Below are 101,939 nucleotides of genomic sequence, written 5' to 3'. Positions count from 1 at the left end.
GTGTGTGTGTGTGTGTGTGTGTGTGTGTGTGTGTACTGGCATTCCTAAATATTAACCTTGGGCCTTATACATGTTAGGCAAGTGTTCTATCACTGAGCTATAGTATAGCTCCATCCCATTTAAAATATTTTTAAGTCAGGGTTTAGCTAAATTGCTCAAGATGACCTTGAATTGTAACCCTTGTGCTTCTGCTCCTAAGTAGCTGGGAATTACAGGGCTAAGTCATCAGACCTGGATTTTAGAAAGTCTTTTAAGACTACTTTACATTTTTCTGGCATACTGGGGATTGAACCCAGGGCATAGAGCTGGTGAGACAAGAACTCTGCCCCACGCCACATCCTCAGCCTTCTGATACTTTCATGATTTCATTTGAGGAGTAGGGAAAGAATCTTCTAAGACAACTTATAATAATCACTTTTTTTCTCATAGGAACTTTGTGGTGGGTTATATTTTTATTATTTTATTTTATTTTGGTACCTGTCCTGGAACTAGCTCTTGTAGACCAGGCTGGCCTCAAACTCATGGAGCTCCTCCTGCCTCTGCCTCCTGAGTGCTGGGATTAAAGGCGTGAGCCACCACCGCCCGGCTGTGGTGTGTCACCATTTTCACGTTAAGAAAGCAAAAACAGAAAGTCAGGTGAAGGAGTGTATGTCTGGAGTCCCAGCTACTCTGAAGTTTGGGCCAGACTTTTGACACCAAGTTGGGCAATGGGGTGCAATTGCAAGTGCAATGGAGTGTGTGTGTATATATGAAGAAAGATGGAGAGAGAAGGAAAGGGGGTTGAAGGCTGAGTGTGTTCTCCCACTACAGGTAATAAGTAGCAAGCTTGTGGGTTCAGACCCATTCAGCTGACATTGATGCCAATATGGTCATGTATTACACCCTCTCTGAATGTATGTGCACAACGTGTGTGCCTGGGGTCCCAAAGACAAAGAAGAAGTGTCAGAAGCGCTGATACTGGACCAGACTGCTAGAAGCAGCCATGTGGGTGCTGAGAACTGAACCCAGGTCCTCTGTAAGGACAGCAAGTGCTTTATCTACTGGGCTATCATCTCTCCAAACCCACACTCACTCTTTTTATAGAATCTAATATCAATATAAAGCGAGTTTTTGCTCGCTTTTAGATAACACACAAGAGTGAATTTGTGTGCTTTAGGGTTGGTTAAACCAGTGTTAAAGGGACAGAGGACCTGGTTCTTTCTTACCTCGCTTCATCCCATAAACCCTAGTTAGCAAAAGACATCACCCTTTTTAGTTTTGGGGGAGAGGGATGTTTTTTCAAGACAAGGTTTCTCTGTGTAAGCTTTGGCTATCCTGGAACTCACTCTTTCGACCAGTCTGGCCTCATACTCAGAGAGCTGCCTGCCTCTGGCTCCTGAGTGCTGGGATTAAAGGCGTGAGTCCCAGTTTAGACCTCATTCTTTTTTTTTTTTTGTGAATGTAAAACATTTAATTTAAAAATGTTGAACACTACAATATATAAAATAGCTATTATAAATGCACATAGTGTATTCTATAGCTGCCAGGTTTACTTTTTTTGTTAAGGAAAACTGTTACACTGTGGTTAAAACTTGTATCTTCAACCTTTGAAAAAGCCCACATTCTATCACAGTGATGTATGGTTAAACACTTGGATCAAGTCATAACCAGTTTTATTGCAAAAGGACCCTGTACATTTATCAATTCTAGTACCTTAATAGCTACCCAACAAGTCATTAACATACAGAAACACGCATCATGAGAAGCAAGTACTATCACCCATCCCTTCTGCACATCGGCAACTTGTCACTCCTGAGCCGCAGGGCCCACAGCACTGAGGTCTGTGAACAGTCACTCTCCCCATTCATCCTGAGTGAAAGATGGGATGACTTAAGTACAAATGCAACATATTATAAACAATTTCTTACAAAAAGGTCACAAATTAAACCAAAGTATTTTACAGAATTTACTACAAAATGCCATAAAAACCGCCTCGACTTAAGCTCTCTCCCCCCGTATCCGGCGAGCCAACTGGATGTCTTTGGGCATGATGGTGACTCTCTTGGCGTGGATGGCACACAGATTGGTATCTTCAAACAACCCCACCAGGTACGCTTCACTGGCCTCCTGAAGGGCACCGATGGCTGCACTCTGAAACCTCAGGTCGGTCTTGAAGTCCTGGGCGATCTCCCTCACCAACCTCTGGAACGGCAGCTTCCGGATGAGCAGCTCAGTCGACTTCTGGTAGCAACGGATCTCTCGCAGAGCCACGGTCCCGGGCCTGTAGCGGTGCGGCTTCTTCACCCCGCCGGTAGAGGGCGTGCTTTTCCGGGCCGCCTTGGTGGCCAGCGGCTTGCCGGGCGCTTTCCCCCCGGTCGACTTCCTAGCGGTCTGCTTGGTTCGGGCCATTTTCTTTCACCCAAAGCTGGAGTCTGAGGCCCGTGCTGGGACCGCCGCGCCGCTGTGAGCGCGCAAACGGGAGCCGCGAACGGCGACAGGAACAGAAGATCTACCTCCAACGAACGACCAAACCGCCTGCGCTCTAGACCTCATTCTTAAAATAGGTCTTGTATCTCAGTCCTGTGGGTTGAATTCCCCCTTCTAATGGCTGTTTTAAGTGAATATTTGAATCATAAGCTTTGCAACTGTTTCTGGAACATGCCCTATAACTAAATACAAAACTGTTAATAATTAAATTGAATACTTAAAAAAATCCAAGTGTATCTCAAAGGAGATGAGAAAGTCCTAAGCCTAAGCCTGTTACAGTTGGGGACCAAATAAATAACAAGAAATGGCACCTGCTCTCCAGTTCTGTGTCATCAGAGCTTCTGGGCAGTTTCAGCTCGTTGCTCCCCCACCCCTTAGCTCTATGTCTATTCATAAGCTAGAGTCGATAATGATAACACAGACCCTCACTTCTCCTAGTTAGCACACTTTTGGTCTACAATTGGAACTAAGTTAAAAATGAAGAGATTAAAGAATATTTTTTTAAAGAGAAGTTTTTCCAGGCCAAAAAGTTGATCCAATGCCAAGTCCAGTCAACATCTAAGTTTAGACTCTGATGCAGAGGCCTAGCTCCTAAAGGAGGTTTTCCAAGGTTTTATAGCAGTGATTTTTAATAGCATTACTAAGATATGCAAAAGTAAACATTCACATGGATGTTCAAATGAGAAACATTCAAACAGTGGAGAAATGCAAGTATTTTGATCTCCAGATCTCCGTCTCCTACTCTAATAAACTCCAGACAGTGCATAGTTGAGTATCTATGATGCTCACCGAAGCATGTCCAAGGCTCTGGAGTCATCTCCAGTACACATGCATACACACACTCATACACACACTCACACATACATGCATGCACAAACACACTCACACACACACTCATACACACATATGCATGCACACACATGCTCACTCACTCCAAATAGTTTCTCTCTCCCCCTTTCTAACATATATGTGCATATGAAGGTATGTGTGTAATTTCTTTCCTGATACAAGTGTTAGGGAATCTGATATGTAGTGAAAATGCAGCAGATACATTTCTACACCTGAGGATACTTGTATGAAGGCACAAGTTTAATACTGCAACCCAAAGACCTACTACACTGATGGGGAAAATGGAATGCCAATCAGTACACCATTTTGGAGCAGAGTTGGAGAATTTAGAGAGGTCAGTGTCAGTGGGAGATTGTGGGACAGCAGCAAAGGATACAGAGGTAATGGGAGTGGTGCTGTGGGCTTCACAGGCAGTGTGAGCCGTGGTGTGGGCACAGGCTTCACAGGCAGTGTGAGCCGTGGTGTGGGCACAGGCTTCACAGGCAGTGTGAGCCGTGGTGTTGGGCACAGGCTTCACAGGCAGTGTGAGCCGTGGTGTGGGCACAGGCTTCACAGGCAGTGTGAGCCGTGGTGTGGGCACAGGCTTCACAGGCAGTGTGAGCCGTGGTGTGGGCACAGGCTTCACAGGCAGTGTGAGCCGTGGTGTGGGCACAGGCTTCACAGGCAGTGTGAGCCGTGGTGTGGGCACAGGCTTCACAGGCAGTGTGAGCCGTGGTGTGGGCACAGGCTTCACAGGCAGTGTGAGCCGTGCCGTGGGCTTCACAGGCAGTGTGAGCCGTGGTGTGGGCACAGGCTTCACAGGCAGTGTGAGCCGTGCCGTGGGCTTCACAGGCAGTGTGAGCCGTGCTGTGGGCTTCACAGGTAGTGTGAGCCGTGCTGTGGGCTTCACAGGCAGTGTGAGCCGTGCTGTGGGCACAGGCTTCACAGGCAGTGTGAGCCGTGCTGTGGGCACAGGCTTCACAGGTAGTGTGAACAGTGGTGACGGCACATACTCCGCAGACACAGAAGCTCTCACATCCAGTGATTGCACATCAATCATGTGCAAGCCGTGTTACCTTGGGCAAGACGTTTAACTTCTGAGTCTTGGGCTTTACATTTTGGGTTTTATTACATATACATGTATATGTATCTTAACAGATTTCTTTCTTTTTTTAAATTTTTTTAAAAATATTTATTTATTATGTATACAATATTCTGTCTGTGTGTGTGCCTGCAGGCAGAAGAGGGCACCAGATCTCATTACAGATGGTTGTGAGCCACCGTGTGGTTGCTGGGAATTGAACTCAGGACCTTTGGAAGAGCAGGCAATGCTCTTAACCTCTGAGCCATCTCTCGGCCCCCCTTAACAGATTTCTTATTGTTATTTTTAACTTTACATATACACATGTATGCTTGCCTGCATAACGTGTGTATGTACCAACCATTTTCACAGTTTTAACTGTGCTGATACATGGGGAGGAAGGGTTTGCCGTCTTCTAATGTCCTTTCCAATTTCCCTCTGCAGGGTTTTTAATTCTTGCAGGAATATCTACCTCTTTGATTAGCTATCCTCCAAGGTGATCTGTCTGTTTTGTTTTGCTTGGTTACTACGAAGAAAATCTTTTTCAGTTTTTTTCCTCTTAAAGCTTGTTATTGGCAAATAGAAAACTATTGATTTTTTAAAAAGATTTATTGATTTTTTTTAAATTATGTATACAGCGTTCTGTCTGCATGTATGACTGCAGGCCAGAAGAGGGCACCAGATCTCATTATAGATGGTTGTGAACCAATATGGGGTTGCTGGGAATTGAACTCAGGACCTTTGGAGGAGCAGACAGTGCCCTTAACCTCTGAGTCATCTCCCTAGCCCCTGAAAACTACTGATTTTTGATGTCCATTTTATTTAATTTATTTTTAAAGATTTATTTATTATGTATACAGTGTTCTGCCTGCATGCCAAAAGAGGGCACCAGATCCCATTATAGATGGCTATGAATCATCATATGGTTGCTGGGAAACTTGGGACCTCTGGAGGAAAAGCAGCCAGTGTTCCTAATCTCTGAGTCCTCTCACCAGACCCTGGATGTTCATTTTATATCCAGCGACTTGGTTGGAAGTATTTCTTCAATCTGAGTTCAGATAGAGTCTTTAGGGTCTCAAGTACGGATCATATTGTCTGAAAATAGGGAAAATTTGACTGCTTCCTTTCCTGCCTGAATCCCTTTTATTTCTCTTTTCTTAGTGCCATGCCACTTAGAAGTGGATGGAGAGTGCCCCCCCCAAACTGCATAGAAGTGGGCTGTGCTCCTCTCACCCCCTCCCCCGCATAGAAGCTGCACTCCTGACTACAGGTAACGTTTTTTGTTTTTCTCCATTTAGAGTAAGATTGTTTAGATGTTTGTAGCATATAGCTTTTGCCTGCATCCCTGACCCTGAACCATGTGCTGTCCTCAGAGGTCATAAAAGGGCATTAGAGGCCCTGGAACTGGGGTTATAGAGGGTTGTGAATCACCATATGGGTGCTGGGAATCCCTTTGTATGGAATTGGTAAATGTAAGCAAAGCACTTCCTTGAGTTCTGTGTGCTGTTCCAATGCATCTATCAAATATCACCAGTAGGAGATCCCAGAAGCCTCCATAATAGCCAGTAGGTCAAAACACAAGTTAAACAACCTGGGGACTGAGGCCTCAACTTGTGATATCTGGTATGCGCCCCCCCCCCCCCCCCCCCCATCCCCCGGGTCTTTCTCTCTCTGTCTGAGTCAGGATCTCACTATGTAGTGTAGCCCTGGCTGACTTGTCTGGAACTCATAGAGATCAAACAGCCTCAGCTTTCCAAGTTCTGGGATTAAAGGTGTGTGTTACCCTGTCCAGATTTTAACGTACTTTGCAGAGTATCAGAACGGAATGGAAGCCATTCAGGTAGTAACTGGTGCAGAGCCCAGAGAGTTGTTGAGAAATTTCACACGGGTCATGACAAGCAGAGGTCACAGAGATATTTCGGGTTGTGCAAGTGTAGGAGTCTTAAGACAGCTCCTCGGGAGTGCAGTCACAAATATTAAACACTAAAGGCTGAAAATTCTGACCAGATAGTAGAAACAGGTTGTGGTTTTCAGCTACTCTGGAGGTAGGAAAATCACTTCATGTCGTCGTAAATTCAATGTTGGTCAACGTAACACGGTCAAATTGTTTATTTTTGAGGCAGCGTCTCTTCATAGCTCAAACTGGCCTTAAAGTCAGAAATGACCTTGAATTTACTGCCTCTACCTTCGATGCTGGGATTACGGGTGTACTCCATCACACCCAGTTTGTGCGGTGCTGAGGATAGAACCAAGCTCTCCGGCACAGCCAGGCAATCGACATCCTCAGCTCCAGATCTCTTAAAATCAACCAACCAACCAACCAAAGCCCTTGAGAGAATTCTAGCAGTAAATGTGCCAACCGACACTGAACACACTCCTGGCTCCCTAGCTTCCTCCTCTCTCACCCCAGCCTTCTTCACTTTGTTGCCCCGTGGTGAGATGCTCCCCACTTGACTATACAGCGCCCGGATCCCGGCCGGCGTCAGTGTGGGAGTCGCTGTGCGAGCGAGCGTGCACACGCGTCCACCCACACCGCTTCCATATTGTCCGCCGCGGCGCCCCGTAGCAAGCTCTTGGCCAGCTCCACGTCGGCCGCGCAGGCGCCCTGGGCGCGTTCACCTGCTGCCGTTGTCGCCGCCGCCGCCGCCGCCGCTGACGGGGCTGGATGGGGGGCCGAGGCCAGCCGGTGGCACCCAGAAAGAAGAGACGCGGCGGCGGCGACGCCGACACCCGCACGGCGAGCGCCCCGAAGTGCCCGCGAGCTCCACAGTCAGGCGGCGAGGCCCGGGCCCGGCCGTCCCGCGGGTAGAGAGACTCTGACGCCGGCCCCTCGCCGCGCCATGTTCAAGAAGCTGAAGCAGAAGATCAGCGAGGAGCAGCAGCAGCTGCAGCAGGCGTCAGCCCCTGCCCAGGTACGCCGTCCTCCTGTGCCGGGCCCGGGAGGCGGGCGAAAGTTCTCCCGTGACCTCCGCCCTCCCCGCAAGCCGGAGCCGAGCACGGGTTTCGGACCGCCCTGGTGCTCCAGGAACCCTGGCCCTGGTTACTCCCGAACTCCGTCCCGGTGCCCGCCGGCGGGACCCACGGTGACATCTGGCCTTGGAGTTTCCCCCCTAAGGACCGACCCGGCCTGAGGATGGGTGCGATGGGCGCGGGTCCCGTGTGGGGACGTCCCCTCCCCCGCCCGTGCGAGAGACCCTGACTCTGGAAGTGATGGAGGGGGTTGGGCGACCCAGGTCCTCTGCGACCTGGCCGAGGTCCTCTCTGTGTCCACTGGGCACCGAGCCTGGAATGGCCAGGATCCTGATCGAGAAACGAGGGCACAGGGTCGAGCCGTCCCGGGCCAGGCTGCCTGGTGGAGCCGGAGCCGAGGGCCGCGTTCCAGCGCCCAAGGCTGTCACGAGTTAGTCACCTCGCATAACTTGGGTGATGGCGGCCAGGGCGGAGGGGCAGACGCTGCGCAGGACCGGCACGGAGCCTGTCTGCTACCCTGTTCTTGCTTCTTTTCAGGAAGGTGGTTGCTTTTAAGGGAGTTCGTTTCCAGGGCCAGGGGGGCGTGTTCGCAAGAGAAACAGACTGGCGGCGTCGGCGCTGCTGCTGTGAATGAATGCCTTTCCGAGTCTCAGTGGCCTGAGCACGGATTTCTTCCTTCCTTTTAGGGTTCCCAGAAAGTTCGTGTTCCAAGAAAGGCATTATGTCAATTTTCTCCCTGCTTTTCAAACTATTGTAAGCTTTGGAACAATACACATAAACTTTGTAAAAATCACATGAAGGGTTCATGACGTGCATTTTAGTGTACTAACCTAAATTTGGACATCAGTTTCTTTGTTTCTCAGAGGCCTTTGTGTACATGCTTTCTGGTGCTTAGCTTGCTTTCCATGGAGATGCTGTCTGATGTTTGTTGCTAGTAGAGTGCCTGTCAGCGCTGGTGGTTCTGGGGAAATACTTGCAGAACATCCATGCAGTAGAACAGTGATATTGTCCGTCCTTCCTTCCTTCCTTTCTTCCCTTTCTCCTTCCCTCCTTCCTTTCTTCCTTCGTTCAAAATAATTTAACATGATAGCCATCTAATTCGTAGTCATATTTTGCATTTTTAAAACTATGTAGGATTAACTTACTAAGAGAAAAATTAAACAGATGGGGCTATGAATGTAGCTCAGTGGTAGAGTGCTTGCCCAGCATTCACAAGACCCTGTGGGGTATGTGTGTATGCGCGCAGACATGTGCGTGTTACATAAATAAAAACATTTTGACATTTTTGTTCTCATTAAATATTAAAACTTGCTTAACTATTATGAAAATAAAGATAGGAAAGAACAAATATTTTGAGTCTACTTATATGAAATACATAAGGGTAATCAGACTCATCAGGCTAGAGAACAGAATCTGGCCTAGGGACTGTGGGTGGATGTTACTGTTTAATGGTTGGCAGTGCTTCAGTGGGTTGAGGAAGCTTTGGAGATGAATAGTGGTGATGATCTCATGGACTGTGAATATGCTTCATGGTACTGTACACCTACACATGTTCAAAATGGGAAACTGTGCGGTGTGCATGGTTTATCACAATTAAAACATTTTTAAAAAGCAACGTATATGCCCTGCTTGAACCTGCATGGCTGTTTATTGTTTTTAAGTAGGGCCCTGAAATAATAGTTAATGTAGTAGAAATTTTAAAAACAAACCATAAAGTCCTAGCAAGATGTCTCACAGATGGCAGAGGAGTCCTTTCCTGAAGGGACATAGCCTTATTGTAAATCTGAGTTTGCAGTGTGTCTCTGTCTTAAATTCCCAAAGAAGGCCCAGAGATGGGAAGAATCCGAGTTTATCCTGATTGTTTATTTTATTTTTGAGACAGGTCTCTTTGCATAGCCCTGGCTGTCCTGGAACTTACTCTTTAGACCAGAGATCTGCCTGCCTCTGCCTCCTGAGTGCTGGGATTAAAGGCATGCGTCACCACGGCCTGGCTGTCGTGATTGTTTATAATTTGTGTTCCTACCAAAGAGGACTCAGTGTCCATTGATAATGCTTTATATAGAAATATAGTGTTATATATTTTATTTTTTTAAATTTTATTTATGTATTTGTTTTTAGATATGAGGGCTCTGTCTGCACTTATAACTAGGTGCCAGAAGAGGACATCAGATCCCACTATAGATGGTTGCAAGCTACCATGTGGTAGCTAGGAACTGAACTCAGAATCTCTAAGAGCAGCCAGTGTTTTTACCCATTGAGCCATCTCTCCAGACCCATTGTTATGTTTTAATAGAAGAATCTTTGTTTATGTGATTAAACAAAAGTGTCTTGCATGCAGCTGTCAGCAGAGAGGAGAGAGGAGACAGACAACCCCATATACTACCCTCCTAACCTGAGAAGTACTTCTAGACCAGCGGTTCTCAGCTCTCCTCATGTTGAGCTAACCCCCAGCTGTAAAATTATTTTTATTGCTTCTTCATAACTGTGATTTTGCTACTGTTATGAATCGTAATATATCTATGTTTTTTCCTGGTTTTAGACGACTCCTGTGAAAGAATCCCTCGACCCCCAGTTGAGAACTGCTGCCCTGGACTGTTAGGGACTTGACTCAGACCACAACAGGGTTTACAGCTTTGACACCGGAAAGAATCATGGGACTAGCCAGTTGGAAGCAGATTGTAGATTTTATTAATGATATTTTGATACAGGCTTAAGTACAAGACTTAAGAAAAAGAGACTCCCCAAAGAAAGAGCTGCAAATGTTAAGATGTACCCCAGTGTGAGTATAGGCTCCTCAAGGAGAATGAGCGATGCTTTGTTTACCACTCTGGTGGCTTAGGCCGCATCTGCAAGGCTGCTGAGAAGCCTTTATTTTTCCTTCTCTCATTTGCTAAGTGGAAACATGAGGCGGCTCTGGAGAAGCCTCTGGTGGAGTTGTGATGAGGTTAAAGCAGGAGCCGCGGGTGCGGGATTGCAGGGTCCAGTATGTGCCCTCTGCTGGCGACATTCCTGGGAGCTTCAGGGTTATGGCTGGGAAGGGAGAAAGGCCACAAGCAATTGTGCGAGTCTGTTCTGCCTCTGGCACATTCCTGGGGAACAGGTTCTGTCCCCTTTTTGGCAGCAAGATTTTTCCTGTCTCAGAACCAGCCTTGGTGATACACATCTAGAATCTTAGCACATGGGAGACTGAAGCAGGAGGATCAAGAGTTTGAGGTCAGTCTGGACCCAGATTCAGATAGAAAAGAAAAAGGGAAATCTATAATTTGAATGTTAGAGTCATAAAAGTTTTGAGAAACTGGGATGAACTAGCCTGATTTGTGAAATTATGAGATCCAGAGACATGAACAGGGGTGCATGTTGGGTGTACCTCACTTCAGCTTTACACCCCAGGAGATGCAGACAACTTCAGTCTGTCTTACTGGGCTGGCTGAGAAAGGGCTACAAATGACTATAGCATCTCAACTTGTAAATGAAGATCAGGGTCTTACAGTTATGGCGCGCAAGCGCACATGCACACATATACACACACACACACACCCATGACCCTCCTTACCCCCCCAGCAGGCACACATACACTATACATACACTTACACACATATACACACATGACCCCTCCACTCCCCTACAGGCACACACACACACTCTCTTTTTCTAGCGCTCTCTCTCTCTCTCTCTGTGCATGTGTGTGACTGGCCATCAAATCCATGAACTTGGAATACTAGGCATTGTGCTCCACACTGAGCTGTGCCTTCAAGATGGAGAGGAAACTGAACGGTTAAACTACTTACCTTGGAATAGGAACTGGAGTGTCCTAGGACAGAGATTGTCACGGGAGACTGGGCCACATTGTTTCCTGTGTCACCGCTCCACTAGTGATGCTCTTAGAAGGTCACTCGTTGTACTGTTATCTCTGGGGATGTGCTGGCATTGGTGCTGCTGACACAAGGCACCTAGTGTATAAATCCCAAGTCTTCTGAAAGCAGTGACGGGACGGGTGCGGGCCTTAGGAGTGGGAGTAGAGGGTTCCATTGTACAGTCAGGCTTTTGATCCGCTTCTTTACTTCTATAGCTTGAACTATAAGCTTTTCCTTTCAGTCCCAAAGCTCGCTAAGATGCCGGGGATGAACACTGCCTTACTTTCTTCATGTCAGTGTTCCCTTCTTTGGATCCTGGGGTTGTGGCACCTCAGCTGTGCTAGGTCTCCAGCTGTTTCTTATTTACCTCCAGGCTCCTGAAAATAGCTTGAGATTTCAGAACTCTCTGGAAAGGTAGTGTTGTATGTACCTCAGATTCCATGTTTAACTGGAGGTTGCCTTAAATTATTTTGATGAGTGAATTTCACGTATTAAAAGATTGTGTTTGAGAAGTTAAGCATTTATAGCTTGAGACTGATGGCTCATTTCTAGAACTACACTTTAGATTGCAGAATGACAAAGGTGCTTGGTTGAGGGCATGTGAGAAGCTCCAGCTAGTGACTGAAGTATGGTGTTATGTGGAAACTAAGCCCATGATAGATCCCTACTTACCTGGCTTGTCAAGTTGATTGGCAGTTACTGGAGCAATGTTGTAATGCTGAAGGTCCAGTGGCCCTGTCCCCACCCTCGGTGTGTGGGAGGAGTTAATGAGCAGGTGCTCTGTGTGCTGGTGCTAGTCTAACATCACGTCTGCTTCTGACGTGGCATCTGCTTGGGGCAAAACTTGAGAGGCAGGAGCTAAGTAACAAGGCCTGCGAGTAGCTAAAGATTCCATAGCTGATGTAAATCACTCATGAAAAGACATGGAAAACCCCTCATTTTGAGCTCCCATGCTTGTTTTGTCTTCAGCACCAATCACTGGAGCAGTTCAGTTCCTTCCAGACTGGAAGGGCTGAGGGGATGAGAGAACTTGCAGTAGGTGACTAGCTGATCCCCCTCAAAAAAAAGTGAATGTTGCTTCCTTTTTTTTTTTGAAGCTGTGATTAGTTGATTTCAGAAAGTTAAAGATTCATGATAATCATACCAGGCGGTGGCGCACACCTTTAATCCCTGCACTCAGGAAGCAGAGACAGGTGGATCTCTGTGAGTTCGAGGCCAGCCTGGTCTACAAGAGCTAGCTCCAGGACAGGCACCCAAAACTACAGAGAAACCCTGTCTTGAAAATTAAAAAAAAAAAAGATTCATGATAATTAAACCTCACCAATACGTAAAGTGGTTTGTATGTACAGAGTTGACTTGTGTTTCTAACAGTTCTACTCTCTCGCGTGTCCGTGAAACGCCTGGGTAATGCAGCCTCTAGTAGAGTGAGTTTAAATGTAGACCATCCTGCTAATAGGAATATACAGAATGTTTGGTTTTGCTTTCTTTAAATCATGCTGTTCAACCTGGGATTGATGTTAATTCTTTTTTTAAAAAAAAATCATAGTTAAAGACATGAAATACATTCAAGTGTATAGATTGGAGGGTGGGTGACCAGGTACAGCAACTTTGTACTTACAAAGATGACATGGTGCTGTGAAGTAAGCTGTACCTGGAAGTCTCCTTTTGTGTTTAGCGATAATGCATTTAGAAGACAGGGCTCTTTGCGGGAGGTTCTCTCTAGGACCTGCTCCTTCGTGAGCAGCTATCGGTAGCTGACGGCCGCTAGGGAGGGGTGTCAGTGGCTCTTCTTACTCAGGTCAGTCCCATCCTGCAGCGGTGCCTCACCTCCGTGCACATATGAGCAGCACTAGTTGAGCTTGGAGGGGACGTGGGGGGGGGGGTAGAGGAGGGAAATGGATGGTGAATGGAATCATGTTTCATTGTGTATGTATTACTCAAGAATTACAAAAAGGAAATGTATCTCGTAATGTAAAGTGTACATGCTGTACAGACGGGATGTGCAGTTCAGCAGGGGGGTGGTTAACTAGATGGTGAAGACGTGGGTTTGAGGCCTACCTGTTATACCCTGCATTAATTAAAAGTTCTGTGAAACTTTTGTTTTAGGGGGTGTCTCCATGAGTTGGGCTGAAGTATGGTGGCATTATTATTATTTTTACTGTGAGTCCCAGAGAAATTCTAGAACTGGTCATCTAGAGAGAACTGATGAGGGAGAAAAGGGAGTTAGAGCCTGTGTGCTAGCCTAGTTCTGACTTGAGCAAGCCTGAGCTTTCTGAGAATCTAATCTTATCAGGACTGGGTACAGTATCACATTCCTTTGTGCCTTCAGATTGATTGTGAGGACTCAGAGTGACTACATACAAACAAGAAGACATTTGTAGTTGTCAAGAATGTTTTTATTGAACAGTGCCTGCAAGGTGCGGTGCTGGGCGCCTGCGGGGCTGGAGACCGTGGCTATTGTGACGGCGTGCACAGAGGTGTGCGTGTAGAGCAGTTCTGTGAGGAGTGGGGCAGCGCCCGAGGAGCTTCTAGTGGGGAAGGAGTGGGGACAGGGACTAAAGCTGGTCATTGCCAAAGTTACTGTTGGGTTTTAGACAGCATTATATTAGTGCTTCATAGCCTTGAGACTGCACAGTTCTGTGGTGAGCAGCCAGGGATGGCCGAACTGGTCTCTGTTTTATGGCTGTCAAGATGTCGTCCAGGATGACCACGTCCATGTGGTTATGGTGGAGTTCAGACAGGGCTTGAGGTCTTGGTCTCTTGGCGGGCTGTTGAAGAGGCCTCTTTCCTGGAGATGCCAGCACTTGTCTCTGTCCTCTTCCCCTGATTTGAAGGACTTGTGTAACTAGCTTAAACTTAGCTGGGTAGTTGTTTTTTGTTTTATTTTATTTATTTATTTATTTAAATGTGAGTAAACGCATTTTCAACTAAAATCATACTTTCAGAATCCCCCTTCTATCTATGGTAACAGTTGTGAGAGTGAATGTCATTCACAGGCCAAGGGTCATACGGGACCCACCATAACACCGCGTTTGTTTTGTTTTTGTTTTTCCAGACCAGGCTGTGTAACAGCCCTGACTGTCCTGGAACTCACTTTGTTGACCAGAGTGGCCTTGAACTCACAGAGGTACACCCACCTCTTACTCCCCCACCCCCACCCCGCGCCCGAGTGCCACCACCACTTCCCTGCTTTTCTTTTCTTTTTTTTAAGATTTATTTATTTATTATGTATACACTATTCTGTTTGCGCGTATGCCTGCAGGCCAGAAGAGGGCACCAGATCTCCTTACAGATGAGCCACCATGTGGTTGCTGGGAACTGAACTCATTACCTTTGGAAGAATAGGCAGTGCTCTTAACCACTGAGCCATCTCTCCAGCCCCCTACACTGATTTTTCTTATACTGAAGTTGAAGTCTCTGGTCAACTGATAAAGAACTTGGCAGGCAATGAAATACAAACATGAGCCTGGATAGAACCAGTAATTTTCTTAGCAAATAGTGCCTGCACGCACGCGCGCGCGCACACACACACACACACACACACACACACACACACACACACACACACACACACACACAGTCTCCAGCCCTTTAAATTCAGACCTCTTTAAGTATGAGAGTTCACTGTAGACCCAGGAGCCCACGGCTTCTCTTGTGATTCTTGCAGCTCCAGAGAAGATCAGTCGGCCTTAAGCTGGGAGCTGCCAGGTGCATTGCACTCTTCTGGGCTCACTCTTCATCTTTATATACTTGGTTTATATTTGTCCACAGTTGATGAGGCCTTCTGATTAGCCCCATAGGAGGCTGAGATTTAAGGAGGATTTGTTGTTGTTGTTGTTGTTGTTTTTGTTTTTCAAGACAGGATTTCTCCCGAAACCTGGCTGGCCTTGAACTCACAGAGATCCACCTGCCTGTGCCTCAGAGTGCTGGGATTAAAGGCGAAAGGGTGATTTTACATTCACCTTGAGCTATGTTTTCAAGTGAGTAGAAGTCTCTGTATAGGGTGTCCTTTCCTGTCAGCTGGGTATTTGGAGACCTAAATTAATAACCCAAGATTTCTTAGACATTCTGGAATCACAACAGGGAATCATTTGGTCCAGAGGCATTTCCTCTAGTCAGTAGCTTCTAGCTGCTTTTCTAGCATGTCTTCACCTCTGTTCCGTAGGGAGCACTTCCCTTCTTATGGTGGTCTCTAATCTCAGCCTTTGAAGCTTGGTGTGGAAACTGGTTCTAGGTATAAGAAGGGTTGCAGTTGTATACTGCTGTGCTCCACATTTTACATGGGTGCCAAGCACCCAAAAACTCAGACTTCTCAGGCCGGGCGATGGTGGCGCACTCCTTAATTCCCAGCACTCTGGAGGCAGAGGCAGGCGGATCTCTGTGAGTTCGAGACCAGCCTGGTCTACAGAGCGAGTTCCAGGACAGGCTCCAAAACCACAGAGAAACCCTGTCTCGAAAAACCAAAACAAACAAACAAACAAAACAAAAAAACCCCCAAAACTCAGACTTCTTGCCTGTACAGCAAGCACTTTGCCCAATATTCAGTTCCCTCAACTTTGATGAAAACTGTCTGTGGAGTAAACAGGGTTCAGTGATGCCCTTCCCCTTTCCAAACACAGCACAGACTTAGTTATGTGCATTCAAGATGTTCAAGCCATTGATAAAAATTGTCACATTCACCTATTTGCCTGTTTAAAATTTGAAGTCCCAGTTCATTCATCTTGTTTTGCCTTGGGTGGTAGAATATATATATTAAGGTGACTTGAGCATAGCTGGTTTCAGAGAATCGTTTGCTGATTTTCAGGTCACTTTTTAGAAGGAGCATATGCTGGAATTCTTTGTTATAAGTAACAGAATTCAGTTTAGGCAAGAAGAAAAGGAATTTGTTAAAGGATGTTTGATGGCTGACAGTTTCTAGAAGCTTTACATCATGGGCTCTTAAAAATGTTCAACTGCTCATGCCTGGCACCAGCCTGGCACCCCCACTGCACTGTGCTCCATGGCTGTTTCCAGGTCTGTCCCTTTGCTTACCAAAGGGTGACCTTTAACTTTGCACGTCTATTTTCTTTCTTGTGACTCAGTCTCACGTGGGTGTGTCAGATTGGCAGGTCTCAAGTTCCCTGTTGCAGCTGAAGGGAGGACTGGGCTAGTAAATTTTTAAGGCTTCATTTAGGGCCTTATAAAAGACGTTTATTGAAGAAGATTATTGAGTCAAGGTATACAGATGTGTCCTTGCCGTTTTCACTCCACAGTCTGCTTCTGACATAAACATTGTTTCTATTCAGAAGCTAGCATTGGTTTCTACACTGTTTATTGGACATCTGCCCTGATGTGAAGTGGAGCTTACAGCTGTTTGTCTTGGTGTGTGTATGTGTATGCCTGACCTCATGACCTTAGCTCTTCCCTGGCCATAGCAGTGTGTTCACACATAGGTTAGAGTTGCGTCTGTTCACTTGTTCTCTCATGTCGATGGTAGGTAGTTACTACTGTGTAGATAGGCAAGTAAGGAAGCAAGTGTGCAGGTGAGTTCAAAGGTATTTTGTTACAAGTACAGAGGAGTCTTTATGGTTTGGTTCTATACTTTCAGGGCTATTTTTACCTTATGTTAGAGTAGACTTCAGACCCCAGGTTTAGTATTTGGGCTTTTTGTTCTGTATCCAGGATTCAAGTAGCCAGGCTGTGTAACATGAACGGGGGCCAGGCCTGCTTGTTTCTGTTGGGGTTTTTGTCCCACCCAGTACCCTACAACTGTTTAGCCCCAAAGAAAATCACACATAGGTCTCCATAAATTATAAGCTGATTGGCCCATTTAACTCTCACATCTTGATTAACCCATTTTTCTGATCTATGTTAGCCATGTGGCTCAGTACCTTTTTTCAGTGGGGCAGATCACATCCTGCTGCTTCAGTGGTCTGGCCAGGAATGGGAGGAATCAACTTCCTCCTTCCCAGAATTCTGTTCTCATTACATCATTTCTACTTCCTGTCTGGTTTTCCCGTCTATATTTCCTTCCTGGCCAATCAGTGTTTATTTATAACATGATAGACAGAATACAGACAATTCTCCTGCACCAAGGCTGTCCTTAGTATCTCAGTGGTTGGCTGTGCTGTAAATGAAAGACTTCTGACTAGAGAGGTGGGACATGCTATTTACCTGTAAAATTCATAGTATTGACTGTTTGAGGGACGTTAAAGTTAAAATTGACAACTTTTTTGTTTGTTTTTAGTTTTTCGAGACAGGGTTTCTCTGTGTAGCCCTGGCTATCCTGGAACACACTCTGTAGACCAGGCTAGCCACCTGCTTCTGCTTCCTGAGTGCTGGGATCAAAGGTGTGCGCCACCACCGCCCAGCCACTTTTGTTTGGTTTACTTAAAATTTTGAATCATTTCATTTTACAGAAAAGTGGCAAAGATAGTAGACTTTTTTTTTTAATTTTTTTTATTTTTCGAGACAGGGTTTCTCTGTAGCTTTTGGTTCCTGTCCTGGAACTAGCTCTTGTAGACCAGGCTGGCCTCGAACTCCCAGAGATCCGCCTGCCTCTGCCTCCCGAGTGCTGGGATTAAAGGCGTGCGCCACCACCGCCCGGCGATAGTAGACTTTTTTCATACACTCTCTCAGTTTCTCCAGTATTATCATTCTAAGTATAATCACATCCTTATATATACTTTACTAAAATTTACTGTACCTAGTAGGTAGCTAAGTCTGGTAGTTGATTCCATTGTAATTATTCTTTCATACTTTTTATATGTCCCTTTCCTTTCTTCAAGTTGCTGGGCATGGAATGAGAAAAACATCGCTCAGGGAATAATGTACTAGTCAGTGCTGTCTTCTAACCTGTACAATAATTTTTATATGTAGGCTTCCCTGAGCTCTTCAACACCAACAAGGATTAGAAGCAGGACATCTTCATTTACAGACCAGCTTGATGACGTGACACCCAGCAGAGAGGTTAGTGTGACATTCTCATGTACTTCTCATAGGAAATCAAACTGCAGTGCTGATGATGTGGCAGTCTGAGAAATAATTTTGACAAGTCAGTTATTTAATTTCTGAGTGTTATACTTATTAATAATTCAACTGAGCTTTTTCTTTTTTAAATGCAAGTAGCAGTTAATTCTTGTAACTGATCCTTAGGCAAAATAATTTAAGAGAATAAATGTTTATTTAATATTTGTAAGTATTAGAATAATTCAGTAATATTTTATTCAAATATGGGGAAAGGCCCTATATTTTCAAGTTGATGAAAAGTAACAACCAATTGCATATAACTAGCAACTGGCATGAAAATTCATTGTTTTTGTTCCCTTTTTTTCTATGAAGAATACCATAAACATAGGAAGATGTTAAGGGGACTGAAGAAATGGCTCAGTCAAGAGCATTTACTGCTTTTACATAGGATCCAGGTTCATTTCCAAGCAACCACATGGGATGCATACTGTGTATAACTCCAGTTCTGGGGTTCTGACTCCCTAGGAGGTGCTACCCGAGGGTGATGGATCTGCTGCATCTGTAGTTACAGGCAGGGGTGGGTGTTGGGAACTGAACCCAGCTCCTTTGGAAGAGTGACAGACGCACTTAACCACTGAGCCACTTTTCCAGCCCAAGAAATGTCTAATCCTTTGACGCAATTCTTTTATTTTACATTTATGGTGTGTGTCTGTGTGCCACACATATATGCCTGGTACCAGTGGAAGCCAGAAGGCATCAGATCTCCAGAACTGGAGTTACAGATGATTATGAGCCACCGTGTGTGTGCCAGGGGTTGGACTTGGGTCTTCTGAAAGAGCAGTCAGTGCTCCTCTGAGCCATGTCTCCATCCCCCTACCCTAAAATACTTACTTATTTTTATTTTATGTATATGAGTGTTTGCTTGCATGTATGTAAGTGTATCATGTGTGGAAATTGCAGTTTGCTTGTTTGTTGGGATGGTTGTCTCTCCTGTTTAATACAGGAATTGTCTTGTGAGCAGCTTTCTCTTGAGGGCGCAATGCCCAGTACACTCTGAAATGAGAGAAGAAATTATGTTTTAGCAACAACTTGGAACCAAGCCTGATAAGGAAATGCTAAATCAACTAAAGACAGCTACTATACCATTTGCACCCAGGATTTCTGAGACCATCCAGAGTATCAAAGAAAGACCCTGCCTCAAAAACAAACAAACCAAAATGAATGAATTAAAACACTTTCCCTCAAGAACAAGAGAGCAGGTGTATTTCATTTGTATTTTAATAAATAAAGCTTGCCTAAAGATCAGAGAGTAAAACAGCCCCACTGGTCAGCCTTACAGACCAGGCAGTGGTGACACCTTTAATCCCAGTAGCCACACTAGTTTGCTCATAGAAACTGGGTGGTTGTGGTGCACACCTTTAATCCCAGCCTAGAGAGGATTCAAGACTGGAGGAGACAGGTCTCAGACACAGTCTCATTCTGAGAATTCCTGGAGGCAAGTATCACCATTTTGGACTGAGGTAGAGATGAGAGCCAGTGGCTGGCTGTTGTGCTTTTCTGACCTTCAGGCAAGCTTTCTTTAGTAAAATACAAATGAAAAATCAGTACACAGTGTATGCTACTTGTCTTTGACATCCGTCTGTGGGTGCTGGGCAGGACATGCAACAAGAGGCTCAGGCTATAAAATCATGTTAGTCTGCAGAGGGTAGAAAATTGCAAGTTTAGTAAAAAAAAATATCAGAACCAATGAGTTCAGCAAATAAATACAGATAAGATTAATTTATAAACATACATTTCATTTCTATGAATAGTAGTTTTAAGAAGCCTCAAAGTGAATTAACACTCAGAGGTGTTTACAAATTCCAACTCTGCTCATAAGAACAAAGTAGGAGTGGGAGGGAACTCGCTCATGTGATAAAGGAGATTGATTAAAGTGTCCACAGCTAGAATCCAAAATGATTCGACATTGAAAAAGATATTACTTTATCTATTTTGTGGGTGTAATGTGTGTGGGTGTGTGCATCACTATGGTGTGGAAGTCAAGAGGACAACTGGGGGGGTGGTTTAGGTCTCTCCTTCCACCACGTGGGTCTGGGGATTGAACTCAGGTCATCAGGCCTGGTGGCAAGTGTCTTGTTCAGTGAGCAGTTTTGCCCCCAAAGACTAAAACAGCCAAGTGTCACTCATCTCTAGTCCCAGTAGTCTTTCTGTGTGTACTGAGGTAGACCCATGGCTTTATCTGTTATTCTGTAGATTGTGATACTTGTACTAATTGATGTTGAAATTAAATTTACTTTGCTTCCCTCAGGAATCTTATTTGATCATGGTGTACCATTTTCTGGTGTGTGGCTGGATTTGCTTTTGTTAGTTTCATTGTTTTGAAAATTCTCATGTATTCATAAGAGATGTCCGTCAGCAGTTTCCTTTTTCATTTTGTAATTTCTGATTTTGGTATCAGGACACACTGACCTCATAGAACAAATTCATATTCTCCTTTTATATATTTTTTGGAGGAGTTTGTGAATTTGATCTGGTCTTAGGCTGTTGTAATTCTCTTTATATCCCTCCGTTTTTTTAAAATGTGTCTAAGCGTTTGGATTACTAATTGAATCTCTATAGTTCTATTCAGATTTATTCAGTTTTTTTGTTTCTTCCTATCAATTTTGAAAAGTTGTTTCCATTTCATTTAAATTGAAATTTCGTCTAAATGAAATTTAGTTTTATTATCTGATGTTGAGAGTAAGTTTTTATTGTCTTATTTTTTTCTTCTACCCCAGCTAATGGTTTGTTGATCGTTTGAAAAATTACCTTTTGATTACATTTTCTAGTTTAGTAATGAACATTTTCGGAGTTGGAGTGGCTGCTAGGTGTGGTGGCATACGCCTTTAATCCCAGCACTCAGGAAGCAGAGGGGGGTGGATTTCTGTGAGTTTGAGGCCAGCCTGGTCTATAGAGCAAGTTCCAGGACATCCAAGGCTGTTAGATGGAGAAACCCTGTCTCAAAGGAACACAAAAAGAAGAAAAACCAGAATTGGAGTGGGAAGTTGATATTTGAAGTCTTTGTTCTGAAGTCTTAGGTACTTTGAGTGAAATCTCTTATAGTCTACATTGTATCTTCATTCTCCATCTTTTTACATCCTTGGTGTTTGGGCTGGGGCTAGGAGATGTACATAAGCTTGCTTTTAAGACTTTTAAGAAAAAGAGGTGGCTAGGGCTGGAGAGATGGCTCAGAGGTTAAGAACACTGGCTGCTCTTCCCCAGGTCCTGAGTTCAATTCCCAGCAACCACATGGTGGCTCACAACCATCTATGAGATCTGGTGCCCTCTTTTGGTGGGCAGGCATACATACAGACAGAACATTGTATTCATAATAAATAAATAAATAAAATCTAAAAGAAAAAGAAAAAGAGGTGGCCATAGACACTGTAGAACATAGCTGTGGCCATAAGCATGACCGTCCTAACTCTCTCGTCTATACTGCGTCAGTTTAAGCTGCAGTTGTGTTGACGCAGACGCTCGCTAAGGCGCACAGTGCTGCAGCGACAACTATGGTGCTTTTAGTTGACCATTTGGATACTTGCATCTGAGTGAGGAAAAAGAATTCAAGCTTTTGAGACACCAATCTCCTTAACACAGCTCCTCCACTACTCTGTATGAGGGATGACAATCAAATTTGTGAATAAAATGAAAACGGGGAAAAAAAGACTGAATAAAAAGAAATTAAAGTTACTTGCAATTAGCAGTGGTTTCTCAAGGAATTTGAGAGGTGCCCTTTAAAGAGCTGCAGGTTGTTAAAGCTGCCGTGCATGCAGCTTGCTGTGTGAGCCTTCACCAGGAAGACTTGTGGTCTGGTCGCCCTGTGAATCTACTCACTTCCAATGCGCCCTTTCTGTGCCAGAGACACAGACATAGGAGATAAAACGTTTTCTCTTGTCATTGAAGGTGTATCTGGGTCCACAAACACGAAACATCTCTAGGCCAAGAGGGACTAAAGCTATTTCTGAGAGGCTTGGAGTTGAGACCAAAGGCAGCTGTTTTCAGCCTCGGCTCTGTAAGAATGGAAGCCTCCTTGGTACTTCTCTGCCAGTCCCCCAGGGACGGCATTAGCTGGCACCACGTAGCGGCACAGGTGAACGTTGGGTGAACACAGTGTGTGCTTTAGTGTAGGTGTTTATTTAGGTTTCTCTTTGGATGGTCTGAGTGGAACTGAAGTGTGCTGTGTTGCTAAGTTAGAGTGTGTGCTGTTAGCAACAGCTGTAGCTAAGATGCTTCTCCTAGCTGCAGTTAGCTGCTGCTGCCTGCTGCCAGGCTTTCTGTGATTTGTTATGGGAAGTGTCTGTCCTTGGGGAGGCCTCATGATCAAGAACTAAATCACACCTCAGTTGGGCTTAGTTCCTGCCATAGATTCTGACCTAAGATGGAGCCTTGGAATCAGATTAACTGGGTGAGAAGAGAAGGTCACAGAAGGAACGAGAAAGACAGTACCTTTCTCAAAATGAGCCTGTGAAGCAGTGGTTCTCAACCTTCCTAGGGCTTTGACCCTTTAATTCCGTTCCTCCCAACCATAGAATAATTTTTTGCAACTTTATACCTGTAATTTTACTACTGTTATGAATCATAATGTCAGTGTCTGTTTTTCTGATGGTCTTAGGTGACCCCTATGAAGGGGTTGTTCAAACCCTCAAAGGGGTCGTGACCCACAGGTTGAGAACTACTGCTGTAAAGAATATTCTGTGTATATGCCTGCAGGCCAGAAGAGGGCACCAGACCTCATTACAGATGGTTGTGAGCCACCATGTGGTTGCTGGGAATTGAACTCGGGACCTTTGGAAGAGCAGTCAATGCTCTTAACCTCTGAGCCATCTCTCCAGCCCTAAAGAATATTCTAAAAGAAACAACAGGAAGTCAGCAGCAAAACTAGACAGTAAGGGAGGAGTTTATAAGAGATGAGCGTCAAACAGTAGAGTGCTCTACAGTAAGACTAGTGAAGAAATAATTTTTAAATCAGCAAAATATTGTGAGAAAAACTTAGCCCAAACAAAATAAGACTAGGTAGATATAAATAACTAATTAGAAATTATGGAGAAGGAAAAAGAAGATGTAAATGTGTCAGTTATAATAAGACTATGGAAAAATGAGTGAATTCGGAAAAAATACTGACTACCTCACTGTAGACAGACACAGATGTGAAGGGTGGCATGCATGGGATTTGCAGGGTAGGTTGAAATCCTCCAAGATAGTCTAGAGGCTGCTGATGCTTGACATGATGCCAGGGCACATCACTCCACTCCGTGCTGGTGCTGTGACCACTCCACTGTGGACCCCACGGAAGAGGTGAGTTTGTTTTAGCAGTTTTACATTAGAGTTTGAGCAAATGTTGAGAAGTTGACTGGCTGGAATCTTTTCGAGTGTTGGAGAAGAGCTGTTTGCTTTCTGTTTGTTTGGGGTTGGGATGGAACCAATGGCCTTGTACCTGCTGTGCCCTTTCTACCACTGAGCTGTACAGCCAGCCAAGAACTGGTGCTGGTGAGGTCAGACATAAGGACAGGGCAAGGAGAAGGGCTCCTTAGGCTCCGGGGTATGTGTCTGCCAAACTGACCCTAGGTTGTTTTGGTGAGGAAAAGGCTTGGAAATTTCTGTTCATTTCTTTATGATGAGCATCACACTTGGCTGGTGCTTTCTTGAAATTTATATTCCCTTTTAAACTTGCTTTTTTTTTTTTGCTTGCATGGGTAATAGTGTTTTTAAAAAAATAGCTTTGAAAACCTTTGAAAAGAGAAGTGAATCTGTATAGCTTTCAATTTAAAGTTAACATTTGTTCAAAGAATGGCCTTTCTGAGGGCCCCAGAGTCAGGTTTTCAGTAAGTCTGGATGAGATTCTAGGAGCCAGTTGGGCATTTAGCATAGTTTAAAGTATAATTTGTGATAACATTTAGAATTTAGCATAGAAAATTCTTGGATTCTATCCTAGGAGTGCTAATCATCAATATTAGAAAAAGAGCTCTGACAAAATCTGTATCCTGGCTTTGGAAATGGCTCAGTTGGTAAAATGCATGTTGTAGAAGCATGAAGACTTAAGTTTGGATCCCCAGAACCCATGTAAGAAACCAGGAGTGATGGTGTGCACACGAAATTCTAGAGCTGGGGAAGCAGAAGCTGGAGGATTCCTGGAGCTCGCTGGTTGGCCACTCTTGTAAGATTGGTAAATTTCAGTTTCAGTGAGAGACCCGGTCTCAAGAAAGTGAGGCTGGCGAGGCTGGATTGATGGCTCAGGGTTACGAGCACTGGCTGCTCATCCAGAGGATCTGGGTTCAGTTCCTATTACCTGCGGCTCACAACTGTTTGTAACTCCAGTTACAGAGAATCTGACACCCTTCACAGACATACATGCAGGCAAAACACCAATGCACATTAAAATAAGTAAATTTTTTAAAAAAGAAAAGAAGGATGAGAGCAATAAAAAGAGACACCCAACATGAGTTTCTCGCTTCCACATTTACCCACACACTTACATGCATTCATATACCTGTGCACATGCATCGTTTAAAAAATTGTTTAATCCAGCTTTATTTTGTCTAGTCTGGTATAATGACACCTAATTCATCCATTTAGGAGGAACAAAAGTCAGGAGAGTCACTGGTTCAAAGTCATCCTTACTGCATAGTAATCTTGAGGTCAGCCTGAGCTACATGAGGACCTGTTTTAAAACACTAACCAGACCAAATAAACCAAAACTTTATCTGTAATTAGGCTGTTTCTAGTATAGTGCTGTGTAAAGAATTAGTGAGCACTTCAATCAGTGTCTGTAGTCTTAAAAGTGCAGAGGGAAAATGTATGTTTTCAAACTTTTGTACATACTTATTTTCAGGCATGTCCTTTATAGGATATATAGTTTATTGTATATTCTATATTGCTTTATATAGTGTATTATATACCATACAGTATGTTATACTTTATTATATATCTTGCAGTTTCATGCATAAATAAGCATGCAATCTCTACCATTGAGGGGGTCAGGGCAGGCAGTTCAGTGGGGACATGCTGTACAAGTGGTAGACCAAGGTGGGATCCCTGTGACAAGCTCACTAGCTGTAGACCAGCTGGAGTTAGCATGCATCAAGCTCAGGGAGAGACCCAGCTGCGATAGGTCAAGTGGAGAACAATCAAGAAAGTTAACTGATATTAACGTACACATGCAAAATAAATCATTTTAAATAAAATTTGATATATATATTTAATTCATAATTGTTTATATTTTGGTGTAACAGCTTCTGGAAGAAAATAACCTCAAAATATGTAGCAAAAGAAATAATGTTATAGATTTTGTTTATTTCAGGTATTTCTTGTGTATGTACTTTTTGGGGGGAGGATTTCAAGACAGGGTTTCTCTGCGCAGTCCTGACTGTTCTGGAACTTGCTTCTAGCCTTCTAGAAATATTGAAGTATGCAGTCTTGTTAGCTCTAGGCATTATTCTCTTAGACCTTCAGAGTCTTCTTTGCTTGTTGCCAATACTTTGCACTTCTGTGCATTTTTTTTTTTATTGGAACTGACCTTTATACCAAGTTGCCAGTTATACTGGGTGCCAGGATGCCTGCTGCAGACATGTATGCCAGTTAACAACTGGCTTCCAAGCTGGCCTTTGAAATCCTAAACTCATTAGTTCGTTCCATTCCTGACCTTTCCCAGCAACTTACTACTTCTTTTTTGGGAGGGGGGTGATCATCATGATGGTCAGCTGTAGTATTGTAAGCGTTGTAGTGTGTGCTGTGAGATCACTTTGGAACACACCATGATTTGTATTCATCTCTTGTTTTGTTTTTGTACCTCTGCTTATTACACGGACTGAGACAGATACTAGCCGGGATGGTAGCAGAACCTGCCTTTCTCTCTGAGTATACTATCTTTGCTTTGGATTCCTCCAAACAGCCTAAAACACAGATTAACGGTGTGGTGAGTCCTTCCACCGCTTTTTGCATTCCCGTGTGGGGAAGCAAACATTTGGGTAGTTGTAGCAGCAAGTCTCATGTGGTTTGTCACTTACCTTCCCTCAGAGCGTCTTCAGTGTAGTGTTGCTAACCTCGCTCTAAACCTCAGAGAACAAGTTGCTGAGTCTGGCAGTCGCTGCTTCCTGGTACTCTAATAGCCTCACAGTAACACCCCCTCGCACTAATGGAGCCAAGGCAACCTTCACTTTTAGAACTAGCACTTGCGTTTAATCCCTTGGAAATGTTTGCTTATGCTGAAAAAGCCAGTGTGCGTGATTAGAAATCTGTTTTCCTGTTAGGAGGATACCAATGGTGTGTGAGATGCGACTGACTTTTTAAGGGAAATAATGCATTGTGTAAGTCAGTAATTAACAACATTGTATAGGTAGGTGGATTCTATTATAGCAGGTTCATGTCTTCATTTTGAAACTATAGTTAAGAACTACATTGTATTTTGTAATGAATGAATTCACTTATTTTTAACTTTATATATGATTTACTTGGGGAAAGTAGACATTTTTCTATTTGGAGAATCTGGTAAAGTGATAATTTAATAAACTAAAATGTAGCAGTGTTTGCTTATTAAGGATAACTTTTGATATTTCTTCCCTTGGAGGATGGCTGAACTGGGTTTACAGTTTTTCTAAATGTTGAGACTTGGTTTAACTTTGGTAGCTAGTGGTAGAAATATAACATTTAGTCTTAATCCAGGTGTCCAGGGAAGGTGTGGTGTGCACATGGCCAGCAGTGGTCTTCAGATCTACTCTAAACTTGGGTCTAGAGAAGAAAGCAGCTCAGGGTGAAGATGGGATATCAGGGAACATTTGGAAAGCTGCTTTTCCTTTGGCTCTGGCTACAAGGAACACTTGCTGTTTATAAAGATATTCAAGACCGACTAGGAGTCCCAGATACACAGATTTACCAGTTCACTTTAAAAAAAAATAGACATGCTGTATTCTGCATGTAGGAGTAATAGAAACTTAAAAGACATGCCTGCCATGAGTACATTATATAACATAATTCAATTCCTAGTTTGTTGTCAAAATGGTGTAAGGTAAAAGTGAGTGCTTAGATGATTTAGAAATAAACTTAGGCAGACTAAAAAAGCTAATCTTATATATATTTTATATGTTCATGATTAAAAACTTATATCTCTCCATGAGACAAAGAAAAACAATAAAATAGTTATTTGGTTTCATAATAAAAATTTAGTGGGGATTAATTACAAGTTCGCCAATTGCTGATTCCCTAATTTCAGATTTTTTTAAAGTTTTTTTTTTTGTTTTGTTTTTGTTTTTGTTGTTGTTTTATGGGAAGAGGCAGGGTTTCTCTATTATTAGCTCTGGCTGTTCTGGAACTTGCTATGCCATTCTGGCCTCGAACTCGGAGAGATATGCCTGCCTTCCAATTAATTGCTGGGATTAAAAGCATGTGCTACCCTAGCAGGACTTAATTTAGTTTTTGAAAACCTTCTTCTCTCTTTACTCTTTTTTGTTTTGTTTTGTTATGTTTTTCAAGACAGGGTTTCTCTGTGTAGCTTTGGAACCTATCTTGGCACCCACCTCCATAGACCAGGCTGGCCCTTGAACTCACAGAGATCTGCCTGCCTCTATCTCCCAAGTGCTTGGATTAAAGGTGTGCACCACCAATGCCCAGCTTCTCTCTTTACTCTTAAAAACAACTGTATCCTTAGTGTTCAACAGTATAATTAGAGAAGATTGTAGAAAAAAAAGAAAAGAAAGACTGTTTGAAGACAAATTTGGCAGAAGAGAAGCTGTAGGAAAGTCAGTAGAATGGATATTCCTATTGTCCAAGAATTGCCCCCAGTGGAAGTTGGTGACCCTAATCATCACTGTGTGTTGAGTGAGCTCCTGCATCTCCGGGAGGAGGACTTTGAGAGTTCCTATGTGAAGGAAGTGCCTGGACAAGGGTTTAACAAGCCCGCATTGAGTGTTTACTGCTGAGCAGAACGTCAGGAACCAGGCACCAGGTTGGGAATAGTGGCATGCCCTGCCCTCCGAGAGCTGGTGGGTTAATGTGTACACAAAGGGATGCAAGTGTTGCAGAAGAAAATAAGCTGCATATAGAAGGAGTTGGGTCTGCAGGTGATCCAGATGGGACGTCACAAAGCAGGGGCAGCAAAAGCTGAAAGTGGAACAAGGCAGAATGGAGGACTCAGCAGATGGTGGCACAGACCTCAAGCTTTGCTGCTGCAGAGCCTGGGTGTAGAGTCACAGTGTATTAGGCCCGTGTGCACCCTAGCTATACTATACTTACTTGGCTCTATAATACAGTATTTACGTTTAAAAATATTTTCAAGACTGTTCATGCTTATACATGCCTGTAATCTCAGCACTCAGGAAGTGAAGGAGGGAAGATCAGGAGTTCAAGGCTAGCCTCAGCAACTTAGTGAATTTAAAACTTTAGGCAATGTGAGACCCTGTCTCAAAACAAACAAACAAGAATTCTAAAGAAAGAAAGTTTAAGAATCGTTTTAAGTATGTATGCTGTGAGCTTGGTGCACCACATGTGGGTCTTGCTTTAACGCTTCCTCCTGACCTATTTGATGGAGCCTTTGAGACCTTTCTTCATAATTTAAAGTGTATTTTGACATTACAGTATATCATTATGATGTTATGTAAATGATATGTCCTGTGTAGCATTACCTTGTGATCAGGAAGATAGGTAATTCCTGTGTTCCCCCATCCTTTTCCTATGTAACTTTAAAGAAATCTCTCCAACTGGTAAAGATTAGGAACTTATTTTAGAGGGAAGAGAAGGTGCTGAAGCGTGTTATGAATTAGAAATAGTGATAATGTGGCTCTTCCTCTCACCACATGGCCATCACCCGGTGTTGGCCATTAATAAACAGCTCCTAGCTGTCCTGTGCTGGTGTCTGTCACCACCCGTTCTCACACTTCCACGGCCACGTTGTTTCCAGGCTCCACTCCACATACATTCATTCCCCCACTTTAGAGATCTCCAGGAAATTAAGTCCTACAGCTAGGGTGGGGTGCTTCAAACTAGCCTGGGCAGCTTAGTGAGACCCCGCTTCATAAAACAAGAATGCCAAAGAAACTCTCCATTTGTAAATACTTTACCTTTTTTCTAGAAAAATAAGGCTAAATTATATAATTTATAATTAATATATTTATTTATAAGTTTATAATACCCAAAGGTTACTTGTTATTATTAAATACTTAATTTACCTTGAGAAACCTGAGAATGCTTTTGATAAGCTCTCCATTTCTCCTTTGATCTTTCCTTGGGTTAGCTGTAGAGGCAGAGGAAGTATAGCACGGAAATGCCGGACTACTGAGACGGTGACCACTGCTGTATGTGGTGCCCTGCTGTTGTGTAAAGCAAGGAGGTGGTTTTCTCATGAGCTGCTTCTGTAGTGGTGGTGGATCGTAGCAGCAGTTTGCTGTGCATGCTGTACAGAATTGTGAACCTCAAAGTCCTAGCGTTATCTCTGCAGTCCTTGTCATGACTCTCCCTGGGAGCACTAGGCCCACCAAGAGAAAAAAACCAAAAGCCAGTACGTGCGGAAGACGTGTTCAGTAGAACATTTTTCTGAAAATGTTTACTCTAGTTTCATTTATACTGCTGGCTTAGAATGAATGAGGCATTTCAATTTTTTATTACTAAGTTTTTTTAATAGCTTTGCCCAAATGATTTTAATTTGAATGCGATTTTACTGTAGGGAGCAGATGATGTGACTTCTTTTTGGATAGTTTTCTGTGAACTGTGCTGACCAACTCCCTGTTGTTGATTTTTGTCATGGGGCAAAATATGGGACCTAAGAGGAAGACGTTTGTGATTAGCGTGAAGTAGATTTGCTATACACTAATCTTTGCTATTTAGCTTCATGTTTTGCAGCAAAATGATTTTTCTAAAATACTTAACCACACACCTCTTTGCCTGCATGAAAATATTCTAATAAACTATTACTAATTTTGTTCACTAGATGAAAGTCTACTAGGTCTTATTGGTTTAACAGTTTTAAAACTTTAGTTTCCTGTTCTCTCTCTCTCTTTTTTTTATGATGTTCTTTCTTGTTCTTAGAATGCATCAGCTCAAGCTACAAAGCCTCCAGATGGTGTTAATAGAAGTGAAGCATCTCCTCCTCAGGTACGTTAGTAATTTATTTAAAAATGTCAGTCCTCTCAGAGTGCTGGTCTGTCCGTTGTCATTAATGTGTGTCTGCCTTGAAAGAATGTGGCTTTGCTGGGTAGAGCTGTTGGGACCCTTCTCCCTATAACTTCTTGTCTCCTGCTCTGACTACCACATTCTTGTCACTTTATGAATGTAGGCTGGCCTTTAGGAAATAGCATCTCTGTTCTAGCATGTTCTACATTGATAGGTATACCAAAAAGTCCCAGCCTGTGGGCTTTCATATTGTGTCTATTATCAATGTTATTGGGTCTTAGAAAAGCTAAGTCAGAGCAATGGTAGTTGAAAATTAACAGTATCAAACTTGAATATTTGTAGAAAAGTAAACATATTCATCCTCCAGATACACCTTTGTCCTCAGCACTCAGGCTGGCATGAGGGCAGACAAAGTAGCTCAGCACTTGCCACTAAGCCTGATGACCTCCTGGTGTAGGGTGGGAACTGACTCCTGCAAGTGGTCCTCTGATTTATGTGCTCTATCTCCTGATAAGCACAAATAAATTAATAGATATAATAAAAAATTAAAAATCAGAACCAGCAATAATTAGTAAATTCTGGCCCTTTCTCTTTTTCTCAGTGGTAATTGGCTTTCTTGCTTCTAGTACTATAAGTTAACTTTGTTATTTTGGGATTTATGCAAAAGTGTCTGGTTTCCTGTCTGCTCGCCTCCTCCCTCCTTCCTTCTATTTCTTCAGACCAGTGTTTCTCAACCTATGGATGGCAACCCTTTGGGGGTGGGGGATCAGATGACCCTTTCACAGTGGTTCTATATCAGATATCCTGCATATTAGACACTTCCATTATGTTTCATAAACTGTAGCACCAGAGGTTCCAACATTCTCACATAGCCATACATGTGGGAAAAATACCAATGCACATAAAATAAATCATTAAAAACAGTACAATTCATAACAACAGCAAAATTACAGTTATGAAATAGTAATGGAAATAATTTTATGGTTGGGGTCACCACAACATGAGGAACTGTATTAAAGGGCCGCAGCATGAGGAAGGTTGAGAACCTCTGCTCTATGCAGTTTTGTATCTCGCCTTGGCTGGTCTAGAACTTATTGTGTAAGCCAGGCTGGTTCAGACTAGTAGCTGACTTCTGCCTCCAGAGAACTGAAGTTACAGTGGGAACCACCACCCATGCCCAGTATGGCTGGCTGCTTTTGTTTCTTATTCTTACTCCATGCAATTTATCTGTATTGTTGCTATGGTTTTAGACCATTTTCGTCACTTTCTAGTATTCCAGTGGTGAACAGGATTGTTGACTGATATTCTACGGTGAACAAGACAGTTAAAAAGAAATCCTAATTTGATTTGGGGTCATTTTGAATAGTGTCTTTTTGTGCAGTCTGTTGGTGCATGCGCAGGGATGGAATGGCTGGTTCAAAGGGTGACTGTATGCGGTGTCAATCACAGCTGGCAGTTCTTCACATCCTCATGCTGTGCATCACCATGATTTTAATCAACGTCTTCTGGACCAGGTGGGGTGGTTTGCACTTCAGTGGGTTTGACTTGGTGTTTGAGAAGCTAAACATTTTAGCCTGGTTGTATTGTTACACTCACCAAAACCTGGCTGTGGTAGGGAGGAAGAAGGGAAGGTTGGAAGTCATGTGAAAGTAGTGCCTGCCGTAGATGAGCCTAAGTTCTTAATATACAGCCACCTCATGGAGAAGGTGCTGCTGGTTCATCTTCTGTAGGTAGAGACAGGCAGAGAGAGGTCATGTCACTTCATCAAAGCCACATACCTCCCATGGCAAAGCTAAGTCAGGCCCCATAGCAACTGCCCTTAGTTCTTCTAACCAGGAGAGTGCACGCCCTGCCAGCGAGCTACATCCACCACCTGATGATTCTCTTATTTCTACCTTTGCTTTTGTTTGAAGCTGTCTCTTTGACTCTCCTGGCTCCTCCTGCTAGTTGTTGCTGCATGCTTGTTGACTCATTCAGTCCTCACTGTCGCCATGCAGAGTGGGTGGCATCATCGTCATCAACATTGTCATAGTGTCTTCCACCCCTGTTTTATGGAGGAGGAAACAGGACCGTTGAGCTCAGGAACTTGCTCCAAGTCCTGTAGAACCACAGAGGAGTTGGGGCTTGAGCGTTGGTGAGACTGACTGCAGCACTGGGGCTGAGTTCTCTGTTCAGAGCGGGACTGGGCCTGAGGCTGAGACAGTGATACGCACTTGCCGAACATGTGTGGGTCCTGAGGTCCTCCCCAGCTCCAAAAATAAACAGTAGAAGTTACTTCCAGTCATAGTAGATGTGGCAAATACAGGCTTGGATGTCATTCATTAACTTGTGGAGACCCTGAGAAATCCCTGTTTTTAGTGTTTCTTCACGTATGCACCATCTGTCTGTCCTAGGGTCTTTGGTAAGGTGTTGTGTGCTAGGAACTGGAGAGCATTTCTCACAAGGCCTAGAAGGGGCTGGGAATGGAATTGCCAGTAATTCTTACAGATTTTGTGCAGAAAGCAATTCCTTCTCTTCCTTCTGGCCCTTCCTCCATCAGGAGGATAAAACTTGACATTACTAAAAGCAAACTAAAAAGTGCAGAATAATATAATACAAAAACTAAATCCACCTAAAGTGTTACCACATGAAGGTACTGCTTACCTTTCTGCATGTCTGTCCTTTGTGACTGTTGTGATGGCATCCGTGAAAACATACATGGAGAGTAAAAAGGGCTTATAAACAAGTCACATGAGCTCATGGTGCACATGCTGCTTTCATTTCTGTCATCTTGCTTCTCCTCTTTTTGTTTGTTCGTTTGTTTTCAAGACAGGGTTTCTCTGTGTAGCCCTGGCCATCTTGGAACTCTCTGTAGACCAGGCTGGCCTAGAGCTCAGAGGTTTGCCTGCCTCTGTCTCCCAAGTGCTAGAGTTAAAGGTGTGCGCCACCACTGCCTGGCTGCACCCTGCTTCCTAGCTTGATCTTTTTTATTTATTTACTTTTTGATTATGTATATGTATACATGTGTCAGGGGGATATGCACTGGGTATAGATGTTTAAGGAGGTGGAGGCATCAGATTCCCTGAAGGTGGAGTTACAGGCGGTTGTGAGTCACCTGACATGGGTGCTAGCATTTGAACTCAGGTCCTTTGGAAGAGTAGTACAAGCTCTTATCCACTGAGCCACATCTCCAGCCCCCCATCTTGATCTTTTGGTAGTACATTGTGAGCTTCTGTATGTACTTGGTAATGTACTCTCTGCTGTGGTTTCCAGGTTGACCTATTACAAACAGCTGAGTTCACAGGAAGGGGCTCCCAGAGCTGTGTGTCCCAGGTCTACTCCACTCTACTTCTAAACAGATCTGGCTCATTAGTGCATTACCTTCTTCCTCAGCTCATTTTCCTTTGTTGGTGAAAGGAATGATCTAGAAGTTTGACTTCTCACCAGATAAAAGTGACTTGAATTGAGCCCCTCAACTCACACTTCACCCTGGATGCCCACACCAAAGGGTCTACCAGGTGGGTAGATGAGGCACACAGTCCTGTGGGGTCAGCCTGCTAAGCATGCTTCGTCTTGTTCAGATGTACTACTGGAGGAAAGCGGCTCAGCGAAGGCTTGTACTGCTGGGTGACAGGCACAAGCGTCAGAGCTCGGGTCTCTGACTCTAGGTCCAGACTCTTTACAGAGATTGGCCAGTGTCTTTTACTTTTCAGAAAGCAGTGTTTTGTATTACTTCTCTGGAATTTGTTATATTGAATTTGTTAAAGCACTGCCAGTGACGGGGTAGTAGATATCTGAAGTGTGTATTTAACTCTTGCCCTTTGGGCTTTGCCTACAGTCGGGGGACACACAGACCTTTGCGCAGAAGCTGCAGCTCCGAGTGCCTTCCGTGGAGTCTCTGTTTCGAAGTCCCATAAAGGAATCTCTGTTCTGGTCTTCTAAAGAGTCTATGGTACGAACATCTTCCAGAGAGTCATTGAACCAACTTGACCTGGACTGTCCTGCTGCCACCTTTGATCCACCTTCTGACATGGAGAGCGAGGCTGAAGACACTCCAGGGAGTTCAGACAGTCTCAACAGAGAGCAGCTGCTGCAGCGGCTGCGGAGAATGGAACGAAGCTTAAGTAGCTACCGAGGGAAATACTCAGAGGTAGGAGCAGGCTTTGGCTCACGCAGTCATACGCTCCCCTTGGGCTTGTTCTTTCTCACGTATTGCTCTTTGCCTGAAGTCTGAGGCCACCTGACCTGGTCCTGGTTCCTGGGGCAGGTGGTCTTCCTGTGGTACAGATGCCTTTTAGCAGGCTGACATTTTGGGATGTGGTGTGTAGCCTGGTTTTCACATTCTCTGCAGTGTCTATGGACACCTAGGACAGAGGTCATCCTCTTTCTCCTCTCTGTCTCTCATGTTACTCATCTCTGACTAGAGTAGCTTCAAAATGATCTCTTCTGACAGCCATGCTTTAGATCAGTGGTTCTCAACCTGTGGGTCGAGACCCCTTTGGGTCACATATCAGATATTTTCATTACAATTCATAACAGTAGCAAAATTACAGTTATGAAGTAGCAATAAAATAATTTCATTGTTGAGGGGGTCACCACAGCATGAGGAATTGTATTAAAGGATCACAGCATTAGGAAGGGTGAGAAACACTGGTTAGATAGCCTGATGACCTCAAAGATTTGGCTCATTCTCATTGTACCAATATTTAAATTTTTTATTATGTATTTTGTATTTACATGTGCATGCATGAATGCATGCCATAACACATGAGAGAAGAGGTTAGAGACAATCTTGTGGGAGGTGGTTCTTTCAATCTACCATATGGATCCCAGCAGTCAGTGTTCTTGGCTACAAATGCCCTTAATCAATGAGCCATCTTGACAGGCTCAGTTTTTAGTTTTTGGACATTTAAAATTTTGTCTATCATGAATCTTTAAAAAAATAATTTTTTATGTGTATAGGTGTTTTGCTTGTATGTATGTCTGTGTACCATGTGTATGTTTGGTGCACTTGGAGGCCTGAAGAGTATATTAGAGCCCCTGGAACTGTAGTTACGATGTGGACATTTGGGAGCTGCCCTGTGGGTGCAGGGAATTGAGCCAGCGTTATCTGAAAAGAGTAATATGCTCTTAACCACGGAGCCATCTCTCTAGCCCTCTAACATGAATCTGCTAACTACTAAGTCCGTGGTGACTCACTCTGTTTGATGTAAGGGAGGAAGTAAATAGTGCTTTTCTGATTTGTTTGTTTGGTACTTCGGGAATTGAAACTGTATGCCTCCCTTGAGTCCTTCTCTGTCAAGTGCAGTTTAGAAATCGTGCTTCAGGAAAGCCTTGGTTGTCCCTGCTCTTGGTTATCACACTCAGTGTGCAGCGCTGGACTTGGACATGGGTGGACCCAGTGTCACATCGATTTTGATGAACAGTGAACTTCAGGGTTAGGGTGGAAAGGTGCCCAGGTTTCACCCTCTACCCATACTGCCCAAAACAAAATGAAAATCTTGATGAAATACATAAGTTACCTTTTTATTAAAACTATAAAATAGTTTTATAATTTAATAGTTTATGGCAAAATAGAAAGGAGTAAATCTCATGGACCCTGGAAATGTAAATGGGACATTGAAGCCAAGTGTCTGTTTTGTAGCAATGGAATGAGGTAATTTCTTCCTTCAAAAATCTTAAACTATTATTATTTTATTTCTACTAATTTTAATAATGGTTTTAAATATTTATATTTTTATCCATAGTTTTATGTCTGAGGCTGGGACAACAGTATAGTTAGCATTTAAGTATGCCAGATGCCCTTTACGTTTATACTGGCATTTAATTTTGTACCATCCTTACGAAGCAAATGTGAATTTGCTCATTTTTGTAGAAAAGGGATTAAGGAATCCATAGAGATGAAGTAAGTTGCTTAAGGCCGGCTCGGTAGCAGCTGGTAGACTGTTTGGTTCTCAGTCACTTTGGCTGCTCTCCCATTCTAGGCTATCTTAGAATCAAGCAGCTGTTCAGGCACAGAGACTTCATAGCCTTTGCATCTACTTTTCCTTGCTCTGCAGGTACCCGGGATGAAGTCATGCTGTAAGTGACATCTAGCTCTTGAGCTGTTCTTCCTCCCACCCCACCTCATTTTTGGTTACCAATAGCCTTCCCAGCCTAGAGTTAATAAAGGTCCTGTTCCTAAGCAGAAGGTGTTTCCAGATTCTTAAGTCTATTCCCAGACTCACTTCCCTTCCTCTTGACTCAGACAGCAGCAGTGACATTGGGGCACACATGTTTCCAAGGAAAATGGAGACTCTTTTACTAGATCATGCTCCCTATAGCTGCACTAGTTTGTCAGAGGCATTGGCTCTGCTAATGCAGGTCCCCGTTGTGCATCGAATGCAGCTGTCAACCGTGTGAAACCTACAGGGGTAAAGGGATATTACTCCATTGCTTCATCGAGTTGTGTTGAAATGTCTATTCTAATGTTTGGGTTAGGGCTTGGATTACTCATTTCTCTCTGCTAGATATGCATTTCTTTCTTCAGACGTTTTTATTATTCTGTTTAATGTTGTAGTCTAAAACACAAAGGTCACCTGGAGAACTTTAAAAACAGATTTACGTCTCTCCAGTGAAGCATCATTCAAATTATTCTTTATCAAAAATTCAGGAGTCAATATCAGGGTAAGAACCTGAAGGATCAGAGAAGTAGAAAAGCCACCAGTCCTTTCCACCTGTTCCCATCCTTCTTCCAAAGAGGCCATGATCCCTCTCTACCCCACCTTACTACTTCCTGTCCTACCTGTCTACAGTCCTCCAAAATCTCTGTGGTTAATTTTGGTCAGATAGTGGCTAGCCCCACCCTCTGACTCCAAGCAATCTTTATTTGTCAGAACACAAACAAAATATCACACAGAACGCCACTGTGTCCCTCCGTTCTCAGTGAGTCGGTTTTGGGGTAGGCCCTGGAACTGTTTTCAGCAAACACTTGCACAGTGCTTTCTGTGGCAGATGTAGTCAGTCCGTGACTACAGTTGGGTACCTTCCACCTGTAGGCAAGTTGGCTCAATTCTCACCTGTAAATTAGGTGTTGAAATCTAAACACATGCCCAGAGATTCACAGTAAACTTACAACTTACGTTTTAGAAATGGACTTGCCACGTTACTTAGTTGTTATGGATTGTATTAGGCTCAGTTATCTATACAGGACTGTTGTGATTGGGTTTTGACTTTTATAAAGAGAAAATTTTAGCATCATTTAGAATAATGACTTGTATTTATTGAGAAATAGCTAATGTCATTTTGGTGGTTTGTTTGTTTGTTTTAGCTTGTCACAGCGTATCAGACTCTTCAGAGGGAGAAGAAAAAGTTACAAGTAAGTGCTTCATTGCCCGTTGTGTCTCTTACTTGATTTTAAAGTTAAAAAGAATCTTGTAGAGACGTTTACTCTCTTGTTGAAATAGTCTGTGTAGTTCCAGATTTAGCCTGTTTTACCATTATTAGAGGTTTGATAAAAGAGTGAGTGAAAGAGACCCCAGAGATGTTTCCCATGATAAAGACCACAAGCAATCCCAGCAGCTCCGATTCTGTTACTGAGCCTGCTGCAGCACCCAGGGCAGCACAGGAGGAGCCACGCAGTGTGCCTGTAAACGTAGAACGTGCGGTCATAGTGTCTGCGCCAGTCATTGCAGAGCTTCATGCAGAATTGTATTTGCACCATATGTTTACACCATCACACTGCTCATGAGAATAGAGGACAGTGTGTGTGCCCACCAGATGCTGCTGCTGGGTCACTAGGGGGAAACGTTTTCTTGATACAGATGGCTGCAGGTCGTTTACAGTTCACTAAGACTTGGAGGGGCCAAAAGTCCAGCACACTGAGCCATCGTGGCTAGGACATGGACCTTCAGGAACCACAGGATGCTTTGGCCCCAGGTTCCCGAGTATTTGCAAAATTTTCAGAGTAGCTGGTGCTGGCAGAGGGCTGTCTGGCTAACCACTTGACAGATAGCCTGTCACCCATCTGGATACCAGGGAATGGTTTAAAGCTGCCAAAGAGGGAGTCCCGTTGCTCCACCCACTGACATGTTAGCTTGTTTAAAAGAATAAATACTAGGGTGCTTATAGTAAAAGTCTGTCGTTAAGCTTGACAGTAGTCGACAACATTTAACTTCTGCCCCAGAGCGCCTCAGAGAGAGGCGGATCGGATCTGTCTATATCAGTAAACAGACATTTCACCTACCTATGTTTTCTCTCTCTCTCTCTCTCTCTCTCTCTCTCTCTCTCTCTCTCTCTCTCTCTCTCTCTCTCATTGTTATACAAGTCTAGAAACTACAAATTATCCTATTTTTTTTGTTTTCCTGAGACAGGGTCTCTGTGCAGCCATCCTCCTGACTCGGCTTCCTGAGTGCTGTGGTTCCAGGCATATGCCATCACTCACCTTAATTTTTTACCTCTGATTGGTGATAGACAAGAGCACATGGTTACTCTGTTTCCATGGCTGCCACTTGCCGTTAATTCCTTGTACTAGTGAAAGCACCCTGCCTGCCTCCAAAGTGTGAGGCAAAAAAAAATTTACTCTTTTAACTTGATTTAAACATTCTTAAAAGAATTTAATTGTTATTTTTTATGAGTGTGGTATTTTGCCTGCATGCCTGTCTGTGACCATGTGTGTGCCTGGTACCAGCAGGGGTCAGTAGAAGGTGTCAGACCCCTAACTGAAGTTATGGATGGTTGAGAGCTGCAAACTGGGTGCTGGGAACTGAACCCGGGTCCTGTGGAAGAGCAGCCAACTGCTGAGCCACCTCTCCAGCCCCACTTGATTTCTTTTTAATGAACAGTTACTAATTTAACCCTCTGTAATGCTGTTCATGAAAATTAGATTTGTTTTTTCGAGTCAGGATTTCTCTATGTTGCCCTGTCTGTCCTGGAACTCATTTTGTAGCTTTGAACTCACAGAGGTTCACCTGCCTCTGCCTCCCGAGTGCCAAGATTAAATGTGGCCATCACTGCCAGGCAAAAATTAGATTTTTTTTTTTGGTTTTTTGAGACATGGTTTTTCTTTGGCTTTCGAGCCTGTCGTGGAACTAGCTCCTGTAGACCAGGCTGGCCTCCAACTCACAGAGATCCGCCTGCCTCTGCCTCCTGAGTGCTGGGATTAAAGGCATGTGCCACCACCGCCCTGCAAAAAATTAGATTCTTTTTAAAAGAAAAATGTTATTTTACATAAATCTTTACAACATAATAATCATAATTAACATGATCTGTGAACTCCAAGTTGTAGTGAAATCATTTGCTTCTGAAGTTTGCGTTTACTTTACAGATTTCCTGTTGCTAAAGTTAACTGTAGTTAAGTTTGTAGTCTGACTTGCATGTCAATGCATTTTGGCAAATGTAGCTACATGGCCAGAGAGGAATCCTGTGCTGTCACATTTTAACTGTTAGCAGGTTTCCTGCATTAACATAACCTTGCTTTTCTGCATGAATATGCCATGTAGATGTTTAACTGCCTTTTTTTTTTTTCTCTTAAAGGGGATATTGAGTCAGAGTCAAGATAAATCACTTCGGAGGATTTCAGAATTGAGAGAGGTAAGTTTGGTGACTGATACTTTAGAACAATTTTAGAGCAATACTCCACACAGTGAGGTGGGAAAATGAGCCTGTGAGCTCACACACCATCTCTGGGGTTTCATTTGTGTGGTTTTCTGTGGTAGTTGTTGTTGAAATTAATGAAATAAAAGGTCTAAGTCTGCATTGTGGCTCCTCAGTGTCCACTTGCAAAGCTACATTGTTCCACTTCTCAACATCCTAGGCTTCCTTTCGCCTTTCCTACTCCATGCGGCTTTGCTGACATAAAAGAACTTGTCATTTAGAGAGGTAGTTCTTCATAGGGTTAGATTGAGCTCCTTGATGTCCCTCGGGGCAGCATTTTACCTCTACACTGAGCCCACACTGGGAGGGCTTTTCAGATGCCTCATTGCCAGTCCCTGCCCGGAGCTCAGCAATAAGCAGACATTTACTGGAGCTTTCGCCACATCTGCTTTAATATTGCTCAGAATATTTTGTTACGTGGTTTTGTTGTGAATGTTGTTCATGGGTATCAGTTGCTACTTTTGTTATTATTTTAAGAGCTTTGAAGCAAATGATTTCAGGACAAATAAGAGTAGTTTAGGATTTTATGTATTCCAAATAGAATTTTATTTATAGAATTTATCAGTCCAAGGTATGTGTTAAAAGCACCAATGTGTCTAGAATAAATTTATAAATAGTGGTTGCTCCTGTAAGACTGGGAGTGTAGCTCAGTGGTGGAATAGTCTAGAGAAGGTGGAGGGAAGGAGAGGGAGAGAGCTCTCTGTGAGAAGAGGCAGAGGAAAAGCAGTGGACTCGCTCCTCTGAGTGATCGATGTCACTAAGAATAGCCCTGTTGTTTCTCTGTAGCTTTGGAGCCTGTCCTGAAACTCCCTCTGTAGACCAGGCTGACCTCGAACTCACAGAGATCCCCCTGCCTCTGCCTCCTGGGATTAAAGGCGTGTGGCACCACCACCCAGTGCATTAGTTATTTTTAATGACACATTGTGTTGCTCATGTATGAATTTCTTATTTTGTTTCATTTATATTGGAATCATGTTTACTTTCTAGTCTCTTGTTATATTTTGTATATATCCCATTCTTATTGTTTTGCTCTTTAAAACATTCGAAACATGAAGTCAGGCGATGGTGGTGCACTGCCTTTAATCCCAATACTTGGGGGGCAGAAGCAGGCGGATCTTTGTGGGTTCGAGGCTAGCCTGGTCTACAAAAGCTAGTTCTAGGACAGGCTCCAAAGCTACAAAGAAACCCTGTCTCCAAAACAAAAAAATTCTAAACATGACCTTGAAAACTAGTTTATTTTTGCTACTTCACCTAAAATAAACATTGCCCCTTATCATACAGATAACAATATCATTCTTCCTTTGTGAGGTGTGTTTTGAACTAATACCCTGGAAGAATCACTTGTCCCTATGAAGTGATGGTGAAGGGACTAAGCCTCACCCTAGTCTTTCCAAGTCCCTGTTGCTGGTTTGACTTGGAAGACAGCTGGTCTGGAGAGCATGGGCTGAGAGTGTAGCGAGCAGGGTGGGGTGAGAAATCACCTTGATGCTTTTTTCCAGTTACAAGTACCTTTGCTTCTCCTGGAGACACAAATAATGTCTTTTTACTTAATGTATTGTTTGTTCATTTTCTTGCATTTTGAGAATAAATGAAGGTCATTAATTGATTCTTTTGGGTCAAGAAATTCAATGTCTAGGTTTTGTGCATGCGATGATTAGATACATGTACCGTGGAGTACAGACTTGGTTAAAATCTAGAGAATGTTTGTTAGAGGTGGGCACAAGTTTTGAGGGTGTTCACAATGGTGTTTATGGAGAGACACAGAATACTTTTTTTTTTTGTCCTGCCGCATTCTGCTAAGGAGTCCCTCACTGAGGGAGCTATCCTCAAGAAAGTGGGGCGTGGACTTCTGCTTTATTAATAGACGGGTAAGCAATGCAATATTCCTTTTTGCTGCCTGTTAGTATCTTAGGTGCAGGGAAGAATCCAGAGCACTCAATACAAGATATGCCTCAGCGCTTTGAGAATTAATCAGTGTGAAACAGTGCGAGATCTGGGGAGATAAGCCCTTAGAATCCTATCCAAAGAGAATTTCTGTTGCAGATCTGAGAAGGATGGATTAAATCAAAGGGGGCTGACCTAAGAAATCTCTTCAGAACCCTGATGATAGAATTAAAAATCAAGACTTGGCGACTGGGCCTTGTTCATAGCCGTAGAAGAGAAAACCTAGACGTTAGAGAGCAGTTAGTAAGAGTCGGGTCCTATGCAGGTCAACAAGACAACAAAATATAACTTTGACTATTTTAAATTCAGGGATATTTTAAGTTTAATTAGTGAGGTAACAATGCCAGAACAGTAAGGAGGCTTGGTGTCCTACCTAATGCTTTCCCCTGTTGGTTCATCTCTAACGGTCTAAGAAAGGGAGAGTGACAGAGAACGGAGAGGACGCAGAACTGCACCCAAAGGATAGGTAGAATCAGTGAGGACAGAGAAGACTGGAGCTGGGGGGCCATTCTAGTGCCTGGTGCAGCAGAGATAAACATTGATTTCCGGTTAACCACCTTAAACATAGCATTTACAGTGATTTCAGGAACTGGAAGTTTTCTTCTTTGGTGGTCGAATGTTAATTCATCCTCTTGGCTCAGCAGATAGCAGTGATTTAGGCTGTATGGGGAGGACACTACTGGCGTTCCGTTGCCGTGGTAACAGTTTAGCCCCACCTTGTACTTTTATCTCAAGCCCACTTTCCCTTGTACATTACTGGTGGTCATTGCAGGTCTTCACAAGAATACTGTTTCTTTGCAGACCTTCATATTGTTTAAGGAACGAAATTATTTACTGATATTAAGATTTTAAATAGTAATGTCTTCCACACTGAGGATTCTCTAATTCTTCTGTATCTGTTATCGTAAGAGTGAGGCAAGTCTGAAACAATGATGCTGTGAACTTGAAGTATGTATCTGTTGTTTTATATTGGAAGCTACCTGTAATACCTTCTGTGTTTTAGGAGCTACAAATGGACCAGCAAGCAAAGAGACATCTCCAGGAAGAGTTTGATGCTTGTCTGGAGGAGAAAGATCAGTACATCAGCGTTCTCCAGACACAGGTAAGAGTGAGCAAAGGCATGGAAGCCAGTGCTGGAAACAGGGGTTGTAGTTGGACAGCTGAGGATCTTCACATGTAGAGATGAAAAGCTTGGTTTCGAAACCCTTTCTTTCTTCCATTTTAGCACTATATCTTATTTGTTGTACTTTTTGACTGATTGTGGCACATGCAACAAACAGCTGTACTCTGCTTAGTAGAATAAACATATTGTTCCCTCCCTCCTTCCCTCCCTCTCTCCCTCCCTCCCTCTCTCCTTCCCTCCTTCCCTCCCTCCCTCTCTCCCTTCCTCCCTTCTTTTCTTTCTTGTTTTTTGAGATGGTTTCTCCACGTAGCCCTGGCTATCCTGGAACTCCCTCTGTAGATGCTGTCGTTGAACTCAGGGATTTGCCTGCCTCTGCCCAAGGGCTGGGATTAGAGATGCGCACTGCCACCAACCAGCCTTACTCTATTTCTTACAAATTGTAAATATTCTGCCAAACTTGTTTCTACTACTGTTTTTTTTATTATTATTATTTTTTAGGTTTCTCTCCTAAAGCAACGTTTACAAAATGGCCCAATGAGTGTTGATGTACCACCACCGCCCCCTCCAGTGGAGCTCCAGGCAGAAGTGGACACTGACAAAGAGAAGATAGAGGATGTCGGGGAGCCAGTGGGTAAGCTCTGTTGTTGTCAGGGTATAATTTAAAAATCAGAGGAGAATGTTGAGAGAGTTTAGGATTTGAGCTGATAGAGTAGACTTAGGCAAAAGTAAGGTGTCCTTGTCCCTATGTCTCTTTTGTTTAAAGATTTTTTTATTTATCATGTATACAATAGTTCTTCCCTGTATGCTTGCAGGCCAGAAGAGGACACCAGATCTCATTACAGATGGCTGTGAGCCACCATGTGGTTGCTGGGAATTGAACTCAGGACCTCTGGAAGAGCAGTCACTGCTCTTAACCTCTGAGCCATCTCTCCAGCCCCCTCCCTAATGTTTCTTCAAAGATTTAAGTTAGTTTTTTTAAAACCATCTACTTATTTATTTTTAAGAGGAAAAAAAAAAACCCAACTGATTTAAGACTTGAAAATCGCATAAACTTTAAGGAGACCACATTTTGAAATAATTGAAGTATATAAATTAAGTTACACTACTTTAGCTTTGAGACAGGGTCTCAGTATGTAACCGAGATCACCCAAGTTGTGATTTTTTTTTCTGCTTTAGCCTTGGGGCTTACAGGTTTGTGCCACCACACTTGCCTTATGGCTTTGTTCTCTTACAAAGTAAGAGACTCATGGTAGACTTTGGTCCAGTCGGTTAAGGAAAGCTGCTGAGCCTCAGCTTTCTGAGCTGTTTCTCAGGTGTGATGCACTCATAAAAGCTGTAGTTACCAGAGCTCCTTCTAGGAAGAGATCAGACTGTGACCAGAAAGAATATTTAGGAATACTTCTGAGATGGAAACTAGTGGGACTTAGGAATGACAGCCTTCTAAGTAGGCTAGGTCCGTTCCAGGGGAAGGTTGAACCACTAATGGTGTGAATTTATACTTGGCATCTTCATATACATATCACTCAGTAACTTGAGGATAAGAGTTTGGAAGAGTGCTGTAGAGGAGGGGCCGCTTGTTGATTCCCAGCCGCCCAACTAGCTTAGACCCAAAGTAATCACACAGAAACTATATTAGTTAAATCATGCTTAGTCCATTAGCTCTAGCTTCTTATTGGCTAACTCTTACATCTTAATTTAACCCATCTCCATTAATCTGTGCATCCCCATGAGGCTGTGGCCTACCAGCAAAGTTTCAACATATCTGTCTCCGGCAGAGGTTCTATGGCTTCTCTTCTGACTCTGCCTTCTTCCTCCCAGCATTCTGTTTAGTTTTCCCCACCTACCTAAGTTCTGCCCTATCAATAGGCCCAAAGCAGTTTCTTTATTCATTAATGGTAATCACAGCTTACAGAGGAAAATCCCACATCAGAGTGCTACTTGGATTATTGGAGTGTCCTTTCTCTTCTTATTTGTCTCAGAAGGTAGGTAGGTTTGGATAGAAGAGGACATTGCAGGGACAGAGCCTGTAGCTCAGTGGTAGACTGTGTGTTTAGCTTGCAGAAGGCTAAACATAGCTTCCAGCATCCCTGCCACCCTCATCTCTAAAACGATGAACTGTTTCCAGAGTTCTCTTGTATTCCTTAAAAGATGTTTTTATTTCATTCCTTTTCTTGATTTAGTGTCTGTGAGTGTTCACATGCTATGATGTGTGTGCAGAGGTCAGAGGACAGCTCAAGAGGTTCTCTCCACCACATGGGAATGAGCACCTTCCCCCACTGAGCATCTCTCTTTCCCCTGTTCATGCTGCTTTGCCATTTGTAGGAGGCGGAGCTTCTGCTAAAACACTGGAAATGCTTCAACAAAGAGTGAAACGTCAGGAGAATCTGCTGCAGCGTTGTAAGGAAACAATTCGGTCCCATAAGGAGCAGTGCACACTGCTAATCAGCGAAAAGGAAGCCCTGCAGGAGCAGCTGGAGGAAAGGCTGCAGGAGCTGGAAAAGATAAAGGTGAGGGACCACTGAGTTCTGTTTAAATGAGTAAAACCAGATTGACAGGCTCCAGTGTGGCCCGAGCCTCCTCTGGACAGGGTGGTGAGGGTGTCCTTGTCTGAGCACCCACGTGCCCTGGGTCTTAGAGCATTCACCACACATTGGAGAGTCCTCTGTACTTCTCCCCATTACACGATAAGGTTTATCTAGGTTAGATAAGCTGCATAGAGTTCTCAAATGAGGCAAAGATATTAGAGATGGAAATGAATTTCTAAACTTTTTTAGGAGCTTCATATGGCTGAGAAGACTAAACTTATCACTCAGTTGCGTGATGCAAAGAACTTAATTGAACAGCTTGAACAAGATAAGGTAAAACTCCCAAATTTATGATACTGAGATTTGTTAGGGGCCCCCAAATTTGCTTTGAAAGCAGCTAGAAGCATTTATATGTATGTCTGCTTTTCTAAATTTTTGTAGCTGCTTCCATGAAAACTATTCCTAATTTCTAGATTTATGTAGTTTTAGCATTAATAAGCCTGATTCTCTGCTTTCTTAATACCAGTCAGCATTCTGTCTTAGAGACAATAGTAGAGACTACAAAGGAAATCTGTTTGTAATATATACCTATTTTGCAGAGAAAAAATATTTAAAGTTAAGATCTGTTGACTGCAAATGGTTTCAGTATTTTCTTTCACATTGTAGAAGTAGATTGATCATTTCAGTTGCCTAAAAAGTAAAGCATAAATGTAAAAGTAAAATGATAATGTATACATTAGCATGAGACTTCCTACGTGTGGACGTTATGATGCTTAGGGTCCTGGAGGAGTGAGGAAGGGCTGAGCTCACGGTAGGCAGTGGAGTTAGAGCAGCAGCTAGCACCTAGCAGGGACAGCTGCCCTGCTTCATCCCAGGTTCTCCGGCCCTTTTGTAAAACATCTCCCAGTTCATTTCACGCCATCTATCATCTTGTTTAATGTGTTGGTTCATAACTACATTATTTTAACCTAGCTTTGAAACAAAGTACTCTTTATTTCCACAGAACTAAAACCACCTAATGATCACACCTAGCAGTTTAACAGCGGTTCATGATAGCATCTGCTCTCTAGTCATTTTCTGAATTTTCTTAGTATCTCATACATTTCTCTTTTTACAAATTAAGTAAACTCTTATTGTAATTGATAAGATTCTTAAGACTTCTTTTAATCTATGGATTTAGTTGTCCTTTCTCTCTGTTGTTTTCTTTCCTTTGTGACATGAGTTTTGGAGACAGTGAAGGCCCACTACTCTGTTTTAATTTTCTTGACTACGCTTTACTTCTCTGTTAACATTAGCATTGGCCGTCTGAGGAGTCATGCTCCACAGCAGGGTCAGGAGGCCCTGAAGGGAAGGTCTGAGTGCCTCTTCAGGAGACTAGCTGAACTACCCAGATTTTTTGTTTATCTAGAATGACTGATTTTGTATGTGATGATTTGATTTCTTCCCATACCTTGACCTTTATTTCTGTAGCAGGAAGAGAAGCCTCTAGCAAAGTGGAGGCATGGCAGGGCCTTCCTTGCATGGGCAGGGGTAGTGTGGAGCCAGAGGGAGTCACAGGAGAGAAGAGGACTAGGGACGGCTGGGCTCCAGCCTTGCTCCATCCAGCTGTGCAGCAGCTAGCCTACATAGTGGACCAGTCCTTGTCTGTTAGGCCAGCAACCAGCTCTCAAATCATGACACAGAGACTTATTATTAGTTATGAATGCTCGGCCTACCTTAGACTAGTTTCTGACTAACTCTTAAATTAACCTGTTTCTCTTTATCTACCTTTTGCCTCGAGGCTTCTTAACCTTTCTTTCTATGCATCTTATTTTTCTGCTTCCTCCAGTGTCTGTCTGTCTGATGACTGCCTGGTTTCTGGCCTTGGGTGTATCTCTTTCTCCCTCGTTCTCTTCTTTCTCTTCTCTCCTCTTATTTATTCTCTCTGCCTGCCAACCTCGCATATCCCTTTCCTCCCAAGCTATTGGCCCTTCTGCTTTTTATTAGACCAATCAGATGCCTTAGCCAGGCAAGGTGAACCACATCGTTAAGTAATATTCCACAGCAACATGATGTCTGGAATTATTTGTGTGGGAAAGTACAGATGTCAGCTGTGGCTGTTCTGCCCCTGAGTCACATGCAGAGGCTAGTTTTGTTCATTACTATTTATTAATATGGGAATCACTGCATCTATTGCAAGACTGTAAAATAAACCTTGTAACTGAAACATGGAGTGCTTAAAAGTACTAAACCTACAGTTAAAAATTTCCATATCGACACACCTGGTCTGCTAAGGCACAGAGCAGAAACATGGGCTTCAGTTTGTGAGCTGCTGAAGAGTCTTCCACTGTCCTTAGTAAGAAATGCTTCTTCTGCCTCTCACATCATTTAAGCTGTGCTGTGTGTTGGTGGTGCAGTTTTGTTATGCAAATGCTTTAGAGTCTGCACTTCTGTTCAGGGAATGGTATTAACAGAGACAAAGCGGCAGATGCATGAGACCCTGGAACTGAAAGAAGAGGAAATTGCTCAGCTTCGTAGTCGTATCAAACAAATGACTACCCAAGGAGAGGAACTGCGGGAACAGAAAGAGAAGTCTGAAAGAGCTGGTAAGAACACAGGGGTGTATACTTTAGATCATTTCAGAATTCACGGAGTATCTTAACAAATGAGTTAGTTGTTGATATAGTTAAGATGTTACAGTGCTTGTTGGGGAAGGCCTCTATGGCCTGGGTGATTTTTCTTTATAATTTCTAAGTGGTAGAAGAAAATGTGACCGAGACCATATGTGAACTATTAATATCTATCCATTGTAGAAAATGTTTTTTGATCTCTACCTTAGAATGTTAAAATTAAGGCTTAATCAGTCAAACAAGTAATCACAGCGTGAGTCATAATTAAAATAACCATTTTTTTATAGATGATATAGAGTAAATAGAAAGCATACAGTATGTATCTGTTTCCACTGGTCCCAGCAAACAGTCCAGCACTAAACATATTAGCTGACTAGAATCCAGGCCAGTGTAGTGTCCATTGCACTGAGTACTGAGTAGTCCTAAGGAAGAGGAGGGTGAGCAGGTCATCAAGGGCCTCAGCTAGTGAGCAGAGTGTAACTAGGGAGAGGTGGACTGTGTACATGCCAGTCCCTGCAAGGCGAGTCTGCAGAGGAGCACATGGGCATCAGCTGGAAACCTGTTTGCTGAAGTGGGAAATGAAGAGGCTGGCTGTGGCCTTCAGACCTCTGTGTATAGAACAGGCAATAGGAAGCGGTATAGGTGAGCATATGGAAGCTCGTGTTGTATGTGGAAAGGAAATGAAGTTGGAAGCAGAGCAGGAAGTTAGGTTTGAGGAAGAGAATGCTTTGGCTGCCTAGGGTGGTGGCTCTGGGAGGAGGAAAGGAGAGAGGAACAGAAGAGAAGTAAGGATCTGAGATGGTCCAGCATTTTAAAGTAAAGACAGTGCTGAATGGTAAGGGGCTCTAAATTGGGAAGTTCGGGCTTGACTACTAGAACATTTGTTTAAGATATTTTGAATTTGAATTAGCCATGGGATTGCCAGTGGAATTGACTTGTAGGCATGTGGAGGTAAGAACTGGAGCATCTTTTAAGAGTCACAGCCTGTGGTTCAGTCTGTGGAGAGACTGGATAGGTCACGTTAGCTTTCATGGTGAGGTTTAAAGCTGCTTTAGTCTTTGCTGCTTGCTGGTGTTTGTTTACACTACTGCAGTAATGGTTAAGCATTATAGCAAGGTATGTGTTGGCACTTATGTGGCAGTAGTTACACGTAATGACAGGCTCTGCTATTACACTTGTACCTACATTTAATCCTTATTTTCTATCAAACAATGCTATCATTCTCATTTTACAAATAGGAGAACCCAAGATTAATTTGTCTCCATTTATGCACAAAAAGTAAATGTGTAGTCAAGAATTTTTACTCGAGCATTGTGGCTTCAGGGTATATGTTGAGAGGTCTCGAGTTTGACTGATAGAAATAAATGAGAAGAAGTTCTTCCAGGCGGTCACAGGAACTCTTTAGGTTTTAGGGGAAGTACAGTAGATGTTTCATGAAGTGGGTGGTGGGAAGTAGATGAAGTTTTATAAAGGTCTGAATTTGATAAGGATTTGATTTCTAGGACACACTTTGAGAAATGGTCTTAGAAAACACATTGTAAGATACCAGTGAGGGAAACAGCCATGTGGCAGAAACACTTGATTAATGCCATCTGTGCCATCTGTGGTTGTCCATGCATCTCTCTCTCCTTTGTGTTGTTTTATGAAGAGGTTTGGAGATTCTAGTTGATAAACTTGTTCTCATTAAACCTAAGAATATTCCTGTCGGGAGGATACTAGCTCCTTGAAGAATACGAGCTCCTAAACACAAGTGTCATAAGACACTACAGGCAGGCTTGCCGTCAGTGAATAGAAGCCTGTGTGAGCCACCGTGCACAGGAGCCCATGTGCAGCCACAGTGCCTAGGAGCCCTGTGCAGCCGCAGTGCCTAGGAGCCCTGTGCAGCCGCTGTACATAGGAGCCCTGTGCAGCCGCAGTGCCTAGGAGCCCTGTGCAGCCGCAGTGGATAGAAACCTGTGTGCAGCCGCAGTGCCTAGGAGCCCTGTGCAGCCGTAGTGCCTAGGAGCCCTGTGCAGCCGCAGTGCCTAGGAGCCTGTGTATAGCCGCAGTGCCTAGGAGCCCTGTGCAGCCGCAGTGGATAGAAACCTGTGTGCAGCCGCAGTGCCTAGGAGCCTGTGTGCAGCCGCAGTGCCTAGGAGCCTGTGTGCAGCCGCAGTGCCTAGGAGCCCTGTGCAGCCGCTGTACATAGGAGCCCTGTGCAGCCGCAGTGCCTAGGAGCCCTGTGCAGCCGCAGTGCCTAGGAGCCCTGTGCAGCCGCAGTGGATAGAAACCTGTGTGCAGCCGCAGTGCCTAGGAGCCTGTGTGCAGCCGCAGTGCCTAGGAGCCTGTGTGCAGCCGCAGTGCCTAGGAGCCCTGTGCAGCCGCAGTGGATAGAAACCTGTGTGCAGCCGCAGTGCCTAGGAGCCCTGTGCAGCCGCAGTGGATAGAAACCTGTGTGCAGCCGCAGTGCCTAGGAGCCCTGTGCAGCCACTGTACATAGGAGCCCTGTGCAGCCGCAGTGCCTAGGAGCCTGTGTGCAGCCGCAGTGCCTAGGAGCTCTGTGCAGCCGCTGTACATAGGAGCCCTGTGCAGCCGCAGTGCCTAGGAGCCCTGTGCAGCCGCAGTGCCTAGGAGTCCTGTGCAGCCGCAGTGCCTAGGAGCCCTGTGCAGCCGCAGTGCCTAGGAGCCCTGTGCAGCCGCAGTGGATAGAAACCTGTGTGCAGCCGCAGTGCCTAGGAGCCCTGTGCAGCCACTGTACATAGGAGCCCTGTGCAGCCGCAGTGCCTAGGAGCCTGTGTGCAGCCGCAGTGCCTAGGAGCCCTGTGCAGCCGCTGTACATAGGAGCCCTGTGCAGCCGCAGTGCCTAGGAGCCCTGTGCAGCCGCAGTGCCTAGGAGCCCTGTGCAGCCGCAGTGGATAGAAACCTGTGTGCAGCCGCAGTGCCTAGGAGCCCATGTGCAGCCACTGTACATAGGAGCCCTGTGCAGCCGCTGTACATAGGAGCCCTGTGCAGCCGCAGTGGATAGGAACCTGTGTGCAGCCGCAGTGGATAGAAACCTGTGTGCAGCCGCAGTGGATAGAAACCTGTGTGCAGCCGCAGTGGATAGGAACCTGTGTGCAGCCGCAGTGGATAGGAACCTGTGTGCAGCCGCAGTGCCTAGGAGCCTGTGTGCAGCCGCAGTGCCTAGGAGCCCTGTGCAGCCGCAGTGCCTAGGAGCCTGTGTGCAGCCGCAGTGGATAGGAACCTGTGTGCAGCCGCAGTGCCTAGGAGCCTGTGTGCAGCCGCAGTGCCTAGGAGCCCTGTGCAGCCGCTGTACATAGGAGCCCTGTGCAGCCGCAGTGGATAGGAACCTGTGTGCAGCCGCAGTGGATAGAAACCTGTGTGCAGCCGCAGTGGATAGAAACCTGTGTGCAGCCGCAGTGGATAGAAACCTGTGTGCAGCTGCAGTGGATAGAAACCTGTGTGCAGCCGCAGTGGATAGGAACCTGTGTGCAGCCGCAGTGCCTAGGAGCCTGTGTGCAGCCGCAGTGCCTAGGAGCCCTGTGCAGCCGCTGTACATAGGAGCCCTGTGCAGCCGCAGTGGATAGGAACCTGTGTGCAGCCGCAGTGCCTAGGAGCCCTGTGCAGCCGCAGTGCCTAGGAACCTGTGTGCAGCCGCAGTGCCTAGGAACCTGTGTGCAGCCGCAGTGGGTAGGAGCCCATATGCAACCACAGCACCTGCCATCAGGCCTTCCAGCTCTATAACTTACTATTAACCACATAGCTAGTCAAAAAGAAATGATGGTCAGGGTTTGAAATTTTCTTAAAATGAGTCATGCTTTGTGGTGAATATTAAGTTGAGAAGTGTAAATAGGTAAATAAGCAGTTAATGAATATTAAATTCCCCAGGAAACTTTCAGTCAGATCTTAGTGGTGCAGCTTTCTTTCCTTGTTTCTCTAGAACAAGCTGATAGATGTGTTTTCTCTTTAGATGTTATTTTCACAATGCATCGTGGCCAGGAGAGGTGGCTCAGTGGCTAAGAGTGTGTACTGCTCTTGAGAAACCTGAGTTATGTTTCCAGGACCCATGTTGGGCAGCTCACAACTGTCTGATCCAGCTTCAGGAGTTCCTAGGGTGCTAGAAATTGAATGTAGAGTCTCATGGAAGCCAGATATGTATTCTACTACTGAACAGCAGCCTCACGCCAAGAACTGTGCTTTTGTAAATATTTTATCATCTGTATGTTGAAGAACTTTCTTGTTATGTCAGTATCAGAAGAATACAGATTAATAAATATTGAAGGAGAGAATAGAGATTTAAATTACTTAATGGATCATTAATTTTGGAAAGCTTGTAGACAACACAGTTGACACGTTTCTGTTTGTAGTCCTAACTCTTAAGTGCTGTGGTGGAGTCTATAGAAGACTGATTGCACTCTGAAGACACTATAGATTAAACCCACCATGAGAACCAGCTCAGTAACTCCTGCACCTCAGCCCATGGCCTTAGTTGAGAAGACCCGCCTAAACAAAAAGTGTTTTCAGTGGAAAGTGTGGATACCAATCAAAAGAAAACTCTAGATGAGTGGCAGACACACGAAACAGCCAGTGTCCAGTAAGGAGAGCTTCTGTGAACGCCATCCGGCTTCTGTAGAATTCAGTCCCTCTGTTAAACATCTGTCTTCTGTCTTTTGAGTAAAGTCCCTGGACATATAAAAGAAACAGTAACATCATTAAAGCTGACTATTGGTATTTTAAAATCAGATGTGACCACAGAAGAGAAACTAACCTGATGCATTTCCCAGTATCAAGAATGTAATTTTGGTAATTACAAGAATGTAATTTTGGTAGTACTTGTGGGTGATCTGTGACTGTTGACAGATAACTACTTCTGTTGACTCATTCTCTCCGCGTGTTAGCCCTGACTAAAGAACGTTCTCTGTTGCCTTTCTTATGGCACATTTCCTTGCACTGCTTCTTAGGTGTTTTTTATACAAGCTAATGCTGCCCCGTGTTATAGGACAAAGTCCAAGTCCACCTCTCATTTATAGAGAAGAATTCAGTTTTCAAATACTAAGGCATGAGCTAGGGACATAGTGAGTGAATAAGCACTTGCCACGGAAACCCAGATCCCGTAGAACCCACGCAGAAGCTAGGCACACATGAATGGAACCTATAATCCCAGTGTGCAAGAGACAGACGAGATTCCAAGGGTAAAGCCCCAGACTCAGTGTAAGACCCAGCCTCAATAAATACAGTGAATAGGAATTGAGGAACATTTGATGCCCTCTTCAGGCTTCAGTATAAACATGCACATGTTTACACACACTCATATACACATGTGTGCCCAAACACATGAGCACACACATACCACATATACATGTGTAGAACTACTAAGACATGAGTGTCATGAATGCTTCCACCAGGACACTGCAGTCTACTTCCAGGACTTTGACGTCTCCTGGAGGCCAGGAGTGTTCTGAAGTCTTGAGCACAGCACTCTTGCTTTGTTCAAAACCAGTATGCCTGTTAGAAGCACTGTGAAACTGTGATTTCATACCTTTGTAGGTATCACCTAAGATGACGCCAAGATATCAGCATCCAGTGGCCTGATGGAAAATGTGGAGGCATGACATTATTGAGCTTTAGACATGCTGCTCTATTTAGATGCTAGGGACTACTGAGAATTGTCTTGGGAAGTATATCCGTATCAATGTAGATAGTTAATGTGACCAGCTTAACTCTGGGTCCAGAGAGAGAGAGAGAGAGAGAGAGAAATGTAAGAGACAAGGGTATTCTGGAAAGAGTAAAAGTAAAAATAAAAGTGCATCACTGTTTGAGTATACTTTTTTTAAGTCTTTAGATAACCCAGAGTTATATTAGAATAGTATTGTACATTTATTTAACTTTGTATGTTTTTATGCCACTATTTAGCATAATATTGAGAATCCCTGTATATATATAGCTAAGATACTAACATGTTTGTGCCATGGGTATGTACATCATTTCCTTGGTAACCATTTCTCTGTTGATAATTAGTAGCTTCTTTTTAAACTTTTGCTCTTGAAAATACTGTAACAGTTCTGTAATACAGATTAGTTTACATCTTTGATGCTTTTTCTTCTCTCATGAATTTTTTACCCATGAAGCTTGTCTTCTTTGTTACTTACGGTTAGGTGATTAAAATATAGCTAGCTACTGCACAAAAGAAACCATAAATCATAGCATTAACTCTGTCTGCAAGTAAAAGGAAATAAGATAACTCAGGCAGTGATGTGCTTGTGCTTGCCACACAAGAAAGGTGAGAAGTTCTGATCCCGGCACCCGGAGAAGCAGCTGATTGGTGGTACGCACCTATTAATCCCAGTGCTGGGGAGGTAGAGACAGGCAGATCTCTGAGGTTTGTTTGCCAACCACTTCAGCCTGCTTGATGGGCTGCTGACCAGTGTTAGAGACCCTATTTCAAAAAAGCAAGGCGGGGGCTGGAGAGATGGCTCAGTGGTTAAGAGCATTGCCTGCCCTTCCAAAGGTCCTGAGTTCAATTCCCGGCAACCACATGGTGGCTCACAACCATCTATAAAGAGGTCTGGTGCCCTCTTCTGGCCTGCAGACATGCACACAGGTAGAATATTGCATACATAATAAATAAATGTTAAAAAAACAAAAAAGCAAGGTGATGGCTTCTGAGGATCAAAATCTGAGGTTGATCTCTGACTTCTACATGTATATTAAGAAGTGTGTGTGCACACGTGCGTGCCCCCCCACATACTCTTTTTCCTCTCCCCACATTATGCAAATGTGTAGAATATTTTGCATGGACTAGTATGTTTCTCAGAGTGCACTAACTTTCATGAGCCTTTTTTCACACCCCACCTTTGCTGAATTTATGTGTTTTAAGTGATTGACTGCATGTAAAAACTTGGGTTAAGTTATGACATTGTTTGCTTTGTTACTGTCATGTCTTTTCTTTTGTATGGTGCAGCCTGATAAGCCAGACAGAAGTAGAAAATGTGCATTTGAAGTCTGGGGAGTCTCTGAAATAAGACTGTCTTTAATGTGTCAGATTTATGCATACATAACCATCCTAAACCAGTGTGTGTGTGTTAGCCTTGATGCTAGATAACGGTCTCCTCGAGTCTCAAGTCTTACTGAACATCTTGTTTTTGTGCGTCCACACATGCCAATAAGTGAATCCGGTGCCTTTCCCAAGCCTTGTATGAACAGGACTGGGGTAAGGCTGGCTTTCTTTCTGTTTTTTTCTTATCATGGGTACTTAGAATAAGCCTTTAAAAGAAAATTCAGTGTTTCTCAGGCAAAAAAAAAAAAAAGCAAATTGAAGTAAACTTTATGCTATGTTTGGAAGTAATATTTTAATACTAAATATCTGTTAGCAAGACTTATTGTCTTAAATAGATTGTTTTATTTATGCCCCAAACACAATCATTATTGCTGGGAAGCCTCAGCATCTTGGAAAAACAAATTTGTGACTAACAGTGAAATTTGCTTAGCTTTGCTCTAATGTAATATTTCCAGGATTAGAGACTTCTTAAGGTAGTGTTAGAAAGCACATGCCATATCGGATAGACCTGCAGGTGTTTGAGTCAGGACACGGGGATTAGAACAAGCCTTGGTGCATGTTTGGGAAGTGGCTTAAGAAGTAGTTTGCTTGCTTGGTGTCCCCCCCCCCTTTTTTTTTTTGACTTTTGAGACAAGGTTTATCTGTGTAACTCCGGCTGTCCAGGAACTGGCTATATTATATAGACCAGAGCTGACCTCCCAAGTGCAAGAAGTGGCTTTCAATTGGAGATGCTGTCTTAATTGTCTGAAGGCCTGGGTTCACATGTGAACACTGCACTACTTGCTTCTGCCACTGGGTGGTAGTATTGTATTTTCATTTACATAAACCATAGTGCCATCTTCAAGCTTTTTAAACACTTCAAACTCAGGACAGTTCCAGGGATGCTGTACTCCTGGTGGTCATGCTAGTAATTTAAACTAAAATGTTTTTTTTAATTCTTCATTTGTTTTCAAAATGAAAATTATGTTTATTACTTATTCTCAGATTTTTATGAAATATAACTGCTTTTCAAAATAAAATCTAGTGTGTGTTGATGTATTGTGTTACTTGGCATAGTGGAACCCAGCTGGTTTCCTGTTCCTCTTCTAGTCTGCTGTCAGTCTATTGCCATGTAATCCATTAAGAAAGCCTGCTTCATACAGATGCCATTTGAAAGGAGAGTGCCTCCCGTGCCCTCTGGAGGGCCTTGCTCCTGGACACCGCTGTTCTGGGTGCTGTTCTGTTGTAGACTAGGTCTGTGGGCTGGGTGGGATGCTAATAGAAGCCTTCCTTATTGCTTTTAGTATTAGTTTACTTTGTAGGTTTTTTTTTTCTTTTCCTAATGACACATGCATTTTTCCCTCCCCAGGAACAGAGTCGTTGACCCAGCTTACTCATTTTGATATCATTAGCCAATGTCTTAGGGTTAACATTTAATCTAGAGGTTGCCATCTTTGTTTACTCCCTGAGACGAGAGCACTGGTCCTGCAAGCCTTTTATGGAGTGCCATCTAGGACGGGAACAAAACAGTGATACTCTGGAACTCCAGAACGCTGCTGTTTGCTTTAATGATTGATTAGGATGCTTCAGGGAGGAGAGGGAAAGGTGGTGGACTGTTGAAAACAATGTTTGTTTTTATTTCCTTCGTCTACTTGGTCAGCTATCTTTGTGAAGTATTTTCTGTATGTTAGTTCCTAACATACAGTTGGCATGTGGTAAACATCCAGTCAGAATTTGATGGGTAAGTGGTGAGATTATTGAACTGTATACAGGCTGCCAGCCCTGCTCACCTAACTCCTGTAGTACGCAGGCGTCCATTTTTGTAATCTCACAGATAGGATGAACCTATCTGAAGTGGAAAGTGAAGAGTTTGCAATAACATCGCAGCCTTGCATCTCATTTAGCTCGTAGACAATTATGTAGTCCTACTTTGTTGGTTACATTTTTGCCTATTAAGTTTTTTTTGTTTTTGTTTTTGTTTTTTGGATTTTTTGAGATAGGGTTTCTCCGTAACTTTTTGGTTCCTGTCCTGGAACTAGCTCTTGTAGACCTGCCTCTGCTTCCCAAGTGCTGGGATTAAAGGCGTGCACCATCACCGCCCGGCGCCTATTAAGTTTTGAAAGTATATTCAGAGTGTTATTTTTGCCTTTCTTTTTTAAAACTTAAAAATTGCCTGAGGTACATTGAATTTTGTTTTGGAAGACCACAGTGTGTGTTTCCAATACCGCGGCTGTTCGTGCTTAGCCTTCCTGCCCCGTGTGTGGCTTGACTGTGATCTTCTGCACCCTGCATGGTAGTGAGGTGACTCATCGGTTGTGGCTCACGCACGCTTTTTGTCTCACTCGCTTATCCTTTGTTGTAGCAGAAAATAAAGGATGTAGGCATTCAGAACACACTACTATAGTACTTTGAAATTCTAGCCTATTTTCACTTGGGGAAGAATTAGGAACTCACTTTTATAGTATTGTAGGATATGACCACCACTTTATTATGGTTAGTGTTTGCAGGGTCTGGTTCCTCAGTAAACTCCCATTATCTCCTATTTAGACGTTAAAATGGGATTCACAGTTGGAAGCAGAATGTGATGTGAGAAAGTGGTCTTCATGGTGGTATAGTGTAGAATTCATGGTAGGTTTTGAATGTTTCATCTGTTTATTATGTGTGGATATTTGAAATTTATTTTATTATTAATGCTCTGGGAAAAATATTTAATAGTTCCTTAAAGTAGGAAGGAACTAACAGTCAGTGAGTTTTGTGTCTTTTGGCACATGGCGCAGTCTGACCTGCTAAGGCCTGAGAGCCTATGGTGGGTGACTGGTTAAGAAATCCTGGCTGGGAGAGATTTCTACTCAACCAAGTTTGGTCAATGTCAGCACCTTTAGATTTCAGAATACTGTAGAGCAAGGCTGATTTCTCCCTTTCTCAGTTCTCCCATCGAGCCCATATGTTAAAATTGATTTACCGTCTCATGAGAAGATTGGGGTGTTCCATTACTGTGTTTGACTGAATATTTGATTAGAAGATTACAAAACATTTTTCTAGCTGTGGAATCATTTAGTTCTCTGAGCTAAGAGGAGAGTAAATTTAATTGAAGAACCATGGAATCAAGTCTGCTCATCATTTCATCTAAATTCTGAGTGAGGGTCAGAGCATCATCAGGTTCTGCAGAGTTAGCTTTAGAGATTTCTGGGATGCAGGCTAGAAGGCTGATGGATGGTTTCCTGAGAAACAACAGTGGAAATGTGCTGGTGATTTCTGCAGTCGTCCCTGTCCCGTTCCCCCACTTTCTCAGTCTTTGTATCTTCAGTACAGACTAGCAAGTGAGCACTTAGAGAATCTCCCCTCCTCAGGCTGAGTTTTAAGAGAGGAAACTGATGTTTGGGGAGTAGCAATACTTAAGTGTTGCTGTATGCCTGGCACTAGAATTTATAGTAAAAACATAGCTAAATAAAACGAAGATACTGTTTTTCTTAAATATTTTACTTTCCAGCATCTTGATGTCTTAAGAATTACCTTGGTATTTCCAGGCAAATGTTTAATTAAACTAAGATTCTTGAAAAATGATTTCAGCCAATTTCTTGTTCCTTTGAAATACAGAATTTATTTGAGCCTTGTTTTTAGGCTTTTACATATGCAAGATGAATAAATTGGCAATTTTTTTTTCAAGATAGGGTTTCTTTGTATATCTTTGGCTGTCCTGGAACTTGCTCTGTAGACCAAGCTGGCCTTGAACTCACAGAGATCTGCCTGTCCCTGCCTCTTCAGAGCTGGGATTAAAGGCATGTGCCACCATACCTGGTTGGCAGATTTGCATTTTATATCAAAGACTTATTAGTTGTCAAAAAGATTAACTTTGTAATGCTGTTGAACACTGACCTATGCTTCCAGAGTTCAGCCATACCCCTTCTGTACCTAATGCTGTTTTCTGTTAAGAAATTGCTTTAGAAAATGTGTTTGTGCTCAGATATTCCTGTGCCTACCATTGCCTGAAACCAACCTGAGTCAGTGCCTTAAGTTAAAGCCCCTATATTTCTTAAACAGCTTCATTAGTTATATAAGATACATTACATATGTTGGTGAACTGTCTCTTGTGGACTGTTTCTTGATAGATTTGAAACGCTTCTGACCACTGAATGTGTAGTGGGAAGTCTCAGGACTTCTGTAGGGCTAAAGGAGACGATCTAGGACAATAGCAATAGGATTTTCAGAGGGTGTTTGTTCATGGTGTGTGTGGATCTGCTCATACACACACACACACACACACATCTATCCACATATACATCAACAGGAATCCACCCACACACACTTTGGCACCAAGTTACCCCGCTGTTGTGCTCGTTGTATGACTTGGTTGGATGCTGAATGAGCGATTTTGCTCCCTTACAGACTTAGAGGTGATTATGTCTACAGGGCCTTAACTTGTCTTACCTATGAACTGTTAGTAGAGCCCTTCTGTATGCCATTGAATTAGGCAGTTTTCTTTCTAGTCAGCTGAAAAGAGCTCTAGTTTGAAACTTAGGCATATAGTATGTTTTGTTTCAGAAATACATTGTTTAGGTATGTGATTTACCCAGTAAATGTTTAAAAGGAAACAAAACCCCTGTGTTGTAGGGAGAGGGTCCCTTGTTTGTCCCATTCGCCCGGCTAGCTTACACCAAAATAACCACACAGAAACCTGTATTAATTAAAACACTGCTTGGCTATTAGCTCTAACTTCTTATTGGCTAACTCTTACATATTAGTTTAACCCATCTCCATTAATCTGTGTATCACCACGTGGCAGTGGCTTACCGGAGATTCTAACCGGCGTTCATCTCAGGCGGAGGATCCGTGGCTTCTCTCACTCTGCCCTTCTTCCTCTCAGCATTCAGTTCCATCTTCTCTGCCTACCTAAGTTCTGCCCTATCAGGCGCAAAGCAGTTTCTTTATTCATTAACCAATGAAAGCAACACATGAATAGAAGAACCTCCTACATCACCCCTGCTCTTTTATATTATGGTTAAAAAGTCTGAAAATAAGATTTTCCAAAGAACAGTTTTTCTTAATAATGTTCTAGTCAGACATAGTGGCACATGCCTGTAGCCCCAGCACTCAGAAAGAGGAAGCAGGACTGCAAGTTCAAATCCAGCTGGGCCCTGACTCAAAAAAAAGAAAAAAAAACAAAAAAGAAAAAGAGTCTTAGTGAATATTCAGTGGCATGACCCTGTTGTTGATGAGAGTCCTAGTGAGTACACGATGGCATGACCCTGTTGTTGATGAGAGTCCTAGTGAGTACACGATGGCATGACCCCTGACCCCGTTGTTGATGAGAGTCCTAGTGAGTACACGATGGCATGACCCCGTTGTTGATGAGAGTCCTAGTGAGTACACGATGGCATGACCCCTGACCCCGTTGTTGATGAGAGTCCTAGTGAGTACACGATGGCATGACCCTGTTGTTGATGAGAGTCCTAGTGAGTACACGATGGCATGACCCCTGACCCCGTTGTTGATGAGAGTCCTAGTGAGTACACGATGGCATGACCCCTGACCCTGTTGATGATGAGAGTCCTAGTGAGTACACGATGGCATGACCCCGTTGTTGATGAGAGTCCTAGTGAGTACACGATGGCATGACCCCTGACCCCGTTGTTGATGAGAGTCCTAGTGAGTACACGATGGCATGACCCCTAACCCCGTTGTTGATGAGAGTCCTAGTGAGTACACGATGGCATGACCCCTGACCCCGTTGATGAGAGTCCTAGTGAGTACACGATGGCATGACCCCTGACCCTGTTGTTGATGAGAGTCCTAGTGAGTACACGATGGCATGACCCCTGTTGTTGATGAGAGTCCTAGTGAGTACACGATGGCATGACCCCTGTTGATGAGAGTCCTAGTGAGTACACGATGGCATGACCCTGTTGTTGATGAGAGTCCTAGTGAGTACACGATGGCATGACCCTGTTGTTGATGAGAGTCCTAGTGAGTACACGATGGCATGACCCCTGACCCCGTTGTTGATGAGAGTCCTAGTGAGTACACAATGGCATGACCCCTGACCCTGTTGTTGATGAGAGTCCTAGTGAGTACACGATGGCATGACCCCGTTGATGAGAGTCCTAGTGAGTACACGATGGCATGACCCCCGTTGTTGATGAGAGTCCTAGTGAGTACACGATGGCATGACCCCGTTGTTGATGAGAGTCCTAGTGAGTACACGATGGCATGACCCCTGACCCCGTTGATGAGAGTCCTAGTGAGTACACAATGGTATGACCCCTGTTGATGAGAGTCCTAGTGAGTACACGATGGCATGACCCCTGACCCCGTTGTTGATGAGAGTCCTAGTGAGTACACGATGGCATGACCCTGTTGTTGATGAGAGTCCTAGTGAGTACACGATGGCATGACCCCTGACCCCTGTTGTTGATGAGAGTCCTAGTGAGTACACGATGGCATGACCCCTGACCCCGTTGTTGATGAGAGTCCTAGTGAGTACACGATGGCATGACCCCTGACCCCGTTGTTGATGAGAGTCCTAGTGAGTACACGATGGCATGACCCCTGACCCCGTTGTTGATGAGAGTCCTAGTGAGTACACGATGGCATGACCCCTGACCCCGTTGTTGATGAGAGTCCTAGTGAGTACACGATGGCATGACCCCTGACCCCATTGTTGATGAGAGAGACATCAGAATGCAGTTGAAGGTCGCAGTGCAGAGTAGTGGTCTGACCCTTTTCTTGAATTTGTCAGCCAAAGCATACTTGGTGGGAGAGGGGGAATGTTAATGATTTACTGTATTTTCAGAGTCTGACTTTAGGCTCATAGAAGCAGCTGTAACATTCTAATCCAGAACTCACCAGCCACAACACTTGGATTCTAGTGATGGGACACAGCCCGGAAATATCTCTTAGAACAGAGGCGCATCTTCTAACCTGTCCTGCTGCTACAGCTGCTCATAGATCCTGTGACTTGATTGTGAAACACTTGAGCTCAATGATAGTATTTCTTGAGATACTTGTTTTCTGCTCTTTTTGTTTTAGCTTTTGAGGAACTTGAAAAAGCCTTGAGTACAGCCCAAAAAACTGAAGAAGCACAGAGAAAACTGAAGGCAGAGATGGACGAACAGATAAAGGCTGTTGAGAGAGCAAGCGAGGAGGAGCGCCTCCGTCTTCAGAATGAGCTGGGTCGGGTGAGACAGGAGGCCGTCAGCATGATGAAAGTAAGGGTGACTCTGATCAGAATGGTTCCAGTCCCCTGTTGATTCCCCGAATCTTTGATTGTAAGAAAGAGTCAGTTTGTATTTTCCCCATAAACGATATTCAGATGCAGTGAGAAAGCACTTAGGTAGAGAGCCAGGTTTAGACAGTTACCTGGGTCCCTCAAAGCCTTGCTTCCTCCCCAGCTCCAGTGCTCCTTACTGGCTCCCTGACCTGAGCCTCTGGAAGGCAGATTGCTTAGCTGCTTCCATGCATATCCTTGGAACTCAGTCATTAAGGTTGCTTGTCTAACATGTATGAGTTTAAGGGAACTTGGGAGTATGTGACTAAGGTTGGGTATTTAAATGTTTTTAAGGGTAATTGCTGGTTTATTGGGTTTTATGCACTGGTGGGGATCAAACCTTTGATTTTACATATGGGTAAATACTTGTTTACCATTGAACTACAGTCCCAGCCCTGAAAAGATAGTTATCTGTGTTCTCTGTACTCTTAAAAATATATAGATATTTTCAAAATGAATAATCTTTATAAAAAGTTGTCTTTTTAGAACTTAAACCATTGCATTTGTTTGTTTGAATAAGTCCCATATCATGTGTGTGGAGGTCAGTACAACTTGAGAGAGTTGGTTCTCTCCTTCTACCATGTGGGTTCCACAGACTGAATTCAAACACAAACCTGCTTGTTATAAGGAGGTTTGTTTGTTCCCAGCTGCTCGAAAGCTTAGACCTGAAATAATCACACAGAAACTGTATTACTTAAATCACTGCTTGGCCCGTTAGCTCTAATTTATCAGCTAGCTCTTACATTTTAATTTAACCCATTTCTAGTAATCTATGTATCACCACGTGGCTGTGGCTTACCGGGCAAACTTCCGGCGTCTATCTATGGGGCTACATGACTTCTCACTGACCTCGCCTTCTTTCTCCCAGCATTCAGTTTAGTTTTCCTTGCCTGCCTCTATTCTCTGAGCAGGCCTAAGACAGAAGGGACTCCCACATCACCTGCTTTACCTGCTGAGCCATCTTTCAGGCCCATAAAGTTGTGGACTTTTGTTTTTTTCTTTTTCTTTTCTGGCTTTTTGAGTCTGGATTTTTCTGTGTAGTTCTGGCTATTCTGGAACTTGCTCTGTAGACCAGGCTGACCTCAAACTCACAGAGATCCGCCTGCTTCTGCCTCCCAAGAGAGTGTTGAGATTAAAGACATGTGCCACCACCCCATGGCTTTTAGAGTTGTCTTTTAAGAATAAGGAGCCCAAGTCTGAGAGAGTGCTTGGTACAAACTACAGTGGTACAGTTTAGAAGTTATTCCTCTCTCACAAAATTCTGTTGGTTTTTTTTTTTCTGACATTTAGATACTTTCATTTGTTTATGCTTACATTTTTGTTCTGACTGAATTTATTTGATATGAGGAATAAGGTTGAAATCCAACTTAGTTTTTCCCAGGACACTGTTAGCAACCTCTAAACCATGTATTTAGATGGGTCTGGCATCAGACCCCAAACCATGTATGTAATAACATGCCCCCAGGGGACTGGCATCAGACTCCAAACCATGTATGTAATAACGTGCCCCCAGGGGACTGGCATCAGACTCCAAACCATGTATGTAATAACGTGCTCCCAGGGGACTGGCATCAGACTCCAAACCATGTATGTAATAACGTGCCCCCAGGGGACTGGCATCAGACTCCAAACCATGTATGTAATAACGTGCCCCCAGGGGACTGACATCAGACTTCAAACCATGTATGTAATAACGTGCCCCCAGGGGACTGGCATCAGACTCCAAACCATGTATGTAATAACATGCCCCCAGGGGACTGGCATCAGACTCCAAACCATGTATGTAATAACGTGCCCCCAGGGGACTGACATCAGACTTCAAACCATGTATGTAATAACGTGCCCCCAGGGGACTGGCATCAGACTTCAAACCATGTATGTAATAACATGCCCCCAGGGGACTGGCATCAGACTCCAAACCATGTATGTAATAACGTGCCCCCAGGGGACTGGCATCAGACTTCAAACCATGTATGTAATAACGTGCCCCCAGGGGACTGACATCAGACTCCAAACCATGTTATGTGCCCTTTGCCCCCGGCACGCTGTTACATCTATTACGTAATAAATGTAAGCTATTGAGCACATGCCAGTTTTTCTCTGTGTACTGTGCACTGCTGCTCTACTGCTGTACTCACTGTGTCTGAGGAGCTGCCCCGCCTGGGAGCCTCCCCTCAGCACCGTTTTCTTGGTAATTGCGATGGGACATTGTTGGCTCTTCTAACGTGTAAATTTTGTCTCCCGAGCAGCCTCCCCCATTCTTTTGGTGTTTGATTACATTAACTTTTTACATTTATATAAGGAAACTTGATAGTTTTATAAAGTTGAGTTTTCCTTTCCAAGAAAGAACAAAGTCAGTAACTCTTTAATAAATAACACCTTCCTTGAAAGCTTGGAGCAACCTGACCTCAGTGAAGGATCTGTTGTGTGTGCAGCCTTGTCTCCCGCCTTCCTCCCTTGCCTTGCTCTGCCCTGACCAGCGGGGCATCCACTGCAGCCCCACAGGGCCCCATGCAGCCCCAGTCCTCACTGGGCTTTCCTCTTTCCTGCTCTCTCTTGGGAGTGTGTTCTCCGTTTCCTCTTAACAAGTCACTGTCGTAATTTGTTTCAGGAAAGGGCGACTTAGTTGTAGCGTCTTTCGTGACTTTTTCTGGGTTTTTTGCACTTACCTTTTGGTTTCTTTTCAGAAGACCTCAGAAGAACAAATTGCTGAACTTCAGAAGTTGCATGCAGAGGAGCTGGCCAGCAAAGAGCAGGAACTGGCTAGGAAGCTCCAGACCCGAGAAAGGGAGCTGCATGAGCAGATGAAAATAGCTCTTGTAAGTGCTGTTTAGTCAGAGGTGAACCTCAGAGCTGCCATCCACTGCAGTGAGGTGGGGGTGTCTAGCAGCCTTGACGTCAGTGTAGGGGAGGATAGGAGACAAGTTCAGAGGGTTTGTTAGCCTAGCAGTCACGACGGAGAGTCCGCATCTGATGTGTCCAGTTCATCAGTCGTTTGTTTGCTGACTCTGTCCGTCCTTGCCGTAGGCAGTAAGTAGAAGGGGGAAAAGAAAAGATGGTCGGTGTCTCAGAACTCAGCACACTGGCTGTACACAGGTTATTCTGAACTGGAGTTGAAAGAGCAGAACTTGGAACTCATACCGTGTTTAAAAAGTAGAGATAAATAGAAAAAAATAAAAAATAACAAACTACTGAATGAACAAAATAGTTCAAAAGCCAAGATTCAGATTTTGGCTGAAAATGTGATTTGAAAAGTCTAAAATGAAAAGCAATTTTTTTAAGTTGTGAAAACCCTTTTATATGAGCCACTATAAAAAATGCCAATGCCAAAATGTCATTTGTTTTGATATGAGATTCTCCAGAAAATATGTGAAGTTATCATCCATAAAACAATGTGTGTGATTTTTAAACATGTTCAGTGCAGGATTGGAAGTGCTGGCTGGAGTTATGGTCCCCTGCCTCCCCTCTTTCTGTGTCTTCTGGACTCTTGAGTGTCTGAGTTTCTCAGGATTTCCAGCAACATTGATTCTTGATGAGATTACAAATTTTTTAATCTCTGGAAAGGAAATAGACATTTGGACTTAGAGTACACTTATGCAAGGCTAGGAAAATAGTGTGGTTGAAATTGCACCCATGTGTGGTGGCGCACACCTTTAATTCCAGCACGCAGGAGGCAGGGCAGGCGGATCTCTGAGTTCGAAGCCAGCCTTGTCTACAGAGTGAGTTTCAGGACAGGTAGAGCAACACAGAGAAACCCTGTCTCAAAAAACCAAAACGGAAAAAAAAATTTTTTTTTTCCAGAAAGAAAGGTAGCTTATAAGAATATTTAAAGTATGTTAGAAGAACATAAAATAAAAATAGGGACATAGGAATTAAGGAACAAGTGGGGCATAAGTGAGGCTGGGATAGTGCTAAAAGGGCCTGCTGTGGCTCATAAACCCTGGCATCAATACTGTCTTCTAGGAACTGACACACAGGTCTATTTCAAGTAGAGGAAGAAAGACAAACACATGTCCACACAGAGGGGTTCACCCCTTCATAATTCAACAGACTTGAACATTTACTCTATGAAATATACTCAAAAATACTGACATCAATGTTGTGAATAATTCTTCTTATTAGTGTATTCTGTAGTATGAAATCATTTTGTAAACACTTGTGTCACCATTGTATCTTGATGTGTAAATACTCGTCAGTACTTAACTCTTTAAGCAGCAGTATAAATAAGCATACTTTACCTTTGCTGTGGATGTCTTCTTGTACTAAGAATTTAAAATTTTCAGAGTGGGTACCCTGGAAAGCCTCAGGACCCGGGTTATGCATTTGAGATGTTGTTGCTCACCTCACAGAGCTGGGTGCAGATCAAGTTGTTGAAGTGCTTTGGGAATGCTGAAGATTTATGTGGGATTGAGATGTATTGTTTTTGGCACAGGAAAAGAGTCGATCAGAATATTTGAAGCTTACCCAAGAAAAAGAGCAGCAAGAATCATTGGCTCTAGAAGAGTTAGAGCTGCAGAAAAAAGCAATACTTTCAGAGAGTGAAAATAAACTCCAGGAACTTGGGCGGGAAGCAGAGACTTACCGAACTGTAAGTTCATGTGCTGTGTGGGCTCCAGAGCCAGGGACGATAATGTCTGTGGGGCTGTCCCTGCAGCTGGGGAAGCGGGTGTCTATGGGGAATGTCCCTGTAGCTGGGGAAGCGGGTGTCTATGGGGAATGTCCCTGGAGCTCTGGGGAAGCGGGTGTCTATGGGGACTATACTCTCCAGGCAGCATCAGGCTCTGATAAGCTGCTGGTTCATGGGTTTGGATGTTTTTGCACATGCCCTTCATCTTTAGTGAGAAGTGTTCATGGGAGTACTTGTTGACTTTGGGCTCTTTTTGCCACATTGTCCTTCTTGGTTTGCTCCAAGCTCCCCGTGTTTCTGGAAGGCCTTCACTCTGCCTCTTCACACATAGACTCTGCAATGTCTCCACTCTACTGCTTATCACTTGATCTCTAGGAAGTGGCCTCCCTTTGTAGGCAGCATCTGAGCTGACACCTTCCTGCTCGTCCAGCTTCACCATACACTATGCCCTATAGATAATCCGTGCTCTGCTTTTGTCATAGTTTACTTACTCTAATGCCTTACTTTTATGCTTAAAATTATCCATTTTTTATATTAAATATGATGTTGGAATAAAGTGTTTGTTCCTGTGTCTCAGTGTGCATAGTGTTAAGGCTTTCTGGCCTGTTGCTATGGTAAGGTTTGCTGGTGTTTAGATCTCCTGCTCTTTTAGACAGACAGCCATGCTCTTGGCTGTTGTCAGCCTCTGTGCTCTTCCTTTGCCCACACCTCCGCCGTGCGACAGGTGGGTCAGATGCCCCAAAACCCTCGCTGCCTCTCGTGCACACACCTCACTCTCTTTGCCAGCTCTGACATTCAAGTGAAGGTTAATACTCTGTGAGGTGACATCAACCTTTGGTAAAATATGTTTAAGAACATGCCAGGCTAATGAGTTGGCTCAGGGCACAGTGCTTGCTGCACAGCCTGGCACTCTGAGTCTGATTCTGAACTCACAGTGGAGGAAGAAAACCAAAACCACAGCTGCTGCCTGTCCTCCTCTCTGTCTCTCTGTCTCTCTTACACACACACACACACACACACACACACACACATACACACACACACACACAAATAATAAAAATTTTTTAAAGTTTTTAAGTATATGCCTTTGGGGATAGAAAAATGAGATACTTTTTTTCTCCAAAATTAAATTATGAAAGTAATGAAATACTATTGTAACGTAAAAGCTTGGAGTGTGGGGGACCATCTTCCTGCTTAACTCACTGTGATTATTATTTGTTTTGTGATTTAATGTTTTTTTGGCTTTCCCATTACAACAGTTTTTGAAAATAGAGGTAATTGAAATGTTTACCTGAGTAAATAGAACAAATACAGAACTGAGTTTGTGCTCAAGATTCCGTTAGTGACTGAGAACAGCATATTGTCTGCCTTGTCTTCTGTTTGGTCTGGTACGTGAAGTGTCCAAATTCCAGCTTCTATGTAGGCCCACACAATCTGTGTGTCGTTGCTGATAAACAGCTATGGGATTTAGTAAAAATACATCCATTTTCATTGACAGAGAATTCTTGAATTGGAAACCTCTTTGGAAAAAAACTTACAAGAAAGCAAAACCCAATCAGAGCGTTCAGCTGTGCATTTGGAAGCTGAGAAGAATAAGCACAATGAAGAACTCACAGCCATGGCCGAGAAGCACAGGACAGAGCTGGAGTGCCTCCAACAGCAACAGACCAGTCTGTGGACCAAGAGACTCCAGGACCTCACGCAGCAGCAGCAGGCTGCAGTGGAGGAGCTCAGAGAGAAGTACGAACAAGAAAAAGATGCCTTATTAAAGGAAAAGGAGAGTCTTTTCCAGGCCCACATACAAGACATGAATGAAAAGACCTTGGAGAAACTGGACGTAAAGCAAACAGAACTGGAATCCCTGTCTTCTGAGCTGTCGGAAGCACTGAAGGCCCGTGAGCAGCTCACAGAGGAGCTTTCTGTCCTGAGGTGTGATACAGAGAAAATGAAGCAGGCCTTGGAGGCTGAGTTGGAGGAGCAGAGGCGTCACCACCAGCGTGAGGTCGACAGCATCAGTAAGGAACAAGAAATAACTGTCCAGAGGACTGAGAAGGCCTTAAAGGATGAAGTCAACCAGCTGGGGCTTCTCTTGAAGGAGAGAGATGAGCACCTGAGAGAGCAGCAGGCTCGGATAGAGGATCTCGAAGCTCGTCTTGAAAAGTCTGCCGGGGAGCTCCAGCAGGCCTTGGCTAAGCTGGAGCTCCTCCATTCACAGCAGAGCACTATACACGAGCAGACGGGTGTGTACGAGGAGCAGCTGGCCCAAATGCAGCAGAAGGTGCTGGGTCTGGAAACAGAGAAGAACCTTCTTACCCAGCAAGTAGCTGAAATGGAAACACAAAAAAAGCACGTGTGTGTGGAATTAGACACTCGGAGAGCGCAGGTGCAGCAGCTTGAGGATCAGAAGCGTGAGCTGGAGGAGAAAGGCAGGTCGTTAGCCGAGCTGCACGAGTCACACCTCAAGGACAGTAACATGGAGAAGGAGCAGACAAGGCAAATCCTGTTGGAAAAGGAAAATGTCATTTTACAAATGAGAGAAGAACAGACCAAAGAAATTGAGGTCCTCAAACAGAAATTGTCTTCTAAAGAAGAGAGTATTAGTGTTTTGCGTGAGGAATATGAAACCAAATTTAAAAACCAGGAAAAAAGGATGGAAAAAATTAAGCAGAAAGCAAAAGAAATGCAAGAAACAAAGAAAAAGTTGTTGGATCAGGAAGCCAAACTTAAGAAAGAGCTTGAAAATAGCGTCCTGGAGCTCAGTGAGAAAGAGAGGCAGTTCAGTGCCCAGATCCTGGAGATGGCACAGGCCAACTCAGCTGGGATCAGTGACACTGTGTCAAGACTGGAGGCCAACCAAAGGCAGCAGATAGACAGCCTGACGGAAGCGCACCAGCGGAAGCTTGATGACGTCACAGAGTCCTGGGAAAAGAGACTCAGTCAGCAAGCTGAGGAACTTCGGGACGAGCATGAGAGCCGGATAGAGGAGAAGGAACAAGAGCTGGCAGAGCTGAAGCAGAAGCTCCTCACAGTCGAATCTGAAAAAGAGGAGGTGAACAAGGAAGTACTGGGGCTGAAGGAGGCAGTGACCAGGCGAGAGGCAGCGCTAGCCGACCTGCAGGAGCAGTTCGAGCAGAAGGCTGCTCAGGTCACCTCACTCTCACAGAACGAATCTCAGCTGAAGTCACAGGTCGAAAAGCTGGAAGTCGATTTGGGTCGTTGTCTGACTGAGAAGGTTTCTCTTCAAGAGGAGCTAACTGAGCTGAAAATGCTGACAGAGAAGGGGAAGCTCAGGGTTTCTGAACTTATGGGCAAGGTGCAGGCTGCAGAGGAGGAGCTCCGGAGCTGCAGGGCTTTACAGGAGAGCAGTAGGAAGAGCCTAGAGGACAAAAGCTTGACCCTCAAAACCCTGCTCGGAGAACTAGCATCTCAGCTAGACAGTCGCTGTGAGAAAACCAAAGCTTTGTTAGAAGCTAAAACAAATGAATTACTCAATGTCAGCGGCGACAAAACGGACACCATTCTCTCCAGACTTTCTCGCTGTCAGCAGCACACGTCCGCAGTCAGGGAGGCACTGCTCATGAGGATGGGCCGAGTTTCTGAATTAGAAGCACAGCTTACACAGTTGAGAGACGAGCAGCACACACTAAAGAGCTCTTTCCAACAGGCTACCCATCAGCTGGAAGAGAAAGAGAATCAGATTAAGGCCATGAAGGCTGATATCGAAGGTCTCGTCACAGAAAAGGAAGCCTTACAAAAGGAAGGAGGCCAGCAACAGCAGGCAGCCTGCGAAAAGGAGTCGTGCATCACACGGCTGAAGAAAGAGTTATCGGAGAACATCAATGCAGTCACACTGCTGAGAGGAGAGCTTTCGGAGAAGACGGCTGAGATCGACAGCCTTCGCAAGCAGCTGAGTGAGGTCCGTGCTCAGCTGGAGAACAGCGTCAGCTTAAGTGACAAAGCAGCAGCCATTTCCTCACTGAGCAAGCAGCATGAGGAGCAACAGACAGAGCTGCAAGGTCAAGTGCAAGACCTGTCTTTGAAAGTTGATGCTCTGAGTAAAGAGAAAACGGCTGCTCTTGAGCAGGTCACTCATTGGTCCAACAAGTTCTCAGAGTGGAAGAAAAAAGCACAGCCCAGATTTGCACAGTACCAGAGCACTATTAAAGACCTACAGACACAGCTGGACGTAAAAGCCAAAGAAGCTAGTGAAAAGGATGAGCAGATACATTTACTGAAGGAAGACCTTGATCAGCAGAATAAAAGATTTGAATGTTTAAAGGGTGAGATAGAAGATAGGAAGAGCAAGATGGAGAAGAAGGAGTGTGACTTAGAGACTGAATTGAAGGTGCAGACAGCAAGGGTTGCTGAGTTAGAGGACTGTATTACTCAGAGGAAAAAAGAAATTGAGTCCCTAAATGAAATACTTAGAAATTACAACCAACAGAAGGACACTGAGCAGAATGAACTGGTTCAGAAACTTCAACACTTTGAAGAGATGGGAGAGGAGAAGGACAACAAGGTCAAGGAGGCTGAGGAAAAGGTCCTGAGACTAGAAAAGCAAGTATCCTCCCTAGAAGCTGAGCTTGGAATTATGAAGAAAGAGCTAGAACACATGACTTGCAGTGTGAAAAGCAGAGATGGGGAGTTGAAGGCTCTGGAAGACAAGCTGGAGTTAGAAAGTGCCGCCAAAGTGGAGCTGAAGAGAAAGGCGGAGCAGAAGATCGCTGCCATCAGAAAGCAATTAGTGTCTCAGATGGAAGAGAAGAGGCAGCAGTATGAGAAAGATGCAGAAAGCCAGCTGAGCGAGCTGAATGCTAAGTTACAAGACAGGGAAAAGCAAATTCACATTCTGGAAGATAAACTTAAAAATCTAGAAAGTTCTCCCCAATCAGAGATGCCGGTTGTGTCCAGATCAGTACAAAGCATGGCAGCATCTTCTGAACAAGACACAGTAGATTCCCAAGGCTGCACACACAAGGCATGCCAGGAAAGAATCTCCACACTACAAAGAAGATTAGCTGAGAGGGAGAAGTTGCTGCACAGGCTGGAGCAGGGAGAGGGTGAGTCTCCGTCTGGAATGGAGCTCTCCATGACCTTAGACCACACCCGAGCCAAACAACTTGATCATCAGATTTCTATAGGATGTCTTCAAGAAGAACTCGAAGAAAAGAATATGAACTGTTCCTTCATTGAGTCCCAGTCCATGGAAGAGACTAGTAAGAACAATCCAGGAGGGAAGCAGAGCTGGGCAAGTGTGGTTGAGAGTGTCCAGAAAACCCTCCAGGAGAAGGAGCTGACCTGCCAGACCCTGGAGCAGAAGATAAAAGAGCTGGAGGCAGACTTAGTAAGAGAGAGGGACTCACATAGACTTGAAATGGACAAGTTGGCCTTAAGATACAAGAAATTGCAAGCCTCACAGCAAGAAATGGATGGGGAAAATAAACCTGTCGAAATTTTAGAAAATAGTTCTGAGGAAAATTCCAAATCCCATGTGAACAAACCGAAATTGGGGAACAACATGGACACCCAGCACAATGACCTGGAGTTGAAGTTAGCAGGGACGGAGCGGGAGAAGCAGAAGCTGAGCAGGGAGGTGGCTAGACTGCAAAAAGATCTTCGGGTCCTGAGGAAGGAGCATCAGCAGGAGCTGGACATCCTGAAGAAAGAGTGTGTGCAGGAAGCGGAGGAGAAACTCAAGTAAGTGTTATATTCCCACCTTGTGGGCATGAGTGTGTGTAGTGTGTGATGCAGACACCGACCTGCCCAAAGTGTTATATAAATCCAGTAAGTTAGATAGTGATGAGAAGTGAAGATTTGGGGCAGCAGGCAGTGGTAGTCCATGTTCATTTAGGGGACATGCCTTTTCATGTAGGTAAGTGTTGCAGTGGGAGCGGGCTACGTTCCTCATGGCTAGCTTATGCCCCAAAATAATTACACGGAAACTGTATTCTTTTAAACACTGCCTGGCCCATTAATTTCAGCCTCTTATTGGCTAGCTCTTATACATATTGATCTAACCCATTTCTAATATTCTATGTACCACCACAAGGTGGCTTACCAGGAAAGATCTTAACCTGCATCTGTCTGGAGTGGGAGAATCATGGCGACTCACTGACTCGGCTTCTTTCTCCCAGCATTCTGTTCTGTTTACTCCACCCACCTAAGGGTTGGCCTATCAAATGGGCCAAGGCAGTTTCTTTATTAAATGAAAGTAACTCTTCCATCAGGTAAGATCTTGCCAGCTGCTGGCCGTATGTCTTGAGTAATAAGCTCATTACTGGTTGTCTTTAGTAGTAGTCCTATGGCTGTCCCTTGCGTGTGTAGTGGAGAAGTTTAAAGTGGGAAGAACAGGTCCGCAGGCCCCAGGGTTAGTTGCCAAAGGTAGTCATCATTTCTGTATCTCTCTAGTTTTCTCCACCTGGACACACGCACAGTCCACACTGCCTCCAAAACAGTGAGAGCACATTGTGCAAACTTCTGAAACCTCTTTGTAAGGTGCTCTGTGGAGGCAGCCGTCATCGCTGTCCACTCTTTTTACTCAGACAGGAGCAAGAGGATCTTGAGTTGAAGCACACTTCTATACTGAAGCAGCTGATGAGGGAGTTTAACACCCAGCTGGCCCAGAAGGAGCAGGAACTGGAGAGGACCATCCAGGAGACCATCCGTGAGTACAGCTTTAAACCCAAGTCCGCAACCGAAGCCTGTTCTCTGTTTGCCCTTGTGCCAGGTGCTGTATGCACCTGGTGCATAGAGGGGAAATGAGAAATGGTCCTTGTCCAAGAAAGTGCTCTCCCAGGGACTCTAGAAACTTCTCTAACCTGCCTCGCTCCTTGCCTTGTCTGTTCTGCTGAATTTCATGAACATTAATTTGAAATGAGAATTCCTACTACTGTTGGCATGTTTTCATGTTTTCACAACCATGTTTTCTTATGTGTGCCCCTCATACTTAATTAGACAAGGCCCAAGAGGTGGAAGCTGAGCTTCTGGAGACCCACCAAGAAGAGACCCAACAGTTGCATAGAAAGATCGCCGAGAAAGATGAGGACCTGAAAAGAACAGCCAGGACATACGAGGAGATCCTTGACGTACTGTATTTCCATTCTCTTCTGAAGTGCTCTGTGTTTTATGGTTTTTTCAGGTGTAGAGACGTTTTTCCTCTGCCAGAAACTAGATTAAAGTGAGGCTTTATGCTTGGGTGAGGTCTGGGAACTAGAGCAGGCCAGTGTCTAAGGCTGATCAGCCGGCTGGAGTCTTCCCAGGAAGGCCAGCCAGCCTCGTTCCTTCTCTCATTTTCAGCATGTGGATGGTCCAGGTTGGGGTGGCGAAAGGGGGCTCCTCAGCAAGGGTGTTACATCTAGTGGGCGGCCATCTCACCATACTCACTCTAGTGGTGCTGTGCTAGCAGAGTGGAACAAACCATAAATGCTGGTGAGAACTTTGACCCCCAACAATGCTTTCAGATATAAAATAATGTCAGTTGTTCTCTGTTGGCTTATTATTCTCTGTAAGGCTACTCCAAGCCTTACTTTATCATATGCCAAGAAGTATTTGTTGTTCTAGAAAAGCCATAATGTCAGCTGACTCTGTCAGCAATACATGTGTGAGCTAGGAACAGATGTGATAATCCATTATTTTAAATGTAATTGAATTGAGTGAAATCATGGAATATGGAATGCCATCTTTTTGTAATTTGTTAGCTTTAAGTCTCACTAGGAAACTTTAAAAAATAATCGCATGTTTTCTTGTACTTTCAGATTGAATTTATGCCAGTATACATGTATTTTAAGAATACAGCCAGGGGTCTGGAGATGGGTCAGTAGTTAAGAGCTCTTACTGCTCTTGCAGAGGATCTAGGTTCTATTCCTAGCACCTACATGGTGGTTCACAGCTAACTGTACTTCTAGTTCCATAGGCCAGTGCCCTCTTTCCTCTGTGGCACTGCACATTCATTTTACACATAAATTCATGGGTACTTGCATGCACATGGTATATCTAATCTCATGTAGGCACATACACATAAATAATAAATGCATTTTTTAAAAATCTATTGAGGTATTGGTGGTACAATCCTGTAGTCCTAGTGCTTGGGAAGCTGAGTTAGGCCAGCCTGGGCTATATGAGACCTTGTCTCAGAATAAATAAATCCAGTCACTTCTTGACTCCTTATTGAATCTGACCATGCAGTGTACCTAGTAACCTAAGGTACCGTCTAGTTTATCCTCTAGTATTTGTTACTGTGCTTTTGTTTTGTTTTTATACAGAAGGGAAGGCAGCCGTAGTGCAGGTCATTGTTTGAGTTCTAGAGCAGAGAGTCATTCCGTCACCTATTTCAGAAACAAAAATGTCTTCCCAAGGAAGGAACTTTAGCAGGGTAATGGCTGCTTATTGTGATAATCAAGCCTGGGAGCTCCAGGGAGGGATGAGCTGTTTTGTTTTGTCATCCTTCTCTGTATGTGGACATGTGTGTCATCACTGTCTGCCTTTTGTTGTTGTTTGTTTGTTTGTTTGTTTGTTTTGGGAGCGCCAGCCCCCAAATAGTGACATGGAAACTGATTAATTATGAAAGCTTGGCTTTTAGCTTAGGCTTGTTCCCAATCCACTCTATTTCTATTACTCTGTGTTCTGCTATGTGGTTCTTTATCTTTCCTCCATTCCATAGGTCCATCTTCTCCTGAGTTTCTCTCTCTGCCCAGAAGTCCCACCTAACCTCTCCTGCTTAGCTATTGGACATTCAGCTTGTCATTAAACCAATCACAGTGACAATCTTCACACAGTGTAAACGAGTGTCCTACGATCGGTCATCAGAGAGTAGACTGTTCACCATGACAAACCTCTGTAGGTCCAGGGCTGAGGCACAGAAGACAGGTAGCTGTATGCCAGGCGGTGGTGGCGCACGCCTTTAATCCCAGCACTCGGGAGGCAGAGGCAGGCAGATCTCTCTGAGTTCGAGGCCAGCCTGGTCTACACGAGCTAGTTCCAGGACAAGAACCAAAACCTACGGAGAAACCCTGTCTCGAAGAAAGAAAGAAAGAAAGAAAAAAAAAAAAAGACAGGTAGCTGTAGTGCTCTGGCAGCTGTGTGAAGGGAACTGGGGATAGACCCCCAAGCTGCAGGTGTGGGACAACGTGGGTGGACAGACTCCTTCCTTAGCCTCACAGCTAGCGCTGCCTTTACACACCTAATGTAAACCACACGATAGCCTTGTTTAATTATTGAACATGTTCTAGTAGCTTCATTTTTAGAAAGGGGGCTTTAGTAGTATGTGTCAGCTGGCTAAACCCAATCAAAGTGTGAGTTCTTCCCTGTTAAGTCAGCGTATGAGCGGGCTCCAGGCTGCCACATTGACCATACAGTGCTGCGCTCTCTCAGTTGTCATTCTTCTGTGGTGTGTTACAGCAAACTTAAGCACAAAGCATTTCAGTTTTCCTTCCCTATCTTCCATAGCATTTCTTGTTGTTGTTGTTTTGGTTTGGTTTGGTTTTTTGAGACAGGCTTCCATGTAGCCCAGGCTTACCTGAACTTACTGTGTAATCTTCCAGCTTCTACCTTCCAAGTGCCAGGGTTGATGGCTCTTTAGATAGTGTTCCTATCTTTCACATCTGAAGTCCTGAGACACTTGTTCTTGAATCATGTGTCCCTAAGCCCCTCACATAAGCACATCTCTCCAGTTAGGGTAAGAGATCTGCTTATATCCCAGCATGGTATCCAGCATACGCTGGACTCTCAAGATGTGCTTTGTCATTGAGTCATAGTGTAGTAAGGAGGCCGTTAGTTTGTTCCCAGCTGCTTGGTAGCTCAGATCTGAAATAACCACACAGACACTGTGTTAATTAAATCACTGCTTGGCCCTTTAGCTCTAGCTTCTTATTGGCTAACTCTTACATATTAATTTAACCCATTTCTATTAATCTGTGTATCACCACGTGGCTGTGGCTTTCCAGCTAAAGTTCCGTCTGGCTCTGGTGAGGGTACATGGCTTCTCCCTGACTAGCTCTGTTCTTTTGCCCTATCTCAGGCCAAGACAGTTTCTTTATTCATTAACCAATGAATAAAACCAAAAGCAGCACATAAACAGAAGGACCTCCCACACCAGTCATAGTTTTTGTTCCTCTTTCCTCTGCACCGATGCTACTACTGTATGCTGCTGTCTCATCTGGTCCAGTCTGCTGCTTGATGTGGACACCTGGTCTCCTTGTTGCTGGGCTTCCGTCCTCTCCCAGCGCATCTGCTCCTGTCAATATCTTCTTCTGTGTGATGACCGTGAAGGTGCCCAGGGCTAACCAGTCTCCAGGGGAAGCTTGTTCTTCACTCATTTTACCTCTGCTCATGTTTGAGTCCTCAGACTTCCTGAACCATTGTTACCACCTCTGTTATGCTTGTGTGTAGGTGGGTGTGCTGGTTTGAGTGAGAATGGTCTCTATAGGCCCCAATATTTGAATGTCTAATCCCTAGTTCATGAATTAGGAGGAATGGCTTTGTTGGACAAGGTGGGTCACTGGGAGTGGGCTCTCCAGGCACAGTCACTACTAGATCTGTGCCTGCTGCCTGAGATCAGGATGTGTCTCAGCTACTGTTTGAGTGCCTGCTGTGTGTGTTGCCATGCTTCTGCCATGATGAAATGACTAACCCTCAGAAACTGTAAGCAAAGCCCCGGTTAAATGCTCCTAAGAGTTGCTGGGGTCAGGTGACCTGTTCACAGCTATAGAATAGCCCCTCAGGCAGTGGAGATGCCAAGTCAGTTGTCTTCCTCAGCTGCTCTCAATCTTGCTTTCCCTGGTCAACCCCTGAACCTGGAGTTCCCGTGACAGATTGACCCCCAGGGTCTCTCCACTAGCACTGGAGGTATAGACGTGTGCCATCAAACCTGGCCTTCTACATGGGTGCTGGGAACCTGACCCTGAGTCTTGACGATTGTGTCATTTACCCACCGAATTGGATCTCCAACCTCTCTGTGCTGTGTCTTTAAAAGTTTGAAATTTAGCCGGGCGGTGGTGGCGCATGCCTTTAATCCCAGCACTCGGGAGGCAGAGGCAGGCGATCTCTGTGAGTTCGAGACCAGCCTGGTCTACAGAGCTAGTTCCAGGACAGGCTCCAAAACCACAGAGAAACCCTGTCTCGAAAAACCAAAAAAAAAAAAAAGTTTGAAATTTAATTTTTATTTAGAAAAACTTGAATCAAATGTATTCACATGCATCTTTGAAAATCATGCACAGTGAAATCACTTTCATTCCGTTTGTTTTTAAAGAATACAGTCAGGAAAGTTATAGTTCTCCACTCCTCTTTCTTCCTCCCCTCCCTCTCTTCCTGAACTAGGAATTTACATAGGACCTAGTGTCTTTCTGGCAGCCCCCCTACCACTGATGGGTCTCCAGATCCAGACTATTTTTTTTAAGTCAGAGATAATCCATTAGGGATTCTTCTCTAATTCTTAAAAGGATTACCTTAGCTTAGTTAGTAGTTTGCAGCTATCAAAGGATGCGTCAGACATAGCTGACTGTCACAGTGTGCCTGAGGAAGTTGCTTCGGAAACTAAGGCACATTGACTTGAGTAAGCATAGGGATGTGCAATGGTAGACTCAAGACAGCCATGACCAAGGACAGTAGTAGCCCAGTTCCCGGTTGATGGTGTTGGAGGTGGGGCTAGGTCAGTCAGTGTGTGCCTCAGTGAGGAGGCATCTGAGCATTGGCTAACATAGAACAAGGTCATGTGGTTTTGTTTCCCATTAGCCTTCTTCATGAGAAGTGATATTAAAATCAGGCTTTCTACATTGTCTGTGCCTAAACATCTGTCTGCTGTTGAGAATGGTGTTCCTCGTGTTTCTGACAGTTGGTGTCTATTAAATGACACCTGTTGGTGGTTGTTTTCCTATTTGTCTTACTCAGGACATGGATCTTCATTACTCAAGTCAGAATGATATTCTAGCTCTAAATATTCTCTAGCACAAAGCCCTTGTCAGATTGATGACCGAGGAGAGCTGAGTGTCCTCGGGACAGAACAGAGATGACTTGTGTGTCAGAATTTCTGAGTAGTACCATGGGGACAAAAATCGCCTAAAAGATTTTTTTTTCTAGTTCAGCCTTTTCTATTTTTGTTTGTTTGTTTGTTTTTGCAATATTTGGGGGAAAATGAATATTGCATTGGTCACCAACATGTTAGACTGGTTGTATTGTTACTTAACTGCCAACTCCACATGGATATGGTTGAAATGTGTGGGCTAGTAGACAAGGCTCAGACCAACTCCTGAGCTATACAGCTGCTCAGTAGCTGGTGAAGAAAAAGAATCCAAAGCATTCCATAGCTTCTTGTGCGTAAAAATACTACTTTAGGACTCTAGCAAACAGCCCACCTGAGAAAATGCTGCCGTCCAGAAGCCAAGCTTGCCGGGCGGTGGGTGACGCATGCCTTTAATCCCAGCACTTGGGAGGCAGAGGCAGGCAGATCTCTGTGAGTTCAAGGCCAGCCTGGTCTACAGAGCTAGTTCTAGGACAGGCACCAAAACTACAGAGAAACCTTGTCTCAAAAGACCAAAAGAAAAAAAAAATCCTACTTTATTTCCTGAATGTGTTTAGGCACCCACTGTAGAAAGTACCCCAACCTTAGAGCACAAGATTGATCAGCCCAGGGTGAGAGGCTTGATGACCTTGGGCAATGGACAGAGGGCATGTGGGTGGTGCCATGGCAGCCCAGGAAGAGCGAGCAGCACTAAAGTGGAATTCACTTGGGTCGGAAAGGTGGCTAGGAGAGTGTTGTACACCGCTCCCTCTCTGCGTGGTTTTAATGTTACTACCACATTGCTATTTTCATCCTAAAGGCTCGTGAAGAAGAAATGACTGCAAAAGTAAATGACCTACAGACTCAACTTGAGGAGCTGCAGAAGAAGTATGAGCACAGGCTAGATCAGGAGAACAGCGTGGAGGACAATGTGAGAGAACTTTGATTTTCTTCTTGTGGTTCTTGAAAACATCACCATTTTCCTGGTTTGTGGCATATATTAATCTCATTTAACCCCGAGGAACCCTTTAAGGCTTCTTGCTTTATTTTTTCAGTAAATACAACCAAAACCCAACGAGGTTAACAGAATGTTCAGATCTTATGATGTGTTGTGAAAAAAAAAGAATTGAAATGTGTGCCCTGGCAGTGCTGACGCGTGCATGGGCAGCCCATATATGGCGGTTTGTAGAACCTGTAAATATTGGGTTTCATGGTCTAATTGATGAAGACGACTGACCAGGTCTCTTCCTCAGATAAGTGTAGTGGAATTTAAATCCAGGCTTCCCACTCAAAGCCTAGACTTCCTGTTTGCCAGGGTGTTTTGGTCTTCCACAGACACTGTAGCAGAACAGACTGAGCCTTACACCCTTGGGCCAGTCCAGAGACCATCCACAGCAAATGTGACATCCTGAGATGGCCTCTTAAAAATGTCTGCTTTTCACTTTTTTCTTTTACTGTTTGTTCTTTGACAATTGCATAGATGCTTATATTTTTGTCATACTCACCCCTCCCCATCCTCTAACTCTTCCTGTTCCCACGAGCCCTCCCTTTTTCTCCTAACAATCCCCCTCCCACTTCATGTGATTTTGTTTTGTGACCCTTGATTTTAACCCGGGCTATTGTGTGTGTGTGCATGTGATGCTGGCCATTGAAGTGTGGGTAACCTAGCAGTGGTTGCACACTCAAGTCGTGAGTGACTCCACACCCCCAGCAGCATTCTTTGGGCATATTTAATCTGCACTCTACCTTATAGCGGATCCTGGCTTGTAGTGCACGAACATGATGGTTTTTCAGTCATTCTGTGCTGGTTCCATTTTCCTTGGCTACTGGACCAGATGACACAGTGGGATGACTGGCATGACAGAGCTGGCAAACACTGTCTGTGACCCCACCCTTGAGAAGATTTCGTACAGATTATCAGCCACTGATGACAGCAGTTAGAAGCCTCACTCCTTACAGATGCAGTTGAACACTGAGCATTGAGCTAGTGGAAAGGCCCCTTTCCTTTAAGGACAGCCATTCCTGTAGTTCTGTTTGTTTGTTTAGTGTGTGGTCGTGGCTGTAGGCATCCTTGCTATTAAACATTACTTCCATGAAAACACATGTATTTTACTAACATGAACTTCCCCTAGTGTCAGAGTATTAATGTTGCATCCGGACTACCATAGAGTGTTGATACGTTGTGAAATTGATATTAATGCCGAGCCCTTTACCTTGTTGCAAAAGAAAGCAGAAAATAATAACTATAAACAGATTTGTTCCTTTATAGTCTCCTAATTCTCCTTGAGTATGCTTCAGTGCTTCTCAATATTTTGATTTTGTTTTTTACTTGAGATGGTAACCCTGGCATATTTCCAAGGCTAGTTTGAATCTTCTGTTTAAGCAGTTTTCTCGTCTCCGCCTCCCAGACAGTTGGAATCACACTGATGCAGTATTCCTTCTGCATTCTAGATGGTCCTCAGTCACATGGATCTGTGCTGAGCACCATGAGAAACAGTTTGTAATCAGAGCCCGGCATGAGCCTTGGGGGTTGTGCTTATAAATGTACTGAAGGATTTTGAAAGATCTGACCCGTTTACTCACAGACTTCTCTGAGTGACACACGAACATATTCTCGTGTCAAGTAACCCTGGGGGGTGAAGAATCCCCTGCTGCTGGAGCCTCACTTCCCAGCCTTATAGCCTCTCTGCCTGTGGATGTGTGTGTGACACTGTGTCACAGAAATAGACAAGGTTAAGAACAAAGATTTGAAACTGCTTCATTTCAGCCCCGCTGGCTCTCTTGCAATGGGAAGCTGGCTTCGTGCTTTGTGCCATGTCATAGCTGTTTGTTTTCTTGTTTCCTCTCCTTGTCAGTTTATTATTCACATTCTTTGTTGTTTGTTTTGTTCTTCTTTTCCATCTCCAGGTAACAGTTATGGAGCTACAGGTAAGATTAGTTCTTCATTAAAGTTTACTAAAGCTAGTACATTTTAGAAACATGTCCCCAACCACCAACCTTTTTTTTTTTTTTTTTTTAAACAAGTTAGAACATAAAGACACTTTCTACAAAGAATGTTTTTGGCAGGCACTACAGAAACATGTCCACGAGTCAATGAGACACTCTCATTTCAGTCTGGATTTTGTTCTTTCAGGCACAGCTAGCTCAGAAGACCACTCTGATCAGCGATTCCAAGTTAAAGGAGCAGGAGTTGAGAGAGCAGGTACTGACGAGTGCAGTGTGTTGATGTGTGCTTGGGTCTTGGCCAATATCAAAACAATTGAGTTAATGATTTAATATTTGCTTTGAAATTCCTTCAGCCTTTTTGTTTTGTTTTGAGATAGGATTTTTCTGTAGCTTTGGAGCCTGTTATGGAGCTAGTCTTGTAGATCAGGCTGGCCTTGTACTTACAGAGATCCACCTGCCTCTGCCTCCTAAGTGTTGGGATTAAAGGTGTGTGCCACCACTGCCTGGCATTTATTTTGTTGTTGTTGATGGATTTTGGTTTGGTTTGGTTTGGTTTGGTTTGGTTTTTTTTGAAACAGGGTTTCTGTGTGTAGAACCCTGACTGTCCTGAAACTCGCTCTGTAGACCAGGCTGGCCTCAGACTCACATAGATCCGCCTGCCTCTGCCTCCCCAGTACGGGAATTAAAGGTGTTGTCCCACTACCACCCAGTGAAATTCTTTCTGTCTTAAGCAGGAAATTTTATTTCTAAATCCACAAGTTCTTTGAGACGGTCTTTACATTTATGATTGTATATATTTAAACTAGAACATTTGTTATTTTTTTAAAAGATTTATTTTATATGTATGGGTACTTTGTATTCATGCATATATCAGTGTACAGTGTGTATGCCTGTTGGCATGGTCCCCTGAAACAAGTTCCAGTTGTGAGCACTAGGAATTGAACCTGGTCTTTTTTATTGTGATAAAGTTCTCATATCAGAAAGTCATCATTGTATACTTCCTGTTTCTATTTAAACTTTATACTTACTTAACCATCAATCCTTGTTATTCTCTCCCTTCAGCCTCTTGTAACCATTACTGTTCTCTGTTTCTGTGGGTTTGTGTGCTCTGTGCATTTCATCTTATGGGCCCAGACAGTACACAGCCTAGGATGTTAGCTTCAACAGGGAAACGGTATATATTCTCTCTGTCCATCCATCTTGTCTGTCAGTACACAGCCTAGGATGTTAGCTTCAACAGGGAAACGGTGTATATTCTCTCTGTCCATCCATCTTGTCTGTCAGTACACGGCCTAGGATGTTAGCTTCAACAGGGAAACGGTGTATATTCTGTCTGTCAGTTGCCCTGGCTGGGAAAAGAGGCCTGTGCTATCATGCCCAGCTACTTCTTACTTTCTTCTGTAAACAGGATGTGAATCAAATTCCATTGTATGGACCTAGCACAGCTGATAGCCACTCACCAGTTTACACACAGTTGGATTGTTTCCACCTTTTGCCCGTAGCAAGTAGTGCTGTTAAGAACATTTGTGTTTCCATGTTTTTGTTTGTTTACTATTTTGATTTTTTTTTTGAGACAGGGTCTTTCAGTATAGCCCTGGCTGTAGACCAGACTGGCACAAAGATCCTCCTGCCCGAGTGGTGGGACTAAAGGAATACCCACACCTGAACTTGTGTGCCCCTTCTTGCTTGAGCATTTGCAGTTCTTTCAGGTGTGTGTAGGAAAGAGTGGGTTGCTTTCCGTATGAAAACTCGTTGAGAAGCTGCCGCACTGTTTGCCATAGCAGCTGCTCCGCACTGCAGCAGTGGTTTGTAAGGACCCCTCACACCCTTACCAGAAAGATTGTTCACTGTAGCCACCCAAGAAGCTACGAGGGAGCCTCACTGTGGTTTTGGTTCACATTTGTCGAATGATTACTGACTCCAGCCATCTTTTCATCGGCTTCTTGGCCCTTTGTATCTCTTTCTTTGGGATGATGTCATATTTATTAATGTCATGTGGTTGTTCTGGGTTGTGTTTTCTCTTTGTTGCTGAGGTGTAAGGGCTTATTATGTATTCTGGATACAAATTTATTATCAGGTGTGCGATTTGCAAATATTTTCTCCCATTTTGTAATTTGTCTTTTCACATTTTTGATGTAATCTTTTAATACAAAAAGGTTTTTATTCTCCAAAGCCACAGAGAAACCCTGTCTCGAAAAAAAAACAAAAAAAAAAGGTTTTTATTATAATAAAATTCAAATTTTATGTATTTTTCTCTATTGAATATGCTTTTAGTTTCTGCCAAAGAAACTATTTCTTTTAATTTTATCGCATACATTGTTCCTTCAGCATTGAAAAGCATCCAGTAGCTCTTCTCCTGCAGCTATTCTTTTCCTTACATGTGATCTTCATATTAACTTTATGGTATGGTTTGAATATTGTCTTTAGGTTCATAATTTAGAAGACCGTCTGAAGAGATATGAAAAGCCTGTGTGTGTGACAACCGTGGGGACACCTTACAAAGGTGAGCGGCTGCTGTCAGGCGATTTATGAATGTGTGTGCTGATTCATATTCTTTTTTTACTTTTATTTTGTATCATATTTTTAGTAGTCGACAAGTATAAACTATATACTTGCTGCAGCATGCTGCTTTTAAAATATATGTTCATGGCGGAGTGCCAAGTTGAGCTTGTTGGCAGCTGTCACCTCACACACGTAACCTTTCATGGTGGTTATCTCAGCCACTGCCCTGCTGTGCAGAGTCACCGTGACCAAGGCAGCTTATTACATACAGCCTTTGACTAGGGGCTGCTTCCAGTGTCAGGGAGGTAGAGTCCATGACCATCATGTCTGGGAGCATGGTAGCAGGCAGACAGGCAGGCTTGGTGCTGGAGCAGTAGCTGACAGCTTAGATCCTTATTCACAGACAGCAGGCAGAGAGACAAACACTGGGCTTGGTGTGGTTTTTGAAACTCAAATGCTCACTCCCCCGGGACACAACACCTCCAACAAGGCCACACCTCCTACTGTTCTCCCAAAACACACCCACCATCTAGGAACCAGACATTCAAATACATGAATCTGTGCAGGCCATTTTCATTCAGACCAGCACACTGTGAGCACAGTTAATCTAGACCTGCTGCTTTCCCAGCATAGCAGCTGTCTTGAAGGTGTTTCTGTTATGATGCTGACATCTTGTCTCCTTTGAACAATGACCACCCACACTCCACCTGATCTCCAGTTGGTGGTAACTCCCTAACTACCGTCTTATTCTGTTCTTTGCATCTAGCTTGTGCAGATTTTATTTATGTGCGTGAGACCCTGCAGTACTTGTCATTCTGTGTCTGGCCTGCTTTGTTTCATGCAGTGTCTATAGCCTCATTTCTTACATACACACTAAATCTGAGTCAGACATTATTCCGTACACATTGCACACATCAGTGTCTATAGCCTCATTTCTTACATACACACTAAATCTGAGTCAGACATTATTCCGTACACATTGCACACATCAGTGTCTATAGCCTCATTTCTTACATACACACTAAATCTGAGTCAGACATTATTCCGTACACATTGCACACATCAGTGTCTATAGCCTCATTTCTTACATACATACTAAATCTGAGTCAGACATTATTCCGTACACATTGCACACATCAGTGTCTATAGCCTCATTTCTTACATACATACTAAATCTGAGTCAGACATTATTCCGTACACATTGCACACATCAGTGTCTATAGCCTCATTTCTTACATACACACTAAATCTGAGTCAGACATTATTCCGTACACATTGCACACATCAGTGTCTATAGCCTCATTTCTTACATACATACTAAATCTGAGTCAGACATTATTCCGTACACATTGCACACATCAGTGTCTTATAGCCTCATTTCTTACATACATACTAAATCTGAGTCAGACATTATTCCGTACACATTGCACACATCAGCACATCTAAACGATGAAAAGAATCCGAGCAGTCTGATGGACTGACTGCGCACACTGACCTCCTGCATGCTGCTGCTTTTAAGATTTGAGTGATCACCCTCCTATAGGGAGAAATAAAGTGTTTCCTCTCCGTATAAGCCCCTGTATGTACTTCTGTAATCTATAATCAGCACCTTCATGATGCTGAACCCCTCTGACACTGTGCTACTTATTCTTCTGCCCTTATATTTAATATCTATGTATAAATTTCCAGCAATATTTTGTTTAGATTTTCTTCGTCTTGTTTAGTGTAAGTTTGAGAATCATCTAGGTTGTATATTTTATTCCATTAGCTCGTTGCATACTTGTCCATGTCTTCTGTAGTTTACCCGTAGAAGATTTTCTGTAGAATACGGAACTAAGAATAGAATTGGGACACCACAGGATGTAAAATTTTTCAGCCCACTGATGTCCACTTTCCTTGGCACCACTATGGCCTCAAGTTAACGTTGTCATTTTCTTTTTCATAAGATCTTAAATTTCCTCTTATTTTATTTTTATTAGCATATATTAATTATACAAATTAATGAGCTCTCAGGACATTTCCATATTTGCATATAATTACATTTATCTTATCCACAGCCTTTTTTACTCTTTCTGTTTTCTCCCTTCACACAGTTAATAGCCTTCTTGAGCCCCCAAGTAGCTGGGATTTCAGGCTTGTGCCACCGGACACAGTTTACATAAAAATACTTTAAAATCACTATGACACCATACTTTGCACACTTTCAGGTTTTTTATTTATCTTGTGTTTCAAAACATTTTTTAAAATTTGATTTGAACTGGGTACTCTAATATTAGAACGCTGAAATGTCTGCGATATTAACTCATTAATAAAATGAAGATGGTAGTGTCTGTCATCGGGTGCCTGAAGTCGCTCACGTGCTATTTAGCAGAGACACTGATGTTAAGGGAATTTTACACTGACTTGGTCTTGTAAGAGAAGGATACGGGAAATAAAAAATCTACAACAGTTCTTATTTTCGCTTCTACCAAGCAGCTGTGGGAAACAGTGCCTCTTTCTGTTCCCTCCTTTGTGTCCTGATGTGTCTGCTTTCTGAGTGGCAAGTTATCTGGGTTTGGTTTTCTTTCTCGACAGGTGGCAATCTACACCACACTGATGTCTCACTTTTCGGAGAACCTACTGAGTTCGAATATTTGCGAAAAGTCCTGTTTGAATATATGATGGGCCGGGAGACCAAGGTATGGGTCCTGCCTCATGACCTGGTGTCAGGCTCTTTTTAACACACACATTAGATCATTATGCTCAGACAGTGTTCACAAAAATGAACTGACTGGCAGTCCTGTTTGTTTGAAGATAATATTTAAATTTAAAATATAGCTGCTACTGAATACTGCTGCAATGCAAATCTCATAAATTACAAAAAGTGAAGTATATGGCTAGTTTGTGTGTGTGTGTGACTGCAGATCTTAAAAGCGGAAGTGATTTTATTTTAAGGAGGTTTTGGTTTTTTGTTTTTTTTTTTCTCCCGAGAAAGGGTTTCTCTGGAACTTGCTGTGTAGACCAGGCTGGTCTTGAACTCACAGAGATCCGCTTGCCTCTGCCTCCCGAGTGCTAGGATTAAAGGCATGTGCCACCACTGCCCAGTTTTCAGGAGGTTTTTAATGCACTATAGATAGCACTGTGAATCACCGTGTTATCACCATGACAATGACTGCTAAGGAACATCCAGGGATAGTTAAGTCTGTTACAGGTCATTTCTGCGTGTGTGGGATATTGATCATCTTCAAATTACCACACTGTGGAAGCAGGAATGGCTAGTCAGTTTGCTTTCTAGATGTAGCTCCTACGTCAGGCCCTCGATAGAGAGTCTTGACTTATTTGTGTCCTCTACAGTTGGTTTAAAACCTTATATTAGATACTTGGCAAATATATCTTGAATGGAATTGAACATTGTTAGGGAACAACATGAAAGTTGTTTCATGAGCTTTTTTTTATCAGTAAAAGTTTTGTTGTAATCATTGTCTGTTTTTGACACTTGTAGGCTCTTCTTGGGATTTGCATTGTCTGTGTCATGACTGAGAATGGTACAGTGACCTTTTCTGTCCCTGGAAACAGTCACTATGGATATGTGCTGAGTCACAGAGATGCTGGCCAGTCAGACAGTGATCTGGAAAGGGGGTATAAAGCCAAAAGGAGCAAGGCATAGATAAGCACCTTAAATAGTATTCCCAGTTTGTAGGTTGGAGACACAGAGAAGTACCAGGAGCCAGAGTTCATATGAATCCTTAGTATTTGTAGAAATTATGTTTTGTTTACATCAAGCAGATTTAGGGAGTATTTTTTGTTGTTTGGTTTTAGTTTTGGATTTTGAAGCATGGTCTTGCTGTGTTACCTGCTTTGCCTCCCAGGAGCTGGGATTACAGGCATATACTACCATGTCTGACTATCAAATCCTTTCAGATAAAAATTATGTTACACTAATGTGATCTTGAGAGGAATCTATTAGTTCCCAGTGGTCCAGTGTCCCCTTTCCTTTAGGCCTTTACTAGTTTTTCCCTTGCCTTAAGGTAACACCGATGAATGACTGTTTCCCCTTTACTGTGCTCTTAATGCAGCTAAAGCAGCAGCCTTGGCAGCTTGGGAGGTGGCTAACTTTGTGTGCATGCGCAGGAGGTGGGAGACTGGGCTTTGAGATCTTCTCAGGACAGGAGCCACTCGGACTCTACTGTTGGAGTGCAACTGGGCTGGCTAACACACCGTGGCCTTCCTGAGTCTAACACGCTAGCTGCCTCTGCCTGTTGCTCCTGGGGAGTGTAGCTTGTGAAATGTCATTTCCAAGTTGAAAACTTTGAAAAAGAGACAGCCCAAGCCAAATGTAATCTTGTGCTTTCTGAGCCGGTGGTTCCCTTCAGTTTACAGTGCGGAAGGCAGCTAGAGCGCTGCTCCAGCCACCCCAGAGGCACAGGTTCTTCATGGCCTTTGTCTGCATTTGTTGTGATTTTCTGACTACTGATGATGAGCAACCTATAATTCTTCCCTCATTTTATATGTGCGTGTTGAAGCTGGTGGTAGGTGTAGTCTACTGTTCGTTCATTCATGGACGGGAAGCTGACGCCACTCCTGACTTTAGAACCGAGCAGTTTGTTCTCAGTTACCACACTGTGGAGTGGAGTGCAGTTAAGGATGGTAAGAGCTTCCCTTGCGGGGCTTTAGACTGGAGAGGCTTAGGTTCTGTTCAGGGCTCTCAGCACTCATTCAGGATGGGCAGCAGCTGAGAGAGAAGGTCCAAGAGAATGACGTGTGAGTTCCTTGAGTCATAAGTAGTCTGGTCCAGCTGAGCACTGTATCTGTGAAGTGCAGTTATCTCCAGCTGGGACCAGACAGTCTTGAAGGCTAGATGATTTAAAAGAGTTTCAGAATTTTATGTATATATATCACAGAGAAGATGACCCTGAATGCTACTAACAAGAATGAAGCTGGTTTTTGACACAACTTTTGCTGATTTGCTTAGTTTCTCTATATTAACAAGGAACTCAGAGTGGAGAGCAGGTTATATTTTAGGGTGAACCAGCCTGTGGAGGACCTGGTGGTGTGTCGTCCTACCTGTTTTTCTTTACCTGCTTTGGCTACAGCATTTTTCGTGAGGCAGGTGCTTAAAAACACTCGTATAGTACACATAGGCTTGTAGCATGGAGCCCCCAGCCTGCTTTTCCCGCTGGGTTTTAGTCCTCCACTCTGTTGTTGATTCAACATCCAGTCTGCCTTCTGTTTTGCTTTGTAAGCTGAATTGAAGAGGCATTCACGAGGAAGCAGTAGCTGAAGAGCTTGCCTATAAATCAGCTGGCCCATTTGAACGTCTCCATACTTCTCAGGGTCTGAGGATGTGTTTTGGAGAGCAGACAGTCTGATTTCTTTCCAGGGTATAGCGAGAGTCCTGGCTGCTTCATGAAAGCTTTTCTGGTGAGCTGGAGGCTTTACTGGTTGTCAGCTGTAGATTCTGGGTCACTGGTGAATCCTAGAAGTGTGAAGAGGCAGCTAGTCACAGATCCTGGTTGTGTCATTATAAACGTGTTTGGACGTGGATGTGTGTGGGTTCAGAGTGAGTTGTACTTTGTTAGCTTGTATGATACTGAAATTAAGGAAATGGTCCATATAACTGAATTTTAGATTTTTGGTACCTGGGGGAAAAGTTTTTATAAATGGGACACAGGAAGTTGCCTCTGTGTTAACAAAAAGAAAACCCTGAAGTAGTTGCTACTTCTGATTTCCTTTAGCCAGTTCAGATGTGTATGCTTGACCTCCATACTCAAGTTCTGCACACTAGTTTGTGTTCTGTCTAGTTGATATGGAACCCTTCAAGAGCCTAATTGTTTTAAATGGCATTTTTAGGTTTTTTTTTTTAAAGCTATTAAAATGGCAGAGGCAAAGGCAAGAAAGATAACTGAAACTAAAGTTATTGTGTGTGGGGTCTGCATCTAGTAAGTTATTAGGAATGTGTAATGTCTTGCCTTGGCTCTACAGGTTTTAAAATGTTAATTTCCTTTCTGGTAATAATTTAATTTTTCTAGTGATTTGAATGAAGTTTTAAAACTTTGGGTTGATAATGTTGTGCTGATTTTTTTCCCTACAACTTTTCCCAGAAACTTACTGCTGCCAGCACACACACAGGCCTATACACAGAGTACATGTAGCCATGAGCACTGGTCCTCTTGTCTGGGATGCTCTACCATGCACTGTAGGAATCCCCAGGAGAGTGTACCACCTGACTTGATGTAAGCGCTGAACTCCTTGTCCTTCTTACTTCCTAAGTGACATCTTCTTCCCTCTCTCTCCCTCACAACATCTCAGCTTGATACACAATAGGGAGTTTCAACCTTTGAGGAGATTTCCAGGAGCTTATGAGTGACAGTCTGACTCACGGTATATTTATTCTGATCTGCACAGTTTATGATCTTGTTTTGCAAACCTCCATGTGTAATGTTTTGATTCATCATGTGTTCTACCAAACAAAACATTGTGTTCCTTTAATATGTAATTTCTACTAGGCCAATGTGCTGCATGTCCTGAAAAGTAACTACTAAGCATGTTCATGTCCATGCAGTAGCCCATGTTTATGAGATATATGATGTGATTTAGTTAGAGCTGAACCCTGGGGGCTTATAATCCTTGTTATTTAGAGCATATATTTTGCAATGCATCACTGTAGGTTACTGCAAATATGAGGCCTTTTCAGATGAATCCATGATGATGTTTCATCTTAAGCCAAAACACCAAGAGCTAGATCTTTATGTAGCTTCATGCTATTGGAGATGCATCGTCTAAAGTAATTCAAACGTGGACCTTGTAAGGAACCTTCTTGAATTGAAATGCTAGTGCTTTCTTGACTGCTAATCTTCACATCATACTTCTTTGTTCGTGGCTTCCATTGAGAGCACTAAAGAGCCCTCAGCAGAACATGTCAGACGGTGTGAGACTGCATCGCCTCGTGTCTACTAATGATCTCCTTCCTGTCGCTTCTAGACCATGGCGAAAGTTATAACCACTGTCCTGAAATTCCCTGATGATCAGGCTCAGAAAATTTTGGAAAGAGAAGATGCCCGGCTGATGGTGAGTTCCAGAAGGAAGATGTAGGGAAGCAGCTTTCTTACAGTTTATATTCTACCTCATTTGTAAAAAGAAATTGAAATTTTTTGAATGTTCTTTGTACTACAACTTAGAAAGTGGTGGTTGATGGACAGTAAGAAGGTTTAAGCTGGATGTGGTGGGGATGTGAAGGGAAAGAGTAGTCTTTCTCAGTAGCGTGGACATTGGTGCCGTGTGTGTAGTGTGTAGTTCCCAGAGCTTGAGCTGCTGATGGGAAGGATGGAGGAGTGTTTGTCCTGCTGCTGCACAGAGCACAGCTTCTCCACAGCGCCATGTCCTTTCTTCTGTTGTAAAGTATTTTCATGGGCATTGATTCGAAAGACTTTAATCGTCTTTGGGGCTAATAAGATGACTCAGCAGACAAAGGCAGATAGTGAGCAATGCCAAACAACACAACTCTCAAGGCAGACCAAAAAATATTTAAGCATATCTAAAGGAAAACATTAGGTCATTTATCCTTGAGTAACACGGTTTTCATTCTAGAAAGGGATGAACTGGGGCTGGCTCTTGAGTTAATCTTCCCTTGCTCCTGAGGCTGACCTGCCCAGACTTTAAACAAAACCTCATGTCTCTTGACACTTTACTTGCTGAATAAATTTAGTCTTCAGCCACCTACTACTACGGCTGTTACAGAGAATATAGGAAAGTGGAAACTTTGAAGGACATAGAATGGTTATTTTCATCCAATCACATGTAATGAAAATTGGCCTTATAGATCATTCAAGTGATAAAAATAGGTAGGAAATACGAAGTAATTTATGGGCATGAAATGGGAGAGATCCTAAAATATAAACTGCAGATTAATCAAAATGATTGGCCTGGGGGGGGGCAGTCAGTCTGAAGGGGTTGTTGGTGTTTGTAGAGTGATTCAGGGTCATTTCCTCTATCTCTAAGAGAGCTTCATTAATAAAGTATCGTGTAGTTGGCTGAAATTGGAACCAGGAGATTCTGTTGTTATAAAGAAGCCTCTTTTCGAGTTTTCCTAAAAGACCAGCTTTCTCAGTAAAGTGCTGCAGACCCCGAAGACATAAATCTACGCGTCAGTTTCCCCGTGACTGTGCTGCTGCCAGGATATTTCCTTCCCTGGTCTCTGAGGGTTTGTCTTCTTCCTCGCTCACTCGCTTGTGCTTGGCTCGCACACTCCTCCTCCATGTTGCCTGCTTACTCTGCTCTGTGGTTTTAGAGCCTCATGCATGCTGGAGCCCTGCACCAGTGAGCTGCATCCGCAGCCTCATGTGTAGTTCTGGATTTAGCTCTCGATCATTCTTGTACTGTTGGTCTCTCCCGTTTCCATTTTAGTCAGAATTGTTTAAGTCTCTTAAGTTAATAAATCATCTTTATAGCGTTTTAGGTGGCGTCTTCCATACATGCCTGGAGTTTGAAAATAAATTCAAATAAAAATGGCACATAAGGAAAAATAGTGCATATGTAAATGTGGGTTTAACTGATGCTGTTAGAATAAGACTCTGTCAGATCGCTTTTTAAAATGTAAACAATTCAGAAAAATTACTTGGAAAATATTTTATAATCTTAAACGTGCAGACTGTTTGCCCCATGCCAAGATCATGTCTGTTAATAGTGTGGCAAACCTGGGAACATGCCAAGAATCCCAGCACTTAGGAGGTGAAGCAGAAGAATCTCAAGTTCACGGCCATCGTGGGCCACAAAGTGGGAGACTCTCTCAAAATAAAACATTAAATAGCTCCACTAGATTTTTCTTTGTTTGATTTACTAAGTGGTTTTCATTTCTTAAAAGCATAGACAGGGTATCCACAAACTTTATCTTGTGTGCTTCTGCAGATTTTCCTACAGAATACTAACCTACTATGTTGTGTGTATTGAAAAACATTTTTCTATTTAATTGTGCTACTTTTTACTAACTTCATATTAAATATGTATGTTCATCAGAAGCTTGTCATTTATTCAAAAATAGACTCAGGTTTGGCAAACAGACTCTGTTGTCATACTGCCATCTCAAAGCAAACCGTAAAGCTAGCTAATGGTGATGGGCGATGGCACCTGACATTAGGTCGTGGCTGAGATCAAGTTCCATTACCATGAAGTTGCAACTGTTTCATTCCTGAAAACACTTTTTTTTTTTTTTGGATTTTCGAGACAGGGTTTCTCTGTAGCTTTGGAGCCTGTCCTGGAACTCGCTCCTGTAGACCAGGCTGACCTCGAACTCCCAGAGATAGACCTGCCTCTGCCTCCTGAGTGCTGGGATTAAAGGTGTGCACCACCACTGCCCGGCCCAGCAAACACTCTTGATACTCTGTTGAATTATAAGGGAATTACTCAGTGATAAAGTTGATACTTTTTAGAAATGAGAGTTCAATATACAATTGTACTGTGTTTCAAATTTATCAACTTCCAAAAGTTTGTGAGTATAAACTAAAATTAGGTAAATCAAATTTTAATTTATACTATATAAAGGACTTACGAAAAAATCATTTTATAATATAACCTCCTCTAATTTACCTAGCAGTTAAAGGCACCGTTAGCATGAAGTACATCTTCAGCATTTAAACTTCTAAATGGAAATTAAAAGTAAAAGTCTAGGATGGGGAAGTATTACATAGTCCTTATGCTCGCCTGGTGACCCTCAGCTTGAAAACAATTAAGTACTATCTGTAATTCTCCACTTCATATACACAATTTAACCTGTGCACTGTTGTCTGAAAACTAACCCAACAAGCTTTTCCTCTTGGCTTTGTAGTTTCCTTCAGCTCGCAGTGGCATCTTCTGATACCTGAGTCTGTGCTTAGTAAGCGTGTGGTGAGTGGAGAGTCATATGTCTTGTAACTTTGGTACTGAAATCACAGATATTGCATGCGATTAACCATTTCACTGGGATTATTTTGTTCTTTTTAATGAGCATGATTATTACATTGGGTTAATGTAATTGCTTTCTGTTGCTTATGTTAAATGGACTGATAGATAGATAGATAGATAGATAGATAGATAGATAGATAGATAGATAGATAGATAGATAGATAGATAGACTAAAAACCATAAAAAATGGCATTTGAAGTTACTACAGATTATGATAGAGAAATGAAAAATAATTTTTCAATGTGAAGTGGTGAAATGCAGTGTGTACTGTGTTTCAGATTCAAATGAAGAGATGTATTTCACACATCCGGACCCTAAATTGCTACAAAGCTTAATTATAATGCTAGTTTAAACACAATGAAAACTAATATAGCTGATTAAAATAAAGAGTTTCGTTGCATCCTAGGATTGCACAGCTCGATTCGAGTTAGCACATGGGTTCTGTAGATGCTCCTAGGCAGCCTAGTTTAATTGAATATGGCTGTTTCTGATGAACATTTTATTACAATGAAATGTAATTATCTAAATATTTCCCATGATTTACTGTCTTTAAGGATTCTGAGTCTCACACAGTATGTATGTCTTTAGCTTGATTTAATATTGCCATAAACATTTAGGGTCCACACAGACCTCAAACTTGGCTGCAATTTTCACAGATAAATTGAATCACAGTCAGTAAAACCTGATTATATTTCATGATGATGGTTTGTTTCAGCTATGAACAAATATAGCAGGATATTTTAAAGACTATTTTAATTTAAAGACGTTCATTTTAAAAAGATTTGTTTACTTTTTTTTTATGTGTTGTGTGTTTGTCTATGTGCATGTACACCACAGAGGCCAGAAGAGGGCATTAGATCCCCTGGAACTGGAGTTACAAGATGCTTTAGCCACCCTGTGGGTGTTGGGACCTGAACAAGAGCAGCCAGTGCTCTTACTCTGTGGAGAATGTCTCTAGCCCCTCTGTTTTTTTTTTCAAACTGCCTGCGTCAAGTCTCCTTTTGATCTTCACAGTGTGTCATCTGACTTGCTTGCATGATTACCTAGAGCCGTCCTATCCCTGTCTCCTTTACAGTGGTCGGCAGTGCAGAGCATGGTTTATTAGGTGGCTGTAGGAAGCCTAGGTACAGCTTATGGAACACCTTCAGAGTCAGACAGAAATATGGCAGGGGACAGAAGCACTTCTCCCTTCTATTCAGAACAGCAGGTCTTGGCCTTCCCACAGTCTCCCTGCCTCCTCTTCCAAAAATCCCCTTTACAGCCCCTTACCATAAATGATGCTAAAGGAACAAGGTTTTAATGCTTCTGGGACTGGGATAGGCAAGAATGGGAATAGATTATCCTGTTTGTCTCCTGGCAGTAAGGACGTCAGGCGTTGACCAGCAATGACTTCTGATTTGTTTGTTTTTTTTTCTTTTTAATATTTATTTATTTATTTGAAGAAAGGGTTTTTCTGTGTAGCCTAGGCTGGGATTTTCCTGCCCAACCTCCCTAATGATTGGATTACAGGCATATGCCATAGGGCCTGGCTAGAATGACCTTCATTTTGCTGAGTGGCCTCTATTCTGATATCAGAGATTAGGGCTAAATAGAGTGGATCTAGCCATACAATCTTTGGGAGACGATTTTCTAAGGGAGTCTTCTAAAACCTTTTAAGTGGAAGTGTCTGAGCTCCTGTAGGGCAAAGATGGCTACAGCATTAACTAGACACTGATGAAAGACACAGGAGACAGGATTGCAGATAGCCTCACGGACATTTGAACATAACTTTTTTACTTCAGATATTAAAAACATGCTGGTAACTTTAGTTAGAAAGAACAACAAGTTTATGAGCCTTGAGTGTCTGTGAGTCGGATGTCTCCCTAGCTAGTCAAGTAGCGCTGTGTCAGCTGCACAGGCTGCAGACAGCTGCTCTCACGCTGGAAACACCTGCCTCGGCATTTCTGCTCAGCGTTCAGGTGAAACATTTCAGACCCAAGCTTTGCAAAACCGAGTGAATGCCCACGTCTGCCATCACTCTCCAGGTTACAGCGTTCTGTGAGACTCTCTCCCAGTTCTCACTCTCGCTTTCTCTCCATCTATTTCTTCCTTTTGTCGTGTTTGGTTGTTACCTGTAGACATCATGCTTGCAAGTACAAGTGAATAAATGTGTTTTTAAGAAGAAAATTAACCTACAAGTATGATTATCATGCTCAGTAAATGATAATACTAGTGTTATCTAATATTATATACAATATTCAATTTTTCCATTTTTTGAATGAGATCTCTCATAAATGTTTGAGACCCCAGGCTCCACAAAGTGCACACATTGTAGACTGTGTTTTCTGAGGTCTCCTTTAAACTAGAGAACTTGGTTTTTTGCTTTCATAACATCATGGTTGTGCCACTTCGTTGAATGAATTTTGTTTGCTAGAAGTGTTTGAACCGAGGTTTCAAAGTCCTGACTGAAGGAGAACCTTAGCAGGGGTCTCACAGCTCCCTTCCAGGTCCTGGGGGCCAGCAAGCCGTGGAGCCAGCTTTCTAAAAAACACTCGTTTGTCTCTCCTGCTTGACCTCTAGCATTCTAAGTAACATTCTCAATCTGAGCACTAGCACGTTGCATTTTAATCTAGGAAACCCTTAGGGAGATCCTGGGGTTGTATCTCATTTTAATGAACTCAGGATGAAGCTTAGTCTTTTACACCACAATGCCAATGCCATTTGTTCTTTTTTCTGCCATACATATCATGCTGAGAGAATTGCAGGGCATAGGAAATCTACACCCGGGGAAAGTGGAACCACCTCCTTCCCTGAAGTGCAGTTTGTAGAGCTGTGGGGGAGGAGCTCTCCACGTAGTCAGGTCGGACTTAGGACCGGCTTTCCTCGGGGTTCAGTCAAGCAGCACTGGATTCACGATCCAGGTCTCAGCCTCAAAATCCACACCTAAATACTGTTCTCTGGGACTGCTCAATCAGTTTAAATTACTCTAAAAGTAGTTTCTAGAAGATTCCATTAGGAATCAGTATTTGAAATGTTTTTACTTTTTTATGTCATCCTTAGAGTGTAAGTTATTTTACCGTGAAAACACAAAACAATTCTCACATGAAGTTGGCTATAAAAGCTTGTTTGTTTGTTTGTTTGTTTGTTTGTTTGTTTCACCCTAATTTCCTTTTTGTTTTTCAGTCATGGCTCCGAACTTCATCTTGAAGAAATGGGGAGAGTGAGGCTGGGCAACCGCTGCTTGGCAAACTGTCCGTGCTGTGTCGTGCAGACAGGTCTCACCCTGCCCCGCACGCGCACTGCTTGCAAAGCAGGTGTTCTGAGTGGAGAAATGGGGATGGTTTCCTTCTTTTCCTTCAGTTTTTCTTTGAGAAGTCTTTTGTGGTTGTGGCTGTTCTGACTGGCTTGCCTTGGTCACTCAGTGCCCCTGTCATCTTTTCCTTCCCCCTTTCAAAGAACTGCCTATCTTCCGTATTTATTTTAGGGTGATTTCTTTTTCTTCTTAAAGACTTGTGCAATATATTTTGAGGTGAAACTTAGTGGATTTTTTCTGATAAATTAAGAGAAAATTCTCTATTTCCCAGATTGATTTTTTGACTATTTGCTAAAGCCTAATTCTTTAAGCTATGATAAGTCCCAAATGGCAGCACCTCATGTTTACCTAGCTTTTATACTTATATTATTTTTCAGAGGAAAAAATACTACTGTAAATTGTAAATAGTCAATACATAACCTATTGTATGCACATCAGTGACTGTTGGCCATGTCATCTCAGAGGATCAGATAAATAAAGTATATTTCCTTTATAATATTTCTCATTGTGGCTTCTTCGTACGTTGAAATCACTTCCAGCTGATTAAGCATCCATGTTTCAGTGAAGTGAATGTAGAGAGGTTGCCGGGAGAGCTAAAAGGAGACACTGGGAAAGGTTTGTGTATGCTTGGCTTCATATGAGCAATGGGAAGGACGTGGACCCCTCCTCTGTTGTTCCAGGAGGGCTTCTGTAGGCTCTGGGGGTCACTGATACTCTTAGGCCTAATGAGAGAGAAGCTCCCAGATGCCAGGCTGTGGGAACTGCTAAGAAGAGTTCACACACCCTTCGTGTTCCGGGGAGAGCAGTACTCGAACTCAAAGATCTATAGACTTCTGCCTGAGATTGAACTTCAGTTATCCAGCCAGTTGGCCTGCTTTGCTGGGGGTTCTTGCTCTATGAGAAGAGTGCAAGCTCTGTGGAGGGGAATGGGGCCACCCACACCTTACAACTGACGTGCTCGTTCTTTAGAGAGATGACAGGAATCACCACACCACACACACACACACACACTCTCTCTCTCTCTCTCTCTCTTTCTCTCTCTCTCTCTCTCTCTCTCTCTCTCATTTAAATTGGCAAAATTTTATACCACTTATTCTTTTTTTTTTTTTTTTTGATTTTTCGAGACAGGGTTTCTCCGTAGCTTTTTTGGTTCCTGTTCTGGAACTAGCTCTTGTAGACCAGGCTGGCCTCAAACTCACAGAGATCTGCCTGCCTCTGCCTCCCGAGTGCTGGGATTAAAGGCTTGCGCCACCACCGCCCAGCAACTTATTCTTTTTTGTTTTGTTGTTTTTGTTTTTTGGAGACAGGGTTTCTTTGTAGCTTTGGAGCCTGTCCTGGAACTAGCTCTTATAGTCCAGGCTGGCCTTGAACTCACAGAGGTCCGCCTGCTTTTGCCTCTGGGATTATGACTTAGCTTTTTTATGCCTCTTTCTGGGGCGGAAGTGGTGGTCTCTTCTGTGCCATCAGGGCAGCTTCTATAATTCCCCTTTGCCCATCCGTGAAGGCGCCCAGATAGACAAGAGCAGGGGTCAGTGTTGATCCTGGAGTTCACAGAAAAATCAGTTCCAGCATTTCAGCTGAGTATAAGCAAGCTTTTATTAAAGATGGAATTTGTTCAGGGCCACACACCTCAAAGCTTTGCAGCTGTAGCCTCGAATGTGTGTTGCCCGGGCTTACGTGGGCAAAGCCTGTAGTCTACTGTAATTTTTCATGAGGCTTTGTTGTTATTTTCTAAGAACTCCAACTCCTAGAATCCCAGGAAATTATCTCATCTTTGGGCAGTGGGGCTTTACAGTGTTACCTTCAGGTCTAACATCAGTTGGCCAAAATTTTCTGGGACAGAGCCAGACAGTGAGCATATTGGCCATGTGCTTTTGTGTTGCAACTTCATAACTCTTTTGTTGAGTCAGAAGTAGCCATAGACAAGTTTTAAATCAGCAAACATAGTGTAGCTCAATAAAACTTTATTTTTATTAAATATCGAAGGTTCATGCATGCATATATGTGTTTGGATGTTTCCCTTTCCCATTCCCTTTCCCTCCCAACATCATGTGCTCTCTCTCTTTAAAAGTATTAAACTTAATACCCACTGAGTCCATTTAGTGCTGCCTGCATGTGCATGGGTACGGTACCCTCTTCTGGAACATGGGTAGCCTCAGGACCCACATCCCTGAAGAAAACAACCTTTCTTTCCCAGCCCTCAACTGCCAGTTAGAGATGGAACTTCATGACCCCCTCCCAGTCCATGCTGGGATCTTGGCTGGCTCGTGATGTGTTTACCTAAATTGCTCTATTATCAATAAAAGCTCAGGAGTCAGATGTTGGTCAAAACCTGATAGATGGAGAAAACAGCAGAGAAACTTCCAGCTGACCCTTTCTCCACTCTTCCCAGGTCAAAAGGCCCTCCCTACTCTTTCCTATGCCTCTCTGTCATATTGTATCTTGGTCCTCCAAAATCTCTATGTCTATTTCCGGTCAGCTAGTTGTTGACTCGGTCCTTGATTCCACGTTAGCTTTATTAACAGTCTCTGAGTATCACAGTGTGGTCAAATAACCCCCAACAGTCTTGATCTTGTGCAAGTCTTGTGCTGTCATGTCCTGCAAATACTGTTTAAAATGCTATTTTCAAGGTAGGTATCAGGAGGTGGGGAGATAGCTCAGCAGTTAAGAGTATTTTCTACTCTTCGCAGAGGACATAGGTTCAGTTCCCAGCACCTGCTTAGTGGCTCACGACCATCCATAACTAGTTCCAGGGGATCTGATACCCTCTTCTTACCTCCACAGGTGCCAGGTATACATACATGCAGACAAAACATTCATACACAAAAAATAAATCTTAAAAAATAAGCAGGATTTTGTTGTGGGATAGTTCCCCCGCTCCTGGGAAAGCAGTCAGCTGGCCTTGAAGACTGGAGGCAGAGGCGTAAGAGCAGTTCATTTGTAGAGGGTGCCCCCAGGAGTGTGCCTCAGCTTGCTTATCCAAGTGGGAAGCAGGCATTCAGCTGTGCTTGGTGTTAGCACCTTGGGCCCGGATGAGAACTTTCAGCAAGTGTTCCTGATTTGAAGTTGGGGATGCCAGACTTTTCTCAGTGGTAGTTACAGGGGTGTTGGCATCAAAGGTGGTAGAGACGGGGTACTTTGTGTTCCATTCTCTGATACTTGAGAAACAAGTTTATAATGGCTGCAGGTCAGCTCCAAATCACAGAGAAAACCTCAGTGTTCATTTCTGCCCTGCTCAAGCCCGGCTGTCTCCAAGACATTGTGATTGTGGTGTGTAGAACAACAATCTGATGCCAAGAAATTGGCAGTTAATGTTGGAAGGTGTTAGAAACCATTCGGTTGACACTTAGGCACAACTTTTACTGCAATTTGTGGTTACTTTATGATGCATGTGAATTTGGTTGCCGTTAGAAATTGTTGAATTCAGCATTTCTAAATTGAAGGATGGAAACATTTTTATTTTATGATATATATATATATATGTGTGTTAGTCTTTTGAAAACAGTGTTTAATGTTATTTTTTGTGTGTACATACATCATGCTAATGAGGTAGGTTGCTTGTTGTGGCTTGAAGATGGATGCTAAAAAGTCCCACTCTAGCTCAGAATTGAGTATATTAAAGCGTTATTTATTTAGGGGTAGACTCACAGATCACAGTCCTGCATGAACAGGAAACAGGAACCAAATCCAACAGCAGGAAAAGAGAGGGAATGCAGGCTTTACATTGGCATTTATAGTATAAGAAGCCACGCCCAAGTGGGCGGGTAACTTAAAGGCTATTGGCTGTAGGATTTTCTACAGCACCTCCCCTTTTTGTTTAAATAAGAGAGTTCTAAGCTTAATACAAAATATACAATGAGAACAAATAACAGGTATAAAAATTAGAATTACAACCAGCATAAAAAATATCAAGCAAGAAATGTGATAAATGTTTCAATAATTATCCTATCCTAAGAAGTTTAAGTCTTGTATTATAAATAACTTGGCCAAGTCATGAGAGGAAAGTAACTATGAATATCTAGTCTTCAACCCCATCGAAGACCTGAGAAGGGAAATAATATTACTTGAGTAAGCAGGAAGTGCAATCAAGCAACTTCAAAAATGTGCAACAAATGATAGAGACAACTGGCTGGCTACCTGGGCAATCACCCAAAGTCTCATTTGCAACATTGGAGCAACCAACTTTGGCTAAGGACTAGAGTAACTGACAGGTGATTTTTGGAGGCAGGAAAATTTCCAAACCATCTTACCCTGTCTTGGCAAGATTTGAGTCTTTTTTTCTTGTATCCTG

At 43.5% G+C, this 101,939-nt stretch overlaps 2 protein-coding genes across 13 annotated transcripts; one reads left to right on the top strand and one right to left on the bottom strand.

The window, feature by feature from the left end:
* Positions 1-1,635: 1,635 nt before the first annotated feature.
* Positions 1,636-2,508, bottom strand: LOC142845469 (histone H3.3A-like). Its single transcript, XM_075964216.1, has one exon. The coding sequence runs from the start codon at positions 2,386-2,388 to the stop codon at positions 1,978-1,980; it is 411 nt and encodes a 136-aa protein (XP_075820331.1). The 5' UTR covers positions 2,389-2,508; the 3' UTR covers positions 1,636-1,977.
* Positions 2,509-6,974: 4,466 nt separating this feature from the next.
* Golga4 (golgin A4) lies at positions 6,975-98,144 on the top strand. 12 transcript variants are annotated; one of them, XM_075964215.1, is made up of 27 exons: positions 6,975-7,287; positions 18,058-18,147; positions 26,000-26,098; positions 30,199-30,264; positions 34,100-34,411; positions 37,571-37,618; positions 39,775-39,831; positions 42,842-42,940; positions 43,460-43,592; positions 45,284-45,468; positions 45,736-45,819; positions 47,924-48,071; positions 55,264-55,284; positions 62,137-62,315; positions 65,062-65,193; positions 66,807-66,962; positions 68,500-72,698; positions 73,544-73,665; positions 73,956-74,086; positions 79,814-79,924; positions 81,901-81,921; positions 82,127-82,195; positions 84,367-84,442; positions 87,016-87,119; positions 91,402-91,488; positions 94,241-94,299; positions 97,519-98,144. In XM_075964215.1, exons 1-26 carry the CDS (start codon positions 7,216-7,218, stop codon positions 94,268-94,270), a joined length of 6,831 nt encoding a protein of 2,276 aa, XP_075820330.1. In that variant the 5' UTR covers positions 6,975-7,215; the 3' UTR covers positions 94,271-94,299; positions 97,519-98,144. The 12 variants fall into 12 exon arrangements, with proteins under 12 accessions (XP_075820330.1, XP_075820318.1, XP_075820324.1 ...); XM_075964203.1 differs by having other exon boundaries at positions 7,076-7,287; positions 65,065-65,193; XM_075964209.1 differs by lacking the exon at positions 26,000-26,098 and having other exon boundaries at positions 7,076-7,287.
* Positions 98,145-101,939: the final 3,795 nt, after the last annotated feature.

This window comes from Microtus pennsylvanicus, chromosome 3, assembly GCF_037038515.1.
Source record: "Microtus pennsylvanicus isolate mMicPen1 chromosome 3, mMicPen1.hap1, whole genome shotgun sequence".
NCBI classification, from domain to species: domain Eukaryota; kingdom Metazoa; phylum Chordata; class Mammalia; order Rodentia; family Cricetidae; genus Microtus; species Microtus pennsylvanicus.
The sequence above is the reverse complement of the archived record's forward strand: the minus strand, read 5'-3'. Positions and strand labels throughout refer to the sequence as shown.

What these genes read in the sequence shown, in the direction of transcription:
- LOC142845469 (XM_075964216.1), bottom strand. Translation starts at nt 2,388, where the DNA reads ATGGCCCGAACCAAGCAGACCGCTAGGAAGTCGACCGGGGGGAAAGCG.
- Golga4 (XM_075964215.1), top strand. Translation starts at nt 7,216, where the DNA reads ATGTTCAAGAAGCTGAAGCAGAAGATCAGCGAGGAGCAGCAGCAGCTG. An exon ending in CTTGTATGAACAGGACTGGG is followed by an intron (nt 55,285 to 62,136) that starts GTAAGGCTGGCT and finishes TTTTTGTTTTAG; the next exon opens with CTTTTGAGGAACTTGAAAAA. An exon ending in CGTGGGGACACCTTACAAAG is followed by an intron (nt 84,443 to 87,015) that starts GTGAGCGGCTGC and finishes CTTTCTCGACAG; the next exon opens with GTGGCAATCTACACCACACT.